The 139,482-nt window shown below is 40.6% G+C and overlaps 7 protein-coding genes across 9 annotated transcripts in view; 3 read left to right on the top strand and 4 right to left on the bottom strand.

The window, feature by feature from the left end:
• LOC111223696 (high affinity cAMP-specific and IBMX-insensitive 3',5'-cyclic phosphodiesterase 8A-like) overlaps positions 1-9,974 on the bottom strand; it is a 20,279-nt gene extending 10,305 nt beyond the window's left edge. The window contains exons 1-12 of the mRNA XM_022747936.1: positions 9,922-9,974; positions 6,648-6,838; positions 5,130-5,186; positions 4,823-4,877; positions 4,477-4,565; positions 4,186-4,264; positions 3,578-3,718; positions 2,851-2,939; positions 2,674-2,725; positions 2,544-2,586; positions 669-746; positions 367-437 (exon numbers count right to left, since the gene is read on the bottom strand). Coding sequence (XP_022603657.1) covers positions 367-437; positions 669-746; positions 2,544-2,586; positions 2,674-2,725; positions 2,851-2,939; positions 3,578-3,718; positions 4,186-4,264; positions 4,477-4,565; positions 4,823-4,877; positions 5,130-5,186; positions 6,648-6,838; positions 9,922-9,948 — 972 coding nt within the window. The 5' untranslated portion in view covers positions 9,949-9,974. The remainder of the gene's footprint in view (positions 1-366; positions 438-668; positions 747-2,543; positions 2,587-2,673; positions 2,726-2,850; positions 2,940-3,577; positions 3,719-4,185; positions 4,265-4,476; positions 4,566-4,822; positions 4,878-5,129; positions 5,187-6,647; positions 6,839-9,921) is intronic.
• A 32,048-nt stretch (positions 9,975-42,022) lies between these two features.
• On the bottom strand, positions 42,023-45,504 carry gatm (glycine amidinotransferase). The gene is made up of 9 exons (XM_022749490.1): positions 45,436-45,504; positions 44,277-44,495; positions 43,938-44,133; positions 43,358-43,548; positions 43,026-43,163; positions 42,659-42,823; positions 42,464-42,527; positions 42,252-42,368; positions 42,023-42,135 (listed from the first exon to the last, which is right to left on the bottom strand). The coding sequence occupies exons 1-9, from the start codon at positions 45,502-45,504 to the stop codon at positions 42,023-42,025; spliced, it is 1,272 nt and encodes a 423-aa protein (XP_022605211.1).
• Positions 45,505-50,846: 5,342 nt separating this feature from the next.
• LOC111224025 (very long-chain acyl-CoA synthetase-like) lies at positions 50,847-59,047 on the top strand. The gene is made up of 10 exons (XM_022748389.1): positions 50,847-51,321; positions 52,303-52,512; positions 52,619-52,777; positions 54,346-54,470; positions 55,937-56,131; positions 56,610-56,700; positions 56,907-57,105; positions 57,721-57,818; positions 57,961-58,091; positions 58,309-59,047. Exons 1-10 carry the CDS (start codon positions 50,847-50,849, stop codon positions 58,483-58,485), a joined length of 1,860 nt encoding a protein of 619 aa, XP_022604110.1. The 3' UTR covers positions 58,486-59,047.
• A 2,532-nt stretch (positions 59,048-61,579) lies between these two features.
• Positions 61,580-65,846, top strand: LOC111224228 (very long-chain acyl-CoA synthetase-like). Its single transcript, XM_022748653.1, has 10 exons — positions 61,580-62,068; positions 62,695-62,904; positions 63,033-63,191; positions 63,414-63,538; positions 63,722-63,916; positions 64,057-64,147; positions 64,238-64,436; positions 64,830-64,927; positions 65,255-65,385; positions 65,500-65,846. Exons 1-10 carry the CDS (start codon positions 61,588-61,590, stop codon positions 65,671-65,673), a joined length of 1,863 nt encoding a protein of 620 aa, XP_022604374.1. The 5' UTR covers positions 61,580-61,587; the 3' UTR covers positions 65,674-65,846.
• Positions 65,847-66,059: 213 nt separating this feature from the next.
• hdc (histidine decarboxylase) lies at positions 66,060-69,952 on the bottom strand. The gene is made up of 12 exons (XM_022747226.1): positions 69,895-69,952; positions 69,635-69,807; positions 69,433-69,546; positions 69,220-69,342; positions 68,976-69,113; positions 68,742-68,885; positions 68,154-68,220; positions 67,876-68,038; positions 67,648-67,738; positions 67,449-67,547; positions 67,168-67,269; positions 66,060-66,842 (listed from the first exon to the last, which is right to left on the bottom strand). The coding sequence occupies exons 1-12, from the start codon at positions 69,920-69,922 to the stop codon at positions 66,060-66,062; spliced, it is 2,025 nt and encodes a 674-aa protein (XP_022602947.1). The 5' UTR covers positions 69,923-69,952.
• Positions 69,953-75,035: 5,083 nt separating this feature from the next.
• usp8 (ubiquitin specific peptidase 8) lies at positions 75,036-86,277 on the top strand. 2 transcript variants are annotated; one of them, XM_022749165.1, is made up of 19 exons: positions 75,036-75,109; positions 75,801-75,981; positions 76,572-76,716; positions 76,834-76,919; positions 77,070-77,211; positions 77,899-77,941; positions 78,109-78,280; positions 78,499-78,661; positions 78,750-78,891; positions 79,371-79,648; positions 79,743-80,255; positions 80,882-80,956; positions 81,158-81,456; positions 81,835-82,056; positions 82,150-82,360; positions 83,569-83,805; positions 83,950-84,092; positions 84,305-84,437; positions 84,669-86,277. In XM_022749165.1, exons 2-19 carry the CDS (start codon positions 75,878-75,880, stop codon positions 84,825-84,827), a joined length of 3,267 nt encoding a protein of 1,088 aa, XP_022604886.1. In that variant the 5' UTR covers positions 75,036-75,109; positions 75,801-75,877; the 3' UTR covers positions 84,828-86,277. The 2 variants fall into 2 exon arrangements, with proteins under 2 accessions (XP_022604886.1, XP_022604893.1); XM_022749172.1 differs by lacking the exon at positions 75,036-75,109 and adding an exon at positions 75,188-75,214.
• A 14,399-nt stretch (positions 86,278-100,676) lies between these two features.
• On the bottom strand, positions 100,677-115,995 carry mapk6 (mitogen-activated protein kinase 6). 2 transcript variants are annotated; one of them, XM_022747739.1, is made up of 8 exons: positions 115,793-115,995; positions 110,683-111,568; positions 110,227-110,544; positions 105,173-105,317; positions 104,083-104,247; positions 103,743-103,938; positions 103,452-103,569; positions 100,677-103,164 (listed from the first exon to the last, which is right to left on the bottom strand). In XM_022747739.1, the coding sequence occupies exons 2-8, from the start codon at positions 110,917-110,919 to the stop codon at positions 102,070-102,072; spliced, it is 2,274 nt and encodes a 757-aa protein (XP_022603460.1). In that variant the 5' UTR covers positions 110,920-111,568; positions 115,793-115,995; the 3' UTR covers positions 100,677-102,069. The 2 variants fall into 2 exon arrangements, with proteins under 2 accessions (XP_022603460.1, XP_022603452.1); XM_022747731.1 differs by lacking the exon at positions 115,793-115,995 and adding an exon at positions 112,294-112,384.
• Between the last annotated feature and the right edge of the window lie 23,487 nt (positions 115,996-139,482).

Raw genomic sequence — 139,482 nt, forward strand, 5'->3', positions numbered from 1 at the left:
CTACAGGGACTGACTACACAGTCAAATGATACAGCAGAGGAACTGCAGTGTGTCATATGACCCATCCCTGGGGACTTTCTCTGTTTCCAACCATCCACGCTGCCGACTACATAAACCACTGAAACAGCAGGTCATCCTGGTCCAACATGCTTGCCTGTCTTGTGCATGAAATGTGCCATTTTATCAGCCTATCTCCTCTTGACATGGTATGCGTGGCCTCAGACTCAGTAGCTAGTAGCTGTACAAGAAGAGCTCATGGCAGTTGTGGCAGTTTTACAACCCAAGAGTTCAGTCATGAGATACAGAACATCCGTACAGAGTGCTAATCATATGATGGAGGGATGATGGGGAAGGAGATGAACCCACCTTGGTGATAGGAGCTTCTATAGTCATGGAGTGGATGCGGGCCATTGAGGAGTGCCTTCGCTGTGAGCTCCCTGGAAACAAGACATTGTCATTTTATCGGCTTGAACTTTGATTCACCCACAGTTCGAAAGGCGCAGATTCAACAACAAATTACGCTGCAGTTTTCCAAACCACTTTCTAATGAGTTTGTTTGTGTGCGTGTGTCCAATCAACACTTAATGCAAACAGACAACTGGGATGGTTTCATAAGCTGACAAGAAAAACGCTCAGATTTTCCATCATCTATCTCCCTTCACTCTCACCATCGCTCCCCCGAGAAGTTGTGGATCTGACATCCAGAGAGCCTTTCCTCCGGTCTTTGTGCTTACTGGATTGGATGTCTGGGGAGAAGAAAACACCTTACATTAACACACACGCACAAACACAGTTCAAGTTTAGTGACAAGGCCGACTTTGGCTCCAGCCTCAATATCCCAAGCGGGAGGATTGTAATCCTGTAATTAATTGTAATAATTGGTCAAAGTTGAGAAGAAAAGTGCACCTTTTGTGCAAGAGAATACTCTAAGTGCCTTACCCAACAAAGTGAAATATAATAATTTCATGTGATATTAAACATCCTCCACACCCAATAAGCAAGTGGAAGTGCTCCAGTACTTGGAGGAAAATTGAGATCGGTAAGTCAACCTCACAAGTCAAACCCATAGATGGAAAATACTAGATATTAGAATCTATTTCATTTCTATTATCAGATCTGTCCTAGACATTTAAAGGATAAGGCTGGTGTTATTCTATATCTGTCTTATTTCAACAAATCCCACAGAAAGTGCTCAGCCTCAAGACCATTACTTGAATATGAAGACCATTAAGTTTTTCATGGAATTTCTAGACAATATAAGAAAAATGAAAAATGTATAAAATATGCCTTTAAAGTCAACTTAAAGGTAATTTTCTTGACTTAATCAACTTGTCCTCCATAAATTCGCACCTTTGTTTCAAGTTTCTGTTTTAATTTAGTATTTTTTACTGTAATAAGGGATTAATATAAAGTGATAGAAAGCTACATAAGTAGGCAGGAAACTTTCTTTGTGTCTTTGTCTATGTAAGCAGACAGCACTGCTGTATATTTCACTTCACAACACGACAAAAATATGCACATTTTAAATCAAGGAATAAAACAAATATAAAAAACACCAGTCACTTTGAAAGGCCAGAGAGAAGTAAAAGAAAGCTTTTAATACATTTGCTGACTAGCTGCATTTGGTAGGGTTACACTCTAAATCTAGAAGCATAATCAACCTTTTGAGCCCATAATCAGAAGACCTAGGGGATGTAGGGGTGTTGTATAAGAGTTTCAGTGAAATATACTGTGCTGTAAGACCATACAAAGCTTCATAAACAAACAGCAACATTTCAAAGTCGCTTCTTTTCAGTGGGCTGGTGAAAGGACGCCAACACAGGAGAGATATGAGCCCTGTTTTGTTCACCTGTCAGGAGCGTAGCTGCTGCATTTTGAAATCAGTTGCAGCTGTGAATTGGCTTCACGGTTGATACCACAATACAGCAAGGAACAATTGTCCAGTTTCACAGAAAATAAAAGCGTGGATAACTTTTTCAAGGTCAACAAAAGACAGAATTCATTTCTTTGGAAATATTTCTCAGCTAGATAAAGCAGGACTGGCCCCTCTGCTGGTCTACTGTTTAAAATTTGGGTCATGATTAAAGAAAACAATGATTTTCTGGCATGGTGCAATACATTTGCTGACACATTTCCAAAGTCTCTGAGTTTACAAAGCTCAGGTTCCCAAATGTGACTATCTCCAATTTATTGTTATTAACGTCCAACAAATATTTGGTGTCTGCAAACAATCAGTTAAAATTAGCACTGTGTATTGTCTGTGCAACACTGGAACTCAATGTTGTGCTTCCTAATGACAAACACAGCGCTGGCCCTCAGGTCCTCGACTCTTACGGCAGATCAAAACTGATAGAGTTGTGGAAGGAACTTCCATCACTAATGCTAATAACTGCCCAGCAGAGAGAGAACCTGAAGTACTGAAACCTGCAAGACTCCACAGTTGTTTGAGTGGTTTAGCATAATAAATCACCTGTAATGTTATTCAGTTACAGAGTAGAGTTAAGGCTGGCACCTACAGCACAGAGCTTCAGGATGGATCTTACCTGTCTGAGACTCTGCCTGCACACGTTCACTGGATTTATCACTCTGCGTGGACAGAGGGGAAAGGCAAATTGATATATGCAGGCTCCTCTCATCCATTATTAAATCAGCAAAACTTGAAACACGTCTCACCTTATTATTATCATTTAAAGGCCTGTTGATAGACACATAGTGTCTGATTTTTCTGTGGACGACAGAAGCTTATTATTCAACCATTCATCAATCAATCATCACACAATCATTATTCAGTCATATATAACTATTCGGATAGTGGAAACATAATTTACATTTAGCAACACCGTCACTCACCCTCCCTGTCCAATTACAGGTGTGATCTTCACATTTTGCTGAATGCTGTCTCCATTCTTCTTTTTGGCATAATAAATCCCCTGCCACTCCTGGAACACAAAAAGCCCAAACTGAGAGAGAAGAAATGAAACATACAAACACATAATGCACAGACTCAGGAACATATTTGACCAAATATGAGATTTAGAAAATGTTCTAAAAGTGGATGTGGACTGGGTGTAGCATGGCAGCGTTTGTGGTACAGGTTAGGTGGTAAGGTGTGGCGGGTCAGAATATTTCAGAGAGCAGCGAGTTGCTTTAATGGGTAGGGGGAGCGCTCCTGGAGTCCCGTGCGTTTGTTTCATGTGCCCCCCCTCCTACAGACTACTGTGGCAGCTTAAAAAGGACCTTCCCGCTGTTAGCCTGTCTGGGACTGACCTTCGCTCTCTGTGTAGTAAGATTACAGCACAGCCACCAACCGCTGTTCTTATTCACATGAAACAGAGCTGCTGGACGGCTGGTGGACTTACAGCACACATGGATGCACGTGCACGCATGCATGCACACACACAAAGGCAGGTGCTACGGTGCTTACGAGGGTGATCTGATAGTGAAGCAATAGTCTATGTTATTCCTATGTCAAAACTATCTGTGTAAGAGAATTAACAATTCAACAAATTCCTGATTATGTAATTCCCTGAATGTATGTTTAGCCTGAAGTGTATAGTGTATAATGAATGCATATTACCTTTCCTTTCCGTATGCAGGAGTTTATTGTTTCAAGGAGATCAGGCTTATTCTTCTCACTTTTAGGCACTTCTATTATTTCCTTCCCTATTAGCTCGCCTTGTTGGTAGCCCATAATGGACTCATAGGCAGGGTTCACGTACTGTGAAGGAGAGGTAACAGTGAGTCTTCAGGTTTGATCTGAAATGATGATCTGCTGTTTATAAAAAGCAACACTGAGAGTTCAGACACAGTCATAAGACGATGACCTCCAGCAACATATGAATCTTGCTAACCAAAATAACACGTCTTCAGAGAAGTGCACCCATTCTTCGCGCGTTTCATGGAAGCTCCAAAAAAATACATACATATATATATATATATATATATTTTTTTTTTATGTGAAAACATAACGTGATAACGCAGGCTACAGTGCTTTGATGTTAACAAAACGAGCCATTCAGAGGGGGACAAAGACTGCAACTATCACTTCTGAGATCTGGGGTCACAAGACATGAACAGCCACTAAAACAGGAGAGAAGGAGAGAGAGAGAGAGAGAGAGAGAGAGAGAGAGAGAGAGAGAGATCAACTGTACATCACAATAAAGCAACTACAGGCATCAAACTCACTTGAATAACTTGATCTTCAGAGGTGATCTCTATGGCCTCTTGGCTTTGTTCTATAGCTGTGAAAATAGCATTTCCAGCCCTTGTACAGGAAGAGAAACAACAGAACCAGAACCATTGTTAAAATATGCAACAAACAGTCTCCAGCATCTGTTTATATACACACACACATATATATTCTACATTTGTACTCTCTAAAGAAAGAGTTAAGTATCAAAACCCGCTATAGAAAAGTAAGAAGTGGATATTCTTTCCGATGTCGACAACACTGTACAACAATACAGCACGACTCACCTCAGTTTGAACTGCGCCCGCACCTCTCCATGCTCCAACTGTAGCAGCTCATTGTAGCAGGCCATCATATTGCCATTCTCCACATATCTCTGAGGGTAGGAGGGCAACACCGAGCAACACGGGTCAGTCAAAGTCAACTAAAATCCCAATTTCAAATTAGTGAGGATAAGTCGCAGTTTTTCTAATACCACACACTAAGGATTTACAATCTTGTGTCCTAAGTGTTGACAGTAGGGATATAAAAAAAAAAGAAAAGAAAAAAACATATCAAAAGAATAATACAAATACACACACAGCAGGGGAACACACACACACCAGACACATATTTACACACAGTGTTGCTCACCCTATTAAAGCCGGCATTGATCAGGGGCATCACAGAGGCTTCCTCTCTGTCTGGCCTTGACAACAGAAAACATGTTAGCACCCAAACATCGACATGACAAATGCTTGTTCAGAGAACATCAGAGGGTTGCACCATATGACTGGCTGCAGGCCTACAGTCCTCCGCTGAGTCATGCGTTTTAATTCTGACAATATGGACCCAAACATTTGCTACATTAAAAATACAGTGAGGAAAATGACAAGAAAGGGCAGAGAGGGAGAGAGAGTTGGGGGGGGGCGGCGAGACGGGTTCAGCGAATTGTACATACCTTTTCACAACGGCGACTATCACAGTGTTTTCTGAAGAGTTGACTGCTCTAATTGACCTGAATGTAAACAGAGGGAGCCTTTTAGCCAGAGAGCAGGCCGGTGGAAAAGCCCATGGCATCAAATCAATGTATTTTTCATTTTTTCACGCTCCGATTCTCCCAGGCAGGCAGAGCCCAGTGGTGGAGCTCTGTGAGCAGGCCTAGACCTCTGAAAGAATGCTGTGTACAGGGCCACTCATCCGCCTGTGGTTTTCCCCAGCCAGTGGTCATAAAGGCCCTTTAGTTCCCCATCTGAGCTTGTGCGTGTACACTGAACATATGGATTGGCCAAAATGAATAGGGTTAACATACACGCTGGGCAGGGCAAATGAATGTTTGTAAATGTGTTTTTGGTTTGGGCAGAGGCTAAAGATAGAGTGGTATGGGCAGGCACCGCTCATTTCTCACTGACATGACTCCACTAGATAGTATGCGATGGAAGCAAGTGAGCCCAAAGTGAGGTGGCCATTTACCCCCGCAGAGAGTCGTAATCACACGTGTTAGCCAATGTAATGTAACACATGGAAAGGGTATGCTATAATTGGTCCTATCATGATCATCTGGTCTGGATTATGTCACTGGCCTTAAATAACAGTCAGTACCAGAATTCAAGTTCAATTCAACTGTGTCCACTACATCAGTGATTCCTAACCAGAGGCACGTGTAGTTGCAGCAGCCACGAGGTATGTGAAAAGACTGATTTGACTAATTTGAAAAAATTTAAATTACAATTTAATTAAATAAATATATCTACATTTCGACTCAGTTATACAAAGAAATAGCTATAATCAATGTATAAATGGTGAAAAAGCTCAAAGTAGTGAATAAATGCTTGAAACAGCAAAAAGTTTGCAAAAAGGAAAATGATAAACTAGTCGGTTAAAAGTAACCTCAATGGATAAATAATTCAAATAATTAGCTCAAATTATTTGTGGATCAATAGTTGATAGCTAAAAGTCATGGACACATGGTAAAAAACTAAAAATAGAAGATAAATGGTAAAAAAGTAATTCTATAGTTCCATGGTTAAAACGGTGGTTGGTTAGCTAAAAGTAATGAATGTACAGCGTGAGTTGAAGTAGCTTAACATGATGGATCAACAGATAAAACAGTTAAAAGTAATTGATTAATGGTGAGGTCATTAGCAACAAGTAATGAATAAATGGGTGCAAAATTCAGCTTTGGCTACTGCAGGTGATTTTTAACAGAAATGCAAACTTGGCCATACTGACGTACCAGCTAAACACTGACAGTTCAACTGTATGAAAGAAATATTTTAACAATATCAAATTCTATGTCATTAATAGTCTTAGATGACAATCATCTTAAAATGGGTTCATATACACATGTGGATGGGTACTTGAGTTTACAGGACTGTGTGGATACAGCAGACACAAGACGCTGTGAACCACTATTCTTCATCACTCCAGAGGTACAACTTGAAGTAGAAGGACACTGATGATGACAGAAGTCGCTTACCGGCATAGTGCTTCAGCGTCAAAGTGTCTGGAATGTCTGTGGTCAATGATGACGAGGTCGTGATGCTTCTCCAAGAAGCATTCAAGAGCCGACTCCGGTGTCCGCGCCATGCTGCACCTGAAGTTAGCCTTCTCACATGCCCAGCAGAAGCCATTACTCTGACTGTCCTCTTTGGCAAAAACTAAAAGTACCTGCAAAAAGAGAGATGACTAAGCATATTTATGCAACTGCCTTTTTTAACTGACCTCTTGCAATGTCATACTACTATTACTTCTACCCAAAATATATTACTCATCTAAAATTTTTGTTAATATGGTCTTTACAAAGAGCCACGAAACATGGGGAGAGTAAAAAATTAAAACAAGTCATGTCTAAAAAAAGACTGGATTAAAAACGAACATCAGAAAAATCTTACATGTGAACAGGTGTTTACAAGCAGGTATTAAGACGTGCTTTTTAGACCAAATGGTCCACAGACGAAATGTCTTAGTGGCATCGCAGGTATTTGTGAGTCTGAGGGTCTAACCGCCAAAAACCTGATATACACAGCTGCAGCTAATGTTAATTGTTATTGTTATTTCTTGTGTTGTTTATTTTTACAATTCATCAATTGATCAAATGTGAAAAAAATCCCCATCACCCATCATTTCCCAGAACCCAAAGTGACGTCCAATTTACTACGAGATATACACAGGATCAAATGGTTTGAGCACTAATTACATGATTGGTGGGACACAAGTGTATATAATTTGTCCTACATGGGCAAAACCACCAAAGCCACTTGTGCCGTCCTTCACTGGTTGTACAGTTGTATTGTAAAAATCTAGTGTACATCTGACTTCTACCTGACAGAAATGATGAATTTATTTAAACAGGAACTCATTGCTTGATTTGCTGGAAATATTTTTTTCTGTACATCACCCTGTGCTGTAGAAAAAGTGCAGTAAAAGACAAAAGAGCGCTACAGTAAAACATGATTTCAATGCATCGGTGTATCAACAGCTCTGAGTTATCAAGTCATCAGCGGTGCATTCGTGCTCATTTGTGCCCGTCGTCCTCATCAACCTGCAGCGTGGGCTTGACTGTGACCTCAGGTCTCCAGTGGAAAGGCCCTGATTGATCAAGCTCAGCTCGTACTCGGGTGCGTCAGAGATTTTATTGTCCGCTGCCGTGATCTATGACACAATTAGTCGAGGTGGCCTTGACTGGCTGCGGCCCCTCCCACCGGTCTGCCAAGGCTGTGGTAGAAAGTGCTGCTGCTACCGTCAAACCAGCCATTGAGAGCATGCTCTCCCTCTGCCAGCATACTTTCATATAACCCCTTATTTGCGTAAATACTGGACCAGAGATTTAGGCCCACCTCCAAGAGCAGTGCTGCACTAAGAGTAGATTCATGAGTCACTCTCTCAAACAGACGTCATCTCCAAATGTTGGCAGGAAGCAGAATGAACGTAAAGAAGAGAAAGTTTGTTCTGCAGTTTTAAGTTTGCATCACACCTGTAAAGTTGAGTTAGGGCACAAAGACATGAGTTTTTTTGAGAAAACTAGAGCCACTGTCCTCCACACAATGTAGGAATAGAGGACTGGCTGTTTTGACAGTTGTCCTTTTTGATTCATTCTGATGATTGGTGGGGCTTTATTTAAGTACCCAAATGCAGCTTCAGGCCCGAGGCAGAGAGCCTGCACGCCTGAGAGGGGTGTTGCTAATGCAAAACATATCCACATATGAACATTTTCCCTACAAGTGGCAATAAGTGTCCGGGTCATAAATACATCACCGCTGAGTTCTGCAGCTATATTCGGTACGCACAGGGAATTAGATCAGAATTCCCCATTGGGATGTTGGTAGAAAAGTCAACATTCCTGCAGAGGTGGAGGAACGGGGGTAATATGGGCTGAGATAAGGGGTTTTCAGATGCCTCTGCTCAGGCTAGGACAGATACCCCCTCACTCAGTAATAACACACCCAGCTGCAATGCACAAAAAAAATAATCTCAAAGTATATTCAAGCAACAATGTTTTGTAAGGGCAGATGCCATGTTAAAGCTCCAAACAAACAGATGGAAAAGGCAGAGAAAGTAGCAGAGATACAAAGACTACAAGATGGAAAAAAAAAAAAAAAATAGTTTGAAGGGGGTAGTGAGCATTTTGGCAGGGTGTGATTGCTCTGTCTAGAAAACATCATTGTTGAAAACAGAGAAGGCCAGGCCAGATCCTGTGAGCCACGAGAAAAGAGGAGGAGTAGGGAGGAGGAGGGCATGACAGGATCAGCTGTGAGTGACAAAAACAGGAAGGGGATATCTCTCTACCTCGTTTTCCTACTGTGGTCACACTGGAGTGCATCAGACAATAAAGCCGAGTCTCTACACTTATACATGGCATTAAATTACAGGACGTCTAATGCATTGCTTTTCTTTGAATTCCACTGACTTTTCCATCATTATTGTTTGTAACTTTGACTTTAATGAAACTTTGTATTTTACTTGAAGGAGCTATGTGCACCAGGGTTGCAAGTAACAATCATCAAAAAATGACAGTCTGAGTTTCTTAGAGCTGAAGGTGACTCGTCCGTCTGACCAACAGTTCAAGACCCAAAGTGTTCAGTTAGATATAATATATGACCCCTTGAAACCAAGGTGAAATCAAATGTTGCACATACTCAAAATACTTCATTAAATTCCTAAAAAGCCAAAGACTCCAACAGCAGCAATGCGCGCCACAAGACCAAGCACAGTACCAAACTGTAAAATGAACCATTGAACGTCAGAGAATGTCCTGTTTGCTGTGACGAAACTGGTCCATGGATCGTCTGTGCAGTTCTTCCATAACGTGCATTGTTCATTATGGTATGTTCTCTGTCATAAATGTTTGGCCTTGTTGCCTTGACAACCCAAGGCTGCATCTCACACAATACGCCCATTAACAGTTTTTTTTTTCCTCCTTTTTTTTTTTTTTTTTTTTGAATGTTTGCATGGGGACTTTTTTTTCTTTTTTTTTCTTTAATCTCTTGGCGAGGTGTGGTATCTTTGAGAAATTCAAGATTAGTTCTGACTGCAAACAAAAGGAAGGTGACGTTTTGAAATACTAATCCTAGAAAAATGCTACCAAATATTGACAGTCACACCAAGTTTAGCTCCAGGGCTCAGCTAAAAGCCCCTAAATGATATGTACATAAACATTTGACTGGAGCACTTCTGTTGTTCCGTGGAAAGTCTTAATGCATTCGAGCACATAAGCATCAATCATTCAGATGTTTGGCATTGTTTTACGATACCTGAAGTGGGTCTTTAAATAACTTCATTGGTCCAAATTGCACCTCTGTTAATGTGGTCTGAAAGATAACAAGAAGAATACAAGGATTAGAAAAAAACATTTCATAAACATATTTTCTCACTTGTTTCATATTTGTATTTTAACCCCTTTGTTTCACTGACATTACTTCTTCATTGTATCACTGCTACGTGTGCAATAGTAACAATAATAATCAAGTTTTTTCCCCCTTCTCTACTCAGCATGAAGAAAGGTACTGAAGTGGTCAACTGGCACAGAATGACCAGAAAACAGTTTTATCACCAAATAAGGATATATCTCTCATGATTACTTTGGGTTATTCATGTTCAATTCGTTGAGTCTCTGTACAGTATGTCATCGTACAGTGATGCCACTTATGTGTAGGATCAGTCAGACCCCAGAGAGAGCTCTTAGGGAGAAACCGGAACAGAAATCTGATTAGACCTCTTTGGGATTCAGGAGGGTTAATGAAATGTAAGAAGAACCGTCAATACCAGATCACAGACATGGCACGTATAGAAAAAAAACAGCTGGAGTCTCTGAGACTCCAAAAAGAAGTAATGTGTCGCTCTCTGTAGCTTCGGAAACACATCAACAGTTTAAAATGTTGCTTATAACTATTCTCATAAAATTAATGAAGGTCATCAAGCTGATAAAAGTGCTAAGTATGTACTAAAGGTGTTGGGTCTCGTCCAACAGAGACAAATATGTAAAACTACAGTACTAGGTCCTTTTACTATTCAGAGGCAAACATACTTTTCACTCAACTGCAGTTATTTGATAACTTTAGTTACCAGTTACTTTACCAATTTGGATTAATAATACAAACTGTAACCAACCAAATATATGATGATGTATTGTTATAGGTTATGATAACACATTATTGATACCTAGAGAAACTTAAAAACTACCCAGACATATATAAAGTACCTTTACAGGCTACAACATTGAAGTGATGTACAAATTATTGCATCCTGTAATTACAATCCAATAATATAATATACATTAAAACTGCAACAATTAGTCAATTAATTGATTAGTTGAATGACATTAAAAAAAATCAAATCAGCTTTTCTTTCTCATACATGATTGACAACTTAATATTGTTGGGTTTTGGACGGTTGGACGGACAAATCAAGACAGCTCTGGCAAATTTCTGATGTTTCATAGACAAAATGATTAATCGAGAAAATAAACCGTGGATTAATTGTTAATGAAAATAATCGTTAGTTGCCGCACTAACATATATTATTCTGAAATAGGCCATTCTACATGAGCACTTACTGAAGTAAAATTTTAAATGCATGACTTGTATTTGTAACAGAGTATTTCTACATTATGGTATTGCTACTTTTAATTAAGTAAAGTATCTACATAGGCCTACCTCTTCCACCACTGACTGAATCAGCAAAACCAAACACTTGTGATTGAATTGTCGGATATCTAATTCAACTGAACAGTAGAGTTGTGGGAAAACAAACAAACAAACAAACAAACAAAAAACAACAGATTCCTCACAGACAGACAGGTTTTCAACTCATTACACTTTCCCTACATGAGCTTACTCTTTTCTGTCTGCAAATAATTTAGCTTCCTTCCTGCTAAATGCAACCCAGCTCAGGGGTTAGTAACCATAGCAACCAAGCCCCTTGCGGACCGCCATCCCTCTAGAATTCCTCTTCTCCGTAAACAATCTACACATGTGAGGAGGAATACGGAGAGGAATTTTAGAGCGTGCTGTGCAGCAGTAAATCACTTCTTGCTAAATTGTAAGCCTTTTGAAAGCCCCATGAAACAACAAAGGGGGAAAAAAAGCTGATTAGCCCTCGGTTGTAGCCAAATTGACGTCATCATGACACTAGGCCGTTTGTTGTAGTTGTCCGCAAACAAGGAGTATGGCATCAGGATGGCTACAAGCTGATGCTCTGTGATCATCTGATCTGTCACAGACACGAGGACTTGGTCGCATGATAGGCTCATGTGCACTGGGGAGACAGTAAGCATGTGTTAGCGCGTGTGTGTGTGTGTGTGTGTGTGTGTGTGTGTGTGTGTGTGTGTGTGTGGCTATATAATAGAGGCTTACATATGGAAATGCCACAAACTAATGCTCGCCCAAGAGGGTTTGACTAAACAACCTAGTTTTTCTGTTGTCAGATTTGATTTCAGTGACTCTGACCACGTGTGCCAGAAAAACCAGCTCAGGCCTCAGATTTATGAATTCTGATTAGGGATTCAAACCACCCATTCATTTTCCTGTGGAGGTGAAACAAAACTCTCTTCTATAGGCTACTGCTGGGTGAATGTCACAGATGGTGGCTGCACAAAAATATACCCCACATATATAAAATAAAAAAAAAAAAATCAGGTTTCCACTGTGATGCTGTGTGTCGGTGAACTAGCTGAGGTCAGGGTCTTGACGTATGGAGTTTGGCCACAGAGCCTGCAGCTAGCTGAGGCCTAGCGCGAGCAGCACACAGCGCTCTGTCTCCATCCACGGACACTTCCCTCTCTAACTGACACTGACAGAAGCAATGCAACTGCAGCTGAGGTTGTGCAACAGCCAGCCTGCCACACACACACACACACACACACACACACACACACACACACACACACACACACACACGCAGAGCTGAACTAGCCTGCCAGCCTCTTCGGGGCAACGTACTCCTCTTGTACAGTACACACATGCACACACTGCAATGAATCACTCAGCCAAGCATTTGCATCCCGCAAACATCATGCTGGCACTCAACCAGAGGCAAACAAAGCAGGGGAAGTGAGTGAGCATGTAGGCCAGGCAGGCGGGCAGTATGGACATGGTGTGTATGCCTACGTAATCCTCATCCCGCCCTCTTGCTCTATGCTGCTGTGTTGTACCAGTCACACTGGGATCTCTCTCTCTCTCTCTCTCTCTCTCTCTGTGCACAGGGCCACTTGTTAATCAGACGACAAGTTTGTTGAGCGGCAGGGCATAGTGCAGATGCACTTGTGCTCAGTGCAAACACTTTTCAATAGAGGTCTGAGCTGAATGCAGTGAATTGTGTTCCTCATAGTTTTCTAGTGGAGCTGGGTGATAAACCAATATCAATAATCAGTAATGTCACAGACCTCCCTGTTTTCTCACTCCCTGTGCAATGTGTACATCAACTCGGTTGCCAGTTTTATTAAGGACACCCACAGTCCTACAATAAATCCTACCTTGATGATGGCTTGTGTTCTGGTTGTAAAGGGACCCATTTTAGAGAGATGTTGATTCAACTCGATGGTAATTTAGTTTGCGGCGCTGTTAAATTATGTTGCATCATACACAGAGATGTATGCCTAACCCATTTATGTCAAGAGGGCAGAGTAAATAATAGAAGCACCTGTCCATATAATGCAATACCATTCAACAGCACCGCAAACTGCAGCCTCCAGAATGACATGAAAGTTGAATCAACACCTCTCTGAAAGAGTTTCACACTGTTTTACCAAACTGTACCAAATGAACTTCCAACTGAGTGGATATGCTCATTTGACTGAAGAAAAATAACCGTGAACCAGAATAATTGAGACCAATCAAGTAGATTCTAACTGAGATAACGACTGTCTGTCTTAAAGCAACACTCACATGTCCATAAATACATACAAAAGTGAGACCTGAAAAAATCCGAACCCATCCTTTGAGGCCGCTTATCGAACGGAGCCAGAGTACCAGGGCTCTCTTTCTCCCAAATTTTAAACATGTATGTCAATCTGTGAGAAACGTATTGGAACCAGTTTTAAGTAAGGGACGCCAGGGATGCTGCGGCACTGAACACTGAGTCAGTGACTAAACACATGTAGGTGATAGAGGACTTAATGTGGATTATTAATATCATAGCCAACACCTGATTTGCTTAACATGATCAGTACCTGTGTTGAGACCAATCCAGTGTATACAATACATAAATAAATCCCTACGTCTGATCGCAACAGACCGACTGGCCCGCAGTGAACCTCTGGGAGCCCTCGGGACCTGCTCGCCTGCTTTACCCGGTTGGTAATCGAGCAATGTTTAATAAAATCAATCTCTCGCCGTGAAGTGACAGTTTCCAGGCTGACAGATTCAAAACAATCTTAAGTCATGTGAAATCACACCTTGTTCAGACCGAGCTAACCACATCGGAGCTGCCTGGTGTCCACAGTCATCTCCAGCAGCACTCAGGACAGTCCGCAGTCTCCTTCTACTCTCATTCAATACACCTAATGTATTTATATAGCGGAGTTGCCTCTGACCCTGTATCCTGCTCCCAGTGTATCCGGCCCTATAGATCTCCTCCTCCTCCTCCTCCTCCTCCTCCTCTCCTCCAGCCCACCAGCTTTTCTGTCTCACAATCATAGACACACACTCACACACACTCACTCTCACACACACACACACACACACACACACACTACACCATGCACACTGGGAGAGTGGCTTTCCACTAAAGTGAAAAACAGGAAATTGGATGACATTGTTCGGTGCGCCGACGTCAGCAGTGAGAGATAGAAAGAGTAAACAGCTTCCTCCACCCCAGAGCTGGGACCAGGATGCAGGGAATCTTGGGATGCCTGCCCTGCTTGGGCTTCTGAGGAAAAACGTGCACGGCTTCCCCCTATCACTAACAATCTCCAGATCCCTCACTTTGACGCAGCTCTCCGGCTAACGCGCTCTCTCCCCCTCCCATTCTCCGACTCCACTTCTTCAGTTCCCTAACATCACTTTATCCCTCTTTAAAACTTCTCCACATGTGGTTAAGTAGAATATTATATGCAGAGCTAATAACACTACAGCAGCATTAGACAAGAACAGAATTTCTTCCTTAGAAGAAGTCAAAGTGTTGGTCTCTCAACTAGTGGTGGGGTGTCATGCGCGTGTTTGCGTATGTGCGCGTGTGTTCCCGTCTAAAAGTGTGAATCAAATGGAGATGAATCAATGTTCTTCATTAGGTCTGATTAAGGGCAGCAGTCCCAGCCACAGGTGTGGACGCACACTATGTACCAGACAGACAGACAGACAGACAGACAGACAGACAGACAGACAGACAGACAGACAGACAGACAGACAGACACACAGACACACAGACAGACACACACACTAACTCTCACACACACTGAGCTAAATGACGGGCTAAATGGCACTGAGTGACACATCAGCCTCACCGCACGCTGAGCCACTCAGATAGTAGTGCTAGCTGCACATGCTGCGTGTGTTACCTCAAAGAGAATAATTCACTTTCATGTGCGGCCACTTACATTTGCAGCCCATAGATCTGCGCTGAAGCCATCGATAACAATGGAGTTTCAAACCTGCAGCCACTTCTAACCCTGACTCTGAAATCAATGCCCAGCCTGGATCACACTTCACCAAATTCAGTTCAACCAAATCACGTACAACTCGCTCTGAATCGCCACGTTTTTGGATTTCTATTTAAAAAGCGTGTAAGAATCATACACTGTATTCTATCCAAATTTGGTGATTCTGAATTTTTCAGATAAACTGTAGGATAAAATGTTCTTGTATTGGTTAAGAACATTTAACCATTTAAAAAACTGCACAGGAGACACAAAAACAAAGCTAAAAGCAAATAAATATACCGAGCAGACCTAAATCTAGTCAATTCAAAAAAGCTCACTTTGTCTTGTGTTGCAACACCATGCACTTTCATATAATAAGCAGTGGGAAAAAACATCCATTTTAAAATCAAAATAAACATGAGAGCTGATGTTGATGAAACTGCACTTGAGCCTCCGAGAGCTAGTATGGTTCAGACAAACACATATAGGCGACTGTATGTTTTGTGTTTGCTGTATGAAATCTGTATGAAGAGTCCATTATCTTATACAGTATATTATGTCACAAAAACATGCAATGTTTAGAAATATTATACAACTATTATACAACTATTTGAGTAAGTTTCACATCTAATTTTAGTTAACTTCGAACATTTGTTAATATTGACTTTGAATAGACTTATTGTATCTGTGTATGCCAACGTGATTACATATAAATGTCATGTATATTTTCTTAAAAATATGACCTATATGAGGCCTGCAGTCACCCTGCAGCCTGTTCAGGGTGTTGCCTTTCCTTTTGCCCAGTGGGAGAGTTTATAGTCTACCTCTATCAGGAACAAATGTGACCGTCTGTTCACTACTCACCCCTCACTATACAGAGGGTTTCATGTAGAGGGATATATAAAATGTTAGTTGGCAAAATCGAGCTTTTGGACACTTCCTTTCATCCAGCATACATTGCATACTATATTTGTCAGTGCATTGTGATACATTTTCGTTCACTATATAGGGTACAATGATTCTCACTGCAAATTGGCAAACACACTACATAGTGGATGGTAAGCAATTCTGGACGCAGTATGGTGATGAAGAAAATATACAGATGGATATGAAATCTGTGATGTTGGTGAGTTGGTGATACCTGCCTCTGCCATTTTATAAAAACTACAGTTGAGTCTTTAGTCTGAAGTAATCACATGCACTATTATTTCAAAATCTTTGGTTCTGGGCCCAGTGTGAAACAAAGGATGAAAGAGTGACAAAGTGATGATTATATGCTAGAATTCAGACTGAACGTGTTAGTATTTGTTAGTAATCTCTCAGCAGGGATTTCATATTACTATTTATTTTTCCAAATCACCAAAAGCATTTTCTTATGTAGGGTCAGGAATGGAATTTATTTAACTGGCCTGTATGATATTAATTTATAAAACAATTACTTTACCACGTGTAGGAATCACACACACACGCACACACGCACACACACACACACACATCAGTGATTAAGCCCAGACTCCAGAAATCAACACACTAATACAGCCTCTCACGTTTCCTTTCCTTCCATGTCCTCCCTTTATTTTCCTACATGCTGCTTTCCATTGCTCTCAGAACCACTTATTCATCTACATGCAGGAGCTCTCACACAAAAACGCTCTGTCCTTGTCACCTGAAGTTTGATATGTACATGTTTTATCTCTCTCTCTCATTATATTCTTTTATTTCCTGTTGTACAGCACACACGCATCTGTGTCTTTCTGTAAAGCATTTTGGGATTAAACTGTGAGTTTAAAGCTGTTTGGAAATCAGTCTATGGCTTGACCTGACAACAGTCGAAATGCACAGATGACAACATTGCATTAAAAGGCTTATTTAAACCCATTAATACTGCAAAGAGCAATAATAAAAAAAAAAAAAACTCCCGAGTAAAACACACACCTCCCCCACCCAAATAAAAATCAGACATTTGTCTTATGTGTTAATGTAATTGCAATTCATCCGGTTAGAAAAATAAGTATAACCGTGTGTATTCTGGCTCCGTCCACATGTCTTATCCATGGTGACCAAGCCCACAGTCAGCCAGGCAGAAGACTTTAGTTGAGTCACTGGCATGGCTGAGGGAAACTAGGCCACTGTGGATCGGTTTGTCCCAGAACATCCTTGCCTTCTCTGTATTTCTATCTCTGCCTCCTCTCTCTCTCTCTCTCTTTTTCTGTGTCTGGTGGAACGCACCACGGAGGAAAGACCAATCCCCTGTAACAGAAACTACAACGTCCTATAAAGAACACGCTCTAAAACAAATACTCATTTCATATTTTCAATGTAAAACTAGATTCAACTCATTTTAAAAACAGAATTTACAAAGAGCTTTACAAAAAAACACATGACCATATAAATCCCTGCTGATAAAGACTCCAGGCAAATAAACCAAAAAATAAAACCTTCCACAGGGAAAAACACTTAACAAATCCTGGGAAAGATCACACAAGATGGGAGCACTGGGGCCTGGGATGTTTCTACTGGGCAATAAACTCAAGATTAGTGGTTTAAATCAAAAATAGAAAAAAAGAGATTATTTTCAATTATCTTAAAAAAAAAATAAATATTGCATCAAAATTTCCCAGCTATATTATCTCATATTTAACATTAAAATAGAGAAAAGCAGCAAATCCCACCCCACCCCCCACAAGAGAATCTGGAACCACAGAACATCTGGAGTTTATTCTTGATAAATGAAAAGTCTGAGGTGGCACCGAGGTACATGAACCCACTGAGGCTTCATCCACGTCAGCTTCCAAGCACCGGGAGTCCACTGGACAGGCCAGCGTGAGAACATGAATGTGCCATTATTATTTTACCTCTTAGCTATCTAACGTTTACAAGGTCATCTCCACCCAGCCTAGACCGAGAGGGAGACTGACAATCTGCAGATTATTGCCACACCTCAGATGACTCTATATCATGTCACAAGCCTGACACCCGTGAAAATCAAAATGCAGTCATCACACAATCTGTCACGACATCACATCTGATATGCAGCTGCTGAGAGGTGGCAATATGGCCCATAATATGACTGAAAATGTCTTCATTGCGGCTGTGTTGTGATTCCCCATTTGCCTCATCACTGTGGACAAATTGGATGATGCACAGAGGAAAGTGACAGTGGATTTTGTTCTTGGTGTGTAGCGTTACCTCAAGAAGCTAGCTAACCTAATCTTTGGTAAGTAATGTTATCTTACCAGGCTATATGCTGGCTGTACATGCTGCAGCAACTTAATTTACACAGTACAGAGGAAATTCATGATGAAATGAATATAACTTACCGAAATTTAAAGTAGTTCTAAAATAACTAATACAACTGCAGCTTGACTCAAGAACACAGCCATAAACTCTCAAAAACAATGGCCTTTTAAAAATCTGCAAAATACTACACTTATTTACTGTGTGTGTACTGCAGTACTGTGAACTGCCTCTTATACATGCTCTCCAAAACATAGCAATTTCTAATCAGTCATGCATAAGAGTGCACACACATGCGCACATACACATTTATTGTCTTTTGAGCAGTGCTTCCAAGAGAACGCCCTGACCTTTATTCTGTCTGCGGTGACATCTCTCCTACCTCACCAGATAGTGCGGAAACTCAAGCATACGGGAATGCACACACACACACACACAGAGGGAAGACACCGAGTAACTCACAGGAGACTGAACTTGTCCTGGAATTCAGTCCCAAACGCCCTTGAATGACGTCCGTGGTTTAAAAATACAGAGTTTGCAGAAAATGGATATACTTCATCCTTGGTGACCTGTCCCTGTTTCTCACTGGTGTTCCACACCTTGCAAGCATCGCCTCAGATTATCACACAGGGACCATCAGACTCAAAAGAGATAAAAAAAATTTAAAAAAACACTACAGATTTTTTTATTTATGACTAAAATAAAACATGTATTTGGATTATACTGTATGTGCACTTGTGTGACATCAGAGTGCATACTGCATTCCCTCAGCTCATGACGCTGCCAAGGCCTGCCTGCATACTCTGTGTCCATAGCGGCGGGAGTGTGTATGCGATCTGTGCGTCACTGTGCCAATGAGAGTGACTGAGGCCTGGCAGCGGAGAGGTTCCTGCCGACAGGCCAAGTGATGAGGGTTAGCGACTGTGCTCAGAGGCCTCGCACACTGGCCTACAGGGATCTGAGATGAAGAAGGAGCAGGAGCCGGAGAGAGATGCACTCATTAAAACGTGGAGAGAAATACATGAGGCTGTTCGCTTTATACACTAACTGCCAAACCGTGCTGATGAAACTGAAGCTGGGCTTTCCTGAGATTTCTATTCAAATGACAGATGAGGTTTTAATGAGATCACATCTCCATATTCCCTCGACTTTTGTGCATCTCCTGTGGTTATATTTATCTAAATATGTTTCCCAATTCCCTCTCTGTCGTTTCAGATTGGTTATAAGCACACTGACACTGGCATGTGTCCAGACTGTGATCTCAATATGACCCTGAACCCTTTCATTATCTAGTTTTGAGGATCTATTAGCAATATGAGCAAAATTTCAACTCTCAAGTCTGTGAGCCTGGTTATGAAAGGCAGCATCTACGAACTACACAGCCACATGTGTGCAACGTTAAAGGGCTAATCCAGCAATTTTTTATTACCGCACTTTCAGAAAGTTGGGAGATATGTTACGAAAAATAAAAACAATGGTTAAAATCAAAGCAAGACTTTGAGATATTTTAAGCTCAAAGAACACTGGTTCCTACATTTCCCATAATGCAAAGGCATCTTTCATTTGACGTTCCAGGCCTCCTAAATGCATGTTTCTGTTAACCTCACACCTTCCGTTTTGCAACATTAAAAAACGGCCCAAAACAAAACCTGCAAAACTTGAAGCTTCCTCCTGATCTACGGACAAACACATATGATTGTTCTCACTGGCTGTGCAGTAGGCTACACCTCATGAAGAGTACACTGAACTTCATATGTAAAAAATCGATGGAGTTAACCCTCTAAAGGAAAGCTGTAGATGATGTCCTCTGTATCTACAACCAGTGTGTGTAAATTAATTAAAGGCAGAAGACGGATCCATGAGAAGCTGAGCACTTTCTCCAATGTTCACCTTCAAGGTATTTCTGTCCTTATCCAGATTACCCTGAAATCCCCATAAGACCTGGACAATCCTAAGCTATCCAGGGCTGTGGAGCAGCCCCTTACTAAAACCGCCTCCTCTTCCTCTGCCGAGAGCAGCCTTCTCCAGCACCACTGTTACTCTTACCATAGGCATGCATATTGGACTGCTTCACTTTCCCTTTTATTCACACCTACTCCTCCTAAATAACACTTGCATTGTACCTTATATAAGCACACCAAAGGATACTTATAATCATGTCTTTATATTGTTCAGTCACTGTGTTGCCCTGTAGGACTGTAAGTGCTTCAACGTGAACAAACGGAAGTTTGCCATCACAGTGTCAATTGGCAGCTGTTGATCAGGCACATGTAGTTCGCATTCTCCTTCCTCTCTTAGCTCATTCCAGGTAAGGTCAAAGGCCAATAAAGCAAAAGGACAAGCTAAAGGAGCTTGGGAAGTCCAACAAGAACGCTGCCTGGTCCAGTGACACTACGGCGTACTGTAATCTTACCGGGAACCTTTCCATTGCAGTCAGCCCCTCCTCCTGCTTAGTCCAGCCAAATACATGACAACAAGACAAGCAGAGTACAAACAACAAGCTACACAAGAAGACTGTCTGGCCTGAATAAGAGATCATTAGTCTACAGTCACTTTGTTGCCAATGCCATACACAACTGAACAATCTTAATTACCTCACCAACCCTGTGGCCGAAAGAGAGGATTAGAATTAGCAATACGCCCACTGCGGCCACACCACCCCTGCTCTATCTGCAACGCTGCTTGGCTCCACCTCTAAATAACAGCTTAGATGTTTTTGAAAATATCAGAAGCATTTCTCCGGGGCTCCTCAGATGGCTGCGAGAGCATTAGATAATCACCAGACTCCCCCTCCTCTTCACCTGCTAAAACAGGAGCACTGATGTCACTGTTGCGTGAGGGATCAGTGAGTGACACGAGCTGGAGCACCGGGCTGAAGCCTGGCACACAGAATATACTCTATTTAAACACACACAGACATTGCTCACACACACACACACACACACACACACACACACACACACACACACACACACACACACACACACACACACACACACACACACACACACACACAGGGAGTTGATGAGTGCATGGCAATACACACATTCATGGAAGTTTGTAAACACACATAGACATTAAGCCTCGATTCTTTGCAAAATATCCTTCTGCATCATCAAAATAAAGGGGTTATGGGTAAAATGCATGCTTACAGTAGTAAACAAAAAAAAGGAATAATAATTCAAGCTATCACTTAATATGAAAGCAGAGACAAGTTGGAATAATTTAAATTTTTTAAGCAACAGAACACCCACTTGTGAAATCTTATTTTATTTGTATAGGTGATAAATAATATCACCATAATAAAAAGACATAAATGTAAAATCTGGCAAAGGCTTCCAATTTTCTTGTGGGTCTCAAATGGCTGATAATGAAGTAGAGAGTGATGTGATGCAGCACTGATAAGCAAACACTCAATATGGATACAGAAAGCAAAACAACCATAACATAAGACCTCAGACAAAATCAAATATAAAGCATTGTCATTTATGGATTCTTTAGCCAACATAAATTACATGGAAGCTGTTTTAATGCAGAAATTATTGCGCATAAATGCCTCTGCTGAAGGTAGGAAAAGGGGAGCTGATATATTGATCTATGCAGGTTGTGTGCACACATTAGCAAGAATAATGTGAGGAGGAAAATCTGCAGAACAAACACTTAAAAAAATATTATCTGTATTATGTAAAATACAGAATAACACTTCATATAGCTACAAGTTGGGAGGAATGTAATCAGGCAGGTGTAACAGGTATTATAAATAACAACGGTGCACGCAGGAATGTTTCAATTATTGATTCACGACTATTAGAAAGTGATAAGCATGTGTTTCATTGTTTCTCGTGTGCATGCAAATGATTTTTAATGGGCCATGTATTCTCATGGTTTCCATTGAAACATTTCCTGCTGCTCTCCTCTGGCTTCTAACACACTAGATTATAAATCTGCTACTCTGCGTATCTAATCACATTCAGTGTCTGAATGCTCTAATGTGCTTGGTAGCAACAGGATAAATGGGACTGACTGAAATATAATTAATGCCAATCATTTAAACTGATGTTTTGAAACTTTGGAATACATGTTTTCAGACATTTTCAACCCAATGGACTTTGAGTCAGCTTTGAGCCAAAGCCAGAAAATACGGAGCACAAAAACTGTCACGATGAAGTCATATGCTTTCTTTTGACATATTGTGAAGACCAGATCAACTCAAAATGTGTTTTTCATTTTCATTTGCTGAAACTAACCAGACTACATCGGATAGACTCGTCTTGACCTATGGACCTCAGTGGGGAAATGGTATATATATGAAAAGGCCCAGATGTCACAGGCCAATGCATACATATGTACAGTGCATTTAGACCTGAATGTCATGCTTGAGCTAAGCAATGCGGACAGGCTCACTTCCTGTTTCTTCATCTACGCTGCATTTGCATGTCACAGCCAAATGGTTTGGAGTATCACAGTTCTGTTACAAGTTTCCTTATCATATTTTCTTTTGCATACGATGAAGCCTGATCTTTGAAGGGGCAAAAGTCACATTAAAGTGACCAAGAGGGCGAACTGACCAGTCTACATTTGTCATTGTTTAGTGAAAGGTCAAAATGTGAGTTGAGCTTTGGACTGAGCTGTTGCACTGACCCCAAAATGTGTCCTTGCAACCACACACCTCAGACTACAAAAGCAATGCGCACCATCTGTGCCCTGCTCTGTAAAAACTGTAAGGGATATATCAACCGAGGGTACAGTATATCTTCAGAGCAAAAAGGTAGGGAACACTCCAGAGAGTTTTGCGTCACAGCTGTGTCCATTAAAACAAGGAAGTAGACGAGCTTAATGCGGCGTTCAGCAGGTGAATGAGTGTCTTGCGTGTTTACTACAGCCAATAAGCTGCAGGCCTTTTCACTTAAATCCAGTGAGGCTCTCGTCTGCTCAGTGCGTCTTTAGTGAGGGAAGGCAGTAAAATGAAGTCAAAGCCTCTGGAGCATTTCGATTCTAAAATAGCTCTAGATCAACTGCCAAATTTTGCAGTGAAATACCCATCAGGTTTATATTTTAATACTAAATCTACCAATATTTGGCACTTTGTAAACCTGCCCCAGGAAGAGTCTTTCAACATACTGTACTGTACAGCGTGACGGAGCATGGAAATGGCCAAAGTACTCCGGTAACCAGATGCTGTTAACATGGCTGTTAGCATTGTTAACGGCGTATTGTGCGTGGTAACAGCAGTCCACAGTGGACACATAAGGCCCCTCTTCCAGGGGAGATTAAAAAACACGCCTATGGACACTGACACTGTGACACTGTGACACTATGCAGGAGAAATGACTCGCAGATGAACTCCTCCTTTGGAGGAACAATGATGGTGTGTTCTGTACATGGTGTACTTTTCAAAAACAACTCATAAGTGTGGGATTAAGACCTTGTGAGATCTTAGTATAGACTAGAGGGTATGCACATGACATCACCGCACTATCTGAAGGGTACATTCACATGAAAAATACATTTTAAATATGGCTCAAACAGTAAATGGTTGTGTTGGCACCAATGAACAAATAGACAGGTTTTTACAGGCTGCCAATGCCTGAAATGTCAGAGGGATGATTGGAAACACGGCAAAGAAACTTGACTACACATATATATATATATATATATGATTTTGAGCAAAATCATACATCAGATTCTTTTTGGACTTCTGTGACTCCATCTTTAAGGAATAGTTTGAAATTTTGGAAAAAACTTATTTGGTTTCCTGCTAAGAGTTAGATGACAAGATCAATACCACTCTCGTGTCTATGAGGTAAATATGAAACTACAGCCAGCAGCTGCTTAGCTTAGCTAAGTATAAAGACTGGAAACAGTGGGAAACAGAAAAAATAAGGCAAAAAGTAGGCTATACTAATGGTATCCTATTAAGTATGGCTAAGTTTTTATCTATTCACCGAAACTAACAACTCTGCAATCTCAATCAAATTCTGATCCTTTGACACAAAACTGTTCTCTATGAATTATCACCTCCCTGCTTGCTTTGCCTCGCGCTCGTAGTCTCCAGTCCAGTCAGCCCCTAAAAGTCTACGTGCACGGAGCAGGAAGCCTCATTTGAAACGCACATCGGTTGCATGACACCGCAACCCTCGCAGATGCTCACAGCTTAGAAAGCGCAGAAATTGGGAGAGACAGTCGAGGAGGAGCTTAAAAAGCCACCACCAGTGGACCTGGGCCCACTCACATCTACATTCCTGTGAGCTTCTGAAACAGAACAGAGAGCGCTGCTACTACAAAGTAAACACTTGTAGTGCCTTGTTTTGGAAGAATACCATTTCCATAATCTCATGAAACTATCACATGCTGACCTTATGATATTAAATTCTTAACCTGGAGGGGGAGCAGAACAAGCTTTGAATGTGGCCTTATTTGTTAAGACTATTTCAAAAACAATGGGAGGTTCTGTTTCATAAGTACGTGCACCCAACTGACACCTCATAAGTGAGCAAGCTCTCGGTGATGAAGAGACCCACTGTATCTACGCTCAAGGTGACAAAGGGATTTATTATATTATCCTAATTTGATTTCTACACAGGATTAACACTCACGCTGTCAGCAGTGGAAGACTTTGGTGTCATTACATCAAGTATTGGAGCTGCTTAATGCTCAAGAATAAACCGGCTGTAGGGGGGAAAAAAGTATAAATACTGCGTTAACACATTTAACAATAAACTCTTGGACGTCTCCCGCTACACACAGTTATCTTCTGGGGGTGACAAGCTCGAGAGCTGCCAATGCATCAATCAAAGGACTGTGGGTGATCCATGGGCCCCATCTCACTTCCTCTCAACTCCTTCTGCTCATGTCCCAGTGGAGATAAATGACATGGCCAAAACCCCCCCCCACTGCCCCTGCAGACACTCCAGACAGGAAGGGAAACACAGGGTTGCACTGCAGCTGACGTTTTGTTTAAATAAAACATAATGAACAGCTAACTCAAGTCGTTTAGGAAGTTTCTTCTAATGTCAATGAATTCAAAAGTAGAACAAAAAGAGAAATATGTCGATCTTAAATGAATAGTTTTTTTTTTCCCACTCTCCTGACAAAAGGTAGATTAGAGGATCGATACCACTCTCTCCATTAAGCTACAGTTAGCAGCTGGTTAGCTTCATCTTAGCATGAAGACTGGAAACAGGGAGAAGCAGCCTGGCTCTGTCCAATGGTAACAATAACAATCTAGTAGCACCAGTCATGTCTCGTGGCGGCCAAGAAACAGTCCGGCAAATAACTCTTCATAAAACAGCTGATTATCAGTTTTACACTTCAGTTTTTGCACAAATTAAACAAACAAGATGAAAGGTGTTAGTTAGCGAGCTGCAGAGATACTGTCAGGAGAAGTTCATCAGGCTAGCCGTTTCCTCCAGTTTCTAGTCTTTGTGCTAAGCTACGCTAAGTGGCTGCAGGCTCCAGCTATATATTTGCCGTTCAGACGTGAGTGCGGTGTCGATCTTCTCATCGAACTCTCTGCAAGAAAGATGAGCATATGAGCAAAATGTCAAACTATCCCTTTAACATACATACATGTGCTCTTTGGGTGGATGTTTTTGTCCACAGCACCAAAACGTTGCCCCAGCGGGACTCAAACTACTAACTATGGCAGTGTGCCAGGGGTTAGTGCCATGCCTTCAGCTATAAAGGACCATTGTACGTACAGATATGACATCCTTGATAGACATAGATAAGCATAGTCCATCACTTGATCCAATCAGCAGCTGTAAAGACAAAGACAACAGCAGGGACATTGAAGTCAACTGAATGTTGACATTTCTATGGGTGCACAGAGGGAGGCCGCTCCTATTGCGGATGAAATCACATATGTGACAGCGGTCAGTTAAATTGAGATGAATGGCTTAAATTTTGAACATTCAAAGAGTAATATCTAAGAACAAAAGTTTGTATAGGGCAAGGGAAACAGAGAGGGAAGAGCGCAGAAAAAAATTTGACAGCCAAATGAAAGAAAGTGAAAGAGAGAAAGAAAAAGAGCCAATATCAGTCTCCCTCCACTCAGCCAGCAGAAAAAGCACAGTGGATTAATTCATCACCATGCTAAGCCTTTGCCCTCCTCTGGAATAAATTACCCAATGACTCTCAACTTAGACTAAACACACACACATACACACATACACACACACACACACACACTACTGACCAGAGAGCACACACAAAAACGGTGGGAGAGAAAACTGACAAATGAAGAGAGGCTGCCCAGGTCAGTGGCGTATCATATCTTACTACACTTTCTTTAAAAGTAAGTAAGATGTATCACATGAGGGGTTTGGCTCAGAGGGTTTTTAAGTTCTGTGCTGCGAGTTAGCAACAGTTAAGTGTTTCCCAACTGAGGCTTTAGTTTAGAAAAGCAACCCTGTGTGCCTTGTCACTTCTGGGGATGGGAGGGTTTAATGGGGGAAGTCTGAGGTATGGCTGAGTGATTCCACCACTTATGTTAATGCATGCAGAGGCTGGAATCAGGCGGCAAGCAAGATGCTATTACTCTCCAGATACTTATAAGCTTAGCACCTTTTATTGCCCTTTTCCATTTATAGCAAGAGGTAACGGTAAAACTGATTCTACATTTGCTGTCCGGGTGGGTGGGTGGGTGAGGGTGGGGGGACTTGGTTTCCTTGAGTGGGGGCAATCAGACTGGAGAAGTCAAGGCCAGATAAATGGTGTTGTGTTTGGCTGAGGTCTTTCTCTGTCTCTTTAGCCCTATATAGACACACACACACACACACACACACACACACAAACGCACACAAAAATGCCCACTATCACAGGACCTTGTACTTGAGCCTTATCATCGCCAGAGCAGCCCAGATGGTAACGTACCCTTGACAAAGACTCACATCACACTCCCAAACTTCTATTGAATCTTTCTCACACTGTAGACGCCCGCACATGTCTCACTCTCCAAGTGTAAGAAAAAAAAAAAAAAAAAAGTACGCAAAGATACAGCACAGTTTTAACATTTGCTTAATTCAGTTTTGTAATACGCTAAACTTGTGCACTTTGCTGTAGCTACTGCCTGCTGAGTGTGGATGTGGGTGATTATTATTATCCTTTAGGGGATGAGTGTGTGCGCTCTCTCTTCAGAATCACAATGACACAAGCCAGGGCACAAACATGCACACAAAGACTAAAAAACAAAGCACATAATAATTAGACACACAAACTATTGGAGATGATACGGATCTAATATATGATCTACTAGTGCTGCAGCTCAGGATCTGGTCTAAAAATAGTGAGAACAGTCAAACAGTCAAAAACCCAAAGATATTCAATTTATAAATCACATGAGACAGAGAAAGATGACTTTAAAACTACTTGGTTATCAAAATTACAGATGATCAACATCGATTCATCAACTAATCGTTTCAGCTGTACTGTCTAGTGGCACCTTCAGGGACGTGGTTCAGCCCTTCCAACTCAAATAAAACTGTCACATCTTTCAAAGTCTAAGTCTCTTTTTCCCCCAAATGAAATGAAAGGAACTGGAGCTTTTTGCATTGACAGTGTGTTGCAGAAGACCTTATTAAAACTATTTGGTGCAAACGCAATAATTCCAGAGGAATCAGTGGCATGTACCACTGACCCTCAAACGCATCATGGCAAGCTGATGTACACAATTTCTGAAAAAGGCATCTTTAAGTTTGCCATCATGTAAAGGAAATTAAGTTAAATGCGGGAGGGGGGGGGGGGGGGGGGGGGGGGGGGGGGGGGGGGGGGGATACGGAGAACGTTAAAGATGACACCTTACAGAGCAAGGATTAACCATTTCAAGCTGAAGGAGATTTGTATACCATTAGTCTAACTCAATCAGGGGACTAATTCAATCAAAGGCACAGTGGGCGTCTTGACATGGGGGCATCTGTCACACTGACTTCTCACTGCATCCTGCGGTGACATTTGGCCACAAAATTCAGCTTGACAGAGGCCCTCAAATAGCCTGCGGTCTGTCAGACAAACACACACACACACTCGTGAAAACATACACAAACAAAAGACACACACACACACACACACACACACACACACACACACACACACACACACAGTCATGCACCACTAAACTACAAGATCACACTTTTTTTTCTTCTTTATTTTTTTTTTGTTTAAACGTACGCTTTGTGAAGATGCGCAGGCAAACATTAGAGAAAGGGCTCCCTTTGTTTTTGCCACTTCTACATCATTATTCTTCATTTAGAGGCAGAATAACTGTTTCAACTCAATATTGCTAAATTACTACGTTCTCTATACAAACAAGATTGAGGCAACACATGAAAACCTGGATCTTCACTTCACAATATGCAGCAAAAAAAAAAAACAAAAAAACCATCCAGACACACATCTGCCTGTAGAATAACAGTGAATGGTTGTTTGTATGTGCATGTGTAACCTCTTACACAACACATATATGCCAAATAATAATAAAGAATCATCATCATCCTGATTAGAAACACTGATTTAGTCCCTGCATACAAGCAGGCGCAGCACATTTCGTTATCCTCTGTTAGTGTAATTATTTGTGGTCCAATACACAAATGGGACTGTTATTTTTTGTGATGATGTAACACACCGATGGCAAACTTTTTGCTATTATGTCACTCAGTCCTTAATAACTATACTCCTACTTCCCATTCACAAGACTTAACAGTGCAATGTTTCTATAAATGACCGGTCTAGTTCTATGCATTAAACTCACAGATGAGGCCTTGATAAGATCCCACAAGACAGGGCATCCTTCTGAGCGTTTCATGCTGAGATTTTTGGTTCTATAAAAGTGCATTACTACAGCAGTTAAGATTATACATAAAGCGGCTGAAAACTGTGACCAATGTTTGCTCCATCCTGACTCTTACATAAAAACTACAGAGAGAACAATACCTCAGGTTAGCGTGGAGGCCTGTGACCTCACGACCTTCCACTGAGCGTGTATCATGGCCTAGTTCCTCTGGATTAAAAAAACAGCAGCGAGGCTGTCATAGCTGAGTTTGAAGGGTGTTAAAATGAAAGTAATGCCTTTACTCTTTATAAATAATTACATAAACTGCAATATAGGAGCTCTACCTGTTGCATTCAATATTCAGATTTATAGTGACTTTAGTGTCCTTTCTTGTCTCGACTCTCCTGGGACATCTACCGTATATTTCTCCTATAATATTACTCTTAAACATAATATACAACTTGTGGTTTTGGAGTTATTGCTGTATGTTGTCCTAAAATCATTACTATAGGAACTGCAGTTAGTTATGTTCTTTATCTTCAACTTGCATGTAACACACACACACACCTAAAGACACACCTCACACACACACTTTGTTCTTGTGTCTGTAAATGTAATGAATATGTAGGTTCCCTCACCTTGCAGCTCGGGGGCTTTAGGGGTAGTCCCGAGGCAGGATTTCCTTGATGCTGAGTGGTATTAGTCTGCTGGGGTGAGTGGGAATCCTCGGACTCTTTTCCACTGTGGTAGACCACCCTATCAGAGATATGAATACTTGAAGCACAGCCCATGCTTCAACCCACTTCAGCCTTTTTCTTTTTGCGCAAGTGCTTTTACTTTGAGGCTACCCGAGTGTCATTCGCCCTCTCTTTTTGTGTGTTGAAGGTCCACTCCTCCTCCTAAGGTTTCATTTTTTAAAATATATATAAATACATATATATGTATCATCTAGGCCACAGCAAAGCCGGTTCTCCAATTGCTCTAACACAAGGCATGAATAATATATCTTTCTATCCCCCACCCCCCCGACCAGGAAGCTGATTTCCTCCCTCTGTTTTTCACATGAAGTTAATTGGAGGTCTTTAATCAAAGCAGCTGTCTTATCCTCGAAAACTTGGATTCCGTTATTCTTCAGCTGGGCTGCTCAGATCCCCATGGACGATTTTTATCCCTCACTCCGGCTCCTCTTCTCGCCTTCTTCGTACCACATCACCATTTTCTCATTTTCCCTCAACTTCACTGTTATCAAGTAGGCCTAAAAAACACACCATGCAGTCCCCACCGCCAGCTTCATGCAATAGTTTTATCCATTTTTTGTGTCCAAGATTTCATGTGTAGTCGTCCTCCCCCACCCCGGAGCCATCAAATATGATGCTTCTTTTTTCTTTCTCTCTTTAACAATCTGGTTGCCCACTTCAGCTCAAGACACGGGCCATAAACCGGTTCTCACGACACTTTGCTCCAGTCCTGAGCGGTTCATCATCAACAGGGTGAAATATTCACACTGCAGAGTGTTATTCTGGCCGGTCGCTCCGATGTCAAACACCCTCCGTAAAACATAATGCCATACAGTCCGACGGAACACTCCATTTATCAGCCCGAATTCACCAATTTAGGAAGCGGGGGGGAAATCTTAGTGGATGGCTTGCAATCTCCATTCAGGCATCCGCTGCCCGGTTGAGGATGATCCGCCTGATATAAGAGGTCCAAACCCGGGTGCAATTGGCTACAGTGTTACCAGGCTCCACGATTTTCTCTCATTCTGGAGGAAAAAAAGGATGTAGAGGCTGTCAGTTTGTAATGTGTGGAGGTACCACCTCTGGAGAATGCAATCGCTTGAGAGACACACAGAGAAAAAAAAAATCTAAAAAAAAAAAAAAGAAAGAAAAAAAAAAGAAAAACAAGACCGCTCCGTGTCCGCAAGTTTCGGATCTGGAATCGCGGACGGCAGGATTGTTTAAGCTTGACGAGGGCGGAGGTAAGGCAGAATCCAGCTACATAATGCTGATTTTATGTTTGTCTTTTCTCTGCCTTTTCTGGCGTTTGCCCTTCCAATTCTTCAGCACTGCTTGACAGCGGCACATCCAATAAAAGCACCCGCAAGGATTGACCTACAGCCTTTACTGACGTTAATGCAAATGAGCTCCGCGCAGCTAATCGGCGTCGTGCTCGGCGCCGCTGGGTGGTCCTCCGCTTTCCGTGGGAACTTTGAAAGCAGGAAAACAGCTCGCACAGACTAACACTGGGGCTGGCTGCAGGTACGCCGAACATTTTCTGCAGGAAGCACATGCAAACCGCGTGAAAGCTGTTTCTGGTGAGTTTTTCACGGTTGTATCCACTGCAAAACAAGAATAACTTACTGTGGCAGTGAAACGTTTCTCAACAATCAGTAAAACATTTTTGGTCGGATTTCAAGCCTGTGGAGTAGGCCTTCCGTTTGGGCTGAACTGACTTAGATTTAATGACGCATTACTATAAAATTACAAAAATAATTATTTTAAAAACTTTCAAAATATACAGAGAAAAGTATAAATGAGCAAATAGACTGTGTAATGATAAATTATTTAAAAATAATTTGATTGTAATGAAATGTTAGTCCATCAGTGGGTGAATTAGACCTCCTGCAACTGATGATTAGTTTAATCATCGATTTCTTGTTTTGTCCAACCAAATGTCCAAATTCCAAAATAACTCATATAACTTTAAGAGAAGCAGCAAATTTTAACGACTGACATTGCTGCTTAAAAAATAATGCGATGATTTATGAATGATTGTCTATTGACTGACAGACTGTCAGTACTGTGCTGTGGACAGTATTATACAACTGAAAAATAATAGGCCTACTTTACTAAACTCATAATGTTCACTTTTTTATTAAGGTTGCGTGAGACAGGCATTGTCTCAAGTCTGCAGTGTAGTTATAGAGGCAATAATTCATAGTTTTTCTGTATTGGATTGCATTATATTGCCAGGTGTATAAAATGTTACCATGTTTGGTACAATACAGTGTCCTATAATCTAGTACAATAATACACAACGCCAGTCTTCAAGCATGTAGCTTACCTTAGTCTTATGTCATTTGCTTTTACTGCAGAGTGTGTTATAGCCCACAAGAAATGTGTTTAACAACCTGAATATGTCGAGGCATGTGAGCTGCTCCTGAGTCCCGACTCCGCTTTGATATGAAAGGATAAACAAAGATTTCTGCAACCGCTATAGTGTCACTATATGCAGTTATTGGTGTGGACATCGGTCTGTTTAAACCACGTTTTGTACTTTTCAGTCTCTTAGAGTGGATCTGTTGTTGCATTCGTTTTTCATCATATGATCAAGTGAAGACAAAAATATCTGTAAGCTTCCAACACTTTGTCATCATTTACACCATGCGCACTGTAGATCCCATGATCTCCAACGCAGACACTATGTTTTTATATGCTTTAATGAACTGACCGTTGGCAACTGTTCGGAAAAAATGAAGCAAACTAATTAAAGTGGATTGTAAAAAAGAGTATGAACTCATCCCCCCGCCCTTACCAATCCTATTTTCATGATCGTAGCCTACGTTTATACACTCATTTTCATGTTTTTCTTGTCAGTGAGCACTGTATTTATTCGTGCCCTTTTATCAGTTTTGTTTTGACTAGTAAAAGTCCTCAGCCGACCAGTGACATTTGTGGTGACACACGTTAATTCTGTCTGGTGATGAGAGTTCCTGTTTTAAGTCACTTTTCAGGTCCCTTCTTACTTAAATAACAGAAGTTCCCTCCTCTCACATTTTCATTTGTTCATGGTTTCTCAAGCTAAGAAAACAACAAAATAATTTTCTGCTGAAATAATTTATTCAATTCCCCACAAAAATCAGCCGTTTCATAGTTCTGTGGTTACAAACGATCAGAGCCTGACTGAGATTTCATTTTTCAAGCTGATGATTTGGCCAATATTCCTGTTTTTTCAACACAAATGGATAACATAAGCAAACATTTTCAATAAATACCCCTTTAAATTTTGTTATTGTGACAAAGATATGTGGTGGACAAATTCTATGAAATCTCTATTGTTTCCAAAACAGCACAAATACAACATTTCTGACTTACCAGCCAACATATCGCCCAATACCAATATATCTGGTGCAAGCTAATATCAGCCCATAATGTGGGCCTGGCTGATTTACCATACAGTCTTATTAAGTGCAATACACACTGGCGGCATCACATGTCATTGTGTCACTTGACACTGGGTGTTTAATACAGTGGTTAAGGTATTCTAGATTGGATGTACTCATCTGGGTAGAAAACGTTTTTATGGAGCCTTGTCACGTGTTATCACTGAGGCTCACGTAGACAGATAAGGTGTGGATATTTTAAAGGAACACTCCAACACTTTAGTATTGAGACGGATGCAGAGATATCTTGTCTATACTCCCTATAATCTCCAAAAATGCTGGACCCTTCATTTCCCATAATGCGACACCAACAATCTCAGTGCCCCGAGTTTATAATGCAGGCTTTTTATCATGAATCTGATAACATCCTCAGGGTTTTCTTCAAATTAACAAAGGTCGGCAGAGGCAGAGTAGTACTCCCCATGACAACTGACCTTTTAATATGTAAAATTGGTGGAGTTCCCCTTTAATGTGAGTCAAAAGGCGCTAGTGTGTGATACCTTCAGAGAACAATAAGCCTAACAGGCTAGAAGCTGCTCAGAGCTGTAGAACTGGCTGTTTATTTTGATACTGGCATCATTTTCACATCACAGGCCATTATTGACTCAATGTTATTGTCAATAATAATAGCCTTTCGGAATTTTAAGCAACAAATCATATGAGGGAGTGGTTAAGTTACTTTTAGTCAGGGCATGAAAGAAGAAACCAAACCATCTGCAACTTTAAAATCACTGTAAATCACAGCCTCAAATGGTTTATTGCTTTTATAAAACAAGTACACACAAGTTTAATACAAAGAATGTAAGTGTTGAATAAATCTACGTTAGAGATTTGACAGATGATGGCACATAAATGAGCCCACTGACGGATCATGCTCAGTTCTTTATAAGCTTTCAATAACACTGGCTGCATTATGCATGAGGGGATGACATGTTTACTGTTGCCTTATTTGCACTTCTGTCGTTTATGTGTGTTTGCTATCAGCCATCATCATTGTACTTTGTGCTGCTACATATTTTAGCTGTTCCATTTCAGGAAAGTAAATCTCTAATATGTTTGTGTTCAGTTTACTGCCAAACACTATGTCTTATCTATACTATATATTCACTTTTGATATGTCACTCTGGTATTTTTCAACTGTCCTGCATTGCTCAACTAATACAATTCCTTTTACACTAATTATAATTGCAGTTCCAGTGAATATGTCAGGTCTGGATGTTCTAATGCTTGATAGTTTGAACAGTATGTATTTCATTTTCTTTAGATATGACCATGCAGAGGATCATGTACAAACTAATTCTACACATACTCTAAAACTCAGTGTTTTTACATGGCCAGGAAATGATGTTGAATGATAACAGGAATCTTTATTCTTATCAAGTGAGCAGTTTTACCTCATCAGAGATAATAAACTGAACACTCTTTACTGATATATATCAACAAGAGAAGCATCAGACCTCCTAAATGTGTTCTCTCAGCTGTAGCTGATCGCTGCTACGAGAAGTTTGCCTTCAGGGCCAGAAAGCCTAGCTGGCAGAAAGACTGCCTGGCTTCAGTTTTCAGTTGCACTTTGGGTAAGTTTAAGCAACAAAACTACTTGGTTAGGTTTAAGATTATGGTTTGGGCTAAAATGGACCCTTTCACAACTTAAACCACGTTCAAACGCTCTCTGGCAGAAAGCCTTGGCGCCACTGTCTCCCATTTACTACAGCTGATCAGAGTCACACTCAGCGTTCACTACATTAACACCACAACAGTAAAAATGGTTTCACTTTGGTTCTATTGGTTGTTTGAATCTGATTTTAGATAAAAAATAGTGCTCTTTAACACAACTTCTAAGTGCCGGAAAACTGTTGAAGCAGTGTGCAATGCAGTCTGATACAGTGTATTTTGAAATACTTCCACTAGGGGGCAGCAAAGGAGTAGATTTTTCCAATTCTAAATGCAGTATAGTGACAATGTTTTGTTTTGTTTTTTTGTTTGTTTCTTGTGGTTGTGTGTTTTTTTTTGTTTTTTTGGGTTTTTTTTTTTTTTTTACAAGATATTTTGTGTTTATAGAGCCTCAGATTAGAATAGTAAGATAGAATGTCTCCACATAAGAGACTATTTAGGGGTTTACAACAAATATTTAAATTAGAGATTTCTGTTGGCCTGCTCATTTTCAAATCTGAAAAAGTGTAACATTTTAAGAGACATCATGGTTGTCCAATGATATTACATTTATAACATGTTTTCTGTTGCTCTCTAGCGTCAACTACTATATAATAGTTTAAAAAAATGTTTGCGTCCTTCTTTCCTAAAGACAGTAAATTATTAAAATGCGTCCAATTTAATGCAAATGTTACAATTTCTTTTTAGTGCAGTGAGAACATGTATATTAACACACAGTTTGCAAATGTAGAGCTGTACGGTCAAATTTTAAACTTTTAAATTGCTACAGAACAGTCCAGATATTACAGCAGACAATGGTGTAAACCGGGTAATGTGGTAGAGTAGACAGGTACTCCATTTCGTGTCACTAGTGTCTGTTGACCACTGAGTTCAACATAAGAGTTTTAAACAGTTCAGTGGCTGTGTCTCACAGAACGTCCAGACACAACACAGAAAACCTAAACTGTTTTTCTTACCGACCTGCAGCCCTGCTGCTGTATCTTGTATTATCTGCACACTCTGTGCTTGTAGTATCTCTGTTCAACACACAGTTCCTGGCCATGATTCAGTGCAAAGCTGTCATTCGGGTTGCAATAGACAAGTTAAAGGACACAGTGTGCAAAGCATTGAAATAAAGCCCGTGTATGAGGTCTTACTAACATGGATGAACTCAGGATCTTTTCTGCTCAGGGTCAATGACATGCTGCTGAATGAATGTTGCATTTCATAGTCCAGAATCATAAATAGTTTTAATGAACTCCAGCACATCAAACATTAATCCAACTTCCTGTAATCCAGACAAAAAAAAGATGTATGATGACATTTGAAGGAATACTTGAGACTGCTTTACACGCACACATACAGTGTGTGTGTGTGTGTGTGTGTGTGTGTGTGTGTGTGTGTGTGTGTGTGTTCTGGAGAATCCACAAATCACATTGTTATTTGGATGACAAACAAGGCAATTATAATGATACAAAGACGACATTTTGACAAAGAGGAAAAACTTTTTTCACAAAAGTGTGACCTGCCATGAACAAAGTTTCCCATTCAACCAGTCTCATTGAATGATATGCTTATACAATTACAGTGAGTTAGCTCCCGTATACTAGTGACAGTCGTTTTACATGCTGTTTTGACTCCATTTTCACTGGTAAGCCAAGGACTTTTATTGCATATTTTTTTCATATATATATATATTTTATTTATTTAATTTTTTTAAAGTTAAAACTTAATTGTTCAAATTCTTCATGTAACTGGATATAAATGATCACATGAATATGCTGTTTTTTGCACTTATGTAGGCATCCACACACAAGAATCCAATCTTCAGGATGACTACAGTCGCATTAGGCTATACACAGGACAAGTTTTATCACGTTACGGCTTCAACTGACACCGGTAGAGTGAATACACAAGTTGCAATAAAGTCAAAATGTGACACAGGAGAATATCCAGTTTTCTTCTGGGTGATTACATCAAAAATTTAAAAAGTTTACGCTGCGAGTCAAAAGTATGGTTTGCTGTGTAAGACACCACAGGGCAGATGTACCTACCCCTGCTGTGGATTTCAATGGAAAGCTTTTTTTGCTCTCCCCTTAATGGCCACCTGTAACCACCTCTAAACCACTTTGAAAGTAAAATACCTACGTACTTCTCTGCATGGGAAAGCAGGTAAACATTAAAAAGCATGATTTTACTGTTCTGAATTTGTTTGACAAACAGACAACTACTTGACATTAAGTCAGTCACATTACACAACAGTTCACCTCTTTGCTGCCATCTTGCATTATAACACAAATGCTTTATACACTTTGTTTTTTCTGCTACAAGTGCAATAACTGTATTTTGTAGCTGCTTAAGCTGCTATCTGCAGACACAAGACACTTTATTCTCCGCCTGAATGCAGTTTCTGATTCAACTACACTTTCTCTGTTTAACTTGTTATGTCAGCCTCCATGTCTCCCCACTTTATTTTTGACTATTTTTTTCTGAATACAGTATAAGTACAAACTTTTATTTTGTTGTTTTGTACTATAGTAGAGTTTAGATTGTAAAACAGTATTACATATCTAACAGTCCACTCTTGTATCCTGTGCTTCAACACTTCAATTTCCCTGTGTGGGATCAATACAGTTCATTTGATCTTGTATTTCTCATATTCTATATTACCACCACATCCCATTGTTTGCCACAATATGGATGAAAAGTCAACATTTTTGCACATTCTGTGACACCTTTATTTAAAATATTCTATGTACCTTCTAATGGTCCAGTTGCCAGATATTTGAGCATGTGGGTCTGCTCTGGCAGACTGTTCTGGACCTCATTCAGAGTATAAAGTCGCTCAAAGTCAATCTGAGAAGATGACTGCTGTTTTCCTGCAGACACTGAAGCCTGATCATTACCAGATCCCAATCAATTCTCCTGTTTGAGGACAGTTGTTGCGGCAGCTGCAGTATTGCACAGTTAGGCAGCTGTACAAACAAGCAATCCATCTACAGAAGACTACGTAGACACTGGAAAAAAAAAAAAAAAAGAGGTGCGACTACGCAGCTGTGAAGAGAAGCGACTTGGCTTCAAATAAATGTATCTTGACACACGGTCACCTTCCATCTGTAGTGTGATTCTGAATGTAATTTATCAGTCCTGTAGGCAGCCACAGGCCTCATCGCAGGCCTCAGCTGTAGCCTCATAGCATTCACTGTAGTGCTTGATCCAAGCCGCATTGGGACAAAGGTGAAGTAGTTAAATAGGCAGCATGCTTGAGCTGAATGTCACAGAGCTGCACATAGTCAGGACGTGCCCACAGCTAGCAAACTGTTTTGGTCCCACTGAAGTCATATGTTATCACAGCGAGGTCTGCGGCTCATTTGGTTGAGGAAATCATGAATTCAGACTTTGTTGCATAAAATGTACTCTGAACAGCATAATAGGACCGATCCGGAAGCAGTTTGTCACAAATCAAAGCTGTTTGCTTGAAGGTCTTTAAAGGTATTAAGTGTCCACCTTTGGTCAGACCTCATGAGACTCCACAGTATGTAGTTTAAAGTGATGCTCTCATCCTGAGTGAGAAGCAAAGAGTGCTACAGTCCTACCACCTCTGCCAAGGCCAATGTCAAACAGCATACACCAAACGTCAGAGAAAAAAACATATAATATATGGTAAATGATTCAGATCTGCACCAAAATTGAATGGGTTCTACTTTGGCTTGTGTCTCAGCCCTCCACCAAGTTCGGTGCAGATCGGTTGTGTAATTTTTGTGTAATCCTGCTGACAAATAAACACACGGGTGAAAACACAACCCCTTTGTTGGAGGTAATAAAAAGTTTGTGTTAGTGCAGAAATCAAATAACTAACCATAAAGCATTTTGAAGTTTAAAAGAGAGAGAGAGAGAGTAGCGAAGATACTTAGATTTCATGTGAAGGAGTTTTAATCACCGACAGGTTATAGAGAGCACGTCTGGTTTTCTGGACTTTCTGTCAGATCCAAGCTCGAGCTGTGACCACACTGGTACACCAATTAGAGCTAAGTGTCCAGTAGTAGAAGATTCCCAGAGCGTGAAGTAGTTGACACTACTTAATTTGGGCAGGATCGTCACAAGATGAGTGGCAGGGTCCAAATTGAGAATGATGCTTTGGAGAAAGTGTTTGTGACAGATTTTGTAGGGTGCAGACTTTCAGAATCAGATCACAATCTGTCCATCTTCAGTATGTTGTATGTAGTCTTAGTGTTATTTAATTTGTAAAATTCAGAATTCACTGTTATTGCCATTGTTTAAAATTATTACACAGCAACATTATTGTTGGAATTTTTATTTCTTTTTATGTACATAGTTTTATAGTTTAACTGTTCAATAAACTTCAGGATGCTGTGTGTTATTTTGACCACTAGATGGCAGCATAATGCAGACATCAACAGGTTGCAGCACTGCTTTACTCAGGGCTTTTCAGCATTTCAGCATTAACATTATTTTGTCTTGCAGACTTTAAACATTAAAATCCAAAGACAGTTAAATGTAATTCTCATAAAGTACAAAATACTATATAACAATCTCCTGTAAGCTGCGTAAATTACTATATGTTTATTTGCCAAAAATCTAATTTAACATTATTGTCCAAAAGAAGAAATCAGAGGTGCACACAGGGTGCATACAGTACAGAAAGATAACTGCATACAATACATGACATAAAATGTATTTTCTATAGTGAGTGGTTATTTATGAGAAATACAAAACTGTCAGTGACACTTGGTACTACTTGTGAGCACTATGCATAACACCTCCTTGTTGATTAAATGTTTCTGACTGACCTTTCACCCCAACCACAGTGGAGGTGAAGTTTAAATAGCATCAAAAAAGTACTTTAATTTGATTGAAAATATTACCACTGGCCACAAACTAGCCGTTCATTTTACAGCTTCCCACAGATTTTACTTAAACATAGGAAATACATAAATATAGCATTTAAAAAAAAAAAAAAAAAATCTTTACAGTAAAGTCACATTTTCTATATGCATTTGCATCAGTGCAGTTTACATAATGCTATATGATGCAATATTCCTCCCACTGACACATCAGCCAGTTAATGTTTACACACATGAAGGTGTTACAGTTAATGCGGTGCCATTTATCAAACAGGTGTATAGATCCCAGGTTCACAGGTTTGTGTGACCACCAGTGGCGTACTTTATTCAGCTACATGTCAGTATGATACGACATATCAGTGGTGGAACACAACCAATCAAGTATTTTTACTCCAGTACTGTACTAAACTTTGAAGTACTGTACTTAAAGTTTTCCTTTTATGGGACTTTATACTTTGAATCTACTATATTTCAGAGGGAAATATTGTAAATTTTACTACACTATATTTATTGAACCATTATAGTTCCAAGTTACTTTTCAGATTAAAAGTTTCTACCACAATACACATTGATGATATTAAAATGCTGCTGTAATAATATCTATATGTATGTTAAACAACAGTAAGTTGATACTTGTCAGTACATTTTGCAGATAATACTCCTGTACCTGTGAAACTTTGATTGCAAGATACTTACTTTATGAGTATTTTTGGGTATTTTTATATTGTGACTTTAGAGACGTTGTATTAAAGATCTCAGTGTTTCTCACACCGCTGGTTTTATAGATTAAGTGTTAGGATATGCAATTTTGCAATATTGTTTTCAGACCAGTAATGTCCAATTACCAAACAAAAATGTGCTAAATATCACAAACAATATAAACAAAAAACAAATACCCAATCACAAAAATGACACACAGCTCTTTTTTTTAAATTACATTTAATAATGTTGCATAATACAAAACATCACTTGCATTCCTCTGCTGATCCACAACTTCCCTTGAATTCATTGTTTCAAAATAAATATCAAGGCAGACTTCAAAAGGTAAACATCTATGTCCAACTGTATATGCAGCGAAGGAACCATACAACATTAATCTTCACAACAAAATGTCTTTCATTCTTTTGGCATATTTGCTTTGCACACAAAAGCAGCTAAGCAGTTGAGTAAGAATGACTAGTAGCATATAACTGGCCCAGATTTGCAATAGAAAACAGCAGAGGCAAAAGGTATACAATATCTGATATGGACCGCATACTTTTTTTTTTTTAGTAAATATATAAAAACACTAATTTGCGGGAAATCCAATAAAGAGTATGAAAATATAAGTCGAACTTTGTCTGTTCAGTTAAAATCTTTACAAAATAATATACTAGCAATAAGAAATTAATATTGTTTAATGACCTATGTAACAACTTTTATACATTTCTTTAAATAAAAAAATACTTTGGAAAAAGACAGAATTGTGGTGTCCAAGTTTTCATGTGGAGGTAGCGTTTCTCCCCCTGTACCCTAATTTGATGACATTCACATACCAAATTGTACCTTGTCCTCGAAGTTATGACTTTTCAGATGTACATGTCATAAACATGTCAGCTTCACAATAGCCAGGCCAGAAATGCAGTTAATATTGAGATTACTGACTAAAATAAAGTGATGTTCATTTGTTATTATTGAGCATATGTATATGTACTGTATATATGCTGTATATATTTCTGAACAAAGCTGTTTGCAAAGGCATTGTGATGCACAGCAATGTCAAATCAAAACAATTCATACATGTTCATTAGGACATTAAGACCCAGTCCGGAAAAGGACTTTGGTGCCACCTGTCGTTATAAGATTGCCCCATTATTAGCTTGTTTCATACTCGTTTGAAGATTACACTGTCCATTGATTTGACTTTGAGTTGCAGCAGGTGACACCCAAACATGCAAATTTAAAACTTACACAGTTTTGAAGATAACTCTTCCCCTTCATTAAACTGTGTACATACATGATTGACTAACAATACATTCGACAGTTACAGTAAAATTAAGAATCCGGACTGAGGCTTTAATCTTCAAAGCTCAATAAGAACTGCCTATTTCTGGCATGGCTAGTGGAAGTAGGACTGCAGGGTACCACGGCGGCGGACATCAGTTGTCCAGCAGTGGAAGCCGCCACCCAGGGAGTTGGCATGGCGAATGTTCACCTTTATGGTCTTGATACCTGCAACGAAAAACATATTAATGCATCATTATTACGTCGTCATTTCCTCGTAGGTGAGTTGGAAGATGAAAAATGATACGAAGATAAGAAGCAATAACTTGAATATATGAACTCACCGAGGTTCTCGAACATTTTGTGAATGGTGGATTCATTGGCGTCAACCATAACACGCTTCTCATCCAACATCAGGACATTCATGGACAACCATTTGGAGGACATCCACAGTGGGTGGTCTACACAGAAAAACACAGAGAATGTCTATTTTTCAGCAAGACTTCAAAATGCTCAGCTAATGTAAGAGAAGAAACATTTTAGTTTCAGTACGCACCATCAGGGATGAGAGGTGTTGGAGGTTTCACAATAGTCCAGCCGGCCTTCTTGAACATGTCAACCTGAGTTCAGGAACGGAGAGCAGTGGTGAACATGAGGCACTTTGCAGTGTTTTATCAAAGCAAGATAAAGTATCGGTTCACAAGAGGGCAGCGCAGGAAATGAACAATAGACCTTTGCTGCCTTACAGTACCTGGCGACACGGGCGGTCAGGGTTTGACAGCACCAGTCCTGGCCCGATGATGTTAAAAGTGGCATCAATGTGCATGGGGTTAGGATCCTTGAAAGAGATTATGTGGATCTTGTATTCTGGGGCTAGATGACGACGCATCCATTCAATTCCCATGTAATTTGTAACCTGCAAAAAAACCCCAGAAGTTTCATGTAGTGTACGTTCTTAAACACTGCAGGGAAGCGTTATTTATAGTAAATTGGCATTGAGAGTTTTGCTTCATCAAATCTTTGGTTCTGCACGTTCCATGTTGCTCTTCACTCTGACATTTAAGCAATAGGCTGTCGTATAAGAATGAAGGATCTTATAAGTTGAAGAGCCTTTTTACCTGACTCCTCTGTACGAAAAGGTCCCGCCCAGCTCGAATGAAATCAGCAGCATCGAAGCAGGGCTCGTGCTCCGTGGTCACAAACTTCCCCTCGGCGGCCAGCTTGTGTCTGTCCTCCACTGTGCGGATGGGGTAGTCCTGAATGACACCAAGCAGTGATGGTTTACACTTAAGCAATTGGGTGGTAATTTACACTTTCTTGTCACATATTGTGCAAGAAACAGCACAAGAAGAAGAGTTCAGCGGTGATATGAACACATAAGTTTGTCTTTAAGTCAAACGCGTGACAGTCCACATTATCTTCGGTTAAACTCAAAAGACAAATGCCTCACCTGATCATACAGCTCATCAGCCATAGTGGGTTTGGGAGCAGTGGTCCATTTAGCACCTTTACTGAAGTATTCCTTGATCAAAGGTCTGTAGGCCCGGTATTCAAAGAAGCGAGCTCTCCAGGCCATAGGAGCCTCAATAATCTCATTTCCCACAACCATAAGGATGTCTCTGGGCATGGCAGCATACATACCTACAAAAGATTCAACAATACACTATTAGCTCACATAGAATATGTTTACAACTAAACCTTAGATACAATCTTTTTTACTTAAGTACATAAGTGTTATCAGTAAAGAGTACTTCAAGCAATACATGTAAAAAAGGATTATATTATTGGACCATTATTACTGATGCAGTAACAAGTAAACAGTACTTTAATGTTATAGATGGTACAACATTTCTGTCTGATTTGTTGTGGAGCAGAAACATAAAGTGGCACGAACTGGAAAATAATCAGGTGAAGCACAAATACTTCATGGATTACCGGCTTTAAGTTGTGAGCTACGTTTTACACATAATTTTACATCATTTTCATAGAAGGCTTCTGATTTGTTTTTGGGTTTTCTTTTTTTTTTTTACCTGAGGATGTGAAATCTGGAGTTTTGTATTCCAGGGACCAGTTGATGGGTTCCGGCCTCCTCACATTGACGCCCTCATGACGCAGGATATTGCACATTTCTTCAATCTCAGCAACAGCTTTTTTCAAGTGGTCCGCAGGAAAAGACTGGCCGCCATGCTTCTGGTAGAATGGCCAGTACTTCTCATATGTGTTAGCCTGTTGAGAAGTTTGCAACATGACAACATGCAGGTCATCTCATTGTCTCGTGGTGTGAGTTTTGATTCTCCTGCAGTGGCTTACACATTAAGATTATGTCATTCGCATGTTTCAGAAAAATTGATTTTGATGTTAGAGCTTACTTTCACTTCCACGGTGAAGGGAGGCACTTGGGCATTTTCAGCACGACCCACAATCACCTCCTCGAGAGGGTCCCATTCATTGTAGCTGCAGACAGGACATTCCTGCTGCACAGGCTCAGTAACATGTTCCACTTCAACCACATGCTGCATCTGTGCAGCTCCTGCACTTGAAGTGCTCTGAAAAGCCCTCTGCACCCATCCAGTCACCGCACGGCCAAGCTGAGGAGGGAGAAAAAAAATGAACCATAAGTTTTTTTTAATATTTTCTGCAGCACAATAATGGCCTTCGGTTTTCTGCTGTAGGAGTGAAATAACAGATTTTGAGAACGGCTTTCATATAAAAGTTTACATTTCTTTAGATTTAATAGATCTTCTCTGGTAAGAAATACAATTTATACATATTAATACAATCTTTGCATTAGTTGTAAACAACACTAGCTGTGTGTAAACACCGTTGCTGTATGTTATTTGCTGTATTTCTTACTTTGTTTTGGTGCAAGAAATGAGGCCAAATTAAAAGTGATATGGTCAGATAAATGCGTTGACAAGCAGCTCACACACATAAAGAATAATTCAAGTGGAGTGAAGCACGGTGACCTCAGTTATCAATGAGAAATGCCTTCAGTAAAGTAGATTGGTTTGGTGCCAAAGTACATGTGTTATTAAGTAGCAGCGTTATCTCCGGAGACAGGCCTTACAGTGTGGCCTCTGCTGGCTCGGAGCAGCTCTAGGGTCACTGAGTATGGGAGTGCATCTGTGCCAAACAGCTGTTCACTGTCACTCAGGGACCAAAAAAAAAAAGAGCTGTCTCAGCAACTAGAAACAAATCAATATTTGGACTAAGGTCTCTTTGACAAAATCAGTGTTTTAAAATGTTTTGGATTTGTTTTAGCCCGAACAGCCGATGAGATTGAATTTCCCCCCAGAGATTTCTGTACTTTAATCACCTAAAATGCTTAATCAGACAAACAATAAATCAATAAAGAAATCAATTAAGTGAAAGAAGCTGCTTAGATGTAACCTAGTGAAGAAAATGTCGAACATATTCTTTATTCACGTTGACTGACGTGTGCTTTTTAAACCAAAACAGAAAAAATAAAATAAATTAAATTTTTTTTTTTTTTTAAAAAGAGCAGAATGAAACCACCATAATACCAACCATGGCTCCGATCAGATGGGCAGCCTCGGCCCCCCTGCTACCTCCTCTCAGACACCTTACTCGCAGCATTGTCCACAGTAATAGTGAGTGTGTCAGGGAAATGAAACGGCAGCGCACGATCCACCTCTCAGTTTGCTCATGAATGAAGACGCCTCAGCTCGCAGCCAACTTTATAGCAGCGGGTCGAAGTGTCTCTGAGACCATTGGTCGCCTTCATGCTGTGGGGGCAACGTGACTTGAGAAAAAGCATTTCTGAAACTCAATCCCTTACGCCAGCAAATTCTTATCAACTTGGGCCACTAGCTTTAAAGATTTCCAAGGAGAACTTCTGAAAATGTCTCAGTGTTTATCAGAACATTGTCATAGTTGCTAAACACCCAGTAAAATGATATTACATAATAGACCCCAATATTTATAGTGTGATTTCTATACATTTACCATGTAAGTCCTCTGAGTATATGGTGTTCATTTCAGAGGTGGAGGGGGAGTGTGTGCTACCCATATTGAGCTTTTTTTTTTTTTTTTGAGTACAGGTCTATGCATGGCTCTCTGCTGAGTTCACACACCTCCAGCTGCTGCAGGGAGCGCGACACGTGGCGCGCCTGCAAAACAGTGGAAGGTGCTTCTCACCTCACGCCGCTTTGCTGCCTTCCCTCCGCGGAGCTGCAAGATCGTAGACCGTCGGGGGAAAACGATCGGCTCTGCACATGGCTCCAGTTACTCATCTGAGCATGAGAGAGGTTCTCTCCAAGCCTGCACAAGAGCATGCAGCGGTAAATGACCATGTCTGACATCACCGCCTGCAGCAGTTTGCAGGCAGATGAGTTATCAGAAGACCACAGCATCAACTTTTTGTGTAATTTCAGACCACTTTAGAGCTATTGTTGATTTCATGCCATCCAGATTTTAGTCAAAAATCTCGTTAAATGTGTTTTTAGAATTAGATAAGATTTAGATTTATAAAATTAGATCATCCTTGTTGCTGTTTGTCGTCATGCACCGAAAACACCAAAGTAAATTCCTTGTATGTTGAAAACCTACTTGGCAGTAAACCAGATTCTGATTCTGATTCTGAGATGTACACTCCGCCAGAGTAGGCCTAACTGACATGTGGACACATCAGTGCAACCACATGTGTCTTCTGCCTAATGACAAACCTTTCCTTTGGCAGGAGGGGAGCTGGTCTGTAACCTGCTATGACCCTAAATATCCTACATTCAGATATTTTTAACCATCTACAAGGATTTTTTGGCCTAACAGGCCTCTGGGGTACGGATCCGCAGCAGCCACGAGTTGCCATGTTTGAGTGTTTTCTGCAAAATGTTGGTTATAATGAGAAAGAGGGGGGGTCTACTGGCAACCCTCAACTTCAAAGTGCTTAAGCATTTGTTGACCAGCTGCAGTAGCAATGGAGTTTGAGGGTTTCAAATGTCACAGAATGGAAAATGTCTTCACTAGACACATTTAAATTCAGACGTTATTATATTTAAATTTCAGTGTTTACTCATTTGTGAGGTGAAAATGCCTCTCAAAGGGAATTAAGACATCTTTTTAAAGAAGATCTGAAGTGTAGGCTAATTAACAGCTGAGCTCAGGCAATAAGAATGTAACCTGTAATCAATCCAATATCTCCTTTGAGCTTAGCCGGAGTAATATTTACCTACTATTTAATGCCTCCCTCCAATTTTCCATAAATGAATCAAGAGCAGAGTTCATACTGCATGTAGGTCATTAAGACATGAACATTTTTTATTATTATTTTTTTTAGATTTTCCACAGTTAATCCATCTCTTTTGTTCATCGTCCCTTGTTCTCCTCTACCTACATTGAAGAACCAGTAGGAACCAATGAGTATTTTATCACTGATTCATATGAAAAAAATTAAACTGTAAATTCAGAGGTCAGTAAATGTCTGGAAATTACCCTATAAATTGTTGGCTGTATTATGTAGTGTTACCCTCTTATTAATATTCCACAAAAAGGCCACTAGTGAACTTCAGTCAAAAGGAAGCTAATTAAATGAAACTGGCAGCTCTAGACTTAACTACTGTATACTACCTGTGATTGGGTGTCACGATAAAGTTTGTCATGCCTGCTTACGTGACTGTTTTGAATGCAGTGCAATATAATCAGTATATAATCAGTATAATATTGACATCACTTAGTTTGGGAATGTTACCAAACACATTCTGGAAGCACACCAAAGGGTGAAAAATGAGGTGATGTAATCAAAGAGATAGATAGCCTTGTGAAGGCTGTGTCACCACATGCTCCACTGAACTGTGCTCACAAGAGTTTCACAACCCACAGACCTCAGTGACCTCTGATATTACCAGGCCCTCTAAAAAAAAATCTCTGGCTGCTGCTAAAGGTTCAAAGGATCTGCACAAGGGATGCCTTCAGCTCCCAATAGCATCATTCACTCGTCCAACAGGCAGACAGAGAATTTTGTGAAATCAGCTAAAAATCACTAGAGTGTTAGGAAAACATCAGAACAAGCAGATTACAGCTGATATATAGTGCAACATGTTACTTAGTGAACTTTAGAGGTGCTGGTCGGTTTTTATTACCTTTGGACAGAGCAAGGCTAGCTGTTTCCCTCTTTCCAGTCATTATGCTAAGCTATGCAAGGCTAACTGTCGCTGTACAGAAAGTGTTTCCCTAAAATGATAAGCCATTGCTTTAAGGCCCTTATCATGTCAGTTGATATTGTGCTTCAGTCGTACTTGTTCCCAAATATCAGGCTGTAAAACCAAAGTGTTGAACTAAAACAGCTGCAGAGTTGAGCGTTAGACCCATAGTCCCATTTCATAACGGCTAATCTTCAGTGCATCTGACTTGAAGTCTTCTGACTTGAAATTGTTTGAATGAATGTTGTGATATGGGTTCACTAAACTCATCAAATCACTTTGGTAAAAAAAACAAAAAATAAACAAAAATAAAACATGGATAGTGCACAATGGCATACTTCCCAGCATGCATTTTTATCTGGTCTTCAAATCTGCACAACGCTCCTTCTGAGAAAAATTGCACAATGGATTCTTCTTCTGTGTCTCGTTAATCAATGTTTAGAGCTTCGCATTCAGTCCCACAGTGGACTGCACGGCAAATAATGAAATGACCCTTCAAACGCCTTCAAACTGAGAGAACTGGAGAACAAAGCTGAGTTTAACATTTGTCACTCTGACTAAACATTGAATGTCAAATTTGATGGATTTAACTCTGCATTTTATATCACAAGTAATGCGGAGACTTTGAACAATTTATTCAACTAATTCCGTTAACTAAGGCAGCAGGGGGAATAATCAGTTTATATATAAAAAACAACTCTTTTTTTAAATTGCATCAATGTACATACTATCTGCAAATATGTTGTACTGGTACTGATATAACTGATATAGAGTCCATCTTTACAAACACATGTTATGCAGCCAAATAAGTGAATGTTGTTCAAAACCACCAGGTTATTTTTTTATTTTAAAGTAATTCCCAAAGTGTACAAGTTGTTATTATTATTATTATTATTGTTATTATTATTATTTCAATTTGGAAAAAAGTAGAGATTTAGCCCACAGCCCGTTCTGTTTCACAGTTTTAACAGTTTAACAGAAGTCATGGGCTTTACAGTCACACAAATTATCAATGAATGAAAGTGGAGCCCAGACAAAGAAAAGAGTGACACCTGGAGGAATTTAAAACTGTTTCAAAAAAGAATATTCAGAGAATGTGTGTGTTTTTTCTTGTGTTTGTTTGAGTGTGTGTGTTTACCTTCATGCATATGTAGTCAATCAGCAGAATTTAAAATCTGTAATCCAAATTTAAATACATGGTAGGTCCCATTACCAGCTGCTGAAAGTAACATTTACTCAAGTACAATTCTGAGTTACTTTCCTTGAATATTTCCATGCCACTTTATACTCCTGCGCCACTGCACTTCAGAGGGAAATACATATGCTTTTTACTCCACTATTAAAAGCTTGTGTTACAAGTTATTAATCAGATTGAGATTTTGATATAAAAAAAACTACAACACACCCAACCTTCCCAACCTTTTTGACCTGTGACCCCTTATGAAAAAGCAGTGAAGTTGGGGCCCCCTTGTTATGTCTCAGATGAGTTGTTAGAGTTGTTACCAAGAGACATGTCCCCTCTAAACTTCTCAGATGGTTTCATTTAAGTTACTGTTTGCAGCCCAAAGAGATCAAATGTTCCAATATTTCATAAAAAAAGAAGAAGCAAAGAATACAGGAAAGTCTAATAAAGAAATTTAAAGCACAACTTTCTTTTTTTTCTCTTAACCTTTTTAAAATACACCGTCCCATCCAAGGTTAGCGTCACTTGAGGGTGTGTTTTGGTGTGTACCAGACTTAGTCTTCACACAAGCTTGACGAATTATACGTTGCTTGACAGCTATAAGTCTCCTGATTCTATCTGAGAAATGAAATTACAATCACAGAATTGGTTTAGACTTGTGGCTATGGTTTCAAAATGTTTTCCACACAAATAGCCCACTGCTACAGGCCTCGGAAGTCCCATTTTATGCCAAGAAATAGGCAAAAAAAACAAACAAATAGCTTACATTTTGACCGTGTTTGTGCCTCTGTAATTTTGGTTCAGTAACTCTCATACTCATTCTGACTTTTTGGTTGTATAATTTGAAAAGCAATTACCTTTTTTTTTAATTTTAGGTACAAGTCTGTGGGGCGTCTGTTAAAGGATACACAACCCTATTGTCACCTCTTGACCCCTCAGATTTATCATATCTGGACTAAATGACCAAACTGTGTGTAGAAGTGTAACATGCCCATTTTAACTATATGACCACCAATGATAAGAGAAACTCAAAATGCTATTTTTGTCAGTTTAAATTGTCAGTTGTCTGAATGTCTGGTATTTGCAGCTCTGCCCACTGAACCATCTGACCCTGGACAAGCAGCAGTGTTGTTTACATCCAGTAGCCTCAACAGCCTTTTTCAGCCGACCCTGACACTGATTATAAGTGTGAGTGATAGGTTGCTGAATTCTCTTCTTTTTTTTTTTTCTTTTTCTTACATCCTTAAATGTGTTTCTCTACATAAGTTTTGATCAATTCATTGTAGTTTGAAGAGAATTCCCCTTCTTTCCTCCAGTGGCAGAGCAAGTCCAGTCTTTGCAGTAAAAAAAAAACCATGTGACGCTGTTTATGTGAAATCTGCAGTTACCCTCAATCTCTATAAATTCCTACATATTCAAACATCTGACCTTTTCTATTGACCTAACTAACTTTGGAGGGAATGCCCCGCCCCACTGAACAAAATCCTTATTTGCAGCATTCCCCATTTTGCAGCAGGGGCTACACCTTTTTTCTTTTTTTTTTCTTTTTTTTTTTTTTTTACAGGAACTGTGGCTTTTAAACAAGAAGCAGGATGGAGATGTATATTATTTCAGTCATTTTAGCAACTATCCTCATCATACCATTCGCATTGAAAACCTTCTCTCCTTATCTTTGGATGGATATTCTGTATTTCGGGGACCTACTGCGGATTTTCGTGAGGTTTGTGTCAAGGCGAAGAAGGAGACCTCTCTTCTTTGTTTTGGACCGTTTCTTGGAGCAGACCGCCGCGCTGCCACACAAGCCCTTCATTGTGTTTGAAAATGAGATATACTCGTACACTCACACGGATAAAAGGAGTAACAAAGTGGCCAACGCGCTCCGGACTCAGCGCGGTTACAGAGCCGGAGACACCGTCGCACTGTTCATGGGGAATGAACCCGCCTTCTTGTTTACCTGGCTGGCTTTGGCTAAGTTAGGGTCTCCTGTGGCTCTGCTCAACCACAACATCCGCACCAAGTCTCTGCTGCACTGCTTTAACTGCTGCAAGGCTAAAGTGCTGATAGCAGCCTCAGGTATGCATCTGTGTTTTTATAAACAAAACTTATAGGAAACACCAGTTCTGCTCTTGTTGACTTCCGTCATAGGCTGCATTGATTTTTTTTTTTTTTTTTTTTTTTTTTTTTAATGGCCGTGAAACTAAAGTATTCGTGTCTGGTTTGAGTTTAACCTCTGTCATGCCCAGAGATTCAAGCAGTTTTTAAAAGAAGTTATGATTTCTTTTTTCTTGGTACAGTGTAAAAGTCCATTTAACAATTTGAATTCCTTTATATAAATAGAAGCGCACAAACAAATAAACAAATACAAGTTTTAAACTGACATAGTATACTGTACAGAGTTTTCTCTTTTCATCACAGTGGGGCAAGTGACTGGTACAGCTGATATTTCCTAAGAGATGTAAAAGGGATTTGGAGAATTATCCTGGACGGAGCCCTGCCAGGATGATTCAGTGGGATTCATGGGACATGAGCTACTTATTCAATGGAGATGACATACTAAAAATATTTGAGTTTAAATATTGATCTGAAATTATTTTATAACCAGTTGAAGTTAAATTTTCAAGCTTCTGTGAAAAATCTAGATTTCTGTTTCTTTTGTCGGATGAAAAATTACGTTTTTGTTTGATCTTCGTTCAGATACAAGAATCTGTGGTTTGACGAGGCTCAGTAGGTATTTTCAGGGGTCTCAAAATGGCTTTCAGGTTACTAGAGAGTTCTTAAACAACCCAGGGATGCAAACAGTACTTTTGTTCTCAAAACACTGCAGTGCACATTGTCATCGTCTCCTGAACTTCTTCCCATAGTTCACTAAATATCCCCCAGCTTCTAGGCTCAGATGATCCTCAGTTACTGCTGCCCACACCAATAATTGAACGTGAAACCTGGTCTTCCACTTGGCTTTAATCATACTTGCATTTTCTGTAAAGCTTCGTTTTTCACTGCCACTACTGGGCCACTAGGCAAGTCTGCATGATTGTGCTGTATGACCCTCTCCAGAACTAAAGGACGCCGTGGAGGATGTGCTGCCCTCCCTGACAGAGCAGGGCGTCACCGTCCTCCTGATGACCAAACACTGTGACACACCTGGAATCGAGAGCTTCTCTGATAAAGTGGACGAGGCGCCGGACACCCCGCTCCCTCAGTCCCTCCGATCGCACATCACATTCAAAAGTCCTGCAGTTTATATTTACACCTCTGGAACTACAGGTACTGCAGTGGCTGCATTTGTCCGTTTCCTTTTCAGGTTCATGTGATGATAACATTTCCCCATAAGAAGATGTCACAAGCCCGTTTGTGTCTTGTTGTATTTCAGGTCTCCCTAAGGCAGCTGTGGTCAATCAGAACCGCCTCCTGACAGCTCTGGCTGTTTTAGCTTCAAATGGTGTAATGCCTAGTGATGTCATCTACCTCAACCTGCCTCTGTACCACACAGCTGGATTTATTGTGGGCTTTATTGGCTCCATTGAGACAGGTGAGGCGATTGAGCTCTAGCTAAAACCGTTGTGGCCTCAGCTCAAAAAAGAATTTGTGTGAGATTCCTTGGAGATGGATGAGATAAAGAGTTGTTAGGTTGTTTCATGCATTTCAGGCTGTTAAATAATTAGTTATAGTTCGATGTGTACAGCAGCAGGGACGAGACAGCTGTGTTGCCAGGTGCTGAACCGCTGAAGATGCTAGAGTTATCATATTTCAGGCCAAACTGTTGTACAGCTTCAAAATCACCGCATCAAACAAACTGATTTGATGCTTGAACCAAACAAAAGCTGTAAAGCACAATCACAAAGAGGTTTTGAGAGGCGGGGTTGAAATCAAAGCAGAGATGTGATGGATAATTTAAAGCAGATCCAGGTTCAGGTTGTTGTTATATATTACTGACAAGAGGAAATTGTCCTGCTTCTTAGGGCAAACAAACCATTTAAAAACCGATTGGGTTTGCTGAAAAATGCATCGTCACAAAGCTGAAGAGAAAGCTGTTTTTCTCGCGTCATAAAAAGTTAATGTTTTTGGACAGACGTCGTTTTCACAGGACAGCGATGATGACTTAACATACGATGAATAATCAGCTCTGAATCATTTTAATGATGTGGAAAAGCACAGAAACTATGACATGTTTACAATGTAGTAGCTACATTCAAGGTTTTTTTTTTTTTTTTTTTTAAAGAATTATTCATCTTCCAACATGCACTGGCTTCCCACCATCAGTTTTATTTGATGCTGGAGATATCACTCCAAGCTGTTTCGATGGAGGTGCTCATACACCAGCTGTGCCCCGTGAAGACCATGCAGGTTCCTGATAGAAGGACCCCTGTTACATGGCCTTCACGAGGTTCTCACACATAACCTTTTGCAAAATCGTAAACAGAATTGAACACTTCTCCACGTTACACAAAAGTGATGTCCCTGCTACCCCTTCTCCCTCTTGTTTTCCTGCCCCTGGGAAACCAAGAGAAAGAGTCTTTTGTCGCTGTGAAGCATTAATCTGAACAGAGCCGGGTCAAACAAGACCAGATTACCTCCACTTTCTAAATGCTTTTGTCTAAATAGGCTAAAGTTCACACTGCTATAATACGTCAGGGTAGGCAGCCTGAGCTAGACACATATTAGGACATATCCAGTACAGCCCCAGAACAATCACAGTCCCGCAGTTCAATGGCATAGAGTTGGTTGGCATGAGTTTTTGGAAAATATTCAAATCTTACACAAAGCCCATCTTTGATTCAGTCAATTCAAAAATATAAATTGAATGTAGAAATAACTTAATACTGTAGTTAGTGGTATTTGCAGATACATCTGAAATGTATTGGTGAATCATTAAAAAAATGTAGATAAATGTCCCTAACAAACTAAATGTCAGCTGTGTATATCTACTTTTATAACTGAATATTTGAAGTTTTAAAAGGTTGTGAACAGTAGAACTTGCTGAATGGAAAAGCCATAAAAGTGAAGCTGAATCTGTTGTCATCACATTCCTATGTTGTTAAGACCATAATCAAATTGTCTTTGTCTTTGTCTTTTTTTTTTCACTGTCTTATTTTGAAGGGTCAACTATCATCCTGAAGAGGAAGTTTTCTGCCTCTCAGTTTTGGGACGACTGCAGGAAACACAGTGTGACTGTTATCCAGTACATCGGAGAGGTGATGCGTTACCTCTGTAGCACATCAAAGGTGAAATGACTTTGACTGTTCCCGCCTTTTAACATCATGTTGTTCAGCCATTCAAAGCTCCCTGCTTCAAAACCTATAACTAAGCAGTATTGCCTTATTTCAGGATTGTTTAAGTAGGAATAATATTTGTTTTAAAAATAAAGCATTTTGAAGATTGATAGCAATATTTAGTAACTTTTAGTAACACAAACCAGGGGCAATCTCTCAGGGGTGGCAGGAGGTTAATGTGACTCAGGGGCAGGCACTACCGTAGATAAGGCCTTTAAGTGAAGAGGCTTTTGGACAGAATTTAACTGGCCTAGAATTGAAATATATTAAAAGAAAATAGATATGTATGTGCAGTTTTATTCATCTGTAGTTGCGAAGGAGCTGCCATGATTGTCCCTGATGCCTCATAATTAAAAATATTGGTCTAATTTGTTGACAGCCCTATTTAATAACCTTCATCTATTAACTGAATGCCAATTTAGTTGTAATTACTAGAGATATTGCGACTCAAACAAGCTCACCCTGGACTCTCTGGCAGGGTGCTGTGGTTACCGTGCACAATCTTCTCTGCCATCTTAACTACTGTAAAACGTCTTTGCTCTGGACAGCTGCAGAGGCAGAGCCCTGTGAACCGGCTGCAGCGAGCTGCAGGAAGATCAAGTCAGAGATAACTTTCCAGTTATCTCCTGTACATTCCCACAGAGCTGCACAGCTGGCAAACCAAACCAAAATAGAAATAGTTAAATCTCGACTATCATGTTCCAGCCTTTTGCGTCATTATCTGTAGGGCAGGAAACATTATGAATACACCAAAATTTTAGTGCTGTGGCAAATATTTAAAGATTCAAAGATATTTAATAATTGCGTACTTTTGTTATCTCTTGCAAATGTATCTGTTGAATTTAGGAGTACTGTAAACATTTTGTCTACATGTATGGCCATTCAGAGTATCAAATTGCATCACATGAAGTGCAGTCTCAATTTACTGCGTGACCCTGCACCAGTCAGAGGAGATGGTTTGTCTGTATCTGGTCACCTCTAGGAATAGATGCTGGCCTTTACTTAGGAAGGCCATATCGAGTAACTTGGCAAGTAAATTTCCCTGTACGAGTATATAACTTAAGGGTCACTTTCATTACAGTAAATTACATTTCTTATACAGAGTTTGTATGGGTTTTTTAGCGGTGAGTATTTTGAAGTCACACAGAAATATTTTTGCTTGTGTGAATGGTTTCTAATGTCAAATTCTTACATATAGACAGGGATTAGGTGTACTCCATCAGAAAGGTTTCTAATGCTAATTAAGGGCCTAATTAGATGACTGATATGAGTGTGATTAAAAGCAGCGCACTTTATAAACAGCCTAGCAGAACACATGACAGGTGCGTTCCCCCCCCCCACCCACCCTCAATCATTGATTTCTTTTATATGTGCAAAATGCTTGATCTGTTTATTTTTATTTTCATGTGAAAATACAGAGAGAAAATGACAAGGACCATAAAGTAAGACTGGCCATTGGTAATGGTGTCAGAGCAGACGTATGGAGAGAGTTTCTCAGTCGCTTTGGGAACATTCAGGTCCGAGAGTTTTACGCCTCCACTGAGGGAAATGTGGGATTTATCAACTATGCGGGGAAAATTGGAGCCATTGGACGTGTCCACTTCTTGCATCGGGTAAGGATGAGATCATCCAAAAACAAAAAAACATTCGTATTTCTGTTAACTTAGTTGAAATTTCATAGATTTAATACCTATGTATCAGGCTGTGTGATCCCACCTCAACCTCTGAGCTTTCATCAGCCTCTCATGGCGGAGCTCGGAACAGCTGTTTGAGTCTTCATCCATTCGCTGAGTCTAGTAGAGGACCATGAATGTGATGGAAAGCTCTGAAAAAGCTTGTAAGATGACCTTGAGTTTACCAAACGTACTGATCCCAGGTTGAAGAATGAGTTTCCATATAGTATTTATTTAGCGGTTCAAAAGAAATGATTATTTTTTTTATGCATCATTGGAGCTCATTCCAAAACATTCTGCATTGTGTTTGTATGTATCAACAATAGGATGACATGTACACAGTGGTTTATTCTGTTGGTATGAAGATTAACTGGGCACATATTTTACATATTACTGATGTCGTAACCTCCTCCTGTAGAAGCTGTTTCCCTACACTCTTGTCAAGTATGACACAGAGCGAGATGAACCAATCCGAGACGCTAACGGCCTCTGTGTGGAGTCACCCAAAGGTGAAGAAACAACTGTCAATATAAACTACTGAATCACACATTTCTCTATGCACTTTATAGAGATTTTTCTATACTCATTTTATGCATTATGACACTTAATATAATATCTAGATCAAGTAGTCTGTTTACAAACCAAATCATAACCCTGGTGATGGAGCAAGTAGTGCGTTAATAATGTCAGTAACGTCAGTGGCTTTCTCTTTAAGGTGAGACAGGACTGCTGGTGTCCAAGATCACAGACATCGCTCCTTTTGTCGGCTACGCCCAGAGTGAGGAACAAACGGAGAGGAAAAGACTTCGTGACGTTCTCAAGAAAGGAGATCTTTACTTCAACAGTGGAGACCTAATGAGGATTGATAAAGACAACTTCATTTACTTTCAGGATCGTGTAGGTGACACATTCAGGTACAGAGCTCTTGTGCACTATGATTTTTATTTTGACACTTGTTTATTTCTTTACAGAATAACTTGATAATTTTTACACCTTAGTATCAGCCATATTACACAACGACAAAATTAAAGACCCGAACAAACAGGATGAAACATCATAAGGTCGCTGACTTTTTACTGTAAAAGGTGAAAAGCACAAAACAGTCAGTGAAAAGATAGATGCCATTTGTGTTTCAGTTTCTGTAGTGTCACATCTTGTAGCTTTTTAGGAACACGATAAAAGTTCTCTACTCTGATAAAAGAAAACATCAAACAAAGTGGTTATGATGTTTCTTTTTCTTTCAAATGTGCTTTTGTCTTACCCTTATATTTTCATGGATAACCTCTTGCTTTAATCTTTCAGCAGTAAACAGTAAACCTTCCTGCATGTCATGCACCAGGCTCCTTTAGAAAAGCTTTGAAATTGTGGGTAAACTTGTATTTGCTGTGTCACTTTTAGCGTGCAAAGAGAGGACATGTTTTTGTTCCCCCACATGCACACACCTGTAAACTATACTTTTGCCTCATGTGTTAAAACACAAACAAACAAACTTATAGGCCTATAAAGCCGTAACCTCTTTGATCCCACAGGTGGAAAGGTGAGAATGTGGCCACGACCGAGGTGTCTGACATCCTGACCATCAGTGATTGTCTCAAAGAGGCCAACGTTTATGGAGTCCAAGTGCCAGGTGATGGTCATTTCCTCCTCCTGAACATTCTCCCAGTGTCTTTAATGAGAATATCTTGACTTCCAAAAGGCAGATCATTGAAAAGAGATATTGATTTTGGTAATGAATCAGTTTTTTTTGTTTGTTTTTTTTGTCAATGCAGGACACGAGGGCCGGATAGGAATGGCGGCTGTCACTGTGGAGGAAGGCGCCCAATTTGATGGAAGTAAAATGTATAGCCATGTGGTCAGCTACCTGCCCTCATATGCCCGACCTCGCTTTATAAGGATACAGGTAATTTCATTTCACACACACACACTTTACTGCATTTCACCAGGTACATTAAATTAAAAAAAAAAAAACTATTAATATTTGAAAAACAAACAAAAAAATGTAAATAAGACTGGGATCAATGTTTATGCCACATTGTCAGAGTTGCAGCTGCATTTTCAATGATATTTTGACACACCTGAGTATCTGAGAGAGTATCCTGTACTTTTCGTCCATGTAGAACGCTGTGGAGGTGACTGGGACTTTCAAGCAGATGAAGGTGAAGTTGGTGGAGGAGAGTTTTGATCCAGGACGTATCCAGGACCCTCTTTATGTCCTTGTCGATAATGAGAAGGCCTACATACCGCTGACGTCTCCGGTCTACTCCTCCATCATATCAGGAAACATCAAACTATGAGCAGGTTCTTAGTGTTCACTAACTGCATGCTTTTCTGACTGGCTGCATTGATACTTTTAATAGTGAACTTCCAGCTCAGGGACAGAACAAATCTCAAAGTATAACTTATACAGTATGTAGTAAACCAACATGGAGACATAAACATCTTTGTCAATAGCAGTTCATGGGAGTCAAACGTTTAAAACGTAATCGTAAGGATTAATCTCAGGGGCCAGAGTCAGCCTGCGAGGAGTGGAGGGAGTTTGATATACATAAATGATATACATATACTTACTGACAAGTGGTAATATAAATAGTGTATTTACTAGCATGATGAGGACCGCTGTTTCTAAAGTAATCTGTCTAATAATGGTGTGGAGAAGTGTTGCTGTTGGGGTGATCGCATCAAAGACACAACATGGATAAACAGATAGTGTACAGTCTAACAGTCTTCATGGAGAGCAAACTATAATGCAGTGACTTTCTCTCACAGGTACTATCTGATGTACTCAACAGATTACTTTGTTTTTAGGAAAGATGTAAGTAGCGTGTAGTGGTTTTAGAATTACTTATTATAAATGACTTTCCTAAACATTAAAGTAATTCCTGTTGTAAAACCAGAACTAGTTTTCATGTTTATGTCTGCTCTCATTTCACTCATCATACTCACAACAACAACACAAATTTTCCAAGTGTGACGTATGTGGAAAAACCACATGGTGGAGACAAATGCACACGCTGTCAGAGTCTCTGTCTCCAGGGATAAACAGTGCAGTACTAGAAACATGACAGCGACAAAAATGTTGAGCAGGACACCTGAAAATTACACCTATGTGTGATTTTTTTTTTTAACATCCTGTTTCAAAACCATGTGCATTAAAATTCTATACTGACTAACGCACTAACATTCCTCGGGGCCAAAACTATGAAAACCTTCTTCTTCGGTCCTTTAATTAACTTTAAACTTTAATTACTTTAATTAATCAACTTTGACAATTAAAACTGTACTTTACTGTCAAGCACGGTCTGTTTTAATCAGTTACAAGGCTGCTCGGATGTCACTTTTTCACTCGGTAAACAATGACTGTGTCATGTTTTTCAATGGCAGACACCTTTTGTTAGTTTTGTTTTGGACTTTTGGCACTTCCTGTTTTATTTTGTAATTTGGTTCCTTGTGTGTCTCAGTGTTTTGGCTTCCTGTCTTGGTCTTGTTTCTGTGTAGTGATTGTCTGCCCCGCCCTAATGTGTTTCACCTGTGTGCAATCACCTTGCCTCCTGTGTCTATACAGTCTTTGTGCTCCCCCTTTGTCTGTGTTGGTTCGTCTGTTTAGTTCAGCGTTTGTTCACGTCGTCTGTTCATGTCTGTTATTGTGGTTAACAAACCTGTCTGCACCGTTCCCCAAGTTTTGGCTGCATTTGGGTCCTACTTACCCCTCCAAACCTTGACAGACTGAATCATCTATGTACAGGAAAAAATATACGATATATTCATATACAGCAAGACAAAACATAACAGACTTAGCGGTATTAACACAGTGAGTAATTCCCCTCTGCTACCTGTCATTTGAAACCTCAGAAAAGTGCACTGTTGTTGTGTGATTATAGTGTAATACACACTGAACCATCCTGGTGGAGGAAAGAGTGGTTTTATTCTTTTATGATCAGTTTGCTGCTTCAGATGAAAAAGATGGAGAGATTCACAGAAAGTTAATCGTTGATTTGATAACTATAAAGGTCAATAGGCTTGTTTTCCTTGTTCCTGCTGTCGGCTGAACTGTGCCACAAAGCAATGATTTTAGGCAGTAAGTATAGTTTTCTCAGTGTTCACACTAATTTGAGTTCAAAGTATACGTGTCAATGATGACGAATGATATTTTGGAACCCTTGCTGAGGGTCACAATAGGGTCATTAAAAGGCCGAAGACAAATGTGTTGCAATGATTGTACAATAGCCCTATGCTTTGTAAGGTCATTATCCTTTGTAAGATCATTTTAATTTATTGTGCAAGAGCAGTTGTTCCCGGCCTTGGTATATATGAGTTTTGTGAGTTTTAGAAATATTCTTAACATTTAGTTTCCAAGGTCGAAGAGAGGATGAGCAGTAAGAGCATAAAAATAGCTGATACTTTTCACTGTTGGCAGCAGTTCATAATTTGAAACACAGCCCATGAGTTACAGTGTAATTGGTTAGTATGAATGGTTCCAACTGGTTAGGGAACAAGGGAGTAATAATTTAGAAGAAAGGTGAAATAAATACCATAAGTGTTTTTGTAAATGCTGGGTATTAACGGGATACAATACAAAACTGAGGTTTTGGGGAAATGGTGTTAACTGTGTAATAAAAGAGTTAAAAAGTATAGACTAAGGGGGGAACAGCCACACATTATATTAAAGCCTGCGTGGTTCTTACAGTGTAATTCAAAGAATTAAAATAATTACACGGTTTATGCCATGTTTGATGCATCTACATCATCTACATAATAAATATAAAAGAAGCGACTAATAACAACGGTGTTGAATTTGAGTGAAATAAAGGTCGGCCCGATAGCCTCAGAAAACTGTTTATTTTCCATACATTAATCATATTCATTCAACTTAGTTTAAAAGCACCGCTTTAAACAATTGTAACTGCAACTGACCAGATAATGTTGGTGATGTAGTTAACAAATGTTCAATAACCGGTGTGATTATGATTTAATAAAATCTCGCGCAGCGTGACGTGTAATTATTAGGGCGGTGCACGTCAGACACTCCTTTTTAAACACGGAGATCATATTTCCCCAGACTTAAATTTTGTCGCCAGTTTTGTACCCTCCGTGAAAGTAAAATTTAAAAGTAAAACAGTTGTTTCTTCTTTCATTCTCTCAGTCTTCTTCTACAGTCTTTTGTTGGTACCATGGTTCATACAACGTATACACTTAGATTTAATACTGTTTTACCATAACACCATGAACATCTTGTCTCCACACAGGAGCAAGACAATGACTCTTCTGAAACACCCCAAGAGGTTGGCTCAAAGTTCAAGAGGCGTAAACTGTAGGTATCAGTGCAGATATAATTTGCTGTTTTGAGGTGAATTTTTCTGTACTCTTGCAGCAGTAGGACTGGTACTTTCCTCCTCATAATGTTTACCTATATTCTATATACCGTTGTTACGGGTTTGGCAATTTTGCCATTGTTGCTTTACGCGAGAAACCCTTATTTTTTAAGAGATTTAAATTACGCAATCACTGCTATTCAAATCGCCACACGCGTTGGCAAGTTCAAGAGGCAGAAACCTTTTTACAGTGTTTTGGACAGTTTTCTCGACAAAGTGGCGAAGCAGCCGCACAAGAGGTTCATACTGTTTGAGGAAAGCTCCTACACTTACAGCCAAGCCGACAAAGAGAGCAACAAGGTGGCCAGAGCTCTGTCGACGCATGCCCAACTGAAGGAGGGCGACACGGTGGCCCTGTTCTTGGGTAACGAACCGCAGTTTGTGTGGCTGTGGCTCGCACTGGCCAAGCTGGGATGCATAGCTTCTCTACTGAACAACAACATCCGATCCAAGTCTTTGCTGCATTGCTTCTCCTGCTGTGAAGCCAAGGTCCTGGTCACTGGTGCTGGTAAGCTGAAATCCTCCGTGTGATCATAAAATAAATGTCAGGTTTTCTGCATTATTTACTTGCTGCACAACGAATACAAGGTGGCAGTGGTGTGTCACATAAACCTGCGTTTATGTTTCAAGTACCAGTTCATGATCAGTACAGTCTTGTGCAGGAATTGAATTGTTCTCTTCTTTAATAGATTATCAACAATGTTATTTTTGTATCCTCCTGTGAACTTGTTCTCGGCTGATATGATGCTGATATCAATATTTGGGAGTTAAGCTATAACTATATGTTTCACGTAAACACATATCATGAACACACAGCCTTGATCCTGACTCTTGTGTTATATGTCAGTTCTCTCTGGTGGACAAACTATAGAATGGATACACTATTATTAATTTACCTCAAAACCAGTGTGTCTTTCCTGTGCTGCAATTTCTTGTTACTTATTGGCCAACATATAAACCGATACCCGTCTACACTAAGCTGACATCAGCCGACGTATTAGGGCAGACATCAGTCTAGTTCTAGTTTGAAGAATATTGAGAGCTACTGAGAACCAGAGTTGAATTCCTTGTTTTGCTGTTTTATTGTTACTGCATGGAAGCCTTCACTAGCTCTCTTCTGCCTGTGTGCGTCAGAATTACGAGGGGCCGTGGAGGAAGTGTTGCCCACCTTGAAGCAGCAGGGCGTCCGTGTGTTTATCCTCAGTGATGACTGTGATGTGGAAGGCATTGAAAACCTCTCTGATAAAATCCAGCAGGCCTCAGACCAGCCTCTGTCTCCTCAGCTAAGGGCCAACATCAACATTAAGAGTCCCGCGCTGTACATCTATACCTCAGGAACCACAGGTGATCTGATGTGATGGTTTATTTCACCTTCCCTTCTAATCTGCTTTGGCATTTTTAGTGTGCAGGCCCCCGAGCTACAGAAATATCACTATGCTACACCTGCTTCTAATGGCAATGTTGTCTGTTAGGGCTTCCCAAGGCAGCTGTAATCAACCACGAGAGGCTATGGATGGCATCTTTTCTTCAGTGGGTTGCTGGTGTACGCTCAGACGATATCATCTACATATACCTGCCTCTCTACCACAGTGCAGGCTTTCTGATGGGACTTTGTGGAGCCATAGACAAAGGTAACGCACGCACAGTAAATTGTACTAAACCATCAAAGAACTACAAAACATGATTTCCAGGCTGCATCCTGAGGTTCAGTTTATTAAAGGTTAAACTAACAGGTATATGACCTCAAATAACAGTCAGGTTGGCTCTTATTTTCACTGTTTGTATTTCAAAGTCCTAAAGGTCATGAGTTGAGTTATAACTTGTTGCTGAAACCTGTGCCTCTTGATTTCTAGGCATCACTGTTGTTTTAAGGCGTAAATTCTCTGCCACTCACTTCTGGAATGACTGTAGAAAGTACAATGTGACAGTCATTCAGTACATAGGAGAAATTATGCGCTACCTCTGCAACACCCCAAAGGTAAACCTCAGTATAATATCACATATGGTGATAATTAGTATCGTGCAAGTATTGTGAAATACGTAAATGAAATTTGCATGGGCAGCTATAATGCCTGCAGTCTGCTGTTTGTAATCTGAACAGATGGTGGACATTATGTGATCTTTATAATCTAAGTCTCACCTCTGCCGCACTCTCCTCCAGAGAGACAATGACAGAGATCACAAAGTCCGATTGGCCGTGGGGAACGGGATAAGGGCCGACACCTGGGCTGAATTCCTGCAGCGTTTTGGGGACATTCGTATCTGTGAGTGCTACGGAGCGACAGAAGGAAATGTTGGCTTCGTCAACTACATTGGGAAAATTGGAGCAATTGGCAAAGAGCATTTTCTACACAAGGTCTGTTCTGTGCAAGAATTTAGATGATACAGGGTTTCATTTCATCATTACAGTGTGAAGAGCATGTTTACCGAATTATGAGATACAATATTCAAAACAAGTTCAGACAGTATGTTTCATTGCTTTGAACTGTTTTTCAGATGGGATATTCATATGCACTCATAAGGTACGACACAGAGAAAGAGGAGCCAGTCAAAGACTCCAGAGGCTTTTGTATTGAAGTACCTAGAGGTGAGCCAATCTCCTCCAGCGAATATGCCTCTCCCTTGATCTTCCGGCTCCCACTAATGCATACCCTGTGCTCGATGATTTTACCCGCAGGAGAGACCGGTTTGTTGGTGGCAAAGATCGGAGAAAGAACACCTTTCAGCGGTTACGCCAAGAACAGGCAGCAGACCGAGAAGAAGAAGCTGAGGGATGTGTTTGTGAAGGGAGACCTCTACTTTAACAGTGGTGACCTCCTAAAGATAGACAATGAAGGCTTTATCTTCTTTCAAGACCGCATTGGAGACACTTTCAGGTGTGTGGATGAATTACACTGATCAACTTTGACAAGCTGAGCAAATAATGAAAACACTGGGCCCACATCTGGAAACAGTGCTAGTGGATAGATAACAGTCTCAAAAGCAGAAAACAATCTGAACTTGCAGTTCAGGTTATCTTGTTTTTTTTTTTAAGTAAATAAGTTGGAAAATAAGACCAAATTTATGACTGGAAACTGAATTGAAGATATAGGAAACCATTAAATTTGGCTTTATTCAAGATGAATTTAGGTAACATAATTTCAAATTTGAGCAGCTGCACGCACCCTGGTTATATGCTTGCTTTTTAGATATTTGATTCCCTGTAGCTGTTAATATTAAATATTAATAATCTTCATTCAATTATAATTTTGTATTGTCATCTCTTGCAGGTGGAAAGGGGAAAATGTGGCAACCACAGAGGTAGCTGATCTTTTGCTCATGGTGGACTGCATTGAGGAGGCTAATGTCTATGGTGTGAAGGTGCCAGGTAATAATTACATTACTAGCAATAATTTAAGATGTGTAAAGGATGCACTCATGAGATGATGGTTATAGTGAGAGATACGTTTTAGTAAAAGCCTTTGGTCTGACCACTATGTCTGTTTGAGTTTGTGATTTTTAAAGATTCTGTAAAGTTTCACGTGCCTATTAATCATTAACCACTGTAATCATGAACCACATAAGATGAATTTGAAACAGGAAAGCATGTATTTGAAATACTTGGGCATTTACTTTGCCAGAGTACAAAAGACAGGAAGAGCTGTTTATGCGCTTGTTGTGAAATACTCTTTTTGCCTTGACCTTGACTGATTAGGACACGAGGGAAGAATTGGAATGGCAGCACTAAAGCTAAAGAAAAGCATGGACTTTGACAGCAAAGCTACATATCGGCACGTCAAAAACCACCTCCCCAGCTATGCAAGGCCACGCTTCGTTCGTATACAGGTAAACACAGTCCTGCTGGATTGATATATACGAGATTAGAGCATATGAAAAATCAGGACTTTGTCTAAAAATGTCTTGCAAGCGTTATATAACTATTGATTTCTGCTCTGGCAGGATGCGCTGGCAGTGACCGGGACGTTTAAGCAAACGAAGGTGAAGCTGGCAGAGGAAGGCTTCAACCCTGCTGTCGTCCCAGATCCTCTGTTCTACCTGGAGGACAACAAAGGCTACGTACCCATGACCCAGGAGATATTCAGCTCCATCGAAGAGGGAAGAATCAGGCTCTGAATGAGTTCAGTGTTTATTATTAGATCGTCAACCTCAAATATTACATTTGATTGTTAGCCTTTAGCTGATACAGGATGCCTAATAATGCTGGAATAACCTGCACATTGAGCGTGTCTGTGCAGCACATTTCATCAGCTACTTTACCTTCTGTGAGGATATTGTGCAGTGAAATATTTCAAGTGATTTAATGTTGTTTGAAATACTTTTTAATAAAAAGATTTTAAAAACTTGATTGTAAATGAGCAAAGTAATCCCAAATCAATGATATAATTAGATAGTGATCTTCAATTTGAAGCTCAGCGCCAACACAGCAGTAAATTGTTTAATTATTAAATAGCTGAATTACTGTGTGTGTATGTACCTACTGTACACTGCTTTCAGGATCATTAGAGGAGCTTAGGTGCAGTGGCAGTTTCCAGCGGAGTGGGAGAGGGAGCTGTGTTGGCGATAGGAGAAGAAGACATACAGTTCATTCTCCTGCAGGTGGAGGACAAGTGTTTTTGAGCCGCCTGTGAAACCTTCAGGGGGCAGCACAGCGGGTGCCGACCACACTGCACCCACTGGTTGCAGAAACTGGGCACACTGTAGAACTTGGTGAGCTTTTTCAGGACCTGCTTACCCAGCAGATTTGAAGGCATTTCTGTAACCTTAGTCAAAGGACTGGATGCTGGAGTTGATGGCGTGGGGAGAGCACCTGCCCCATCTTTAAGAGCAGGCCTTGTGTCAAAGTCGTAGCCGGACAGCGGCCCGACGTAAGTGTAAGGCAGAGGCTCGCTGTTGCAGCTAAGAGAGCGCATTGGTCTCCTAGAGCGGTTCCAAGCCTTGTCAATCCACAGCTCCACTTGAGCTTTGTCCAGCATGGATGCGGCATCCTCTTTTTCATCAGACCTGGTGTCTGAGTTGGGGTCTTGGTTTTCTTCTGCTTCCATCACGTCGTCTTCCCCTGCCTTTGATTGGTCTGAGTTATTGGGACCCTGCGTCTCAGCCAGAAGAGTGGAAGCCGTTTTGGAGATGATGCCCCAGTCCTTAAGGATGTCATCTGCAGTAGTGAACTGTGAGGTCACCGTGAATCGGATGATGCGTGTGGTGTGAATGTCGGCAGGGATGAGGTACATGGTACCTGACCGGGTCAGTCTCCTCAGCAGCTCCTGGGTCAAAGCATTTCCTCCCTGCAATAAGAAAATAATATATTCATGAACATCGCAGGGCCAAACAAGCTCAAAGCTTCCAAACAAAACGAAAGCATTTTCAGCAACATCAGTTTTAAGGTTTCCACTCTTTTTAATGATCGCTGATATTGCTCTCACCTTCACCTGTGCTTGATAAGAACTAGTCAAGTAACTCACCTTTGAACAAGGTATGACTAGGTGACTGAAGTTTATATGTCTCGGTAATGATTAGCCAGTGAAAGATACGATGCCAAACAAAGAACTAACTTTAACACAAACATTTTTATAGTGTACTGATTAGATAGTTCAAAGTTGCGCTACATACTTTCAGGCAGAAGACCACCAGGCCAAGGTGCCTCGCGGCAGGAACCTCAAAATTTGGGTCTCTCCTTATGTGAGACTCTAAGAGTTTGGCCATCTCGATCCCCTGAAAACAACAGAAAAAAAAATACACATTTAAATTCTGAAACTTTAAAATAATTATGGTGTTTGCCACATCATAATTCTCTACAGTAAATAAACTTGCTAATTTGATCCTTATTTGATGATCCTGGATTTAATTTATCTCTAAAATTATTTGCAGGAAGAGAACTGAATGCCTCTTACATGTCTGATATGAGCCTGGAGGTTTTTCAGTCCAAAGGAGCGCATCACAAACCAGAGTTTGAGAGAGCGGAAACGTCGGCTGAGGGGAATTTGCCAGTGCTGAACAACAGAGAGAAGCGCTGTTATCACTGTTATTGGATTAAATTATTCACTATAATGGTTGAATATTTTATTTAGTGAAGGTGTGACATTATCATACCATAAAGTCAGTGGCTGCCTGTGAGTTTTCATGTCTGAGATAAACAGGGTCAACACTGAAGGTCTGTTGGAGCTTATACTTATCCTTTACCCTGAGAAAACAAAGTTCAACCATTTTACCAGCCAACAAGCATCCTTCATATTCACCTTTGATTTATTAGTTATTAATTCCAGATAGATAATGTTTATTTCTGAAGAAGGGCAATAAGGCTTCAGCGTTCTTAATCACCAGAAAGCTGTGCAGTCAAAATGCACCATCATCCACTTGGAAGGGTTAAAGACAAAAGAGTGGGCAAAGTCGATGCCCTCCAGTGACCAGCGGAGCTCAGGACAGAAGTAGGCCGAGCCAGCATACGCAGCATCGACGTGAAGCCACAGGCCCTCTTCCGCACCTGTAAGAACAACAGTTTCTATACAAGTATACTGTACTATAATAATACATGTCAGTGTTTGACTTTGCAAACAGTGTTAAAGTAGACGTCACTGAAAGTGAATTTGAAGACATACACACTGGTCCCAGTTCAGATAGCTTGTCGAAGGCACACACTCCTGTAGTTCCCAAAGTCGCACACAGCTGAACAGGAGAGAAACAAAATCACATGGTTTTAATTATGTTTAAAAACACGAACCGGTTTCTTGTTGTGTACATAATTCAGTTCAAATCCTACCACTTACCAATTTCCATACTTTACTTTTTTAGTTGTTTGAGTGTTTTTTTTTTTTTTTTTTTTACCCTCTAGGCATCATCATATCTGTTTCATTTCAATACACTGTCAAAGTGAACCAGCTCTTTGCAGAGGTGAAAGAAGTGTATTAATCAGTATTATCAGCAAAAAGTACTTAAGTATCAAAAATAATAGTAGTAGTTTTGTGTTATTATGTCCTCTGTGACTGATATATTGTCATACATGCCATTAGTAAACAGTGTTAAGTCAAGTTTCTGTAAGCTTCATGACTCTATTACGCTTTCAAAGTTAGTTGGCAGTATTGCGAAACATGTGATGTCAAAAATAATAGTATGATTCTTAAACTCCCCGCAGAGGCACCCCCAACACCCTCATTATACCCACCCGTCCTTCAGTTTTGTATACGTACCATGAAAGGGACCAGTCCCATCCTCCTGTCTTCTTGTATGGCCTGTTTTAAAGTGTCTCCCCTCAGAGACAACTGCTCATCAGTGGGCAGAAACCTGATCTTCACCAGAGAAATCAGACCTGCCTTTTCCACTGATGAATGAGCCTATAAAAGCAGTCATTACATCAAATCAGTTCATCAGCTTATTTCATCACATTGATGGGGAACTACTGTAGAAGAAGCGGTTACACGGACCTGATCTGAAGCGTAGGCCACCAGCCTTGAATTTAGGACTGAGTCGTCCACTTCCTGGTCGAGCTCGGCCCGCAGCTGCAAGATTTTGTCTTTCCTGGCTGCCAGCAGAGCAACCAGTGTACTCTCACTGACTGTGCTCTAAGGAGAGTCGAGGAGAAGAGGAAACTAATCAGCTCTCAGTTACCACAGAGACTGTTGTATAAAGTTTTTGGGTTTAAAATAAACAGATCAAGGTGTCATGAACCTGCAGTATGCCTCCACCTCTGCTGTCAGGATGCTGATGCAGGAAAAAGGAGGGGAGCCCCAGAGCTTTACACAACCAGTCCATCACATTCATTTCCAACTCTGTACACGCTGGGCTAGAGGCCTGTGCGAAACCAGTATCAATATCATTCATCACTGTTGTGACATTTTTTAAAATGGAGGGAAAAAAAAAAAAAGTGGGTTGTCCCCTTACCCAGGTGAATCCAACACAGTTGATGGCATCGGCCAGCATGTCCCCGAGCATAGAGGGCCATGAAGTCAGACTGGGGTAGTAGGCATGCATGTGAGGGCTCTGCCAGTGAACCACCTTCGGGGGGAAAAAGATGACAAAATACTTACTTCCTTGCTGTAGTTTCAAATGGCTGATATGATGATAGGTGACAATAGGAACTTACTCCTGGCATGACCACCTTCTCAATGTCGTTGAAGATAGTCTCCCAGTCCTCCGGCTCTGTAGGCGCAGTATCGGGGAGAAGCTCCTTCATGTAGCCGGGTTTCACATCTGGAATCACCCTCCTCTCCCTGATGGAGCCCAAGTACTGTGTGATGTAGTCCACCAGCTCCTTGCCTGATCAGGAATAGGTATTATTTGCAGTGAAATACAACATTAACACAGACAAAAAGAGTAAATATAGTGAAATGGACTCATGATTACCCCTGCGATTGTATTCCTCAGCCTGCATTTTTTTTTTCTTTCTTTTTTTTAAGATGAGAGCTCTTTGAGTTACTTCGTTGTGTGTAACTTGTGGCTAGAATGATGCTTTGTGTATTCAGTAGCAGAGATCACAGTCCTATATAGACCCTGTTGTGAAGAACACGCCCTAAATTGGTGACGCATTTGAACCACCAAAGAAATGCCCTCCACGTGTTCTTTCCATCATTGGGATTGTTGGTCACATTACCCGTTGACTCCACACTTGCACCAAATATTTACCCTCATTTGGTGGTGATGGTTTACTAATTCATATTTCCATTAAATTATACTGTATTAACCATAACGGGGCACTTCTGTATATCAAGAGTGTAATTGATTGCATGTCATTATAACTTCAATATACATCAGTCGCCCTGCACCTGAAATAAATTCTTTTGATGCGTAAAAAATGAGCTGAAAATGTCCCTGTGTAATTATTTCATGTCATATATCAGATTATAAACTTTATGTATCTGAAATGTATTTTCCATATGATATGTAACCATACATTTAAAATGTATCAAACACATCTACAACATATTGCAGCAGTTCATTTAAATACATTACATATTTTTACTATATAAACTTGACAATAAGATAAATAGCTAATGTACAGTCGTATTTTGTAATATATTAAACAATGATCAAAATCTTCTACTATGTTTCGTAAAGTATATTTTGATTCCTTACGTTATTAGATTGCTAAAAGTCCGACTGATGCACTGGTACATATGTAGCATTTTACTGTTGTAACTGACTGAGGTGAAGCTAGTTTAATTACTTTACAATTTAGTCCAGAATCAGAATCAGAATCAGAATCTGGTTTATTGCCAAGTAGATTTTCAACATACAAGGACTTCAGTCCAGGAATCCAGTATAGGGTTTCAACCTAGGTTTAGGGTTGGTGTTCAGGCCTCCTCCAAAGGGTTACAGGGGTGGGAATGATCAGGGGAGGGCTGTAACTAACTACACTTACACTTACTTTTACTTGAGTACTGTACTTAAATAAAATGTTGAGGTATTTGTGGCCCAAGTATTAGAGCAAATGCTAGAGAATGGTCTGAAACATGAACCCAGATTTGTCTAGCAGAACATTGTTTTTTTCTGTCCTTGTATCTCTTATCTTGTGACCCTTTGAAGGCAGCCAACCCCTAGATTGGGAACCACTGGATTAAACTACAAAACTGTGTAAAAAGTAGTTCAAATAAGCTCCAACTTGAGCAGCTGCTACAACAGTAAAAGGCTGCGTACACACTGGTGCAACAGAACTAACAATGTAATTTATCATATCAGTATATTTTCTGTGAAATAATACTTAAGACTTTGGCTAAATTTAGCTGATAATACCTCTGCACTTTTACTGAAGTAGAATTTTAAATGCATGACATTTACCTGTCCGTCTGAGTAGTTCTTCCACTAACACTGAGGAGTTATGATTGATAATTATTTCCTACCCTCATTAATCAATGAGGGTAGGAAATAAATAAAGAAATGAAGAAGAGACACAGTTTTACTGCACAAACTTCTTTCTTTTCTTGGACTTTTGCTTTTTTGTGAAATATTGTATATTGATAATATGACTTCTCTGGACCTCAGTTATTTAAATGAAATTATTATTTGTTTAAAATTACTCTTTGGTTGAAGTAGCGGTTACATATTTTGCTAAATACACAGAGGCTATTCCCTTTCTTTCTTGCTTGGAATCAGATTGATACCACTCTTAGGCTTTATCTGTATGGTAAATATGTAGCTGGAGCCCGCTCTGCCATTTCCTCCTCTCATCTTGCCCGAACATATTACAGAAGATGACTGTTAGAGAAAATCAGTATTTGTATTGGATGAAGACCTTTTGCAAACAAATAGAGAGGTAATGTACAGGGGACGAAACAAAAAAATTAACAATGACTGAACATGCAGTAATAGGATGAGGCAAACACGTCCATGTGACAGCTTATCTCTGCCTTTCAAACGCTGACAAAAGCTCGAGCAGCACCTGGACTGTTCACTCACTGCGCTCTTTACTTTGCATTGTGCTCGACATGTGCTAGATCTCATCTGCCTCTCTGGGGAAGCCAGTGGTTGGACACGAGTCTAACCGTAATTCAAAACACACTAAGCACACATCTACAAACATACCAGGGGGACAATGATGAGAGGCAATCCATTAATTCTGTTGATTCAGTGAAGCTAAGAAAAGCACCAGGGGCTGTTTATCCAAGCCATTTGAAACTGGTATTTCTATTAAATAATATTAAAACTGCAGGTTTAAGGCACTTAAAGTTCACTGGAAGTTAATGTAGAAACCCACTATTGTTACATTACTTATTAACACCACAACCAGAGATTTGTTTGTCAAAGTCGATGTTTGCTGTTAATTTAGTCACATTTTAAAACATGGAAAGTATGTTTGTTTTCAACATACATAATAACTAACCCTAACCCATTTATTCCGCAGTTGAGCTTAAACGCACAAGTTCTTTGAGTCTGAGCAATCTGACTTTTGATCAAACTGAAGGACAGCGGCAGGCAATGATTAGAGTAATGGTGTGTGTGTGTGTGTGTGTGTGTGTGTGTGTGTGTGTGTGTGTGTGTTTTAATACACAGAAATAAGTGCTATGTGACACTGGACACTGTGGACTATTGTGCTCCTTTCTTTACGTCTGGGAGTCCGAGCCTGATGAAAGCAGGTTCATAATTGTGCAATTGAAGCTCAGGCTCTGCATTGTGACATCAAAGTCAAAGTGCTTCGTGAAAGATCTTGTTCTGTTGCTTTTATTCAAATAGGCTGAATACATCAACTTGACACCAGGCTACCACAAAGAAAACCCCAGGCTTGATAATACAAGCCTAAAGTCAGAAACAAAGAGGATGTGGCCACTTAGTTTGACATAAGGAGGAGCAAAAAAGACACACTGACTAATAGTGAGAAACCCAGAGACAGTGAAAAAAGGGGAACAGGAGTTAAGCATGCGTATATAAACTTGGCTTAATTGATTATTGATTAATTTTTTTTTTTTAATTCAAGCCATGTTACTGGAAGGTTGACTTTTGGACTCGTGGTATAAATCCGCAAATGGACAGTGAAAGAATACCACTAGCCCTTCCCTCATTACCACCTACCAACTGCTGCACTGGAGCTGGGTAGAGGCCAACACATCAGATCTGTTGTAATGGGCAGCTTCCAAGTGTGGATGTGTGAGTGTAAGCAGTGCATTCCTCAAAAATTCCTGCCACTGTATGTGTGATCATTTAATAAACACCTGATCATTCTGTAAAGGACTGATCCAGTTCACTATACTCTAGGTCATAACAAAGACCAGCAGTAGCTAGTATTGTGCAAATACACTTTGGAGTAATCGGAGGAGTATGGGAGCAGAAAAATTACTAAAGTTGTTTTCATCTTGTTTGTATCACCTGCAGAAACCAAGTATGTTAGCGGTTCTGGCTCTTTTTATCATTACACCTTCAGTGCATTCAGTACTCTATTACTGCTGGATGAATAAATCATTTGATGGACTGTTTACCATCTCCTCATGTTACTGAAGATGGTGAGTCACTAAAAATCATTGCCAGCATTATTTTTCAGCAGTTACAGATATGCAACAACAAGTCTTTATAGGCTCTGTACAGTATTATACAATTTTAACATGCTTACAATGATTCTTGAGCTGCTGGCCTCTCCTTATTAAACAAATGCACGGGTTCCTACACACACACATTCCCAAATACGTACATGGATTTGGACTCCATGTAAGTTCACCGGTGATTTCCTGGGATCAGCACTGTCATGGAGATGCATCCCTGAGGGTGTTCTTCACAAGGGCCTCCTGTGATCAATCAGCCTTGTTACAGCATAACAAGTGAACTGAGGGCAGCCCTTGTTGTAGACAACACCCCTTCTTTGTATTTGCAGTGGTTGTTTATTGTTTCTGTCAGTTTCTTTGTTTTTTTTTTTGTTCTGGTTGAGGGCCAGATGATGAATCCATGTCACTCCCCAAAGCTGTAAATATTGTTGTGTAATGGAACAACTCAGTATAAGACAGAGCTCTGCCAAAATTCGGATGCTGTGTTTCTTCCTGCTGGTCGTTTATCTCAGTAAAGTGAGGGACATTCCACCAACCTTGCAGTTCTCAACTAATAATTTCCGAAACATGATCAGTTTACTATAGTGTTTTAACTAGTTTTACTGATGACAATAAACAATCAAAAGCTTCAGACAACTTAAATGACTCAGACTGAGTTATATTATTTAATATGTCCCCTGTATCAGTTTCAGAATAAGAGCAGGGTCAAATCCTGAGTTTTCACTTATAATACTCTGGCTATCTGTTTTGTATATTGTACACATCGATAGATTGTATCTTTAAGGTTTCTAAAATTTTGTTATTTATACTTCTGTTTACTGTTGCAACACTTTGGGCTGCATTTTGTGGAAACTTTTCACCTTAATTCTGCAAATAAAACATGATTCCAACAAAGTGATTTTCTTTAATTATGAAATACAGTAATACAGAGATCATTTCTTCTGGAGTAAATGTGACTTTCTTAAATATTTTTTGAAACACTTCATTTAAGATTACCCAAATAAGCACTACAGGTACATTGGTTTTTAATTGTATTTTTGTACAGGCATTGCAATGGATGTACTAAAAGGGTAAGGGGCCCCACTGAGACTGCATATGTTTATGCAAAGATCCTCTATATGTCTCTGGTATATGCATATGTCCATATTTTTGTGCTGTGCACCTGTGTACACATACTGTATACAGCAAAACAAAGCAGACATAAACATTTCATAAACAAGGAACATACAATACAGAAAGACACTATAGACTATAGAGTATAGACTAGTCTGTGCAAGGCAGTGCAAAGAAAACACCAGTACACATTGCAGGAATGCGTCTGACTGGTTTTGTGAACAGGTGTGTAAAGAATTTATGTGTCTAAAAATATGTAGGATTTTTTTGTTTTATGGAAGTTGTCGGGGTGAATATTGAGCAGGCAGAGAAAGTGGTAAGTGAAGTATAAAGTGACCTCCAGAAGGTGGCAGTAATGCAACATTAAGGATTGAAGCTGCAGCCAAATCTCACAAAAGAAGAAGAGGAGGAGGCGGACCAGAAATCAGGAACCAGCTGTCAAAAAAGTAGCCGAAGTGTAATCAACGGATCAGTGAGAGGTAATTTTTTATAAATTGACGTTATCTTATCAAACAGTTGGCCACTATTTGTGAATCGGCATGACTTCCAGAGGATAATCTCTTTACTGGCGAACGTGATTACCGGTGCTGTAGTTGAGTAACCTACAGCAGCTAACCCAACGCTTAACTGCGTGAGCTTAGAGCCTAGCATGCTAACTAACGTAGGTAGATTGCTACAAAGCTAAGTTAACATTTAATTAGCTTAATGGTGTTTATTTGAATAAATTTTGCTGTAAGAATTCAGTCTAGTAAACAGTTAGCTGACCGGCTGCCATCTAGTCATGACTAACGTTAGCAAGAAAACTATTTAACGTTGTTGTCGTCATTGTTGACAAATCCTGCGCCAGCTAACTACAACCACAAGCTAACTAATGTTGGCTAATGCGCTAACACTGGGAGCTACTAAGTTGAATGTAACTTATTGACACCATGTCAAGTTTTTAGCTGAACGTATTATACTTCTAGTAGTTTGGAAATGCTACATGACAGGTAAAGATAAGTGTAAACTCAATTCGTTTAACTGATATCTCGCTGAGACGTCACTCATAAAAGGGGAAGCTAAACAGTAATTTCAATGTTAATGCTAACGTTGTTCAATAAATGTTATTGGAGCAGGAGCAGCTGGATGTTTTTGGAAGCAGCGTGTGCTCACTTTATTTTGCTGTCACAGACATTTTTCCAGAGATGTCCAGAGCTTGTTTACAGCACTGACTGGTTGCCTGCCTGTGACTGAACACACCCGCGAAGATGCCTGCAGTGTCCACCGGGGTCAAAGAGCTGTATCTGTCTACATCTCTGGGAGACCTCAATAAAAAGGCTGAAATTAAGCCGGACAAGACAAGCACCAGAAGGTAGTCCTAGATTTCATGTTTACAGATATCAACTAACCAATTACGATTGTTTTCCACATTATAGTTTAGTCTACAAAACACCAAAACATTGTGAAAAATACCCCTCATAGTTTCTTCAAATGTCTCGTTTTGTCCAACCAACAGTTCAAAACCCAAAGATCTTCAGAAGAAAAGCATTAAATCAACACATTTGAGAAGCTGGAATTTGAAACGTTTGGTATTTGTTACTAGTCTTGCCCAACAAATGAGTAAAACTAATGATTGTTTATCAAGAATAGTTGCAGATTATTTTTCTGTTGATTGACTAATCGATTACTTGACTAATCGCGTCAGCTCTCTTTGGGTTTTATATCTAGTGGTGTCAACCCAGGATGGTACATGTGACTTAATAATGTGACAACAGTGATATAATTAATCAGAAGCCATTTAAAACACACTCATAATAAAGAGGAAGTGTTTATTTGTATCTGCTCTTCTAGCATCGTGAAGTCAGGAGAAAGAGATAGGGATAACATTCAATAAAGGTCCTCAGTCAAAAGTGAACCAAGAAATGGTTTTGAAAATATTTTATTTATTTTTCTGTGTTGCAGCTATGTTCAGAGTGCCTGCAAAATCTTCAAGGCGGCAGAGGAGTGTCGTCTGGACAGAGATGAGGAGAAGGCTTATGTACTGTACATGAAGTATTTAACAGTCTATGACATCATCAAGAAAAGACCAGACTTCAAGCAGCAACCGGTAAAGTTAATAATTGTAAAACTGTAACTTCTTTCTGAGTATTTTTTATTACCAAACTAAAGATGTAGTGGAAATGTGCCTATTTTAAATAACTATTTTCTATTTAAATGAATAAAGGAGTATTACATGACCATGCTTGGGCCAACCAGCTTTAAGAAAGCCATTGAAGAAGCAGAGAAGCTTTCTGAAAGCCTTAAACTCAGGTTAGATGCTTTGCCTGTCTTCACTTTTACACACTGAATACACATTGTTGATGCATGACTTGCCCATGAATATGTGACATCAGAACAGAATAGAAGTATGTAATTGCATTTTTTCTGTTTTACTCAGCTAATCTTTACATTTCTTAACAGGTATGAGGAAGTTGAGGTTCGAAAAAAGCTTGAGGAGAAGGAAAGACAAGAGGAGAAGAAAAGAAGGGAAGAAATAACAGAGAAAGATGCTGGGCGAGCCTCTCCAAAAGCATCATCGGCAAACAAGAAGGACAGCAAAAAGGTAGAAACAACAAGTAATGCATATACTGTCATGGTATCTGTGTATTAACACACATTCATGTGTGGCAGACACTTAATTACAATGAAACACACAGTATGAGTAAATGTACATACTATGTACAAATAATGTGGGTGGTTGAATTGAATTTAGGCCAAGTACAGTGATTATTGTGCCTTTTTAAATTGAGGCATAGTTAAAACACCAGCCCATTTAATAGTCAAGTAGAACAGTCAGGATTATGTAAACGCAATCATAAATTGGGTCACCCTCACAAAAGACCTGACCTATAGCTGAGAATAAATTAGAAGTTTTTCAAGAGGATGTTAGGCTGTAGTTTCAGCCGAGTAAAACTTTTACTACGTTTGTGTGCTTTTTGGGAAAACTGTATCTGCTTAAAACAATCATACCTTTTCTTGTAATCTAAATGAACATGGCTGGGTTTTATATGAATTTATACTCACTGAATTTCAACACTTTAAAGTCTGTAGTTACCAGTAACACTAACAACAGTACTAGATCGATAAGCAAATATTTGAATGGCACTGTTGTAAGTAATGGTATTCTCTTCTCATTGAAAGTTATTTTATGTAAGGAGAAGTTAACCCAAATGGAATCATTCAAATCAATATTGTTCATGTATTAACAAGATTATTGATTCAGCATCTATTTTTCATGTTTGTATGTCAGGTAAAAGGAGAGCAGAATGAACTGAAGAATGCAACCTCAAAAGGTAAGCAGAGTAACCCCAAAGTAATCTGATACACCTGCAAGGTGAAAATCATTCTGTAGTATAAACTGAGTCATTTGCTGCCATTATGTTTAGTCCTTAACCAATGAAGTGTTTTTCAAACAGTTTTTTACAGTTTTTGTGTTGATTTAATGACCTTTATCTGATAGCTGCTGTGCCAGCTGGTGGAATCACAGCTGAGAAACTTTTCCACATGATGAGGGACCAGACGATTACAATAATTGTTATGGATGCACGCAGCCACAGGGACTTTGAGGAGTCCCACATTCAGGTCCCAGCCACGACGTGCATCAGCGTGCCTGAGGAGGCCATTAGCCCAGGGTGAGAATGGGGTTTGGACAAACGGCTTCATACCTGTTTGCTTCATCTGACACTGCATTTGTAACCTGTTGATAACATGTATTAATGTTTTATCTTATTTCCTTTTGTTAACTTGTTTTTCTGTTCACTCTGCTTGCGTCATAAACTATCAAACGATGAAAGAAAAAGTGTCAACTTCTAAGCCTGACCTTCTGATCTGGACTGTCATGACTTTTCAGAATCACTGTGAATCAAATCGAGACAAAGCTACCAGATGTGTCCAAAGAGCACTGGAGGCGGCGGGGATTTGTGGACTATATAGTGCTGCTGGACTGGCTCAGTTCAGTCACTGACCTTACACTGGGTACCACCTTGCAGAGCCTCAAAGACGCCCTCTATAAGGTAAATGGGGGCGGTGGTGGCATTTGTGCACTTGCGTATGTGTGACTCTTTCCTGTAAGGTACAATAATGTGTTTGCACACTCCACAGTGGGACAGCATGACCATCCTACGTAGTGAGCCGCTGGTGCTAGAGGGGGGCTATGAGAACTGGCTGTTGTTTTACCCCATGTACACAACCAACGCTAAAGTTCGGGCCCCCAGGCAGAATATTATCAGCACCCTCCCTCAGTGTGAGTATCACTATCACACCTGCACAGCATACACGTTACAGGTTTGGCACGCTGTATTTATCAGGCCCTGGTCAGCAGCAGTACTAATGCACCTGCATACAAAAAATATGTCATTTTAGGAATTTATGAAAGCAAGTAAATAAAAAAGATTTATATTTTTTGGGGGCATGGATGTTATCAAAATGTCATACCTTAGGCTTTTCAGATTCACCAAAAGTATTTACTGTATTTCTGAACCTCATGTCCCACACTGTGCTTGTGTTTTCTGATACTGATCCTGTCTTTCACCTTAAAAACTGTATTTGCAAATGAGCGTTTGTGTTTACTGTACTTTGGCAAAGACAGTTGAAATGGCTCTTAGATGAAATGCTCCTAAAAGAATGTGAATATCATATCACCTATCGAATGTCACCAGACTTTTTAGTCTTCTGAGAAATGATTCTTCCTTAGGTCTATGTATTTTTTTTTATTTTTAACAGTGAACTTCAGCTACCCATCCCTAGAGGAACCAAAGCCTCCAACCCCACCTCAACCTGAGCCTGAGGTCACACCTGAGCCTCAGGAACCCTCAGTTCCTGTGCTGGTGAATGGGGTGACACCAGCAGACCCCCCCACATCTAAAACTTCCATGGTTACTGACAGGTTGCCAGACACTGTTGACTCCCCGGTTAAAGTGTCCACAAATTCTGGTCTAGACCTTAGTAAGAGGGGCCCTGCAGGAGGCACATCACCTGCAACAGCCAAGACCACACCACAGGTATTGTATCAACCTTGATAACTATTAAACCTTTTGGAGAATACAAAATATTTGTGTCTAAATATCACTCATGTTTTCACTCTTGTTCTCCCAGTTTGACCGTGCCAAGAAACCGTCTGTCTGGGTGTCAGATGAGCCTAAGCCTAGCCAAAACGGTTCAGCGAAAGACTCCACCCAGAATGGCCCATTTGTCCCTGACCGCTCAGCCAAACCATCCTTCGTACCCAACACTTCTTTGTCTAAAGAAGAACAAAGTCAGATACACTCAGAGGCGGTGGCAGTGATGGGGAAGGCAAGGCAAGAGCAGGAAAAACGCAACCAGGAGCGTCGTTTAGAGGAGGAGAGGGAGGAAAGGGAACAGAAGGAGAAGGAGCTGAAAGAGAGGCTAGAAAGAGAGGAAAGCGAGACGAGAAAGAAGGAAGAAGAGGAGGTAGGACGTCAGGAGAAAAAGAGACTGGAAAGGCAGAAAGCAGAAGAAGAGGAAGACAAAGAGAACAGGTCGTGGGAAGAGAAAGAGAGGAGGGGAAAAGAGCAGAACTCGGACACACCCTCGAAGAGTATGTCTCTGGATTCCCCTGCTCCCAACCATATTGTTAACGAAATTAAGGTGAGTCCTTTTCTGTCGGTGTTTGTTCATTAGAGACCTTAACAACGTAGTGTCTCAGATCTGTGGATAAAAAGGAACTTGTGGAATCGTTTTACATTCAGGACAATGCAATCACAACGTCGATATCAGTGAATTAAATTTCCATTACTAATATAGATGCACATTGACCACAGTTGGGCAGTATTAGCCGAGGTCAGGAGACCAAAGTCGGCTCAAACGCATTTAGCCATTCAGAGTGAATGCCAACCTGTGTTAACGTGACACTGTCAGTGTGAGGAGTATATGACCCAAACCCAAACTTGATAGTTAAATGCAACAACAACATATGAAATTTAAATCTGTGCTTGTGAAGAAAATACTGGAGAGACAAGTTAGTGTTGTAGACATTCTCAGATTTGCTGATTTCAGCAGTTATCTTTATTTATCTATTCCAATCAGAATTTCCATTATCAGCAAGGATGATTGTTATATGAGGCCTACAGTTTTATGGGTGAAGAATGTCAGACTGTCGATTACATTTGACTTCAGAAATGATTCCTTTTACCCTTACCATGAAACTTGCTCATGATTCATTTTTGTAGCATACCTTTAAGTGAAGTCAGTGTGACTGTGTGTTTATTTCACAGAGGGAGCCCTTGACCAGAGCAAGGAGTGAGGAGATGGGTCGGAGTGTACCAGGCCTTCCAGACGGTTGGATGAAGGTATCTGATGTTTAAACCTGAAATATGTTGAGTCATTTGGAGTCATCGAAGATGTAAGTTTAATTCAAAAAAAAAAAAAAAAAAAAAAAAGCTTAAAAAGCATACGTTTTAATTGAGAAACAATTACTTCCTTATGCCCGATTGTTAGTTTTCATCTAATGTTCTCTTTCTTTTCATGCTTACCCCTCCATTTTTGGCTAGTTCCTTGACACAGTGACGGGGACCTACCGATACTACCATTCCCCAACCAACCGGGTCCACCTGTATCCTCCTGAGGTCACTGTTCCACAGACCCCACCCTCCACACCACCAACAGTTAAACAGAAACCAACACGACCAGCTGAGCCAGACGCCAACCGTGAACGTGAGCGGGAACAGTCTAAACTGAAACGCTCCTACTCCTCCCCTGATATCAGCCAGGACCTGAGAGAGGAGGCCCAGAAGAAGGCCACTGCCCCGACCACTGCCGCCGTCATACCAACCATCAACAGAGAAACCAAGTATGGCACACACATGTTTTATCATACATGTTTTCTGTTTTTTATCTCTAATTTTTTACAATCAACAACAACAGTAATATGTAATCTAGGTGTCAAAACATTCACTTTTTCACCAGCCAAATTTAGATTAGATTTAACTGAGATACATGCAGTATTTTTATATGCACTTCACTGGATCAATGATTACTGAATTCAGCCCCAAGTCTGTTCCAGGATTTTCCAGCCACTACGATAAGTGGACAATGTCCTGCATCTGGCACCTTGTGATAATCTTGCTGCACTGTACTCCTTCGGATATATTACACAATGTATTTCCTTTGGTCTTATCTCTGCAAATACCAGTCTGGTATTTTCTCATTGTGCTCCTCTGTCCTCTAGACCTGCCACTGCTAAAGTCTATTCTAAAGTGGAGATTGTGCGGCCTTCAGCTGCCAAAATTCGCAACCTGAATCCTACATTTGGAGGTCTGGGTGCATCACTGACTGGCCTTCGTAACCTGGGAAACACATGCTACATGAACTCCATCTTGCAGTGTCTGTGTAACACTCCAGCCATGGCTGAATACTTCAACAATAATTACTACCTGGAGGACATCAACAGGTCAGCGCCCAGATAAGTTGAATTACTTTTCATTTAGGATCATATCTGAGGGAAACACGGAGCATATCTTTCTCTGTTCTCTTCCTCTGCCAGGTACAACATTCTTGGTCATAAAGGGGAAGTGGCAGAGGAGTTTGGTGTGATCATGAAAGCGCTTTGGGGCGGTCTGTACAAGTGCATCAGCCCGCGTGACTTCAAGATCACCATAGGCAAGATCAACGACCAGTTTGCTGACTATGACCAGCAAGACTCCCAGGAGCTGCTGCTGTTCCTCATGGATGGACTCCATGAGGACCTCAACAAGGTAGTGCGCACACTTGTTTGATGCAACTCAAGCACATAATCACCATAAACTTTGTGTGGCATAAACTAAACTCTTCACAAGATTTCCATATCTGCTAGGAGCAAAAGAAACAGAACGTTTGAAAAGAAATATTTACATCTAAATATGCTAGAAACATTCAGTAATTTATTCCTTTCAGCCATGGCTTTCTAAGGCTTGCTTTCTACTACCCCTGTATATTGTTGCACATTTGCCTGTTTACAATAAAAACAGTCTTTTATTATTTTCCTTCTTTCTGTTTTTTTCACTGGGTTTCATTTTGATGGCAAATTAGAGAGTAAGTAAATAGCTGTGTGTCGTTGGTCCTCCTGCAGCAGTGTGAGTGTGGTGTGTCTGCATCTGTCTGGTCTGATGCTCTGTCAGAACCTCTGTGCATGTAGACCCAAGACATGCCTCATTGCCTGTATTGACTGATTTTTACTGGCTTCATGTGCATTGGAATGGGGAAAAGAAATAGGTTAATTTGTAAACAAAAAAGACAGAAAAAGACCATTTCCTAGCTTGATATTTACTTTATTTTGTTTTTTTAAACTCGCTAAAACATCAACACCACACCTGATTGTTTTCCAAAGACAATTTTGTATGGAAGGCCATTGATAAGCTGTCAGAGAATAAGAACAGGGTGCACTGTCTCCACCTGGGGTTGAGTTGGAGTAGTACATCCACCCCATCTTTTATATTTAAAGGATGAGGTGCCAGTTAGGGTGTAACAGCTGATGATGTGCATTTCATCATGACACACTCTCCATCTCATCATGTCCCTTTTGTGTGATGTTCAGCCCTGTCTGCCATCAGGCTGGCCCCGTCCCAGTCCACTTTGTTTCTCCAGGCTAAATGATAATTCAGTCTGACTAATTAATGAGATATTAATTAGCAAGTGTTAACCTGCATCTCGTATCCTCCTGCCTATTTTACTGAGTATAAACTGGCTGAACTGCATGCTAATGAAGGTGAAAGAGATCAGAATGGTGTTGAATACAAAGTTTGTTACGTCAAAATTCGGTCTGTTTTTCCACTTCTAAATGCAATACTATTAGTATGGCCAGTATATTCTGTATCTGCCATCAGTCACTGACCTTTATTGCGATCACGAAGGGAGGTTTTACTTGTATCTAAAGCTGCAGTTGTTCCTGTTTACCATCATGTTGATTTTCCCTCTGTGCTGTCAGGCGGACAACAGGAAGCGGTACAAGGAGGAGGAAAATGACCATCTGGATGATCAGACAGCAGCTGACCTGGCCTGGAGCAAACACAAGCTGCTGAACGAGTCCATCATCGTAGCACTGTTCCAGGGCCAGTTCAAGTCCACCGTGCAGTGTCTGACCTGCCATCGCAAGTCCCGGACATTTGAGACCTTTATGTACCTGTCGCTGCCTCTGGCCTCCACCAGCAAGTGCTCCCTGCAGGTCAGTCAGACATTAAATTCAGAAAGACCCAAATTCAGGTCAAATCCTTTACCAAGGTCTTCAGTTTTGTTGGGCAGTGAAAAACATTTGAAAAACACACAACATTTGCTTTGTAATATTATAATGTTTGCTGCTTCTTGGCAGGATTGTCTGAGGCTGTTCTCCAAGGAAGAGAGGTTAACCGACAACAACAAGGTGTTCTGCAGACATTGCAAGGCCCACAGAGATTCCACCAAGAAACTGGAGATCTGGAAAGTCCCACCCATTCTCCTGGTGCACTTAAAACGGTGTGTAGAGATTTAAGCCTATTTTTAGTAAAAAAAAAAAATTCTAAAATCAATCTTTGCAAACTCAATTTTCACAGTTTGGGACATATAATTAAGAAACTGAAATTTGTCCAAGAATTTTGGAAATTTTACTTCTGGCTGATATTTTTTGACCCTTTTCTTAGTGTTACCATATTGACTCACCTTTTCTCTAACTGGTGTTATTTCTGCAGATTCTCCTATGAGGGTAGGTGGAAGCAGAAGCTGCAGACATCTGTAGACTTCCCTCTAGACAGTCTGGACCTGGCGCAATATGTCATCGGACCCAAGCAGAGCCTGAAGAGATACAGCCTTTATGGAGTTTCTGTAAGTAGAAGTGAAAGTCAATTCTGTTTTACAAAAGAAACATGAAAAAAAATTTGTCACAGGAGAGGCCAAGAGACTTCAGTCTTATCTCGTACATCCTCCATGAACCAAAATGTAATAACTAAAATATGTACTGAAGAATACAAACTTTAGAGGACAAGAGGTGCAGACAATTAAATATGATTATCTAGCTGTTAAGACAAACTTAACTTTCTTCTCTTCCACTACCAGAACCACTATGGGGGTTTAGATGGCGGCCATTACACAGCGTACTGTAAGAACGGCGTCAAACAGCGCTGGTACAAGTTTGATGACCACGAGGTGTCTGACATCTCCACCTCCTCCGTCAAGTCCTCCGCAGCATACATCCTGTTTTACTCCACCCTGTGATGGAGCTGTAGGACATGAAGAGAGAACACTACACCAGAGCGTCAGTGCTCAAGCCTAGAGGTTGTCTTTTTTTTTTTTTCTTTTTAAAGTCACAACTGAGGACCTGGTGCACGTAGTTGCGGATTAACTAGTCGTGTGTGCACGCGAGGACGTACTCGAGCGAGTGGCCGCCAGATGCGATCTGTTCCAGATCGGCAAATGGTGCAGACACACTGTGCAATGCTTCAGCTACTAGAGGACCCTATAGCTGTTAAAACATGCTGTCTGTTCATATTACTGATCATCTAGAGACTAAACAGATGCTCCTTTTGACTTCTATACCTTGGTGGTCGTGTTGTAGGGCTGACAGCTGGTTCAGATGCTCTTCACTCTCTTTTCTGTTGCACTCAGTGTGGATGGCCGTATTGCAGAACCGATCTCCAGCTTTCTTGTACTGTGTATACACCAGGGCTAACAGTTAGATGGCATGTACATACTTACCAATGCTGATGTTGCACAAAAAATGTAAATACTCGAGGGCAAGGTGAATATCTGTTAAGTGACCAAATTATTTTTTTCATTGAAAGTAGCAGCCATCATAGTATCACCATATTCATGAAGACAAACTAAGTGTTTTAGGGGTTTAACTCTATAGCCTTCTGATGATTGACAGGATCTCAAAGGGGATTGAAGAGACTGTGAGTGTTGAATTTTTCATTCTCGGGAGTTAAGATTGTTGCCTGTTCATATTAGCCATCTTCTTGCACTCACACGATATGCAATCAGTTTAAGTTGATTAGGTAGAACACATTGTTTAACAGCAGACATTAATACGCGACTCAGAATGCTTTAAGACAATACTGATGCTGAGAGCTTGTCCGTCTTACTCGGTCCAGCCAGTGACGGAAAAACCTACCTGCTTCTATAAAGTTTGTTGTACAATTTATTCTCAATTTAAACATACTTAACTCTTTACATTATGATATTCAAACGCAAGAACTATTTAGAGGAAATATTAATGGGATACGTTGGCATCTTCCTTGGCTTACACCAGTGATGCTGGTTTTGAAATAACATTTGTAGGAGGCTGGATTCTGATTTATTGTGATTTACTGTGTTTAGTACAGACCCAGAAGAATATGAAGACATGAGAAATTGACCTTATTCACTTATACGAGTGCATTAGCGTCAACATTTGCTGCCTGACTGACTGACTGACCGACTGACTGACAAGAGCAAGCACAGATTATAGTGATATTTTTTCTGAATGGACCAGAGATCTGAGGAGGCAGAATTTGACTCTACTTCCTGACTACAGTTTTATTGCCTAGCATGAGATCATAATGTTTTCTTTTTACTTGTACATGTTGATTTTATTTCTTATTGCTCTAAAAAAATTTGTTTCAGATATAATGATTATATTAACCTCAAACAACTCATATGACTATTTATTAAAACTGCTTCAAATTAGTGTTTGTCTGTGTGTGAATGAGCATTTCAAGATATTTTCAGCAAGTGTTCAGTGTTGCCACAAACAGCGGTGACATCCTGAATGAAGCCCTGGTCCATTCATCGTCTTATGTCCCTGCGTTAAAAGACAATACAGTATACAAATATTACACACAGTCGTTTGGCCATAACGGTAGCACACCAAGCAACGGTAGTACTTGTAATTTATTTGAAGTACAAGTATGGAGAAGCCAGCAGACGAACAAGCGTCACAGACGTTTCCTGGATACAGGTCTACTGATGAGGAGCAGACTCAAAGACAGTTTAAATTAGCATTAATGAAGATGGGGGAGATAAATTGTGGAAATGGACGGGGGAGTTGAAAAGTCTCCTAAAGGGTTCGGCCTGTTGAATGTAGACCTCAGAGTCCATGGATCTTTGGCTTTTGGAAACGCTTGCGGCTATAAAGCAACAAGTATGCATTTGGAGATTGCACAAGGCTGTCCTGGACCTCTCTGACCGCCGAGTCGTCAAAACAGTGCCAAGTCTGGGTCAAGGCGTTGTGGCACAGAGCTGTATAATGACCCATGTTCAGGTGACCTGCATGGTTCTAGAGAATGAAAATGAGTCAATTTGCATAAAAAAATCCCCAGGCAGATAGAAATCAGAAACAGTAACAAGGTCAAAACGCCATTGCTTAATGTTTTAGCTAGTGCTTTACACAGTCTGGACTTTAAATGTACCCATTATATAAAAAACAAAACAAATCAAGGCATGACATAATGCCATCCTAAAAATAATATGAAAATAAAGGGGAATGAGTTACTACACAACAAAACAAGTCCAAACTGTCATAAAAAAACTACTACTCATGATTAACTCATGACAGACTGTATTTTTGGCCGAAGGCTGTTACATGTGCCCATCTTACTTCTCTACCAACACCTTCCAGATTGACGTAATCAGTGATTATTGGCTGACAGAAATTACTGCTGTCAAAACTGCCATCGATTCAACAAATAATTTAGCAACTACAGTTCCTGATATATTTGTGTGAGTGTGTGTCTCTTTACTCACCACAACAGCATATAGGCGGTATGAAGAATATGAAGTGTTTTGTACTGAGCTGGATAGAAACGGGCTGAGGTCGAGCCTCATGGAGAACGCAACATTGGTCCTCAGTTTCACCTGGTTCTTCCCCTTACACCCAAACCTACAGTGGAGAGTTCATTGATTTTAAGACGATGTTATTGGTTTACAGCTACCACACAACATGAGCTCTCAAATATCTCCAGGGTATTTAGATGTTGTAGCTTTTCATAATAGAATACATAACTCATATTGGTGCATAAAGAATGCATGACTTGTTGAATGAATGCATTCATGTACATGTTATTTATAGTGAAGATCTGGCACAGTAAACATGAACTCACAGTTGAGGCATCCATGAAAATAAAAGTTTGGGGGTGTCATGACACTTTTCTAAAGCATGTAATGTTATTTGTGAGTGCATAAATAAGTACCAAATGGTGATTATCTTACATGCAAACTAGTAGTTGATCGCTCATGAGAACAGAGCCAAATCCCCCTAGCAGTTTGCAATGAACTGTCTTGTTTCTGATTGGTGATGATTATATTAGACACTACTGTTAACTGCTGTTGTCTAGGTCAAGAATGATCTTTGAAACAAAACCTTTTAGCCAACATGGACTAAAAGTCCTTAAACTGCTTCGAATAAAATGGAAATTTGAACATCTACGTTCTGTGGCGACTGGGCAAAATTCACCTGCTTATGAAGATCATGTGACACGGTCGAAAGCACCAGACCAGATGTTAAATGGACTTTTAGGTGAGATTGCTTTATCAGTGATGTTTATGTATATTACAGATTTATGTCTCATTCATTCATTCAGCATAACTAAAGATTCACCAGTTAAACTTAAAGCCTCACGATCAAGTGTTCCCTTAACATATGATGCTCTGTCTCTACCCACCGTTTCAGGTGCAGCATCAGGATCTCAGGCGGTTTGTTCAAACAAGTCAGGACGGCCGTTTCTCTCCTCAGCCTGCACACTGAACACAGCATCTGCTCTGCCCCCGTCAGGATAGTCTGCTCGAAGAAGAGCGACAGGCAATCCTGCTCAACAAAGAGACAGAATGAAGGTGAGAAAGCACGGAACCAATATTTAGAATATGACATGCATACAGTCTTGGTGATATTTTAGTGGTGCTAAATGGGAACTGCAAACACCTGCAGCTGTTAAAAGGTACCTGAATGGAGCACTTAATGATGTCTGTTGGAATTGGTAAAGACAGTACAGTGAAGGCCTGTGTGCTGTGTCCCTGAAGATTGCAGTGCATGCAGAGGGTCATGTAGCTCAGCTGGCCCTCAAACAGATGTGAGACAATGGTAGAGTCAATCGCTGCGGCGGCACAGTTTCTATTTTGGTCTTGTCTCGGCCGTCGTATGGAGGATCGCATCTGGTGCTTTGCAACCTTGTAAACACACGCACACACAGATTTACTCTCTCTGTAACCGTGTTGATTTACCACAGAGAGATACATGGTGAGTGACAGTGCAGACTTGACGGATTTCAACGCACCTTTTTGAGGTTGTCATGAAGTGCATTGAGGAGAAAGAGCAGCAGTTCCTGGGCGTCTTGCTGGGAGTAGTTGTTGAACTGGGGGAGGATGGAGCACAGCACTGATCTGGCCTCCACAGGGGCGCAACTGGAGCTCCTTCCCAGCCACATCTCCTCCAGCAGGCGGACAAACGCCTCAGCCACCCGGCATTTAGACCTGCATGAGCAGAGGTTTAACGAGTGGGAAAACAGACCTCTCAACATTCAGTGGAGTCAGAAAGAGAAATGGTGGGTGGTCTTAACCTTGCCAGCTCCTTGCGAGTGTCCTGATTAAGGAGGTGCTCCACGAGGGGCACGGTAGAGCACAGACACTGCAACACAGCATTTAAGTAGCAGGAGTTTCCGGAGTTGTTCAAACCACACACTCCTGGTATGTTCCACCCCTGTAGCCTCACTGCAGAGCTGCAGCCTCTTCTCTCACTCTCCATCGCCTGACCACAGCTGGTAGTGTTTGCCCTGTGAGAGCAGTGACAGAACAGACCACATAACTATCTCTGAGTTCTTCTGCGATCTCACACAATGTATAGACACATTAAAAACAATGTAGGCTATTAATAGAGAGATTAACAGTACATACTGTACGTTGCTTCTTGTACAACTGTCTCTTAATTAAATGAAAAAAAAAGTACAATATGCTGAGAGAATGTAAGTCAACATTTAATTGGTTGAACATTCATATGGATCTGACTTCAGCTGAAGTTGCAATGAAATTAATTTAATTCAAATTAATGGAGTCTTCTGCAGTTGAAATATTTTTAGAGATCGAATGCTTTTAAAAATAGAAAGTTATCACTGTAGCACTGTTTGACTCGCCATCTAATATTGTGCAGACTATTGTTAGCTCGAGTTGAAACACTATACGACACAGTAAGACTAACCTTTGTTTCAGAAGATTTGTTGAGCTTGTCTCTTGGTATGAACTGCTGTTTAGTCGTGGCAAAACAGGCACAGTGACACTGCTGTCCACGGCCAGCTGAGAGGCCAGAGTCCTGGTGAACTCTGTCAGGTGGACCTGCCTGCCTGAGCTCTGGCTCTGCAGAGTGTGGAGCACAAATGTGTTGATGCAGATCATGTGTAGTGCCACCCAGAAGCCTGACAGAAACACATCTACCACTGATCCTTTCAGGTCTGACAGAGGAAGTAGCGCAGGTCCGGACCAGCCCTGCAGGTGGGCCACAAGTTGAGGCAATGAGTCCTCGGATGTCCGTCTCCGCTGATGTAGCTTGACTGGTGGACATGAGGATGACGATGGGTCCGTGACTCGCCTTTTAACAGTGGGAACAAAATTAATATTGACCCCGAAGCCAGAGAAGATGTCTGTGAGTCTCCCCTCCATCCAAGCAGAGCTGTCCAGCTGAACCAGGTGTCTGTGGCTGCAGAAAGGTCTCAGCAGGTGTTCCACCACCTGCACAACTACAGGTTTCCTACTCCGCCTCTGAAGCTGCTCTGGACAGTACAGATACATGTTACAGACAAACCCTGAGCTCAAGTCACAGAGGAGGGCAAGGTTGAGCGGGCAAGGACCCTGCTGGTAGGAAAGTTGGTATTTCTTCACGGCCAGGTGTTGTCCAGGTGTGTATAGGGCCTGGTAGCGCCTGGTTATGTGGCTACAGAAAGCAGAGAGAGCTTCCAACTTGTCTCCATCCTCCAGCCTGGTCAGAGACAGGAGGTTGGTCTGGAAGCTGTTTCTCTTCAGGACACCCTGCCACCCATCCAGTTTTAGGGTCAGCTCAGACCCAAAGCTGCAGTTGTCTCCTGCAGACAGCCCGTTCTGTAGGACTATAGAGAACCATGTTAATGCCTCGGCGTACTCCTCCTCAGAAAGGTCTGTGCTCTGCTCTCTGCTCTGGCTGTATGACGGGCGCTTGCCTCCCGCCTTCACACCAACAGCTCTCCTGATCAGTTCCCGGACAGCTCCTCTGTCCAGCACATCCAGCAGAAGCTCTCTGGCTGTATAGTAAACCTGGTAAGTGGGGCCGCTCTGAATCCTGGTGAGTGGCTTCACTTTTTTGGACTTGAAGATATTTGGTAAACAGAGGCTCTCCACCTGGGTATCTCCGAGCAGCTCATCCACTGGGTGGCACTCCTCTGACATCCAGGTGCACTCCTTCACTGACAAAGCCTTTGCCTTCATCTAAGTCTAAGAAAAAGTTAATAGTAAAAAAAATAGTAAAGGCTTCTCTCACAACAGAGACCTCTGATCTGAGACCAGTACGACATGGCTTAGAGATGAGCCACAAAAAGACCTAATTACTTTGTGCCTGAAATTCTCCCCTGCAGCCTGTTTAGTTTAATGACTAAAGGAGAAGATACACAGCAGAACGAAGTGCACTCGAGGTGTTTCTCTTATCCTATAGGGTGTCTGACAAACTGTGTGTACTGTCCATGGATGTATGTATGTGTGTGTGTTGATCTGCTCTCGGGTGAAACGCACACTAACACTCAGGAGAATCTGCTGTTGGAGAAAAACACCAGGGATTCACTGTAGCCAGTCAACAGTATCTTGGCAACCTATAAACACAACACTGACCGTGGTGCAGCTTTGTTCATTTCATCTTTATGCATGACTTTAGAGGCAAAGGACAATTTGTTTCATGGTGTAACTATCAGCCATTGTTTGAGGTTTCAACAATCTTTCATACCGTATATACTATATACTCATATATACTGTATATATATGGGTCTCTGTAGAATAATTTTTAGATGCAGATGGAGCAGCTTTTTACAAGTGACAAACCATAGAAACATCTAACAGTATTCTTTATCTTTTTTTTTTTCTGCCCACTCTGGTCTCTAAAGCTTCTGCAGAGCTCGTCATGTCCCCCAAATCCCACCCTATTCCATGGAGGTGTCTTGAGCAGCCAGTAGGGGCCGCTAGTGCAGCAACAAGGACATCAGCTTGTCACCATCCTCCCCGACCATGTGCACTGTGTTTTTTTGGGAATGCAGGATGAGGACTCTGCAGTGGAGGGTGAGTGACTTTCGTCCCAGCGTCACCTTTACAGGATACATGTACATGATATCCCGGCATGTCTTGCTGTTGGAGTGGCCTACGATTCTGGAGCGTATTCCTGAAGGCGCAGTCTGTGATCTGAATGTAAATAAAAGGGCAGTCCCATCACCAACATTCAGATACGGCTTTAAAGCATGTTGTCAATCTCAAGCACATACACACAGAGTAATACCAGACGACAGAATTTAGAAAACATCTGAGGTAATGACTGTTTTTGACCGAACACATTGGTATGCAAAGAAAAGACCAACACAGGCATTTACAGACAGGTGACAAATTTAAGGAAAAATCTAAAAAATGAATGGAGAAACGAGGGGTCACCAAATGGTTTGATGAGCATGAAAATGGTGGGAATTATTATGACCTTTACAGTCACCAAATCTGAACCCCAAATGAACCAAATGAATGATTTTGGACCGTCGTGTTAGACAGAGCTCTCCACCACCATCATCAAAACACCAAATGAGGGAATATCTCATTGGAAGAATGGTGTTGATTCCTCCAGCAGAGTTTAGAGACTTGCCGAATCAATACCAAGCAGCACTGAAGCTGTTCTGGTGGCACGTGAAAGCCCAACTCCTATCTAAGACACTTTATGTGGGTTTTTTCGTTTCGTTTGTCACCCGTCTGTATTTGCAATTAATATTAGTGGAAAGTCAAACAAACAACTTCTTTTAATCCATAAGACAAACTAAGTGAGCTCTCATAATATTAGTCTGAATATGAACAACAAAGTTGTTATCACTTCTGATCTATTAACAGTGTATCCTTTATGTGTCACCATCAAAAAGTCAGTCATTGATTTTGCTGGTGTGACATCAGACAAACTGTTATCCCATGTTTCGAGCTCTGAGAGACATTAGTGTATATTCAATAAAGCATAACAAAATGTCCCAGGACATGAAAATATCTTTCAAAGCTGATAGTCAGTAGTGTTTTCCTTTGGCACAAACAAAAGATCATTTACTATTGGAAAAATGAAAACAGGCCATTCTGACATCGTGGGTAAAAGTCAGGGAATTCTCTGCAGCTTCATAACTTGCAAAAATCTGGTTGGTTTTAGGTAGTGTGGTCTGTGATGACTTTCTTTCATTGTGTCCCACAGAAACCTTCAGTTAGTGGAGTTACACACATTCAGTGAGCAGCATTGATGGACCTATCCAAGGTTAAGTCCCTTGCTCGAGGGCACGTCAGTAGTGGCAATGAAGGAAAGGTAAATGCAATTCATCTGCTTTCTCATACAGATTTATCAGTCTAAGAACTGGAGGTATATCTTTCAAGATTAACACAACAGTCTCTCTAGCTATACCAACAGTTCATATTTGCCAGGCTGCAGATTCTTCCCAGGAAAGGAAGTTAAAACCACCACAACTTTATCACTTCCACATAGTAAGATGCCATCAAGACTACAATCATTATAAAGTCATTAAAAAGTGTGTCACTTCACATGAATAATAAACCAGAGAGTCCGCAGGAATGAATGTTAGTAAATCATTAACACAGATCACTCAGTTTATGATCCTTATAATAAGCCACCAAGCCATGTACCACATGTAGTCAGGACCCACCTTGTCTCTGAGCAGGATGACGCTCCTGGCAGCATGAACTCTGCATTCTCCTCCTGATTTCGCTGGAATATGTTCCTGCCAAACAAACATTTACCGGTTTAACATTTAACATATAAATCTTCAAACACTCGCGTACACTAATGGCAACTAGAAATAAGGAAATAACTGCACTGCACTCCATGCTCAATGAATTGACACCAACTGTCACAATTGTAGAAGCTATTGCTTTGCTTGCCTGTAGATGGCGCACATCAGCACGTCTCCATTTGTCTATATTTGGTCTAAACTAGAAGGTCCTCTCTGCAGTGTGCAGATTGTACAGGGGATCCAAACTGGTGCTGCTGCTGCTGCTTTTCTTACCAGTAGATGGAGCAGTGCTGGACTAGAACTGCAGGTGTAGAGGTGCAGATGTCAACCTGTGAGAGTGAATTTCCTGGTTTCAGCTGCATTAGCATCAGTGATAGTGGTGTTCCTTTATTTTTTGTTGCAGGGCTCATTACATCAACTCTAAATCAGCTCAACAAGTTAAATCTGCCCAATTTCAGCAAAGTTACTCAGCCGACCTTCTGTGTTTTTGACAAAACATGCTGTGTTTTTGCTTCTGCAGATTTGACCCAACATGCACCATATGTTAACTCGGAAGACTTCATTGTGGCTTCAGCACAGTTGCAGTTTTCCGAGCTATCTGGCTGTGAAATGCAGATGTATTTTGGCAATGAAGACACAAAAACAAAAAGATTTAGAAATTAGTACAAGTACCCGCTATTGTTATCATTATCATTGGCATTTTACCTTTAACCTCCAAAAGAACATATTTGCAAACAGGGTAAACAGAAAGTGTCTCTAATAGCATAGACAATGTTTATTAATTAAAAACATGTTGGAAAAGGTCTGTTCTAAACAAAAAGTATCATTTTTACCCCTAAGAAAAATAACATGTCAAGCCTCCACTGTACATTTATGTAACGTACAAGTGAGACTAAACAAGTAGTTGAACAAACAGTAAGAGCCTCTCAGTAACAGTCTTCGCTAAGTGTTTTTCCCAGTGAACCTGCTGAATGCGCTGCAGCTGCAGGGTGTTGTGATAAAACCTTGCCTTCTGTCATTGGGGGTGGAAGAATCACACAATTACCTCGAGGGCTCTTGCATAAATCAAATCCACTTTCAAGCTGAAAATATGTTAATCCATTAATATCAAAGGGCATCTTCTCTCCTTCAGTATGCCCTTTGAACTTTCAATACTTTCAAATAAAACCTATTCATTTACCCACAGAAAACATAATCCCGTATCCATTGTGACAGGCTGCGCTTTACTGTAAAGTGGCCAGTTCATGACACCCACACAGTGAATAAGAAAATACAAAGCTGATTTTATCCACGTGGGAGTCTCGAGTAATACATATGTAGGCGATATTTTTTGCAGTGCAACGCCACTCAAATTATCTTCTGAAAACATTATTCGAGCAGCTCAGCTGTTTTTACTTTTGATGCTCTGTTTGTGAGTCCTGTGATCGCCGAGTCAAAAAAACAACAGGCCTCAGAAACTATAATCCCTACACATCTCGTCTTTCCGTAAACCGCTTCTGCTCTCTGGAAAATAGATGGAAAAAGATGAATGGATACACCTTTGTGAGAGAGTTTGGCAGCTGCTTAACACTAGAAAACTGTTGCGTCACTGTTGTCAGACAGCTGTTCATGAGCTACTGTTTTGTTCTGTGTCAGGGCTGATCCGCCCACATCATTTCATTCACCAAACACAGCTTAAGTAACAGTTTAGTCTTGATTCCATCTCTGTTTAAGATCTCCAAATATCATTCGGTGTATTTTGAGAAAAGGTTTAAAATCATTTCTAACTAAAAAGATTTTAACTTTGGAAGATCTTCTCTTTATTTGACTGACTTGGAATACTAAACCCTCATAGTTTGTTTTTACACAGAACCCCGTCATTTGTACTGGAATGAGTGATCCACTTGTTCATGTGGGCATCTGACTATTGTTTTAAGGCAGACTTGAAGAATTGTGACCTTGTCCTTTAATATCACTATAACTTAATTTAAAGAAAAACAGTAGTTATATCTCTATGCAAAATAGCTTTCTCCTGCATTCAAACTTATAACATGTTTGCACATGCATTTTAATAGCACATTGAGATAGATTTAATGTACCAAGCTTTTTGGTAACTATTTTTTTTCCTTATTTTATATTGTGTTAGGCTGTTTAATGTATTATAATGCATCATGTTTTATAAACCAATTAGGTAACTAGTAGCTATAGCTGAGAAAAGAAGTATAGTAGAGAAAAAGCACAATATTTAGGCTTCTTCTAATGACATGTGGTGGCCTTACCTTGGCCACATACTGACTATTTGAATTTTTTTCCACAACCATTCATTATGTACAGTAGGCACATATCATTTGTGACCTTCATAAACACAAATTTCATTTTCAAAGAATCAGCAAGAACACTGTCACTGAATTTTGTAGTACACCACAAGTGCTGATGCTGTTCACTTTCCCTGCAACACACACACACACACACACACACACACACTTGATCTTGTTAGGAGGATCAAGTTGTCTCAGGTACCAGGATGTTCACCAATTCACAAGCAGTTCAGATTTACTGTATTCGAATAAACTGAAACTAATAAAAGAAAGTGTGTGTGAAACTGCATTTCTAATTATAGCTATGGTGTCTCCTGGGAATTCTGTGGGAAAATGCATCATGCTAAGTTTCTGCCAGATAACACACAGTTCTGTACACGATTGCTTGTCGACTAGTTTTTATATCTAGATATACATCTGATGTTTCTTTACCCCTGTCTGAAAATGAAATGTCTTTTTTTTTTTATTATTATTGGAGTGGAAAGTGAAAATGTCCACATCCTGAAAAAAGGTCAACTTTGTTTTGGAAAACACAAGGAGTTGTTATCAAGGTGGGAAAGTATGCAGGCTGTCTTGCGAGTGGTGCTGGGAAAACTGTGGAAAATGAGGACAAGTGTCTAAACGTCTGTCTTTTGTTTGTTTCCTTTTCAGGCTGACTCAGCTGAACACCTGCAGACCTGTGGCCATTTCCTGAAAACCATGTAAGTACAGTACAGTGATGTACCCAGCTGTTAATCCATCTCTAATGTTAGTACAGAACCCTGGAAGCATCCAAATCTGAAATATATATGTTTTTTCATGTAAAACAATTCAGTTCACTTTACTTTATTTCTCCAACATAATTCTCCTTTTATCAGTCCTGCTTTTGACCATAGTAAAATATATTACAAGCAAATAATAAAACAGGATACAAGACATTATGTAGTGGATAAGGCTTCATTCACCCTGTGTATCTTTTGTCAAACAACATAAGACAGATAACACAAATAAATGCCATAAAATCAGAATTAAACAGAGATGTGATTATAAAAACTATGAATAACAATTTCTAATAGAATCTGATTTTATCCTAAAAACGACCCAAGTGCCGCCTGAAACCGTGAATAACTAACAGCAACAAAATACACATAAAAAAAAAAGTTTGTCATATGACACAGTGACCCTGATTTTGAGCTTTTGACAAGCACTTTATTCTGACAAATCAATTTCCCAGCCTGTGTAATTGATCACATATGAGGTCAATTGACATGGTCTAAATCTGTTGTAGTTATAGCAGCTAACCTTTTGTCCAACACACATCAGATGACTCCTGCTCAGGAGAATCTTATGTTTTGCTTTAGTTTGAGCAGCAAGGATTGTATTGTGTAACTGTATGAATTGTAAACTTTATTCCTCTCCACTTTGGGGTTGTTGTTTTATTGAAATTTATCTTGTCGCTACAAGATAATCACTTCTACGCAGAGTATGATATTTTGATTGCACAAAATAAAAACAACATGAGACATATATTTGGGGGATTCCGTTTGTTTGCACACCAAAGAATAAATGTTTTTATAATGGAAACTCTGTGTAATAATTGTGCTTTACCAGGAACAGCTGTTGCTACTCTTACCATGTTAGCCACCATTGTTTATCATCAGCTTCAGAATACTTATACCTAACTGAGGATTAATGCATTTCTCTCAAATGGATCACTCTTTTTCAAAGTTACGTAGGTTTTATATTGGTCTTTTGTAAAATGATTCTCTGCAGGCACATTGGAGTCAGTCTTTAAAATAAAACTTGCATAACCATATCTACACTGAAAGATTGGCTGCTGTATTTACTCCTCCTGTCCGCACTGACTGCGAAGAGATTTCCCCCCCTAAGACTCTATGGAAAAATGACACGTTTTGTGTTTCTTTGTCGAGATGTAGTGGAGGAACATAGCAACTTTGGAAGATGTGCACCCAATTTGTCTAAAACTTTTGTTCCCCGTTTTTTTTTTTTTTTACATTGGAGTCACATCAGGAAAGCTTTTCATGGCCAGGGTGAAGAGAAAGAATCAATACTGCAACCAAGAAGCCCTTCAGTGTTCATGCTGGGATGTGCATGTGGTTTTAAGACAGACTTGAAAAAATATGACTATACCCTGTCATTAAGTTTTTCCAAAGCTCTCGGAGCTCTCTCACACGAAGGGTGTTGCGTTTGCTCTCCTGCGAGGAATCTCTTACAAATGCTGAATTTGTAACTCTGATGTCAAAACCTCCGGTTGCCTGGAAGTAGAATGAAATGATACACTGATCTGATGTCAACAGTCAGGACGCTGTGTAACTTTGGCAGTAGTTAAAGCTTTCAATGTGCGGGTCCCTGAGAGCTGATGTCTATTTATAAAGCCACTTTGTGTTCTAACTTTAGTGTCCCGTGCTCTGCACAACTCTGGTCTGAATATGGACTCACATTCTGACACTGAGGAGCCATAATGAGCAGCCTCAAGTTGTAGCAGATAAATACTGGAGGCTTAATGCTTTGTCTCCACATATTCAACCTCACTGCAAGACCTCCGCTGAGCTGGTCATCACATTTATAATTTCTTCCAGTACTTTCCATTGGAGGATATTCTGCAGAAGCTTAACCAGTTCCTGGTCTTTGCTGAAATCCCCAACATTGAGTTTTAATTGGCCTTCCAGGAAAGAGAACAGCATTCATGACCTTGAATTAGGAGTCGATGCGTCAAGCTATACCATCAGCTGATGGGTGGTGAGTTGAGCTGCTTATCTTGGTGTTGCTGGATTTTATTTTTAACACTGACAGCACCTGACGGGCCCGTGGAAACTGGGGAAGACCTCAGAGTGTGAGGGATGAGTGGCAGTTAGGGAACATGAGAGGAGGGAACATGAGAAAGCGAGGTATGGCGGCGCGAGACTGAGTAGAAAATACGCAATGCTTGGTTGTAATTTCCAGAAGACTGTGCGCATGAAGTCACAGGAGAGAGGAAGGGTGGAGGAGTTTGTCTCAAAATGGCGGAATGAGGAAGCCTGTGTAGTGTTGCGGTGAGTGTTGACGTCTTAGCAAGTGGTGCAGACATTTAAATCAGAACCAACATGTCGTTCTGCAGAAGAGAGAACATGAAGAGGAAGCTGCAGAAAAGATACGAGAGACTGGAGAAGGCAGGTGTGGACAGAGGACAGTGAAAGTAGCATGACATTCTGCGTATTTGGCCTACATTTAGTCTTTAGACACACGTGCTCTGTGACATGGAACAAACCAGGCACCTTAGCTTTCAGCTGAGTATTCCACTAAGGTTTAATCAGTGTGGCTGAGGATTGTATTGTTACCAAGAGAGCAGAAAAACAACACATAGCTGGCCTCATTTTTTCCCAGCAGGAAGTAACAGCAGTGAAAAACCCCAAGCCCAGCTGCAGCTGATTAAACTGAGACAAGCAGCTCCAACCTTTGTACTAGAACGTTTTCTTTCCTGTTATATTTGCTTAAATGACACCAGCGTCTGTTGTCTGCCCAGAGAATTATGACACTATTATTCAACCTGTTTGGCTCATGTGAACAAATGTTTATCTATAAGGAAAGATGCAGAGAATTTAATGAGGCCATAAACACAATTTGGTTCAGAGGCAGTTCACCATGACAACAAAGGATCATGCTATTTTAACATTTGAGGTTGCAGGAAACCCAGAGGTTAGAAACCTCCTTAACAAGCAACAGTTTTTCAAGCACTTTATACTTTACAACATTTCAGAAGGAGATATTCTACCTTTAACTCCACTGTCTTTATTTCACAGCTATAGATACTTTGCAGATTAAGATTTTAGGAACAATACATACAGTCATTGTATAGATTATTATTGTAATGGGTTTAACTACCCACCGGTAGAAATAGAAAGAATTCAGTAGTATATATAAGTACTTGAGCATGTTTTGCTCATAAATACAGCACCTTTTACTTATACATAGTTTTTTTTACACATTGGATTACTTGTATTACTGATTTGACATGTTGGACTTTACACAGTAAAAGTAGTAATATTTCAAATTTTATTTCATATTAAGCCAAAAATCATTAATCTGTCAAGATGGATGAAAACTAATGTACCTCTATACACCACATTTTGGCAAAGAAGCAATCCACCTTGACTCCAAGGGTTAAGCATTACTCAGTAATGCATATAGCCTCTGGGTTTCCAGTAAACAAGACACTAAAATGCCAAAAAAAAAGGCCCATTCTTGTCATGAAAATGTCACTCCTCTCTCCGATCCCAGCACTGAGTGACGGGGTGACTTTGACAATGTCAACACAGCCTACAGGAAGCCATTATTTCCACACAGTCTGATGTTGTCATCTCGTGTTCTCTGTCTCAAGCAATTTATGCTTCAGACATTTGGAAATACATAGTGAGGCTGCCTGTGATGGGACATGAAATGGCATCTTGTTTCCACACCTTATTTGTTATAGAAATGCGTCACTATTGCATAACAGGCAAGAGAAGAAAATGTACACTTTTTCTTATGCAACCCTGCTTGTAGCTCTGCAGTTTTAAAGCAGGTGGGAATTCAAGCCGACAGCCCTGAAATATGGCGGTCTAGGCTAGAGCTACATTTAGCTGCTGATTCAAAGTTTATGGCCCCAGCACCTGCAGTGTAATTTAGTCTGCCTACTTAGACATTAAAACTGAGTCAAGCGGTGGCAACGCCGTTGTCAGCACCTCTTCAACAATGATCTCATGGCTGTGCTGTCATACAAAATTCAAGTTACTAAAAGCACAACTTCATTGATTGTATGAGGTCAGAGAGCCAGAAATGAAGAGAGGCACGCCAAACTCTTTGCCAGTAATTTTTATTTCGAGATATTTTGTAGAACAGGGGAACCAATGATTACAAAAAAAAAAGTCCATAAGTGTTCTACATGCTACACCTTAACCTAATTCATCATGCTTGCCTGGAAAAAGTACATAGAAATTTAACAAAAAACGTACAATTAAAACTGATGTACATTATACTCACCATTAACTTTACTTTTAAATGTACCTTTCTCTTGCTTCCATGCACGCAGTTGTTTTACATTACATTTAGATAAAAAATTAAGACTTTTAGGCGCTTCTTTAAACGATAAAGCAGTTTTTCCACTAAAAACAGAACGCACCTATAAATAAAAAAACAAAATGAACAGAAAGAATGATATCCATTAGGACAATAATGATGGAAAATGGAAAATCCTCAACTTCTTTTAGAACATAAGATGAATTTGCGTCCTACCATAAAACAAAAGGAACACTTACACGCCCATATAGTGCCGAAATGAAAATGGAAGTCTGTCCAACTCCTCAATCTTCAATAATCACATTGAAATAACACATTTTGATAAAATAAATATCGCACATCTGCTAGAAATAAATAATGATTACTGAAACACCTCACTATGTTAAATGCTAAAGTGAGACAGATTTCATCTACGCGACCACTTCATTTCATGGTATGAGGATGGTCATGTGTGTAAAGCACTAGTGCGGCTTCGAGTGTCTCTCGCGGCTGTTACCTTGAGGTAGATAACACATTTACATTAACGCCTACGATAATGGTTGCTGCTGGCATCATGTGTCAGATTTACAGTATGAAAGGGTTATTGAGGAAGCTTTCTTTGGGGAAAAATGTTAGAAAGTCAAAAAAGAAAAAGAAAAAAGAAAAAAAAAAAAAAAGAAAAGAAAAAAAGACAACCCATCCCCTTTTTTTCTTGAGTATCCCATCCCAGGAGAGGCTGTTTGAAAGCACTTTAAAAGCCTACAGCAATGTTAGCATCCACCATCCTTCCTTTAGTCACACCCAAACAGCCAAACCTCATCTCTTAAATCCTCTGGTCCTGTCCATCTTCTTCATCCAACTACTTCACTTCTCTCTTGCTCTCTGTTCTCCTGCAGTACTTAAGTGTGCGAGTGACATGCCAGTTTAGCAATGAGGACGTAGACATTAATCCATGAAGGCCTGGTGATCAAGGCTCAGAGTGACCAAAACTCTTTAAATATAATAAATCACCCTTCTCAACTCTTAAAAAAAAAAACAAACTGAACAAAATAATAATAATAATAATAATAATAATTAAAAGCAACCATAATAAAAAAGGTATGAAATGATTCAAGTACAATAATATACCATATTATTAAAAAACATAAAAACAAAACTGTCTAGATTTTGCACTGTGAGGGAGGATATATTTCTTTAATTAAGATGCTTGAAGATGCTGCTGTATGTTTTGTGGGCAATTTGTGGGGAGCATTTGACAGCGCAAGGGGTGAGGGACGCCTGGATGGATTTTAGAGGCAAGTCATCGGTGCTGTCAAAGCCAGGCAGGGCCAGAGAGTCCAGCTGCATATTAAGCACAATCTCTGTATTCTTGCCGAGGAAGCTCTCGTCCAGCTCTCTCCCCTCCGAGGGCTCCGTCTCCGGGCTGGCCACAGTCTCTCCGACCCCCTCTTCCTTCCGGCTGAACAGGCGGTCCAGGTAGCTGGTGTAAGTGCTCTCCTTCTGGAAGTGGTTGTCTTTGCCAATGTCCCAGCACGCTTCATCTATCAAACAGCCGTTCTCTCCAGCTCTCTCCCCGGAGCCGAAGCTCTCCCAGGGGTGAGCGGGCCAGGCGCTGTCCCCGCCGACGACGCCCGACCCTCCTCCACCTAACTGGGCAAGGTTTACCAGGCACTTCTCCTCCTTCTCCTGACTTATGGACTTGGACATGGAGCCTGAGCGGGGAGCCTCCAGCTGGGAGACTGAAGAGTTGAGCTCGTTCAGGAGGCCCACTTCACTGAGCAGGGCCACCTCCTGACAGGGCTCCGGCTGCAGGCTCAGTTTAATGGTGCTGGCGATGAAGGAGTCGAAGTCAAAGCCTGGGTTCTGTTGGCTTTGAGGCTTCTCTGTCTGGTGTTTTTCCTGCTCACTGTCCTTCTCCACCGGACTCTGGGTCTTCTCTGCCTCCTGCAGTGCAATCTGGGCCTTCACAAGCCCGTTCTTCTCGCACTTGCTCTTTGCTTTGCGGTCGGCCTTCTCCTTGCTCTGCTGCTCCTTCCAGTTGGAGAGGTCGATGATGAGCTTGGGTTCGTAGTAGTGGTTGACTTCACTGTCCCTCCAGATGAGGTTGTCCAGGTAGGAGGGCGACACGGCCTTGTAGTTACAGGTGTGGCTACACTGCAAGTCACAGTATTTGTTCTCGTGGTGGTCGTCCTGCCAGGATCGCTCTGGCGGGAACAGACTGGAGTAGTCGAAGGACGGCTCATCCAGGAACTTCTCCCGATCTCCATCAGCATATTTACGAGGATCCACCTGCAAACAGACAACAGCCAACATTTAGCCTTTGATTTCATTTAAGTCAGTCAGAAGCCAGGAATGTTATCCCCATACACATTTACCAGCTTGGTAAAGCTGTAGTACACGACACTTAAAACTATATTCTATTTTTTGTGTGTGTATTCTCCCATTTGGGAAGCACATTTTCACACAACTCTCTTCTATAAACTTTCAACATGTATTTTAAAGTAAACAGAAATAAACAGAGTAGAATTGAATTGTCTAAACAGAGTTTGCAGGCGTTTGTCAAAACTCAAACACACCTGAACCTCCTCCTCGTCTGTTACATCAGAGAGTGCCCTTGGGTCAACCTGAACTTCGTCTGGGTCATGGGTGCTGTGAAGGTGCCAGTCCGCCTCTGACAGCTGGCTCTCGTGATACCTGATGGCGTATGAAAGAGACACTTCAGTACATGAACACGGAAGCACAAAATCACTAAAATGACTAAAATAAAAAGCTCCAGGACAGGATCTAAGTATGTCAGTCAAAAATGTCTGAACCGGGCAAATAACTATAACTGTCTCTCCGGAGAGGGAATAAGTGAGTGAGCATACCTGTCCCAGGTGTGGCTGTGACTCTGGTCCATGAGCAGGATATCATCTACTTCATCCTCAATGTGGAAGGGGTGCAGAGAGACAGGCTCGTCCAGGGGGAAGGAGTAGTCAGCCATATAGGGGTGGGCCAGGGCCTCCTCTGCAGTCAGACGATCCATGGGGTTGAAGGTCAGGATCTTCTCCAGGAAATCCAGAGCTGCAGAGAGGACAATGAGATTATTATGAAACATGAGCAGTGATGTATGACAGATATATCCCTGACCTCTATCTTTGGTCTGTGTTCCTGAGTAGTTCATGATTCCTGTGAGTATTCCTGAATGAATAAATAAGTGGCACTCACCCTGGGGACTGACGTCAGGCAGCAGCTTGGCCAGTGGTGTGTGAGGCTTGGACATATCGTTGCGGATGAATACGGGGATGACGCTGTGGAGCTCCTGCCGGTCTTCCTCTCGCAGTACGGGGATGGACTCGAGGATCAGCTGCATCTGCTCCAGTTCATGCGCTCCTGAAACACCAGAGGACAAACATCAGGCACTTTCTTGGAAGAATTACACAACATTCAACATCTGCATGACTGAGTGAATTTGTTTGGCGCGAGGCTGAGTGCAGCAGATCATGAGAACAGAGATGTTATTTGCCTTGTGTTCAGCTCAGGGCAGTTTCAACAAACAAGAACAGTCAGTGTCTCCCTGCTCCAGATGGATTTGCCAAGGAGAGCAATAAGGACAGTAAAAGCAAACCGACTCTGGGCCTGTAACCTGCCTGTTCCAGATTTTCCACTATATACGTTTTGCAGTGGCGGCCCACTGCTTTCAGAATCTTTATGAAATGTCATGAGGTCACAACTACACGACTTTGCACAGGGTTTGCAATTTGAAGCGAAGGATACAGGAAGTGGAGACACGTCCATGTATCCATGCATACACCCAATTCAGCCAGACGTCTATGGTCTATATGCGTACGACAAGAGGGAGAGAGGAGAGACAAGGCTGGAAAGATCCGGTGCTAATAATTAGCAAATTATGTAGAAAACATCAGCTGCAGCTATTCATCTTAGCCGATGCTGAGTGTTGCTTTCGGTGGTACATTGTGTTAGCTGTCACTGATTATTGTTAATTCTGTCAGTAACTTATTGTCAGGCCTAAATTAAACTCGCTGTCTGTCTGTGTGCTCTCTACACGCCGTTAGCACTTGTCAAAGATGGCTTGTGCGGGAAGAGGCTCTACTCTGTACAACCACAAATGAATTGACTGTTTCTTTAGTTCATACACTGTGTTCTGAACAAAGACATATTGACTATGAGGACAAACGTACGCCTCATCAGACCTATGCTTCACGTTCACCTCAGAGTCAACTGACCTCGCTCGCCAGTCTGTTTGTGTATGAGCCGTTACAGTGAGTCAGACGTGAGAAACTGAGTCAACATTTACCTGCAAAGAGGGTTTTCCCTGTGAGCATCTCAGCAAAGATGCAGCCAGCGGCCCACATGTCGATGGCTTTGGTGTAGTTGTTAGGAGAGAGCAGCAGACGAGGGGATCTGTACCACTTGGTGACCAGACCTTCAGAGAGATGACCCTGTGTAAGAAGGAGACAACATATTTAGTTGGGAAAAGAAACATAAACTCACAGCTGTATTTTTCCAAAAAATACCCTCATTTATGAACTGTTGTGTCTTCACATTTGATTCATTCACAGTTACAGCCCCCCCCAGCAAGAGATAATTGTGATTAACATTATTTTATGTGCCTCCATGTGTGCCACCCAACACTCCCAAAACAAACAGTGCCCACTGGTCTGTGCTAAACTTCATAACTCCCATGCTGGCTCCTTGACGGACCTGCTCTGTGCTGGTCACGTACGCAACACAGCATTGAGAGAAAAATCCCAGAGAGAAAAGATAGATAAAAAGGGGGGAGAACAGACACGTGCAGGCCTTGTCAGCAGTCTGAGAGAGCAGGATAATCCCCTGCTGCCACACACTGACACACCAGTTACACCAATCTGCACTCCACTCTCACACAGTGCCCGACTATTCACAGGCACAAAGGAAACTGACCTGTGTGGAAGTAAGTGTGTGTGCGTGCGTGTGTGTGTGTACACAGACTGGGACACTGGGGGGGGGTGGTGGTGGTGGTAAAACAACACCCTCACTGCCTTTTCTGCCTCATGCAGTGGTCGTTTGTGGCGAGACCAAAATGGTCAGCTCACCACTGGGCCAGGCTTCTGTTTCTGCCCTAATTTAGCTACAAGTGCTTGATGTCACACTATCCTGGAGTGCATCACTGCCCTGCTCGCCCTTGTTTTGATAGGCCTATAAATGACACACCATGTGGACTGTAGATATAACCCCCCTCTCCTTCAGGTAACCAGCTAATCTGTTTGCCTGAGTGTAGCAGTGGCTTTCACCAATAAGCTTGCTTAAGATGTCGAGGGCAATTAGATGGTAGCATCACACACAGGCAGGTACACCAGGGCTGTCCAGCACCCATTCTAAGAAATGGCTAGTAAATCGTTTTACTTATGCGAATGTGGTTAAAGTGGAGAAATATGCAACCAGCTTCACAGAGCATTGCAACAGAGATAAGGCTAGCTTGAAAGACTGTCGGGTCATTGCATAAGGACAATTCTGTGTACGCTGGACTCTGAACCAAAAGGAGCCGATTAGAGTTTGCCTAGCTGACACCATAAAGTGCATTCCAGCTCGCCTCTAACTTACTATTGCTGATTTTCTAAGTGGGCTACTCACCCACAAAGACAGACACACAGGCATTAAAGCATCAGCCATCTCAATACCTCTGGCAACAGCGGGTGAATAACTTAACCGCCTGATCTAGATCTAGACCACGCTGACATTTAATGACTCATTACAGGCTCCCTCAGTGTGTCAGACATTGGTTAGTCACAGCAACCTTTAGTTCGAACCAGATGTCAGTAAAGGTGGTTGGTGTAGAGGCAGTGAGATCATCCCCAGCTAAATCTCCATTTCCAGGATAAATAAAGCGGTGCTGCTTCACAGAAGCTGGAGACTGAAGACTAAAAATGATAGATTTCCTTATTGGCACTAAATTTATTTTAGTTTTAGCCCATCCACCCACACATACAGTACATGAATAATTTCACGGGTAAACAGGCACTATAAATAGAGGGATAAGTGGAGCTTCTCTGCAATCTCACAACACACTGGACATATGAACCTAATTAACAGATAAACAATTATACCCCCTCTATTATTTCAATCTGATGGCTGATCACCATAATTCCCGCTACATTTGGTTCTTGAAAAACTCCATGATCTTTGTAGGCTTGGAAAAATAAGTGAAACCACCTCTATGAGTCGACTCGCCAGTGTTTCTCTAGTTAGATCCTGTGAAGTCCGGTGCCAGACAGGCCTGTTGCTGGCTGAATAATTGGGTCAAATGTGTGCGCGCGCTCTTGCAGTTGTGGTTTGGAGTTGTGTGTTGTGCAGGATGCTTGTGAGGCAGAAAGGACCTCTGTGAACCCCCTTTTTTTATAAAATTCCTAAAAACTTCCCGTCATTATCTCCTTAGCATCTCGAATTACTGAATTTTACACTAAACCACAGGCAAGCACAATATCCTACAGTCAAATTTATATTAATGCAACTATTTGGACTAATGGTAACTTGCCAATAGACTGTTTTCAACATCAAAAAATGATCTGTTATGTCCCTGACAAGTTTGTCTTAACTTCTAGTCTTCATTTCAAAAGACAAGACTTATAAATAAAAACTTCAGATCAGATTATTTGACATTCAGATGTGACATGACATGAAAACTAGACTGGATTTCACTTCTAAAATAATTTGTTGCCATGCTCAGCAGATGTGATCTCACTTAGCTAAGGCACACATTAAATGTGTCATACTATCCTCAGCCACCCTCATTTAAAACCAAAACAGCTTGCTTAAGCACAATAAATGCTAAACCTAAATGCGGGAGTGTTATACCCACAGTATTCTTTCTTTGTCTTGTTAAAATGGCAGGCTACAACTGGAAATGAACACAGGCTTTAGATCAGCTTCAAATAAGGCCCTGAGCAAGGCTCCCACAACAAGACAAAGAGCTGGCAGGGAAAAGGAGGGGAATCAGGGTTGGAGAGGTTGGATGAGTGCACGTGAATTCTTGTCATTCTTGATCCTGGGCCACCATGAGGGCCGGCCTTAAAACAAAGCCATGCAGGATTAATACAAGCCTGAAGGGAATCATGAGGAGTTATGTTTTTCTATTAACCAAGGCAATACAAAAAAGTAGGAATGTAGGAGGAAAAGGTGGAACAAATGCCTTATGCCTACACCACTGATGCGTGAATCTAGATACCACATTACTGAAACTACGCCAGAAACTGAGGTTCACTGGCAAAGAGCGCTTCTTTATTTAGAAACAACGTTATTCAAATAACATGAACTCAGCCACCCAGCTGCTCTGGCTCACCTCGTCTGATAAAAGTAGAGGGTGGTTGTGAGCAGATTTGCCCCCAGTGACTTTGCACTAATGTCTGGCTAACACTGAAACCAAGTGTGTTTTTTTATGCCTACACACTTCACTGGGCACCAGAGTGTCCTGTGGGGGTGATGGGTTCATTTTTAAACAAGCATCATTCGGTCTGAGACACTAGACACACACACTCACACACTATCAGATAGGTGCCATGAAAAAGTGGTTGGTAGAGATCTCGGTACACCCACCCCCACCACATTACTATTGTTATCATTGCAGAGACAGACAAAACACAGCAACACTGTTTGGAAAGGAAAGAGGGGTCAAAGCCTGTTAAATTCAGTCTGACCACAGCGTTTGTATCCTTGACAAAAACTCAGCAGCAGTAGTCTGCTGCAGCAGTACAGCAGACAATAGTCAAACACAAGAGAGCTGACCCCAGCCAAGCAGCTTTTCAATACCCACTTGCCAGCATGTTTCCCATCAGGAAAAACTGCTTATATAGAGGGAAAAAAGCCCACATGGCAAACCCTGATGCAAGGGAGGAGTGCAGTAATGTTGGGTGGGTGGCTACAGAAACTGATGTGTGTGAGAAACTCTCACTTTTTCTCGGCAACTAAAAGACCTCGCCTTCCTTTTCCTATTGCAGAAAGACCCATTGTCTCCACCTAAGATATGACTAATATGAGAATACATAAGTCAGAGCTGAAAATGAGACCAACCCTACTGGTAGTGGTGTGCTGGAAATGAGTAGTTCTGGTAAACAAGTGTGTGTAAGTCTGCCTCAGAGTAATGCAAGATGTGGCAGCAGGATCTGGCTGTGTACGGGATATGAATGAGGCTGTGCCAGTCAGAGGGATCACATCACGTGAACCACTTCAGAGCCTCCGTTGACTAATCTGAGACACGTGTAAGCATCTGACTGCCTCAGTGCTCTAAGAAGATCCAGCAGCCACAGAGAAAGAAAGAGAGAGGGGGTGGGGAGACTTTCCAACCTAGATTTCCTCACATCACACCACCATATGGCCTTTGACTGGAATTTCCTCATCCCTTTATAATAATAGGTGACTGTGACACATGGGCACAACCAGCCTTCCACCTGGCTACAAATAAACAAGTCGATCCATACTCTCCTCATAGCAAACATATAAGCAACCTACTTTATTGCTACCATTACACTGCTTCACAAAAACAAAATACAAGTTTATGGAGAGCTTTAAATTGTGTACATTCAACACTTGGTGTGTTAACATCTGGCTTTTAAAGCCCAGGTTTGCATCTAATGAGAAACAACGAAAAAGCCTTTTAACACAAAGAAAACAGCCTTCTCTGAGGCCTCATTTTCTTGATTCTACAAGTTATAGGCTTGAAAATATAGCAATGACCTCATAAATCTTCTAAAAAACCTGCTAAAAATGCAGCATGTCAATAACAGCCCTGGTGCAGCCTCAAACCTTCAACATCATAATTAGACACTGACGAAAAGCTCAAAGCTGAACTGCGTCTGTTTTGCGTGTGCTACATTGAAACATTTGCTTTTTTCCCACCTGGGAATGTGGATTATCTTCATCTTTGTCGGGCCACATCATCATTATCCCACTCATTTATATATTTAGACTTGGAGTTGAGCCTGTTTTCACTTCTAATTGTATACACTTGTAAATGGAAAAAAAAAAAGGTTCCCATGGTTGTGTTTTCTACAGCCTCGCATCTCCTGAAAAGGGAAACAGAGGTGCTACCTCAAGGCACCACATCCTGTGTGTTTACTTCCTGCTGTGAAATTGCGTCACTCTGGGGATCACGGCATTACTGGGAAATAATGTAAACATCTTGTATCAGGGCAACAAATCACTCATCTTTGGGCAGAAAGTGTGCAAACATTTTTTTTTGTTTGCTCTTCTTGGAAATCTATACTATTCAACACACTCATCATGCAACACCATAAAATTGTCATAATAATAATCATTCCAAATTTCCACAAGCACAAGACTGACTGGCTGGAAAAACTACTTGGAGACAGGTCCTACCTTGTGAGAGTAGTGTGGGTCCATGATACGGGCCAGTCCAAAGTCCCCGATCTTCAGTACCAAGTCTTCTGTGTTGACAAACAGGTTGGCAGGCTTGAGGTCGCGGTGTAGCACATTAGCAGAGTGGATGTACTTAAGGCCCCTGAGGAGCTGGTACATGAACAGCCTGGCGTGGCCTTCAGACAGCAGACCCCTCTCCAGCAGCTGACACAGGTCTGTTTCCATATACTCTTGCACAATGTAGACTGAGTTCACCTCTGTCAGTGACACCACATCCTCTGTTAGCCTGCGACCATTGGGGCCCAGTGTCTCAAAAACCTGGTGACAAAAAAGGAAGGGCCCGTGCTGAAAGTCAGTTTTCAAATGAGACATAAATTCTTCTTTTATACTTAGATACTAGGTCAAGAGCTCTTTTTTTTTTTTTTTTAAACTTTGAGCCGACCCCTTGCAATTTACCTTGACAATGTTGTCGTGGTCGAGGCGTCTGATGATCTTGATTTCCCGCAGGGCATGCTTCACACTCTGGGGGTCAGTCAAGATAATTTTCTTCACAGCTACACGCTTGTCACAGTCAGTGTCAACTGCTGAGAACACCAGGCCGTTCCCTCCGTAGCCCAGAGGCTTCAAGTCCATGTAGCGAGAACCCAGGTCAAAGCCGTGAATGTTCATCAGTGACTCAAACTTCTCTGCCATGACGACTGTTTAAGCCTTTTACACCAAGCTTCTGCTATCTCTAACGTTTGGTCTCTGGCCTGTTCCAAGTCCAACTTTAACACCAGCAGAGGAATTTATTGGCCAATTCCCCAACTGCTTCAGAGGCTAACTGACCCCTTTACAGACGACTACCCAGTCCCCCCTGTCTAGCCGTCACTGTCAGATGTGGGGCACTAATGTGTAGTCAAACTTTCTTTCCATCTTGAATAAGGAGAGAAAATTTTAAAGTTGAATTCCTCCTCCAATCCCGGATGTGTGGATATCTTTAAATGAACAGTTCTCTGTAGACTAGTGTTTATAGACTGCAATGGAATGGACTTCGAGGCTGATTAAAAAGCAGTGAGACTATGTTAAACTATAAAAGCATGTAGTTGCATCCTCACAGTGCAGATACATTCAGTGTATGACTGGTCCTGAGCAGCGTCATATGAAATGTGCATAAATGCACTTTTTTTTCTTTTTATATTTATTTATCTGTCTGTAATTTTCCTGTCAAGTCACCTGATCTATTGAATTGAAATGAGTCTGGCCTTAAAGTCTTCAGAGTAATTTTAACCCTCAATGATCAGGTGGCTCAAGTTCGCCACAGTCGCAATCAAAACTATCCTCCATTTTACTTGGGTATAACCTGAAAGACAAGAGAAAAACAGAACACAACTGGTTAGAAAAACATTAATTTAGTGCCAGTTTAAAGTCCATCATTTAACGACAGGAAATTTCAACAAAATAACCTCCCCTTTAGGCTCTCGTTTAAATGTGGTGACATTAATGGTTACTAAACCCCTCCCCCGCCCGGTTTCGGCGCTTGCTAGTCCGGTTTCTGAGTATCGTTAAAATTGAGATAATCCACAGAAGCTTAGCAAAGATTAACATCCGCCTGGGTGTTTACATGTTATACTTAAACGTAAAAAAATAGCCTTTATTCCGAGTTTTACATTAATTTCATAGCGTCTGTTTTGGCCTTCACCGGGTCTGGCGGAAAAAAGCCAGGAATGGAAGCACAACGGAAAGCTGACACGCTACTGACAGACCTCCGTCTGTCTGCTTTAATTTATCACATTACCATGGCCTCCAGGTAACACACATATTAATAAAGTATATGTGGAACACAACGACTTCAATACAGTGCCTATTCCATAAATATCAAACATAGCGTTACAGTGAATCCCACCGATAGGGCGAACAAAGGAGCCGTTGTTGGCGGAGGCTTCTGACTACGTGGTACAGCTTTCCTATCGCTTAGCAGCACAAAGCCGATGTCGGTTAAGCCGTTAAAAACGATCACGAATCTACAGTGAAATGACATACAATGTAGATAACGGTGATTACTATCGACATTAATACATTACTTACAGTCCTTGTTCGTCGCATTGGTTTCGTTATATATTTAATCAAACCCAGATAAGGTTTGAGTGGGCTCCGCTCGCCGAGCTCTGCGGATCTGTTGCAATCGCCATTTAGACTGGGCAGAGCTATGAAAGGCAGCGTGACGTCAAGATGCTGCCTTCATGGACTGTCGGAATTATTCTATAACTAAATTGACCCCTTCACAGATGATCTGATGAAGCGGTGATTTGCTGTAATGTTGAGGGTTCTTTGGCCCATCACAAATAAGTGACTCAATTTATTTTGTAATTATTATTAACTCATTAGTTTATTGTTTACTATCATTATCACTTATAAACCTGTATATCCTGGAGCCACTCTCAGGTTCACTGGGTTCATTAGACAGACGAGTTCAATAGTGCTAATTCACATGGCGTAAACTCTACAGTTGTGGTTGTTTATCAGCATTTACGGTATTATATTTACTATTTCACGTATTTGTTTAATGACTCCAGAAATATTGTACCCATCATTCTCTGTCCCATTTTTATTGTAATGACTTTGTTAGTCTTGTAAATATATACTTAATAATTTAATAAAAATTGAATACAAATAGACAGTAGACTATATGAATTGCAACCTTATGTGATACAGCATGATGTTTTTTTTTAATTGCATGTAAAACATAAAATTAAATGTATGCTACGCTATATAAGGAACAGAACGTGATGTTTTTACAAATAATGGGTATCAAATCTTCGAGCAGTACGTGAAAGCAGCAGCAGTCATTCAAAAGAGTTGCAGAGCACATGACAGCGGTAGATTCAAAATCCCACTCAGCATTTACAGGTTTATGGTTGAAATGATAACAGCATTGTTCAAACGCAGTAGGCTAAACGAGAACGCTATAATTAGGTCATCATTATGTGCAGCCAAAGAACCTTTGGCTGTACATAGCAAAGTTCAGACACTGCTGCAAACTGTAAAAGTATAGTTATATCCTATTAATAATAATAGACATAGACTAATAATAAACATAATCCTTGTAAAACAAACATGTTGAAAAAGACAGACAGATGTTTGCTTGAATTAGTTTGCTGTCACTGGTTGTATTTAGCATTCTTTACAGTTAAATATAAACAGAATGCTCTGTGATAAGGGATGAGGGAGGACATTTTGTATCCTATTTTATTGCCTATCTAAGGAGAGATGAAAAAGTCTCAAACATGTGGTTATGCTGCACAAAAAAGCAGTTGCTTATCCTATAGGCTACCTGAACTCAGGGTTTCTTCTCTCTATTTGCTATTTTCTTCCAAAATCTAGTCAAGCACAACAGAAAACGTAGTCCTGCCAACATCTAGATACAGCCTCTTCACAGGTTATAATATAGTCTAATTTTTTACCCATGCTTTTTTAATTTATTTTACATACAGTTGGTGTTGTTTGCTTCCTCTTTGCAAAAAAAAAAAAAAAAAAATGTTGTTTTCCGGCTTGGTCCACGATTTGTTTTTCCCAGTTGTTTTTGCCTTTGATGGGAATTAATGTTTTCCGATTATGCCACGCAGTATTGCATTAGTCAGTGAGAAAAATCCCTCGGACAGGTCACTCACTGCGGCTTGCGGATTTAGAAAGTCCATCTGGCACCGTGATGCGCGGGGTGTTTCCCTTTTGGCGGTCCGCCCTCACGTCTCATCTCCATCCCGAGAAAAACAAAACCTTGGTTTCGGGGAAGACACTATTTTTTTCCAGTCAAATCCCTCAACCAAGACTAAGGTTGGTAGGCTATCTTACGGCGCCTGGTCCTCTCTCTCACTCTGGATGCTGAGTGGATGAAAGGGAGGGGAGGGGGGGGGGGATTGATGTGCGGGCAGGCAGCAGCATCACAGCCGCAGCAGTCTACATCAGCATCCGCAGGCAGACCATGTGAGAACCCATGTGCCCGAGAATGCAGATGCTTCACACAGGCCGGGATGGGCTCTGCGATGGAGATCAGGAACTGCATGCGGACTGAACGGGATGCGACAGACTTGGAGAGTGACTTAGAGAGAGAGAAATAGGCTATAGGCCTATCTTTTACACTCTTATTTTTAGGTGTCCTCATATAGTTTATGATGATATTTTGTCTCAGGGATCGCTGTTCCCAAAGACATGAAGTTATATAATAATATCTAATTATAATATATTATAATATGGTTTGGCCTAGTAAGATTTTAAAGAGAAACATAGAAAATTGAGATTCCATTAAGAAGGTGAAGAGCCTTTATTTAATTTTTCAGTTTCTTGAGATATGCCTACTTTGAGTTTCTGGGTTTTTTTTAAAAGAAAGAAAAAATTTGAGTGAAGTGACTGTCTGTTTTTTGTTCATTCATTGTATGTTTACGATGAATATTTAGCAGCCTAATTAATGCTAAAAATGATTCTCTGTTGATCCAAGTTTTGATTGCCCTCCTCTAGGCTGCTGGAAGATCAGAGGTCAAGGTAGTTCAGACTGATTGTGTCTCTGCTATAAGGCACCCCATTGGAGCAGACGTTTTCTGGTTAGACGTTTTTGAGCTCTATGTACTGCTCCTGAACAATCCTCCACTGCCAACCTTCCCCACAGCCAAGATACTTTACATCCCTCACAAGTCAGAAACTCAGAGAGACAATTCCAACTTTCATTTCATTAGAGTAGCCTACATTATTGCTAAAATGATTCCCTCCCTCTGGCCTCTGGTCCCCTTTCATAAGACTTGCTGATTGCCTCTGATGAAGGCTACATTAATGATTAAAAAGCAGATTTTATAGATAACGTATTGGCACTTGCTTGTCTCCACAACTGCTCTTTCCCCTGTGCTGCAGATGTACAAATGGAGGTCAGTTGGGGTAATAAAATAATTCCCTCACATTTTGATTATTTTGGAGAACACAGTTTATATATATAAAAAAAAAAACAACTTCCTCTTCTGTTTCTTGTATCCCAGTCACAAACAATTACTATCACTGTGTTTCCAGGACGGTCATTACAGCCTCTGCTGCAGGCCTCCCTTGTTACATCATGAGACAAATAGCTGACAACAAATCTTAACCCAACATGCTTAATTTAGTTAAGGTTACAGTGGCATCTATCACTGCCGCTTACAGCTATTGATAATGCTGTATTACTGTCGCGCTCTGTGATCCCAAACAAAACAAACACTGTTGCAAGGTGTTTGCGGAGTACAGAGTGCCCCTTGTGTGACGAATGAAGTTATGCACATGCTGTTTACCTATGTTCATCTGCTGGTGATAGTGGTATGACTCTTGTTTTCTCTCTCTCTCACACACACACACACACTTAAACTGAGTGTGCCTCAGCCTGAATTTTGCTATACTCTAGGTCACCATAACACCAGACATATCAACTGTTCTTTACAATCACCTGTTCTCCTTCTTTAATTATTTGCCCTAAATTCTAGGCAAAAACATAGACATCCTCAACAAAACCGACATGTCACATTCATGTCAACTCGTTCCTCATGGAAAATCAAATGTTCTTGCCACTTACTGAGGCTGACATTCTCCTGAGACGACCGGAGCAACATAGTACAGAAGTTAATAGTCCATCCAGGAGAATTTATAGCGTATATCCAACACTGCTTAGTCTGACAGACAGACAGGTGGAGAGGATTCAGCAGAGTCCAGTATCTCCCTGTATATGTGTGGGTATGTGAATGTATTCTCAGAGCCTTTAGCGGTGTGTTATCCTACTCCATGTGCCTCTGGTTGTGAGGTGGAGCTCCATGGAAAGTTAATATAGGCCTGGCCGGAGAGGGGCGGAGACTGCTCTGTGTATGGCTTGGCCTGTCAGTGTGCTAGGCCCACTACCGTTAGTCCACTGCCACCACCTCTCTCTCTGTGTGTGTGTGTCTCTCTCTCTCTTCACAGCTACTTTCTACCCCCCAACCCCCACCCCCCTCAATGTCTCAGATCTGCTCTTAAATTGTTTTTCTTCATGTTTTAGTCCAGTGTGTTGCAAGCAGAAACAGAACTAATCTTTTGCAGCCTGCAATGAAATATGTTCTTGTTTCTGGGTGAGACCTTCGCAAATCCACTTCTTGTGATTCTTTATCTATCATTTTAAATCAAAGGATTATACAACATGAATGGATTATGAAAGCCCCAAAAACACATTTGAATAAGGTGAGAAATACATGTCCATCTAGCTATAAATAAGGTTGATTTTTGTCACATTACAGCACATGTAACAGTCATCAGATCACTGTTGAAAAAAGTAGAGCCTACAAAATGTATCTGTGCAAGAAGACAGTTTTATGTGCGTGCAGTTCATCCTCTGAAGGGGATTCTTTATGTTTTATTGCTTTCTGTAATAGCCAGCGTCGGCGGGGGGTTCATGAAGTTGTGACTATACAAGTGCCAGAGAAGAGTCAGTGCTTATTCCTCTGGAGAACAATGGTTGCCTGTTTTGCCCCTGCCCCACAAATCCAATTTTTTTTTTTTCTCCTTCCTGAAACCGGTATCTGCTCTCTTTTACACCCACCGTACCACATGGTGTCTGCGCCTCTCTGCCTGCGAGACTGGTCCTTCTCGATCTGCTTGTCATATGGCAGGTTGCAGGCATCTGAACAGACTGGCATGTTTGGACTGTAAGGAAATGTGTGCGTGTGTATTTGTTTGATATTTAAACCAGACTGCTGCAGGGTCCGGACCAGCTGTGTGTTATCAAAATATATGAATGGACGTGTGAGGAAATGAGGGCAAAGCTGCGTGTTTTGTGTTGTGTGTCTGTATTTTGTGTGTTTGTTTGGGCTTGCAGCTATGTGACTCTACTGTAACTAACACTCAGTGGATTGCCTGTATGGGCAATTCTGCACTCATCATTTATTAACCACTGATGACCTCAATTAGTACAATGAGAAACCATTGCATAACGTAACTGCTCTCTATAACATCAGCTGTTGGAATGGCCAATGCTGATCACTGATGCTGCTGTTGTTTTTTTCTGTGCAGTGTCTGCTGTTATATAACAGTCCGTCTCACTGGACCCCGAAGCCAAGGTGCAGAGCGGATCAGGACAGGGCATGAGTTCTTGCACCCTCGTTAATTTCAGTGACCATTTGACCCTTAAAGGAGCTGTGTGATCCATACACACCCTGTTCACGTCTTGTACCGCGGAACTCAGGCATTACGTAGTGTTGTGAAAGAGGCCTACGCAAGTGTTGATACACTTTCCCCCACCGTGATTGTGTCTCCAGTGCAGGGGGCAAACACGCTCACGTATTGACATCTTTTTGTGGTTTGATCTACTGTGTAGGTGATAACTTGCAGGACGACCTCGATAGTCATTCTACGTTCTTCATCTCATGTAGGATATACTTCATTTCTAAACCTTGAAATGTTCTGAGAAAGCCTCCTCCTCGTACCCATTAACTCAGAGCGAGCTGGATGTTTCATCTCACTGCTCTCCTGTTCCAGGATGTCTCTCTCTCTTCCTGCGTCAGCACCCGTGAACGCCTGCTAGCTGCTGCTCAAAGGTAAGGCAAGATTAGTGTATAGAGAAACAAGTCTGTTCACACTCCTGCATGACAATTACGCCTGTGTGCAGGACAGATGGGATCTCATTCAGCTGATGATGATGAATGATTCCCTCCTAGGGGAGAGTGTTAGTGGGGCGCGACAGTATTATTACGTAACACACAATAGTGCCACCACCACTGACCTGGAATTAGCCTTTTTTTTTTTTCTCTCTTTATAGGGTGACGTGCAGTTTGATGATTTTGTTTCAGATCTGAAATGAAGCCAACAACCTGTCGAGGGTCTGCAATGTTAACAGCCTGATCGGCTCCACATGTAAATGCAAAGAACAGATGTCAGAGCAGCAACAAGTCTTCACTTATGCTTTAATCAATTTTTGAATAATTATTAAACATTGGCCGGTGGCGCTTTGTAGAGGTGTGAATGGTAGGTAAAGTGAATGAAATGGAGGAGACGCTACACAAAGCCTATTCATGTGTCTAAAAAGTAGTAGTATCTTGAATCCTGAAAATTGTTTTACCAACATACCTGTGTTGAGAAGAGAGGAGAGGAGAGGAGAGGAGAGGAGAGGAGAGGAGAGGAGAAGACATGAGAGGACCATCTGCCATTGCTTTTCTGTCCTTTCACCATCTGTGAGTGGAGCATCCTAAGACCTACAGGGCTCTGTTTGTGCATGTGTGTAAGTGTGTGTGTGTGTGTGTGTGTGTGTGTGTGTGTGTGTGAGTGTGTGTGTGTGTGTGTTGGGGGTATGATGTAATGTAACCTGTTTTGGCTGCTCCTCGCCTTCGCTCAAACAATGAAAAAAACCCGTCAATTTTCCGGATATTCTGCAGAGAAACGATTAAGTGATCTAGCAGGGGCATTGTGTGTATTGTGTGTGCTGTGGGCTTTGTGCTGATGTAAGAGGATCAGAAGCTTTGGAATCTGTAGGTTTCTTAACAGGACTAACACAGAAACCTTTTCAACCTGTCTGTGCTTACAGTATGTGTTGAAAACAGGTTCAGGTAACAAACATGTTGTCAAAGTCAACATCCCGGCCAAATTTCCTAGATGTCGACAGGGTGGTTTTGGAAGCCAGAACCAGATTAATTCACAATCTTGCCTAAATTTAGATGTAGCTTTAATTAGTTCAGAGACATCCACACACATTTAGAAAACTGGAGTATAGTAATCTTACAGTGTGTTGTGCCTGTAGCTGAAGGTTAGCTGCAAAAAAAACATTGTGCCAGACCTTGTACAGTATCCATACATACATACATACAGGACAGGTGTTACCAAGATAAAAAAGAACAACTTCCATTGTCTGGATTGTCCTCCTCTAAAGAAGTGAAATAAATCTGATAAACAACCTAAAATTCTGAGTCTGAACTAAGGTTCATTTTTGAAAAAAATCATACTATTCTACATGAGTAACTTTCCAGAAGATTGATGACACAATTGCATGGAAACTTTTTTTTTTTTTTTTAATGGCAATAAAACCATAAAGATTAACAAGGTCAAAGTTAGAAGCTTCCTGTCATTTCTTCTACAGCTGTGACGGAACAAATCCTGAACAAGCTCACTGTTCAATGTCTGACAGAGACCATAAAACTTTCATAATTACACCAAGAGCACACAGTCCGCAACATTACAACACAGAGAGAGACAGAGAGAGAGAGAGAGAGAGAGAGAGAGAGAGACTGAGATTCATAGATATGAGGCGGCAGCAATTTAAAACGCTGTACTTAATATCTGTTATCTTGATGTGTGGTAATATTATCACTACACTTCTGCCCTCTCACTCTTTTTACTGTCTACAAGGTCTCATTACTCATAATATTTGGGTTTCAAATAAGATCAAGGACATCCCGTGTCATCATTATCAGCAGTCTGTTGTCTGAACATATTTCATAACTCCTGCTTTTGTCTCCTTCTGACTGTTTTGTGCATGTTGTAACTATCAGATGTTTTTTCCACTGTTAATTATCTACATGACTGTAAATGACTAATTGTATATTTGCATGTAGACAAGGGGGTTTGTTGGGAAAGAGTGTGTGTCTATCTTTCTCAGCTTGTGTATATTTAGTCGTCCATCCAGAAGACCTGTGACTTCATTTTCAACAATTGCATAACATTCCTCTTATCGCTCCCGTCAGACTTTCCTTCAGACAGGCACATTTCCATTCGTTGACTTTCACCAGATCTCTCTGATCCAGAGCAGCCGCAGCATCAAGCCTCTTATCTCACATTGGGTCACAACAGCGGTACGTATAGGACGGATTGGCCTCATCTCTCAGAGTGTGTGTCACAGGCGCTGAACAGCAGCACTCTCCATTAATCACAGACTGATCAAAGCAGAACCTGAAACTCACACAGATCGCTCAGCGTGTTGGCCCTCCGTCCCTCTCCAGTTTCCCATCAGCTAAACTCAGGAGGACTAAAGAGCGGATGGTGTGTAGCAATAATGGGCTTGACAACAGCCTTAATATTATCAGCATGGGTTTAGCCCTGGCTTTCAGATGTGGCAGCAGTCAGTGAATAGTGCTGCTCTCACTGCCCTGATTCTTTAGCCTCCCTGCTCTGGCTCTGTGTGTTTGTCACTGCAGATCGATGCAGCACTAGGGCAAGGGAAAAGCACACAATGTTCAGTTCTATCGGCAGAGTGGCAGGTCTAATGGCGAGCTTGTCTGGCCAGTCTTGGCCTGACCTAGCCAAGCTGTCACTGGCTTCAGCCCAAACCTGCATACAATTTATTGGATAAAGGGGTTTCACAGTCCTCTGCTTGGACCGACTATCTACACATCTCTGGGCTGACATCACTGGCCACCTGCCGCAAAAATGCCGAGTGTCCTTATCTGAGACGAATCCGTCAGATACGTGGCAGCGTTTGAAAGTCAATATGGCTTCCTCTCTAGTGACCGTATAACACAGCTTTGAAAATAGGATTTTCCAGTCACACGACAAGCGGGTCTGTGACAGCCTATTGATTGGCCTGTGTAAGGTATCAATCATTAACCTATACTACTATGGCATGGTGTGATAGGAAGGGAAGTGGAAAAACACCTCACTGTTGTTGCAGGTCGGCTGCACTGCATCTTTCCTCTGTCAGGGGACACTGAACTCAGGTTTGTTTTGCAATAACATGTAATCCTGTACCATGGAATGCTACAGCTCTTGGACCAACTGAGGTGTGTGTTCGTTGGGTAATCTGGAGACTCGTGTGTGTGTGTGTGTGTGTGTGTGTGTGTGTGTGTTTGTGTGTGTGTTTTCCCAGCTGCATTACATGCTTCACAGTACACCCTAGTGTGGGATGATAGGTTGGAGCAGAGTTTTTCGGTGGATAGGTCATTGCAGTTCAGTTCATTTCTGCTCCTCTGCACTGCTGAGGAATATATTGCATAATAAAATAAAATGTAAATGAAACAGGATTAGGGTTCTTCTTTGCATCTGCTGAACACTTCCCTGCAGCCGGCATTACTCTTTATCAGGGAGGATTAGATTGGGAGATTGGGTGGTACAGTTCACCCAAAAATCCCTTTAACAGTGAGTCAGTATTCGGGATAGAGGGACTGTATCAGACTCCAGTGGTTACATAAGGGTACATGACAAAGGAGCCCCTACCGCCGCACCCCCCTCCATATCCTGCTGAACCATTTCTCTTCCTGTCTAAATGAACACACCTCCTTTGATGTCACAGCATAAATGCTCCAGTGATGGCGGGACAGATCGATACACCGGGTTTGCTGCGAATGTGTGTGCATGTTCACGGATGTGCGTGCTATTAATAGCTGGTAATGAATGGGTGGGTGTGTGCTTTCAGATTAATCCAGAGCCACAGATACAGGCCAAGGCGACAAGCGAGGACTGATTCTATCTCATCTGTTAAATCTCTTCCCAGAGATTCTGAAATGTACTGAAAGACTCCATTTAAATGAGAGATCACAAATATTTTGCCTCTTCTCTACGTTTCAACAAATTTGTCCTTCGATCACAGCAGCATAAACTCTGTCATGTGCACCTGCAGTGGAGCTCAGCTCATTTGGAAAGATATGCTTAATTCAACTCATGTATCTGTCCATTCAATATAAAGCTACAGCCAGCAGCTGGTTAGCTTAGCTTAGCATAAAGACTCGAAACAGGAGAAAACAACTAGCCTGGCTCTGTCAAAAATCCACCTATCAGCACCTCTTAAGGTCTTTGACACGTCATATCTTGTTTGTTTAATCTGTGCTCAAATCTGAGTCTAAAAATGACACTGTGGTTTTATAGGGTGTTATGTGTTGGACTACTTCTTTGATTTGCACAGTGACTTTCTGGGCAACCAGCAGGGAATCCAGCTTCTCTCATAATATTGACGAAAAAGGTAACCCGCATGGCATTATATTTCCTTCAGGTCTTTGCCATTGCATTATATAAACTTAATCTCCCAGACAGTGTTGAATAAAAACTTGGTGTAACATCGATTCCTGTGACAGAAAAGATTAGGTAAACAGAATCCAATGTATTAACATTTGTGCATCAGATAAGAGAGAAATCAATGGCTGTTTTTGTTTAATTGCATAACTCATCTTAGTCATGCATGAGCAGCTGAACTCTGTAGGCTGTGTTCCTTTTTCAAACTGCAGAGGAGAGGAGAGGAGAGCCACAAAGTGTCTGATGTGGAGGGGCAGCTGAGTTTACCGCAGCAAGCACAAACAGACAGAGGTGAAGTCCAAGTCGAGAATGATAATCACTTGCTATGCATTCAGGTGCATTTGCAAATAGCACAAGCTGATGTTTTAAGATTCATTTTCATCATGCGGCCATTTCTCTACCCTGTTTCTATCTTTGACTCTCTGTTGACATGATAGGATAAAAGGTACATTATGTCATCTAAATTTTCAGGAGCTTCAGGCATTATCAAAACCTTTGGAAATGACTCTAATTCTAACCCATAAAATATTTGAAAGGTGAGACACTATTTATCTTTCTGTGAGGGCCTGAGGCTTTGTTAGCATGCTGTCTGCTCCTGTGTGTGTACTGTTCTGACAGACTGTGCATGAACAAATATTACTTTGCTGTAATCCCTTTCGTGAGAGAGGAGAGTGTCTGTGACCGAGAGACAGGCTTAATGAAATTTTTTTTAAAACATGGAATAGAAATGGGAAAGTGTCGGTATTAAAAGGAAGATGCAAACAAAGACAGCAAAGAAATATGAGAAAGTAGGGGGGTCTATGTTGTACCTTTTAGACAACGGCAGAGGAGCATCTCTGCAAATCATGACTAATCATGCATTGAGAATATGAGAAATTGGTGGAGTAGAAAGCAGTGCACCGCCACAACAAACATTGTGGATGATATTTTCGGGCATTAAAGTGGCTATGAACAATATTTTGATTCACGTGGTTATATATGTTACTTGTGCCAAATGCATAGAGAATTATCAGCCAACTCTGCAGCTCCTCTCAGCTCCAGGGAGCGTCTCTGTGTCTTTTAGCCCATTGGTTTGGTTTTGCAACTTCACAGTTTAGTTTCATCCTCACTGCTATCATAGCATGGTTTTCCACAACAGTCGGCAGCTGTTTTCTGACAAAAAGCTCTACTATGGACTGTACGCCACCCAGAACCAAACAACAGATAGCCCAAAGTTAGCAGCTAGCCTGTGATCATGGTGGAGAATATAGCAGCTTGGAATATTTCTCTCAGGAGGCAGTTGGTGGAAACCAAAGCTAAGTGAAAAGGAGAGTGAATACTTGACTTCATCATCAGGTGGCCTGAAACAGGACTTCAAATGAACGCTAATGTTGCTTGGTGTTTGCTGGATGTGTAAATAAGCAACTGTTTGTTAGCAGGTTCACCATATTAGCTTGACAATATGTTAGTGTTGTGTTACAGCTTGTTCACACAGACCCCAGGCCACTCATACACTCATGCTGTGTCTCAATTTGATACTTCCATACTAACATTTGCTGTTTTGAGAGCATAAATGCGTTCACACTGACAAGTATGGCAACATGCAATGCACTAAATGCTGCACTCACAACTGACAAAAATTACACACTTCTCACTCTCAACAGTCGCCATCTTGGCTATGTAGTAGAAGCGGACGCACAAGCAGCGTGTTTTCAAACTTGGGAAAACGCCGACTGAGGAAGGAGGACACGTTGTTGGTGCCAATGGTGGCGTTATTTGCATTTGCGCACACAGGAAAGTAAAACATTTGTAAGTCGAGTGAATAAAGCAGCTGGAAGATATTTTGGAGGGCAACAAACCTTTGACTTGCCACAACACTACCCTGTCAGAATTCACGCACAATGCCAGTGAGTATACTGTGTACACAGTGTACTACATATGAGTGTATACTGACTGAAGTATCTGATTTGAGACACAGCATCAGTTAAAAGAATGCCAGTTGGTCATTTGGGTAAATAGATAGTAATGCTAATGCTTCATTTATTGTATGCAAGTTAGAACTGCAAATCTCACTATTTATTACGTTGAGTATGTACTTCTCATCACTAATGTCTTTAGATACCGTGTTGTCACCGTCTATAAATGTGGTTCAAGTTTTTTAAACCTAGTATTCTGCTAACCTTAATTATCTGTGTATATTTATCCTCAGTTCTAGAGATATATTTGCTAAATTCATAGAACAGGAAAATAGGAAAATACATGTTAGATATTAAATGAAAGAAAATGCCATGGTAAGGCTATCACAACACATTGCTTTGTCTTAACATACTGTATTCACCTGTAATTCAAATACAGCCCATGCAATGTATCAACATGCATCAACATGCTTATACTACAGGGTCTTGTGTGTTAAGGGAACTCATCCTCATGGCGCTTCCTCTTCTCTGTTGATGCAGATAAACAGCCTCCTCCCTCCAGACTGGCCTGTGTGTTGATTTGCTTGCTGCTGTGATACTTGGGGCTTTAGAGGTAAGCACCCTGGGAGTGAAATAGTGAGTAAGTGCCCCACTCAATGATAAGGAAACAGAGCCACAAGGTGTGCAGCAGTGGTCTAACATCTGCTGCTTAGCCCTCGCCATCCTCTCGGCCCATCAGGTTGGTGTGTGCAACCGAGCAGAACAGCTCCCACGTGAGCAGTACGTACACATGCCTACACACTGACCTCTACAAGACAAAATCTGGAGACTAAACACACATTCAAATACACACTCATTGCCCTTAACGCAATGCAGACAAGGACGTCACTATAGGAATGATGTCCTGAAGGTGCACTAAAGGCTTCAGTGGTCTGTTATATAATTTATCAGTATCAGAATAGACAGCATCTCATTTCTTCAAGCGTAATGTCCATAAAGCATCCATGCACTTATTTTCTGCTTGTTTAATTTGAAGGTGTAATAAAATAGAAAACAAAATTAAATTGACTACGTGATAGGTTGCACTTTGATGGCTTTTTGGAATAGGATGTGCTGTCTCTGGTGCACATGTTTGGTAATGTCCTCTAATATTAGCTTTCATCCAAAGGTCGGCCCCTAATGCTAGTCATGACGACACCCCTGAGTTGTCTCTCTCTGTGCTTTACGGGCCATTTCCCATGGCGCCCTGTCTCAAATGTCTGACATCAAGAACATGGAAGACCAGTTTTGGAGCAGTGCTGATAGTTGGAAAATATACAAATAAACATCCGTAAATGTACTTTTTCTTTTTTTTATTACATTAGTCAAGTGATGTGCCTGATCTTGCTGGGTGGTTTATATGAGACAAAACAACTTTGACTGCAACGTTCACTGCATAAATGACCATGCAGAACTGTAAGGTCACTGAGCAGCAGCCTTTGGGGCTGAAAAATAAAGCCAACACGTAAGTGCCAAAAACTGCAGTCCCCTGAATGGGTACTTGAGGCCGTGTTTGTGGAGTTAATGCCTTTCGAAGGATTTTTCATGCAAATATCAGACAGATAATTGTTGTAAAGTTAATTGACCAACAGAACATGCTCCTGTTTTTTTGAGGTGAGTGAAATTCCAGCATTATTTATATGTAAGCATAAAATTACCTGGTATTGGTTTCTGTGCTCTTGATACCTGGCTTGTTAGCCTAGCTTGTTCACTAACTAATTAGCCAGCAAATTAATTAGCCTTGGGTTAGCCTTCAAGCAAAATGCCCACACGCCCAGCTGTGCCAATGATGGTATCACAGTTATTAAACCGGTTTGCACTGAAGTCTCTGCTCTACACGCCATTTTTGGATTAGCTGGGAGTTACACGGAGTCAGGCACTTCCAAGATGGCAACAGCTGAACAGCCCACTCTGAACTTCAAAACCACTATTCAGAAACCTATGGGTGATATCATGGAGATTACGTCCATCTTTGTTTACAGTCTGTGGTGCTGACGCGTCTTCCTGGATACCCATAGGATTCACTGAAATCACAGATGAGATGTTTATATTATTATATAATTATATATCTATCTCTGCATGAGTGTCTTGGGTTAATCTAAAGTATATTGCATTGTAACTAAAATAATATCTCTCGAGGCACTTCCACAAGTAGGTCTTTGTCAGTTTTTTTCTGCCTCTGCTCATGAGGTTAACTATTTTCAATAGAACAATTGCTGTTTTATTGGTGCAACACTATATTTAATGTTTTATGTAATCCCCAAAACAATCTCCAAAACAACCCAAGTGCCAACAGCTGCTAATATAGTGCCTTTGAACAAAGCACTTAATCCCAACATGTGTACATTTGGTGTTCTGCACCGAGGAGCTTGCGTCATGAAAAGTTTACTGGCATCGCTAAAAATGTGCAGAACACTAGAACTTCACTAGATGTTTTACTTGTAGTTTTATAAACAAAAATGTCTGAATAGTTTTTTAAAAAAAAGCTGAACGTTTTTATTGTCTCCCCATCACATTCTAAAACAATCTTGTAATTCTTACCTCCATACAAGAATTTAATTTTTTGAGGGTTAAATTAACCAGCCAATGAACTTGCAACACATCGCTATGTTTAATTGTATCCATTACTTAAACTGAATAGGAATTGTCAAAAGCAAAATATATCAATTTTACACAAAGAAGGAACAAATTAAAAAAAAAGTATCTCCATATATCTACCTGATTTTTAATGTTTCTGATTAACTCAAGGATTAAATGTTTATGGATTTAGAAAATTCTCATATTTCTTTAAGCCATTTAAAACCCACTGGATTATGTGAAAAAATTAATAGTCACAAAGTTCAAAACTGGGTTGTTTTTCTGATCTCATGAAACTTTAACCATTTGGAGATACAGTATGTGGTTTTCACAAAACAGCAGCAAAATAAAAGAAAAAGTGATTCATGGAAATTCATTCTGCAACAGACTTACACACTGAACACATAGGGTGCTCGTCACATGGCCAGCAGTCGCTGCTCTTCTAATGTGGTAAACCATATATTTTCAGTGGAGAGCAGCTCTAATTCTCTCAGCTTTATCAGACCAACAATAAAACAACAAGACATACAGGGAGAGTGACAGTGGCAATGAAATGTAGGGTAAATCTCTGAGACTCATTTCATTCTGTCCTCTGAGTGTATATGTTCCCATGTGTGCTCATGGGTGCTGGCTCCCACGACTACATGGTCCCCGAGCTCCTATAGTTTTGTCTACTGGCTTTACTTCCCTGGCAGAACCTTTAGCCCACATACCATGAGAACTCAGACAGGCAAGGTATTCTGAGAAATAAAGTGAAGTGGAATTACCGACCGACTGTCAGACAGATTGACACAGAAGAAATCTAGACTGCAAGTCGTTGAAACAGAAAAGAAAGAAAGGCTTGGGAAACTAATGAGGGGTTTTCATAGGGCAGGAGGGGGTTTTAGCCAAGGAGACATGTCATGGCTAACAAGAATGTGGTCTATCTGATTAATCTGGTAATGGGCCAAGGAAAGGAGGTGTTGGGATAGGAGTTTTGTTAGTTTCAAACTCAGAGTGACTGTGGAAATGAATGGGGGTGTTGTCTATTTCATAACATATTTTCTAGGAACTAAAACCTCTATGGCACTGCCTATTTTTAACAGCTTTCTATTTGCACCATACTGTCAGTGAAGATGAGTGGGGTGAGGCTGCATGGGTGGTGACTTGCAGCATGTCATGTTGTCACAGTCACAATTAAAGGATCAATAATGACTCAGGAAATCAAAGTAATAAACGTAAGAGAGATCTGAGGACAAATTCAAACAGCAGACTGTGGATGTGAAGCTCTACTGCAGCATTTAGCTCTACTGCACAATGAAAGATCCTGGTCCAGTGTGTTAGCTGTTCCCATTTGCCAACGTGCTTAACAGCCATAAAAGAGAGAATAAATACGGGAGTGAGCCATTTTTTGAGGCGCTTCACACCGAGATGATTGTGCAGTGAGGAGGCAGGAGGTTTAGTTCAGTGGGATTAGCTCAGAGTAAGCGAGGGTGTCTTCGGCTATGGGGAGGAATCTGAGTCCTCAACAGAATGTGCTGCTCTTTCCCTTCAGGCTTGCTATGGGGATTCCTCACTAAGACAGAGACTAGACTGAGCCAAGCATGTAACAGAGCCTGCTGGCATTTGATAATTCAGTCTGACAGACAGTCAGTCAGTCAGTCAGTCAGTCAGTCAGTCAGTCAGTCAGTCAGTCAGTCAGCCGTTCCCCTTTCCTGTGGATGGATATGTATGTAGGAACAGTGCCACAATGGGAAATACTCCATTATAAGTAAAAGTTGTACATTCAACTCTGGACTGAAAAAATAAAGGAAAAAAAAGTCTTAACAGTAATATCTAATCAAGTATAAAAAAAGTACTCATGGTGATGAATCATTCCTTTCAGAATTTTAAAATAATTAAATGATTAGCAATATTGGCCCCTAAAAGGTTAAGCGGTATAGCTAAAGAGTGAATAATGGATGAATTTGCAATATTTAAATGCTATTGCAGATGTGGATAGTATTAGGTTTTACTGCATCATTATTATATACAAGAGGTTTTTGCACATTTGACCTGATAATGTAAAAATATGAATATACCAAATGCCTGGCATGAATAAGTGTCAAACGTAGAGGAGTAAAAAGTACAAGATTTTTGGAAATTAGTGGGGGAGAAGTAGAAAGTCTCCTTAAATGGAAACATATAAAGCAATTTAGAGATTGATAAATAACACATTCAATCCATGCGAATGAAAAGTTGAATTTACAGCACACAGTACATAACATGGCAACTGTTTTTAAAACTTTTGACTGGGAGAATCTGGGACTGAAATGTTGTCTATGTAAATAAATTTGTGATTTAGGAGTGTAGGAGTTACACTTTTCATTAATGTCTCACAATTGAATCATCCTGTAGCTGTAAAGTTTGGATTTGAGGGCATATTTTTCCAAATTTTGGAAAGTGTGTCTCTAAATGTCTCCGTCATATTCCCCTTGTTCAAACTGAAACTGTGACCAGTGATCCTCAAAGGGGAGACTTCTTTTATGGTTGCAAACCAGCCTTCAGTCTAATGTGAACTATCTGTTCTTTTTAACATCCTGGATATGGATTTCTGGCTCACACCCTCCCTTCTTCCCTTATGTGCAACATACATTTTCTTCTCAGTGAAATGTCTGCAGCAAATGTGTGTATGTCTTAATGTGCTGAGCTGTGTTGAACTGTTAATGTGATGTTGAAAGAGAAAATCCCTCCACAGAGGTATGTAACCTCACAGATCAATCCTCTTAACTGATTAAAACTTTACCAGAGGTTGCATTCTCCCCTGTAGCCATCTATGGGTCAGCTGCCTGCTGCTGTTGAACAAACTGGTTTCAACACAGGACGACCACAGCTGTTGCTATCTTTACAAAAGTAATTGAACATTAAAAAGAGGAAAATTTTATGTGAGATCATGTGCAAACAGTAGAGTCTTTTGAGTGCAAAGCTCAAAGAAACGAAACAGATCCTTTGCTTCAATTTACTTCTAACAAGAAATGTGAACTTTTAACAAATGCAAATTTTACTTCAGTTTTGACCCAGTTTGGACACTTCAATCATGCAACTATTCTCCTCTGTGTCTGCACTTATCTGCTATGTCACAGTTAGGGAGACGAAAGTGGGTCAGACCGAGCATGTGAGGGGCCCTGAAAAGAGGCTGCCCAGGAGGCGAGACCATTCTCCCCCCGAACTCCAGGTATGAAATTAGTGTGTGTGTGTGTGAATGTATGTATGTATGTGAGTGTGAATGTGTGTGTGTGTGTGTGTGTGTGTGTGTGTGTCTATGTGTGTGTGTGTGTGTGTATTTGTGTTTGCTTGTGCCTTTGGCTTCTCTCTAATGCACTGGGTGTTCCCATTCAACAACAGATGCTCTATTTGTGGAAGTATCCATGGTGATGATGACTTGCAGTCATGGAAAAGGGGCGGATGGACAAGTGGATGTGTCTATTTGGCACACATGGGTGAGATCTCTGCTCTCCCTGCCAGTCTATTCACCTATTCAAACAACAGCTGAACAGGGATAGGGGTTATGAGAGTAAGGATGGGTAAAAACCTTCCAGAAAGCCATGAAGGGAAGAAGCAAAAGGGAAGCAGAGAGTTTAGGGAGCGATGACAAGCTCAAAGGGCTGACACAGAGCTCCAGTCAGGCCCCGAGGGTAATTCGGATCTGCAGTGAGACACGTCGCTGTACATTCCCAACAAGACTAAAGCTGCTGCGTTCTGCTTTCCTTGCTTTTCAACCGTATAGACTGTTACATAACCGGCAGGCTAAGGCATTAATAACACTGTTTACGAAACCTTTACAGTAAGGAGAACAGTACCTGCTCAATGCAAACACTGTGTACAAATCCACAGAGGAAAATGCCAGTGTTTGCGAACATATTGTCAGGATGTTTCTTTTTATGTAGAAAATGATGAATGATTGTACTATTGATTGTGCACTGCTGCAGACATACGGGGACTTATGAGAATAAGAGAGGGAGGGAGAGATGGGGAAAGGGTGGAAAAAAAACAGGTAATTAGCTGAAAGTAACTGCTACATTGTTACCTGGAGACTACAGATAAATAAGGGGAAGAAGTGGAAGATGTAGACACACACGCACACACACACACGCACACACACTTAAAATCATAACCAGATTTCATAATTCCCTCTCTGTCAGGGGCCTGTTTTGAGCAGGGTAAAGGTGTTCGCTTCAGCAGAATCCAGCTCCTCTCACTCTCTCTCTGCAGCAGCACTCTCAGCAGTCCACAGTGGGGTGATTTCATAACTGCAGTCCAGAAAAGGTAAAGACAACAGAGACCAGACCATCAGTCATCAACCAATCAAAGTGGAAATAAGTAAATAAGTAAGTGTCCCAAAGAGGATAGAAATGTTACCCGTGATGCCTCGTGACCAGGGATTGAGGAAGCAGCCCGTCAGTGTTCACTCTGATACTTTATAGTTGTAACTTCGTTCCAGAGGGTTGAGGATATTATGCCAACGTAGCATCAAATCGAAACCATCAAATCAAATGCTAACGATTTCTTGCCTTGTTTGCAGTACACAGAGTAACTATTTCAGATTCCTTCAGATTTGTTTCAGTGTTGATCTGACATTAAATATCTGTGTTGCTTTGACAGTTGAAAAACCAGAACCAGTTGAAATGAAAATTGGAAGGAGACCAGATCAGCTGCATCAGAAACTTTCTGTTTCCCCAAATTAGGCAGTAAAGTGAAGCTGGTTTCCAAGCAATTGGGAATCAATTAAACTGGACTGATCACTCAACCAAAGTCTGCCCAAATGCAAAGATGGCACATTAGTCATTTATTATCATGTTCTAAATGTTTTTGGCTTATCTAACCACTGTGGTGAGACAGGGGGCGGACGACAAACAAATTAAGATGGAAAAGAGAGAAAGACAGACAGAGAGAGAAAGAGAGAGAGAGGGAGAGAGAGAGAGTTTCCTTGGCTTGGTGCTGGCAGGATGGTTAGATAACTGAAGGTCAGAGGCAGAGTGTACTGTGCTGTGAGTCGCAGCGGGCTCTGAAATTCCGCAGGCCTGAGAGACTGGGCGAGCTCTCGTCCCACACCTGACCCCAGCACCTCTCTCCCGTCCTCCGCTCTCTTCGACAACACTCTTCTCCTCTCTCTCTGCGCCACATCTGAACCTCTTGGTCTACCACCATCTCCTTGCAACCAAGACGTTTACATTTACATTTACATTTACTCATTTGGCAGGTGCTTTTATCCAGAGTGACTTACAGTGTGTATTCTGTACTTTCCCATTTTAACCCCTTAAACCTCACTGACTCTTGTTGTTTAGCCTATTATGAACTTGGTTTCAGTGCTGCTTTTCAGGGAGTCCTGGGAACAATAATAATAATATATCAAAAAAACAAACAACCAAGTTGTGCACTTCACCAACAGAAAGACAATCTGTTGGTGAAGTGCACAACTGTTCCTAGAAAATGTACCTAAAATGATGTATAGACACCTATAATCCTTTTATCTTATAGAATAGCGCAGCCATAAAATGGTATTGGAGGATATATCACTCAGTGTAACTTCAATGAACAGTTGGCACAACCTGACAAGGAGTATATGATACTGTCAAACAGTGTGAAGTAGGATTTTAATAACCTTAAAACTACCTAAGGGCTTGAAAATACGCGCTTTTTAACCTCCTGGCCTTTGGAGGAAGGCATTACTGCATGGGTTACTGCAAAGAGGAAACAGACCCTTTTTACAGCTCATTACCAGTGTATTGCCAGCATGGAGCTGACACATTTGGATCCCCTTTATGCCAAACCTAATGTCCCGTGATATCCCCCATGTTAAGCTGTTTACACAAGATACGGGCATGAGACAGAATTATGTGACATCATTATCTGTGTATAGTCACATACCTCAAATATTAAAAGTAGAAGAACTCATTCTGCAGAAAAATGTGTCTCGTCACTGATATATTATTAAAAATGACATTATTCAATTTAAGTTAAGACTGACCCATAAATGTGAAAGGAGCATTTTACTGTTGGTCATGTTGCAGCTAGTTTGAGATGTTCTGAATAAAGTTTAGTTTGGTTATCTGTCTCCAGTTGGTCACAAGATAAATCTGAGAGTCATGAAATGATCAATGAGGTAAAGAAAGAAGGAAAAAAAATCAGTTTTAAAACTTTTTTGTATAAATTTTCTCTGATCTTTGCTGTTTAAGTGAAACTTTGGATAATATTACCTCTTTGGGTCTAAAATTGTTATTTAAATGAGACTATCTGAGAAAAAAGTGCAAACAACTCAGGCATTTGAAACATGATGAATTACTTTGTCACACGCTATCATGGTTGGGAGCCACTGTTTAACCTTTAACAGTGAATTGTATTTTACAAGGTGATCATACTGTATGTTTATTTTAAGTAAGAACCTAATCCCAACAGGATTTATAGCTGTGAAATAAATGCAAGAGGGTGAAAAGTACAATATCTCAAGTTGTAGTGAAGTAGAACTATGAAGTGACATAAAATGGAAATACTCAAGTAAAATACAAAGTACAGTATTTATGTAATTGTAGTGACTGCCCACCAAGTCTGTAATTACTGTCCTTCATGGGTATAGCAGGTAGATACAGCAGATACTTTAGATAATGATGCAGGTACTAAAGGTACATTTAGGGGGGACAAACTACCTTTTGTGTTTTGTTGGAGGAGTGGCCCTGGCTCTGGAGAAGCTGTGCCACCGAGGGTCACCTTGCTGGCTTTGTTTTTTTTTTTGTCTGTTTTTGGAAAAGCTCAAGTGTAATCTGTGTGCAGAGCAGCTCACAGCTGAAGGTAACCCATTGTTTACAGATTAATCCCTGTTCCTTTGGCAGAACAGGCTGACCCAAATTGTTAAGGTCAGAAGGAAAAAAAGAAATAGATGATACTGAATTGTTACAGTTGTGATTGTATGTCTATGTGAATAATGCACACCTGTTTGTGCGTAAGGGAAAATGTTCCCGCTAAGACCCTCGCTGCACTCTCCGGGCCAGTGTCATGTGTGAGTGCTTGAGGATCCTGTGGTGAGAGTAGAGTATTGTGTTTCTATTTTATTTATTAGCCTCTTATATAAGCACCAGCAGGGAGAAGGGACATACTGAGACAGGGCTAAAGGGCACAGAGCTACGAAATACAGTCAGGGTACACAGAGTCACTGAGGTGGTTTATAAAATGAATAGAATTAAATTAAGTGAACAAAAGACACAGAAGAAAAATCAGTTTGCAGTATGTTTAGAAAATCACACACTCCTTATTCTCTGAAGCTATTTCGACCTAGTCTGTGAAATTAAATGGGAAGTGTATATAAAAACTCAAGAAACAATAATATGTTCTAAGTTTAGTGCAAAAGGTTTGTGATTTTTCCAGCAGAGAAAAAACAAACCTTGATAGCTGCATTGTTTGTATCTCTTAGTATTCATGTTATGGTTATGAATTCTTTCATCTGACCATCAAAAGAAGAAGGACAAGTGGGTCTACTTGGAAACTTTTCTTAATTGCTCCATAAAAGTTAAACAATACAAAATATGGAAATATAATAGAAAATATACAACATATAATAAATGATACATACTGTAGAAAAGACAGACAGCAAAAAGGAGGTAAAGAAAACAAATATCTTCAATCTTAATAAGGAAGGAAGAAGAAAATTAATAAAACAAGAGTTAATGTGAATAAACAAATTTCATGTAGAGGGTTAGTATAGCACACACACACTCTTGTCTTGGCCGTCGTATGGAGGATCGCATCTGGTGCTTTGCAACCTTGTAAACACACACACACACACACACACACACACACACACACACTCAGGTCAACCAGGGCATCAGTGTGGGCAAACAAAGGGGGAGGGACTAATGAAAACACCTCTCTGTTTACTCCAGGAAACACCTGGGCTAATACTGACTGTCTAGCTTCGGGGGCAACGACACCAGAGTCTCTCCAAGTGACTCAGGCATGTTTCAGCATGTGTGTGAGAACATGCCCTCTCTGCATTACCCAGCTCTGTTCTGTTCAGTGTCTGTGCCCTCTGTACAGAAAATGTGACGTTACATTGCAGAGTCCAGGTTCAGGCCGGACGGTGGGGAGATCAAGGTGGCTCAGAGAAACGAGTCCAGGGGGCGGGAGAGGTGGAGTGGTGGGTGAAGAGAAAACAAAAAGTGCAAAAAAGAGGATGAAATGCTGCAGCCCTCCCCTCTGTCTCGTCCCCCTTCAGTCAGTGCTGACTGTGTGGAGCAGTGCCCCGCCCCCCCCCCCCCCCCCCCCTCTTCCCAACTCCTCCTACTCCTCCCTTCCCCACTCCTGTGTGGAATTGGGTTTACATAACCCACTGCAGTCTGAGATAACGCAGCACACAACTCCTGACGACGCCTTCTCTCTCAAGGCAACAAAGACACACAGCATTTGCATGAAGCAGCATCAAACATTCATAGTATGCACTATATATAGTGTAGCATGTGCTATACTGAGGAGGCGACGGCTTCTTCTTCTTTTTCACTGCTGTGGGTTGCATAAACAAGCACGTACAGGCCCGCTCTGAGTAAAAGCCACAACTTGCCCTAAGCAATGAGGGGTTCAGTCGCACAATCTCACTCCAACCAAGAAGCTTCTGTATGAATTTTCAGGGAACTGGGCTCTGATTCTAAACCCAGAAAAGGCTCTTTTTAAACACTGCTGTCCTGACAGAACCCCTCTTGAACACAAGCCTGTATCGTGTGAACAGACCTCAAGAGTTTTTTTTCCCCTGTAGTGACAGTAGATTGTAACCACGTCAAAGCGGTGTGTGTGTGTGTGTGTGGCACAGGGAGGCCGTTGTCATGAGAGAGAATGCAGGCATTTTATGAAACTCTTACTTAATCACTTAGTTAGTGTTGTACCAGTTTTGTATTCTGGGTGGCTACAACCAGTTCTGTCTGGACAGGGCTGGGGGAGAGGTCGGATTCAAGGGCTGTTATCTATCTCTGGGAACCAAGTTAAATGCTTCTGCGAGTGTTTTTGTGTGTGTGTGTGTGTCTGTGTGAGAGAATGTGCGTCATTCTGGCTGATGAACTTGGATCGGTAACCAGGACTGTTGTTCTCTACATTCCCCTGTCACTCGTGGCTCACAAGGGATCAAGTCACAATACCTCACCCAGCCTCACTTGCTTTCTAACAACTGGAGCACTGACTTATGAAACTCTTTTTGAGGGTCTTCCAATTTCTATTTTCAATCATTTCATAATCATATCAGACAGTTTGCTTTGCATCACACTACTGGATTTTGGATTTGATTGAATTACACAAAGGCCACACTGAAAACCTTACATTTTAAAATCTAATGTTCAAACTGTTGATGAAATAATAATTAATTAGTGTTAAATAAATAGTTCCACCAATAGAAACAGTATTTTTTTGTATCAATGTAGTCATTTTGTGTGTTTGTGGTAGTTTTACATCTATGACAGTTTGTGTCTTCCTAGTTGTTTGTTTTGTGCCTCATTGTAGTTGCATTGTGTTTCTTTATCATAGTTTTTTATAAATATATACATTTTGCATTTCATGATAAGACGGACAAAAATATTTGATTTTAAATTTCAGCATTTTAAAAATCTGCTGTATTTGTAAGTGTGCAGAGATTTTGTGGCACTTTGATTTCAACCCTTTTTTTTTTTTTTTAATTTCCTGAAAGTATAGCTGTGAGAGCTAATTAGATTTGTATGAAAATCAAGGGCGTATGTTTGCATATGAAGGACAGAATTGTCCCTACCAATATTTGAGTTTTTGCACTATTTTTGGAGTGAAGTCATATTAGATCATTATGATGTGGGCCCGGCTCCAGGCATTGGCAAGGTATCAATATTTTTTTTAAAAACGGATAATTAATAAAATAAATTAATTCTAAAATATGCTACTTTGGCTCTGATGCAGCTGCCTGTCTCCGATCTGTAGTTTCCACTCTGTGGTCTGGATCAAGGGCTTAGGTTTGGTCTCAACATTGGTAAGGACGCAACAACCCTGCCACCCCTCCAAAATAAATAGATTGATTACAACTCCTCTTAAAACATTCTTTTCTCAGAAAGCTTTTATGAATGTTTGATATTTTGTGTTTCATTTAATTCAATCAGTATTTTCTGTAACTTACCTCTGTTTTATGATGTGTTTGTTTTTCCCTTGTTTTTAATTACTGTTTTAATTCCGCTGTTTTCTTTTTGTAAAGCACTTTGTAACTAAATAAAGTTTATTATTATTATATCATAACCTAATGTGAATGTTTTTGGATTGCGGGAGGAAGGAAAAGTAAATCACGCAGGCACAGGGAGAACACGCAAACGCCACACAGAAAGGCCCCCCTGAGACGACAGGTCTAACCACTGCACCGCTGTGCTTCCCCATCATGTAGTTATAGTATAATAAGTCATAAAAATATCATAGTATAGTAAGGCATAAAAATGTCATAGTATAGTAAGGCATAAAAACTCACTAAAACGTTATAGTAAAATAAGATGTAAGAAGTCGTAAAGATGACATGAGGCATGAAAAGTGTAAGGCATGAAAAGACGTAAAAACGTAATAGTATAGTAAGGCATAAAAATGTCATAGTATAGTAAGGCATAAACAGTAATAAATTGACACAGTATAGTAAGGCATAAAAAGTCACAAAAATGTCATAGTATAGTAAGGCATAAAAAAGTCATAGTATAGTCAGTCATAAAAACGTCATAAAAAGTCATAGTATAGTAAGGTATAAAAAGTCATCGCATAGTAAGGCATAAAAATGAGACAAAGTAATATAATTGGGCATAAAAATGCCAAAAAGATCTTAGTATAGTATGGCAGAAAAATGTCAAAAAACGTCATAGTATAGTAAGGTATAAAAAGTCATCGCACAGTAAGGCATAAAAATGAGACAAAGTAATATAATTGGGCATAAAAATGCCAAATAAGATCTTAGTACAGTATGGCAGAAAAATGACAAAAATACATCATAGTATATTAGGGCATAAAAGGTCATAAAATTGTCATAGTATGTCAAGGAATGAGACAAAGTATTATAATTAGGCATAAAAATGCCAAAAAAGATCTTAGTATAGTATGGCAGAAAAATGTCAAAAAACGTCATAGTATAGTATGGCATAAAATGTCAAAAATACATCTTAGTATATTAAGGCATGAAAGTTCATAAAAACGTTATAGTATGGTCAGGCATGAGACGAAATAATATAATTAGCCATAGAAATGCCAAAAAGATCTTAGTACAGTATGGCAGAAAAATGTCAAAAAACGTCATAGTATAGTATGGCAGAAAATGTCAAAAATACATCATAGTATATTAAGGCATAAAAGGTCATAAAATTGTCATAGTATGTCAAGGAATGAGACAAAGTAATATAATTATGCATAAAAATGCCAAAAAAGATCTTAGTATAGTATGGCAGAAAAATGTCAAAAAACGTCATAGTATAGTATGGCAGAAAATGTCAAAAATACATCATAGTATATTAAGGCATAAAAGGTCATAAAATTGTCATAGTATGTCAAGGCATGACACAAAATTATATAATTAGGCATAAAAATGCCAAATAAGATCTTAGTACAGTATGGCAGAAAAATGACAAAAATACATCATAGTATATTAGGGCATAAAAGGTCATAAAATTGTCATAGTATGTCAAGGAATGAGACAAAGTAATATAATTAGGCATAAAAATGCCAAAAAAGATCTTAGTATAGTATGGCAGAAAAATGTCAAAAAACGTCATAGTATAGTATGGCATAAAATGTCAAAAATACATCTTAGTATATTAAGGCATGAAAGTTCATAAAAACGTTATAGTATGGTCAGGCATGAGACAAAATAATATAATTAGCCATAGAAATGCCAAAAAAGATCTTAGTACAGTATGGCAGAAAAATGTCAAAAAAACGTCATAGTATATTAAGGCATGAAAGGTCCTAAAATTGTCATAGTATGTCAAGGCATGAGACTTAATTATATAATTAGGCATAAAAATGCCAAATAAGATCTTAGTATAGTATGGCAGAAAAATGACAAAAATACATCATAGTATATTAGGGCATAAAAGGTCATAAAATTGTCATAGTATGTCAAGGAATGAGACAAAGTAATTAAAATTGTCATAGTATGTCAAGGAATGAGACAAAGTAATATAATTAGGCATAAAAATGCCAAAAAAGATCTTAGTATAGTATGGCAGAAAATGTCAAAAATACATCTTAGTATATTAAGGCATGAAAGTTCATAAAAACGTTATAGTATGGTCAGGCATGAGACGAAATAATATAATTAGCCATAGTAATGCCAAAAAAGATCTTAGTACAGTATGGCAGAAAAATGTCAAAAAACGTCATAGTATAGTATGACAGAAAATGTCAAAAGTACATCATAGTATATTAAGGCATAAAAGGTCATAAAATTGTCATAGTATGTCAAGGCATGACACAAAATTATATAATTAGGCATAAAAATGCCAAATAAGATCTTAGTACAGTATGGCAGAAAAATGTCAAAAAAAACGTCATAGTATAGTATGACAGAAAATGTCAAAAGTACATCATAGTATATTAAGGCATAAAAGGTCCTAAAATTGTCATAGTATGTCAAGGCATGACACAAAATTATATAATTAGGCATAAAAATGCCAAATAAGATCTTAGTACAGTATGGCAGAAAAATGACAAAAATACATCATAGTATATTAGGGCATAAAAGGTCATAAAATTGTCATAGTATGTCAAGGAATGAGACAAAGTAATATAATTAGGCATAAAAATGCCAAAAAAGATCTTAGTA

Source organism: Seriola dumerili, unplaced genomic scaffold (assembly GCF_002260705.1).
Source record: "Seriola dumerili isolate Sdu_G_001 unplaced genomic scaffold, Sdu_1.0 BDQW01000011.1, whole genome shotgun sequence".
In the NCBI taxonomy this organism is placed as follows: Eukaryota; Metazoa; Chordata; class Actinopteri; order Carangiformes; family Carangidae; genus Seriola; species Seriola dumerili.

What these genes read in the sequence shown, in the direction of transcription:
- gatm (XM_022749490.1), bottom strand. Translation starts at nt 45,504, where the DNA reads ATGCTGCGAGTAAGGTGTCTGAGAGGAGGTAGCAGGGGGGCCGAGGCT. An exon ending in CCCATCTGATCGGAGCCATG is followed by an intron (nt 44,496 to 45,435) that starts GTTGGTATTATG and finishes CTCCCTCCTCAG; the next exon opens with CTTGGCCGTGCGGTGACTGG. An exon ending in TTTTCGTACAGAGGAGTCAG is followed by an intron (nt 42,824 to 43,025) that starts GTAAAAAGGCTC and finishes GTTTTTTTGCAG; the next exon opens with GTTACAAATTACATGGGAAT.
- LOC111224025 (XM_022748389.1), top strand. Translation starts at nt 50,847, where the DNA reads ATGTATATTATTTCAGTCATTTTAGCAACTATCCTCATCATACCATTC. An exon ending in TTACACCTCTGGAACTACAG is followed by an intron (nt 52,513 to 52,618) that starts GTACTGCAGTGG and finishes GTTGTATTTCAG; the next exon opens with GTCTCCCTAAGGCAGCTGTG. An exon ending in CTGTGTGGAGTCACCCAAAG is followed by an intron (nt 56,701 to 56,906) that starts GTGAAGAAACAA and finishes TTTCTCTTTAAG; the next exon opens with GTGAGACAGGACTGCTGGTG.
- LOC111224228 (XM_022748653.1), top strand. Translation starts at nt 61,588, where the DNA reads ATGTTTACCTATATTCTATATACCGTTGTTACGGGTTTGGCAATTTTG. An exon ending in TTGTATTGAAGTACCTAGAG is followed by an intron (nt 64,148 to 64,237) that starts GTGAGCCAATCT and finishes TTTTACCCGCAG; the next exon opens with GAGAGACCGGTTTGTTGGTG. An exon ending in CGCATTGGAGACACTTTCAG is followed by an intron (nt 64,437 to 64,829) that starts GTGTGTGGATGA and finishes CATCTCTTGCAG; the next exon opens with GTGGAAAGGGGAAAATGTGG.
- hdc (XM_022747226.1), bottom strand. Translation starts at nt 69,922, where the DNA reads ATGCAGGCTGAGGAATACAATCGCAGGG. An exon ending in TGGGACTGGTCCCTTTCATG is followed by an intron (nt 68,221 to 68,741) that starts GTACGTATACAA and finishes TCTCCTGTTCAG; the next exon opens with CTGTGTGCGACTTTGGGAAC. An exon ending in TTTGACTGCACAGCTTTCTG is followed by an intron (nt 67,739 to 67,875) that starts GTGATTAAGAAC and finishes TTGTTTTCTCAG; the next exon opens with GGTAAAGGATAAGTATAAGC.
- usp8 (XM_022749165.1), top strand. Translation starts at nt 75,878, where the DNA reads ATGCCTGCAGTGTCCACCGGGGTCAAAGAGCTGTATCTGTCTACATCT. An exon ending in TCCATGAGGACCTCAACAAG is followed by an intron (nt 82,361 to 83,568) that starts GTAGTGCGCACA and finishes CTGTGCTGTCAG; the next exon opens with GCGGACAACAGGAAGCGGTA. An exon ending in CTCCTGGTGCACTTAAAACG is followed by an intron (nt 84,093 to 84,304) that starts GTGTGTAGAGAT and finishes TTATTTCTGCAG; the next exon opens with ATTCTCCTATGAGGGTAGGT.
- mapk6 (XM_022747739.1), bottom strand. Translation starts at nt 110,919, where the DNA reads ATGGCAGAGAAGTTTGAGTCACTGATGAACATTCACGGCTTTGACCTG. An exon ending in CACAGCCACACCTGGGACAG is followed by an intron (nt 103,570 to 103,742) that starts GTATGCTCACTC and finishes ATACGCCATCAG; the next exon opens with GTATCACGAGAGCCAGCTGT. An exon ending in CAGACGAGGAGGAGGTTCAG is followed by an intron (nt 103,165 to 103,451) that starts GTGTGTTTGAGT and finishes GTCTGTTTGCAG; the next exon opens with GTGGATCCTCGTAAATATGC.